The sequence below is a fragment of the Muntiacus reevesi genome, chromosome 1 (assembly GCF_963930625.1).
Source record: "Muntiacus reevesi chromosome 1, mMunRee1.1, whole genome shotgun sequence".
Taxonomy (NCBI): Eukaryota; Metazoa; Chordata; class Mammalia; order Artiodactyla; family Cervidae; genus Muntiacus; species Muntiacus reevesi.
The window spans coordinates 84856617-85000795 of NC_089249.1; the positions used below are offsets into that span (position 1 = coordinate 84856617).

At 38.9% G+C, this 144179-nt stretch overlaps 2 protein-coding genes across 6 annotated transcripts; one reads left to right on the forward strand and one right to left on the reverse strand.

The window, feature by feature from the left end:
* Positions 1 to 5303: 5303 nt before the first annotated feature.
* Positions 5304 to 65226, reverse strand: CHD1L (chromodomain helicase DNA binding protein 1 like). Of its 3 annotated transcripts, none has more exons than XM_065905698.1 (23): positions 65059 to 65226; positions 49839 to 49951; positions 47147 to 47253; positions 46479 to 46593; positions 45871 to 45902; positions 41378 to 41459; positions 38295 to 38457; positions 36844 to 36999; positions 36095 to 36187; positions 33755 to 33851; positions 31815 to 31888; positions 31430 to 31540; positions 28198 to 28312; positions 27425 to 27578; positions 22819 to 22987; positions 18320 to 18468; positions 17435 to 17598; positions 16688 to 16884; positions 15163 to 15261; positions 7631 to 7701; positions 7410 to 7524; positions 6571 to 6679; positions 5304 to 5680 (listed from the first exon to the last, which is right to left on the reverse strand). In XM_065905698.1, exons 1-23 carry the CDS (start codon positions 65189 to 65191, stop codon positions 5602 to 5604), a joined length of 2697 nt encoding a protein of 898 aa, XP_065761770.1. In that variant the 5' UTR covers positions 65192 to 65226; the 3' UTR covers positions 5304 to 5601. The 3 variants fall into 3 exon arrangements, with proteins under 3 accessions (XP_065761770.1, XP_065761786.1, XP_065761777.1); XM_065905714.1 differs by lacking the exon at positions 65059 to 65226 and adding an exon at positions 64715 to 64832; XM_065905705.1 differs by lacking the exon at positions 36844 to 36999.
* Positions 65227 to 93757: 28531 nt separating this feature from the next.
* FMO5 (flavin containing dimethylaniline monoxygenase 5) lies at positions 93758 to 134019 on the forward strand. 3 transcript variants are annotated; one of them, XM_065905731.1, is made up of 9 exons: positions 93758 to 93846; positions 94310 to 94486; positions 108451 to 108639; positions 111153 to 111315; positions 113288 to 113430; positions 116318 to 116517; positions 119679 to 120031; positions 126256 to 126328; positions 129274 to 134019. In XM_065905731.1, the coding sequence occupies exons 2-9, from the start codon at positions 94352 to 94354 to the stop codon at positions 129617 to 129619; spliced, it is 1602 nt and encodes a 533-aa protein (XP_065761803.1). In that variant the 5' UTR covers positions 93758 to 93846; positions 94310 to 94351; the 3' UTR covers positions 129620 to 134019. The 3 variants fall into 3 exon arrangements, with proteins under 3 accessions (XP_065761803.1, XP_065761809.1, XP_065761794.1); XM_065905737.1 differs by having other exon boundaries at positions 93789 to 93846; positions 94314 to 94486; XM_065905722.1 differs by lacking the exon at positions 93758 to 93846 and adding an exon at positions 93857 to 94207.
* Positions 134020 to 144179: the final 10160 nt, after the last annotated feature.

Sequence of the window (144179 nt, forward strand, 5' to 3'; positions counted from 1 at the left end):
ATGGCAGGACATATTTAAAGTGATGAAAGAGAAAAACTGACAACCTAATTTACTGTACCCAGAAAGGATCTCATTCAAATATGAAGGAGAAATCAAAAGCTTTACAGACAAGCAAAAGCTCAGAGAATTCAGCACCACCAAACCAGCTCTTCAACAAATGCTAAAGGATCTTCTCTAGACAGGAAACCCAGGAAAGGTTTATAAACTCAAACCCAAAACAACAAAGTAAATGGCAACGGGATCATACTTATCAATAATTACCTTAAATGTAAATGAGTTGAATGCCCCAACCAAAAGACAAAGACCGGCTAAATGGATACAAAAACAAGACCCCTATGAATGCTGTCTACAAGAGACCCACCTCAAACCTAGGGCCACATACAGACTCAAAGTGAAGGGCTGGAAAAAGATATTTCACGCAAATGGAGACCAAAAGAAAGCAAAAGTAGCAATATTCTTATCAGATAAAATAACTTTGAAGTAAAGGCTGTGAAAAGAGACAAAGAAGGACACTACATAATGATCAAAGGATCAATCCAAGAAGAAGATATAACAATTATAAATATATATGCACCCAACATAGGAGCACCGCAATATGTAACACAAATGCTACAAGTATGAAGGGGAAATTAACAGTAACACAATAATAGTGGGAGACTTTAATACCCCACTCACACCTATGGATAGATCAACTAAACAGAAAATTAGCAGGGAAACACAAACTTTAAATGATACAATGGACCAGTAAGACCTAATTGATATCTATAGGACATTTCACCCCAAAACAATGAATTTCACCCTTTTCTCAAGTGCACACGGAACCTTCTCCAGGACAGATCACATTCTGGGCCATAAATCTAGCCTTGGTAAATTAAAAAAAATTGAAATCATCTCAAGCATTTTTGTGATCACAATGTAGTAAGATTAGATGTCAATTACAGGAAAAAAACTATTAAAAATACAAACATATGGAGGCTAAACAACATACTTCTGAATAACCAACAAATCACAGAAGAAAACAAAAAAAGAAATCAAAATATGCATAGAAACAAATGAAAATGAAAACACAACAATCCAAAACCTATGGGATTCAGTAAAAGTAGTGCTAAGGGGAAGGTTCATAGGAGTACAAGCCTACCTCAAGAAATAAGAGAGAAATCAAATAAATAACCTAACTCTACACCTAAAGCAACTAGAAAAAGAAGAAATTAAGCACCCCAGGGTTAGTAGGAGGAAAGAAATCATAAAAATTAGGGCAGAAATAAATGCAAAAGAAACAAAGGAGACCATAGACAAAATCAACAAAGCTAAAGTTGGTTCTTTGAGAAGATAAATAAAATACACAAACCATTAGCCAGTCATCAAAAAAGGGGGGGATCAAATCAACAAAATCAGAAATGAAAAAGGAGAAATCACAACAGACAACACAGAAATACAAAGGATCATAAGAGACTACTTATCAGCAACTATATGTCAATAAAATGGACAACTTGGAAGAAATGGACAAATTCTTAGAAAAGTATAACTTTCCAAAACTGAACCAGGAAGAAATAGAAAATCTTAACAGACCCAACACAAGCACAGAAATCGAAACTATAATCAGAAATCTTTCAACAAACAAAAGCCTGGGACCAGACGGCTTCACAGCTGAATTCTACCAAAAATTTAGAGAAGAGCTAACATCTATCCTACTCAGACTCTTCCAGAAAATTGCAGAGGAAGGTAAACTTCCAAACTCATTCTATGAGGCCACCATTACCCCAATACCAAAACCTGACAAAGATGCCACAAAAAAAGAAAACTACAGGCCAATATCACTGATGAACATAGATGCAAAAATCCTTAACAAAATTCTAGCAAACAGAATCCAACAACATATTAAAAAAAATCATACATCATGACCAAGTGGGCTTTATCCCAGGGATGCAAGGATTCTTCAATATTCCCAAATCAACCAAGGTGACACACTACATTAACAAATTGAAAGATAAAAACCATATGATTATCTCAATAGATGCAGAGAAAGCCTTTGACAAAATTCAACATCCATTTATGATAAAAACCCTACAGAAAGCAGGCATAGAAGGAATATACCTCAACATAATAAAAGCTATATATGATAAACCCATAGCAAACATTATCCTCAATGGTGAAAAATTGAAAGCATTTCCCCTAAAGTCAGGAAAAAGACAAGGATGCCCACTCTCACCACTACTATTCAACATAGTTTTGGAACTTTTAGCCACAGCAACCAGAGAAGAAAAAGAATCCAGATTGGAAAAGAAGTAAAACTCTGTTCGCACATGACATGATCCTCTAGGTAGAAAACCCTAAAGACTCCACCAGAAAATTACTAGAGCTAATCAATGAATATAGTAAAGTTGCAGGATATAAAATCAACACAGAAATCCCTTGCATTCCTATATACTAACAATGAGAAAACAGAAATTAAAGAAACAATTCCATTCACCATTGCAACAAAAAGAATAAAGTATTTAGGAACAAATCTACCTAAAGAAACAAAAGACCTATATGTAGAAAACTATAAAACACTGGTGAAAGAAATCAAAGAGGACACAAATAGATGGAGAAATATACCATGTTCATGGATCGGAAGAATCAATATAGTGAAAATGAGTATACTACCCAAAGTAATCTATAGATTCAATGCAAACCCTATCAAGCTACAAATGGTATTCTTCAGAGGAGTAGAACAAATTAACAATTTGTATGGAAATACAAAAAAGCTTGAATAGCCAAAGCAACCTTGAGAAAGAAGAATGGAATTGGAGGAATCAATCTGCCTGACTTCAGGCTATACTACAAAGCAAGTCATCAAGACATGGTACTGATGACAAGACAAGGTATGGTACTGGCACAAAAACAGAAACATAGATCAATGGAACAAAATAGGAAGTCCAGAGATAAATCCATGCACCTATGGACACTTTATCTTTGACAAAGGAGGCAAGAATATACAAAGGAGAAAAGACAATCTCTTTTAACAAGTGGTACTGGGAAAACTGGTCAACCACTTGTAAAAGACTGAAACTAGAACACTTTCTAATGCCATACACAAAAATAAACTCAAAATGGATTAAAGATCTAAATGTAAGACCAGAAACTATAAAACTCCTAGAGGAAAACATAGGCAAAACACTCTCTGACATAAATCTCAGCAGGATCCTCTATGACCCACCTCCCATAGTAATGGAAATAAAAGGAAAAATAAACAAATGGGACCTAATTAAGCTTAAAAGCTTTTGCACAATGAAGGAAACTATAAGTAAGGTGAAAAGACTGCCTTCAGAATGGGAGAAAATAATAGCAAATGAAGCAACTGACAAAGAATTAATCTCAAAAATATACAAGCAATTCCTGCAGCTCAATTCCAGAAATACAAATGACCCAATCAAAAAATGGGCCAAAGAACCAAATAGACATTTCTCCAAAGAAGACATACAGATGGCTAACACACACATGAAAAGATGCTCAACATCATTCATTATCAGAGAAATGCAAATCAAAACCACAATGAGGTACCATCTCACGCCAGTCAGAATGGCTGCCATCAAAATGTCTACAAACAATAAATGTTGGAGAGGGTGCGGAGAAAAAGGAACCCTCTTACACTGTTGGTGGCAATGCAAACTAATACAGCCACTATGGAGAATAGTATGAAGATTCCTTAAAAAACTGTAAATAGAACTGCCATACAACTCAGCAATACCACTGCTGGGCATACACACCAAGGAAACCAGAATTGAAAGAGACACGTGTACTCCAATGTTCATCGCAGCACTGTTTACAATAGCCAGGACATGGAAGCAACCTAGATGTCCATCAGCAGACGAATGGATAAGGAAGCTGTGGTACACACACACAATGGAATATTACTCAGCTATTAAAAAGAATGCATCTGAATCAGTTCTAACGAGGTGGATGAAACTGGAGCCTATTATACAGAGCGAAGTAAGTCAGAAAGAAAAACACCAACACAGTACATTAACGTATATATATGAATTTAGAAAGATGGTAACGATGACCCTATATGCGAGACAGCAAAAGAGACATAGATGTAAAGAACAGACTTTTGGACTCTGTGGGAGAAGGTGAGGGTGGGATGCTTTGAGAGAATAGCATTGAAATATGTATATTATCATATGTGAAATATATCGCCAGTCCAGGTTGGATGCATGAGACAGACTGTTCAGGGCTGATGCACTGGGATGACCCTGAGGGATTAGTTGGGGAGGGGGGAGGGAGGGTCATGGCTGATTCCTGTGAATGTATGGCAAAAACCACCACAATACTGTAAAGTAATTAGCCTCCAATTAAAATAAATTAAAAAAGAAAAAAAAGTTAAGGAATCATGAAATTAGTCTTCAACTAAATTGGTCTTCAACACAGATTCTAAACTGTTGACGGGTGAAGAGGCCAGGGAGGAAGTCAAATAGAACAGTACAATCCAGATGCTAACAGCATTGCTTTTCTTAGAAGGTCATGGCCCCAGTTCTGAGATCCCCCACAGGAGGCAAGGTTCCCTGAATCAAGGGCCCAGGCCTGAGGCCCAGGTATTAAGGGCCTCAAAGCAGCAGAAACCAGGTTGGTTGAGGACAGCCAGCCAAGACTGAGACTTCATGTATAAAAATGTGAAAAGTCGCAGCTTCTACAGTGTCTCCTCCTCCGACTCCTTCTCTGGTGGTTCTCAGCCTTCTGCCCTCCCCAGTCTGACATTTGCTGTCAGTTTTGTGCCACTTCCACAATTCCCTTCTTTTTATTTTTTTAAAATTCATCTGTGCCAAGTCTTAGTTGCGGAACATGAGATCTTCCACCTTCGTTGTGGCATATAAACTCTTAGTTGTAGTACATGGGACGTGGTTCTCTGACAGAGATTGAACCCGGGCCCTCTGCATTGGGAGCACAGTGTCTTAGCCAGTGGACCACCAGAGAAGTCCCCACAATGCCCTTATTTCTTGAAGCTGAACTGAATTTAATGGGAGGGGGAAAGCTGATCCTTGGTTTCTCTGAAGCCACATATGTTCCTCTGGATCTGAGTGCTGAACTGTATGAAGAGAAGGCAGGAGGGACTCTGGTTGTCTGGATCAGCAACCTCTCTTCTCAGTCTTTCCCCTAGAGACCTATCTTTCCAAGGCATGAACTGACTAAAGGCATTTCCTTCCCCCAGAACCAACCTGTTCTATTTCCCTTCCTTTCTCCTCAATGCACTTACCTTTCTCACCATAAAGAAATCAGTCTGAGAGGACGAAAACTAGATTGAGGAGAAAACAAGCAAAGACACCTTTAGAGAGAGAAAAGGTATTTATTATTATACAAATAGCTATGCATACTGGGGCACTGGCAAACTGCCAAAGAATTTTCCCAAGTAACTTTTGCATAGCTGTATTACAGGTATTACTCATCAGTAACACATTCAGGAGAACAAAATTAGAATTCAGAAAACAGAGTCTCTCAGAGCCCCACCAGATTCTGATTCCTTGTTGAAATACTCTATCACAGTGGCTTTGAGCAACTAGCTTTTCTTTTCCCCCAGCTTTTTCAGCTGGTTGCTGAAGGCTGGATCTGATGCTGAACTGATTATTAAGATACTAGCTGTCCTGAGGATGAAGATGAGGCCTGTAGATGAAGGACAGCAGCTTTGCTTCTAGGAAAATAGTAGCTGAATAGGGCGGTCAAGGGATATTTTACATCACTTTAAAATCAACTGTACTAAAACTACTAGTTCTTTAGTAATTACTCAAATAATCACTCCAGAGGTGTACTCCTTAATTTCCTTTTACCATATAATAAATCTTTTCAATATTGTTAGCATTTATTACTGTAGAATTATGATGATATACTAAAACTCTTCTGATACTGTCTGAATTGTGCAAATGTATAAAACCTAACTTCTGTGCTAAGTTTTTATAGTGATTTAAATAAACCCCCACCAAGTGAATTAATTTCAGTAATTGTCTAAGTAAAAGGAGGAAGTTTCTGTATAAGTATAGCACGTGGTAAATTCAGCTTCTTATAATAATTCTGGACTCAGTATTGTGGTTCAAACAATGCTAACTTACAGCAAGCAGATCACTGGAAGAAAATACTAGTCTAGCAAAACTAGATTATATGCTCATGGTCAAAATGAATTTCACACTGCTTAAGAATACACTGAATTGGTTCAGAAATAAAACAGGTCACTTGCTTGCTTGCTTATTTTAGTGAACAGAGTGAAGTTCTTAGAACTAGGCCTTGGCCTGTGGACCTGAAGGATCTCCAGAGAAGTGATGTGAAACATTCAACATGAGGGCAAATGGCAATTGTTCAATTAATTCCCCTCTTCATGTATCTTTTAGCTGTTGGTACATAAAAATGCTGGGGTGTGTTTATCTCCTTGGATATAAACATGGTAGAAAATCCTTCTTACTTTTTTCTCATTGAAGTGGGGGCAGAGTGAAAAACATGGCAGAAGAGGACTTGGCCTTGGATTAAAAAATGGCATCAGAAAAATGCAAGACATTTTCCCCTTCTGAGCTGAAAGTGCACACCATTAGGATAATAAAAGGATACATGTAAGTTGGGATGCCTCTTGAGGCCAAGTGTTTCCGAATAAGTCGCTCAGTACCGTACCAGTTAAAACCTTTCGTGGCATGTCCAATGCGTGGAAGATGGACACTTGCTGTTAAAAAAAAAAAACGTTCATGATGTCTTCATTAAATTGAGTAATGTGTATAAGATATACATAGGAGATGATAGTGTATTCTGAGTCACTTTGCTGTTTCCAATGAATAAAATGTATATAATCTTGGTGAGTGACACTCAAAGCATATGATTATATGAGGAGTGATTGTAACATGGGAAAACTAATTCTATAGAACATGAGGACCTACATACAGGCTCTGGTAATAAGTAGGTACAATGGGAATAGAATATGATTGATGATTGAGATGTAATTTAAAAGATTCTTTAACAAGTCAATCAGTTCGACAAACTCTGAGACATGCTGGGTTTGGAAACAAAATTAAACTCAGGTCTTTTGGCAGAGAACTGTCTGCTAATGCAGACTGTGACTCTCCGAGAAGGGACAGGATAAAAAGCGTTTCCCAACAGCGTGTGACCAGTTTACCTCATTTCTGGTCCTCTGCTTCCTCGTCTGTAAAATCATGACACAAATACCCAGAGGATGCAGGTGGTCCAGAGACAGAGGATACAGAAGTGATCAAGAAAGGAAAAGGGCTTTGAGAATACAAGATGACGAAAGTGTTACTTGTGTGGGCTCTCATATTGGGGCTTCCCTTCACCACACATACTGAATGGGATCTTGGCATTTCTCACCTCCCTTTAAAAGTCACATCCTATGCTTGGAAACAGAAATTCATCTATTCCTGAGCACAAATGGAAGGGCTTACCTTTCCTTTTCTTTGCTGCTAAAAATATCTTCTTCAGGGCCTCTTCTAGGGCTGCCATCTTAATGCCAGACAGGACATTGGTGCGATCTCGGTGCTGGGCCACAATCAAGGCCAACTACGAGGAACAATCATTTACTGAGTGGGAGCAGGGGCAGTTTTCAGAGGAGGTGATGGGAGTCAAAGTTTAGCTCCAATAAATTGATGTGGTTTTTTTCACTTACCAAATCTTGCCCTTCGTTTCTTGACTCTTTATCATCAATAGGAAATAAAAGGACACCTCCCAAACTCAAATCTGAGGTAAAACAAGAAGAAGCAACAGAAAGAACATAAAGTTCACTACAGAATGAGACTCCTGAGGAAGGGCTACTCTGAACCGTCCCTATGCTGTGCCTTTTCCAAAGCTACTCAGGTGTATGTAACAGCGGTGCCCTGTCTTGTTCCTGATATTAGAGGAAAAGTTTTCAGCTATGTGGAATATAACGCATGCTGTGGGCTTGTTGTAAATAGCTTTTGGCTCAGTGGTAAAAGAATCGGCCTGCAATGCAGAAGATGCACAGGAGACCGGGGTTTGATCCCTGGGTCAGGAAGATCCCCTAGAGAAGGAAATGGCAACCCACTCCAGTATTCTTGCCTGGAGAATCTCATGGAAGAGGAGCCTGGTGGGCCCCAGGACACAACCTAGCAACTGAACAACGAAACAAAAAACATACTGAGGTATATTCCTTCTGTAACCAATCTGCAGAGGGTATGTCATCACAAATTTGTACTCTGTCAGATGCTGTCTCTACATCTATTGAGAGGATCACTTTTATCTTTCATTCTATTAATGTGATATATAACATTTATTGATTTGTCTATGTTGAACCATCCCTACATCCCAGGGATAATTCCTACTTGGTCATGTGTGTAATCCTTTTAATAAGTTCCTGAATTAGGTCTGCTAATATTTTGTTGAGAATTTTTGCATTGAAGTTATCAAAGATATTGATCTATAGTTTTGTTTTCTTGTAGTGTCATCTGGCTTTGCTACCAGGGTGAAACTGGCCTTGTAGAATGAGTTTGGAAAGGTTCCCTTCTCTTCAATTTTTTGGAAGAGTTTGAGAAGGACTGGCGTTGATTCTTCTTGAAATGTTTGGTAGAATCTGCCAGTGAAGCCATCTGGTCCTGAAATTTCCTGTGTTGGGAGGTTTTTAATTACTGAGTCAATCTCTTTGCTCATCACTGGTCTGTTCAGATTCTCTAGTTCTTACTGGCTCAGTCTTGACAGTTTGCAGATTCTATAAACTTATCCAATTCTTCCAGGTTATCTAGTTTGTTGGTGTATGATCATCCATAGTAGTCTCTTATGATTCTATGTATTCCTATAGGGTCACTTATAATTTCTTTTCTGGTTTTATTTGGGTCTTCTCTTTTTTATTCTCACTAAAGATTTATCAATTTTATCTTTTTGAAAAATTCTTAGTTCTGTTAATCTTTTCTATTGTTTTTTTTCTGTCTCTATTTCATTTATTTCTCCTCTGAACTTGATTTCCTTCCTGCTAACTTTGGGCTTAATTTGTTCCTCTTTTCTAGTTCCTTAAAGGCTAAAGTTAGGGTGATTATTTGTGATCTTTCTAGTTTCTTAATATTTGCATTTATTGCTGTAAGCCTCCCTCTTAGAACTGTTTCTGCAGGGCCCCATAGGTTTTGGGGTGTTGTGTTTCCATATTTTTTTTGAGATATTCTTTGCTTTCCTTTTAGGTTTATTCTTTGACCATTGTTCAGGAGTATACTGTTTAGTTTCCACATCTTACAGATTTTCCAGTTTTCCTCATTTTATTTCTAGTTTCATGCCATTGTGAGCAGAAAAGATTACTTGGTATGATTTCAATTATCTTATTTTGCTAAGACCTGTTTTTTGCCCTATCATATGATCTATTCTTGAAAACGTTCCATGTGCATTTAGAAGAATATATATTCTACTGTTGTTGGATAGAAAGTTCTATAGATGCTTGTTAGGTCCATTTGGTCTACTGTTTGGTTCAAGCCATCATTTCCTTGTTCATTTTCTGTCTGGATGATTTATGTACTGCTGAGAGTGGGGTACTGAAGTCCCCTATTATTACTATATTGTCTACTTCTCCCCTCATATGTATTAATATTTGCTTAATACATTTAGGTGCACCAATGTTGGGTGCACATATATTTACACTTGTTACAACTTCTTGATGAATTGATCCCTTTATCATTATATAGCGACCTTCTTTGTCTCATTACCATTTTTGGCTTCGAGTCTATTTCGTGTAATACAAATATAACTACTTCTGCTTTCTTTTGGTTTCTACTTGCATGGAATATATTTTTCCATCCCTTTGAGATATATAATTGGGTCTTGTTTTTATCCATCTAGACACTCTGTGCCTTTTGACTGATAAATTCGAACAATTTACATTTAAAGTAATTATATGTAAGGACTTACTAATGCCACTGTGTACATTCCAGTTGTTTTGTAATTCCACTGTTTCTTTTTCCCTCTGCTTCTGCCTACCTTTGTAAATAGATTATTTTCTATGGTGGTATGCTCTGGTTCCCTTTTGTTTTTTGTGGATCTGATCTAGGTTTTTACTTTGTGGTTACTATGGGGCTTTACATGAAACATTTTATAGATAGAACAGTGTATTTTAGGAGGACAGCAACTTATAACCAATTGCCTATAAAAGCTCCACCCTTTTACTCCTCCCTTTTATATTATGCATGTCACAATTTACCTCTTAGTATGTTGTGTATTCATTAGCAATTTATAGTAGCTGTAGTTACTTTTACTATTTTCCTTTAAGCTTTATATTATAATTGACTGGTTCACACACCATCTTAACACCAAGTTGGTTTTCTAAATCTTACTGTACATATTTTACCTTTACCAGTGTGTTGTATACTTTGACATGTGCTCATATCACTAATTAGTGCCTTTTCATTTTGACTTGAAGAACTCCTTTCAGCATTTCTTGCAAAGCAAGTCTAGTGGTGGTGAACTCCCTCAGCTTTTGTTTGCTGGGAAAGCCTTTATTTCTCCTTCATAGCTGAAAGATAACTTTGCTGTATAAAGTATTCTTGGTTGGCAATTTTGATCTTTCAACACTTCAAATATGTCATTCTACTCTCAGGACCTCTTTCTGCTAAGAAATCTGCTGATAATCAAATAGGGGTTCCTTTGTACATTACATTCTTTTTTTCCCTAGCTTCCTTTAAGACTTTTTATCAATGAAAGTCTTGGAGAAGGTCTTTTAGCATTGAGATAACAGGGTGACCTATTAGCTTCATGGACATGCATGTTTTGTCTTTCCCTAGGTTGGGAAAGTTCTCAGCTACTATTTCTTAAACTCTTTTCCCCTTCTCCTTCTAGAAGCCTAATTACTCTGATTTGTGTTTTCTTGATTCAGTCTCATAGCTTACACAGGCTTACTTCACTCTCTTTAAATTTGTTATTTTAAAATTCCTATCTCCCACAAGTCACTTATTCTTTCTTCCATATGGTCTCCCCTGCTATACATGCATGCTCAGTCATGTCTGACTCTTTGTGACCTCATGGATGTTCGCCCACCAGGCTCCTCTGTCCATGGGATTTTCTGGGCAAGAATACTAGAATGGATTGTCGTTTCCTACTCCAGAGAATCTTCCCAACCCAGGGATTGAACCCACGTCTCTTGCATCTTCTGCACTGGCAGGTGGATTCTTTAGCACTGCACTACCTGAGAAGCCTACCTTGTTCTCTATTGTATTCTTCATCTCATCCACTGACTTCTTCAGCTCTACAATTTGTTTGGGTTTTTATTTTATTTTTCCTCTGTAAATCTGTCTTTTCAGAATTTTTAAATTTCCATTAATTTATGTATAGCAAAATTAATCAATTTTAAGTGTGCAAGTTTGTCACATACACATAGTCATATAACCACTACCATTCAGTTCAAAATAATTTTTAATTTCTCTTATGACCTTTTTCTTTGACCTGTAGATAATTGAGAAAAGTATTGTTTAATTTTCAAATATTTAGAGATTTTCTAGATATCTATGGTTGAATTCTACTTTAATTTTATTGCTGTTAAAGAACATACTTTGTGATTTCATTCATTTTTAATTTAATGAGAATTTTTTAATGACCCAGAATATGATTCATCTTGCTGAATGTATATATTTGAAAAGAATGGGCATTTTGATCATTTGATGGAGTATTAATAGATAAAGTGAAAGTGAAGTCGCTCAGTTATGTCCGACTCTTTGCGACTCTACGGACTGTAGCCTACCAGGCTCCTCCCATCATGGGATTCTCCTGGCAAGAATACTGGAGTGGGTTGCCATTTTCTTCTCCATGTTTGGGTTTTTAAAATTTCAATCTCTTTGAAAAGAAGTCACTATGTTAACATATTTTATTCTTGAATTTATTGAGTTGCTTTTCTGAGTCTTTTTATAATTCACTGAGTTTCTTCATAACTGCTATTCTGAATTTTTTGTCAGTTAGATCACAATATTCTGTGCCTTTGAGCATGGCTGCTAGAGAACTGTCATTTTCTTTCTGTGATGCCATATTTCCTGATTTCATATTCCTGGTACTTATGCTCTGGTGCTTTTGCATTTGAAGTAGCAGATATCTCCTTAACTCAGTGCTCATTACCTTTAGCAGCAGACAGGGTATTATGTTATATAGTATTGGTATCATCTCAGTTTTTCTTGTATGTTTGTGTTCCACTCTTCTTGCTCTGTCTTGTGGCCAAATTTTTCAGCTTTTGTGTATTCTCTGATTTTTACAATTCACCAGGCTGGCTGGATACCTTTTTTCCCAGAAGGTGGAGCTATAGCTCAAGTCTGTGGTTTTTTCCTTGCTTGCCAACATGACCTGTTTTGAGTAGGATCCTGGTCTACCAGAGTTCACTTTCATGGATACACCAGGGAGCCTGCACAGGGAGCTGACATCAGAACTGAGGGAAGGTGTGGGTTTAACACTTAGCGTGCTGGGATTGCCACACACCTGCAGGGAAATTTTCAGGTACTTGTGCATGAACTTTCTACTGAGCACGTGTCTTTGACATCATTTGAAATTCTTATCTGCCTCTTTCCCAATATCCTTCCTCTGCCCAGGTGGGGAGCTACTACCTTAGTACTCCAGATGCTGGCAGAGAGAAACAGGTTTTTCCAGCTGCGTTCCACCTGGTGATGGTAGCTGCCAGAAAAATCAGCCCTCGCAGTGTTTTCCTTGGCGGGCCAGGGCTGGGGCTGGGAAAATTTCCCTTACCACCTATGCTGCAAGCAAACTCATATTTTTCTCTTTTCTCCAATGATGTGCCAGATCTCCCTTCAGGAAGGATGGACTTCAGCAAGTTCCATGTGTGAGTACCTGTGAGGGCAGCACTCACCTGTTTTTCGCCCTACTGCAGTGAGAGGGGTCTAGGCAGTTTCACAGGCTCTGCTGGTTCTTGCCTGTATGGAGATTTATCTGTGTCTTACCAGTTACAGTGGTGGGTGAGACTCCACTTGGAGTCTTTTAGAAGACCCACCAAGGCACTTTTGTTCAGGTGGGGATGTCTAATCCGTGGGGTGAAAAAGAGGGATTAAAAGCAGGAATGTCTTTTGCTACCATGTCACCCCCTTCACTCCTGAATTTTTATGCTCTTCTACTTCAATTTTTATGCTCTTCTACTCCTCAAACATTGCCTACGAAGTATTCCTGTAGGCACTGGAGAGTGAACGTAAAACCCAGAAGTATCTGGGCTGGGAGGGGGTGGGTCACTATGAACTTAAAATTCCTTTAGAAGAGTCTGATGTTTGTTTTAAATTATTCAAATACTGTATTCTACTATACATATTTGTATTTGTATATTTTCCTATCTCATCCAAATCAAATTCTCTACAGAAATGTGTTAATTCTAGGCCTTGCATATTTCAGTTTGAACCTATTTTCCTCTCAATCCATCCTGCATACCCCAATCTTTTTAAGTCACTCTAAAATACTGGGCTGGCCAAAAAAGTTGTTCAGGTTTTTCCCATATGATGATATAGAAAAACCTGAACAAACTTTTTGGCCAATCCAATATTTGCTCTGCTATGTCATTCTTCTACCCAAATCTCCCATGTCTAGCCATTGGATAACGTCCTGCCTTAGAATGCCATCTCCCTGGACAAGCCATAAATTATGTGCAGTCTTCTATAATGTGGCCCAAACCTCTCTTCTTTAAAACCTAACTTTACTCCTCAGCCTAAACTTTCTACTCCAGTCTGTCTGGCCTGCACACCATTCCCCTAAAATATTCACTGTGCAACTACCTGGGTCATTCAATACCCCATACTGGGAATGGTGGGGTTACAGGAGATACCAAGAAGAATGAGATATGGTTATGGACTCTCCTACACTTTCTCTCCACCTATTTAATCTCAACCCATCCTTCCAGGCCCAAGGTAACTTTCACCACTTCCATCAAGCCCTTCCTGGTAATTCAAACCCACATTTCATCTACCCTGCTATACCCTATTCCAGTCCTCCTTCAGAAAAGAGTGCACACTCCCATCTGTTTCCTTACTGACCACTTACACCTTAACTCTATGCAGCCAGGTTTTACTTTCCACACTTTCTTCAAAATGCTCCAAGGTGATGTGACTGCCTTTGGGGGGAAAATCCAGTGGCCTTTTCCCAGTGCTCATCCTCACTTCAGTGTCTGACACTACAGACCACTTCTTGACACCTCTCCTCCCTTGTACCCCAAAACACTACATTGTCAAGGTTCTCTTATTTTCCTGACAATTCCTTCTTCCCTCTTCTCCTAAATGGAGGTGTGTTCTCTGTTCTGTTCTCTGCCCTCCCATTTCTCCATCCTCTCTCCCTCACGGTTTTAAACAAGGATCCAAATGGAGACTCCTCAGTCTGTATCTCTAGCTCCAACCTCCCCTGAATTCTCTCCTTTTCAAACTGCCCAGTCAGTATCTAGATTGGGTTAATTATAGCAACACATATTAAGCCCTGTAATGCATTTTAGCAGAAAGACCATTCACTCCAAGTCCTTACATCCCTTTCTACGTTAAAGAAGTGAGCAAAAAAACCAATTTTGAAGAAATCTGAAGAGCTCTTCTCTATTGGACAAGACCCTTTAACCTCTCAAGTTCCACAGGAAATAATCACAATAATCATTTTACTCCTCTTGCCACTTTGTGATTTCACACATAAAAAGGAGGTGTTTGGCCCCTTCTCTCTGCCGAGAGAACACCATTCAGCCTTCAAGTTTCCCCAGACAGCTCTGCTTCCGTCTCCAGGGAGTGTTACACCCCAGTCTGTGCTAACTTCATAAAACAACCTCCTTCCTCTCAGCACCCAGCTCCTGTTAGCCCTTCAATGGTATATCTGATTTCTCTCCCACAGGTGTCTGACAGTTCCAGGAGATATTCCCTCAAGAAGAGAGTGTGAACTGGGTAAACAGTGAAATGAACTTCAAGCCAATACTTCAACATGCATGCAGCAATTGACATTTATCAAAATACTTACACGTTCATTATCCTCATTATAGTCCCATGAGGTGGATGGAAAAAGTATTATTTTCAAATTACAAATGAGAAGACAGGTACAGGGAGGGGGAAGGGATTGCCTCAAAGTCATGTATCAACTAGCTTTAACTAATGACAGAATTCAGACTCCAACTAGCTCTTCTGACTCCTCATCTAGTGCTTTTTAACGCACCTAATGTCCTCTCCCTCTTATTCCATCCTTAACCCTTCTCTCTGCATTGCTCCTTACCTTTCATTTTCCCAGCCAACTCATATCTTTTTCTTGGCTCAGCAGATCTTGTTTCCAGAGCTGTGAATAAACCACCTCTGCCCCAGCGACCAGAGTCATCTGATAGGAGAAAGAGAAGATTTTCTTCTATAGAAGGCAAAATCAAGTCCACAATTTAAAAAAAAAAAAAAAAGGTATGCCAAGTATACTTGATTTTTCAAAGGGCAAAAACAACTATCTAACCTCCAAGGATATTACACATTGGACTTGTCAAGTATGCTTAGGTCTTCTGGAGTATACCTGGCCATCATAATAGAAAAGCATCAAAAGAATCAGTGTTCTGAAAGAGCAGAAGCTCTGTAGTCCTTCTGTAATTCCTGGAAGATGACTAAGGAAGGATGTAGAGTAGATGTAAAACCAGAAAGAGTTGAAGCATTGATAATACAACAGTTTACAACAGCTTACAGCTCCCATTTCATAGGTAAGAAAGTGGAAAGGTTAAATGACTTATTCAAGCTGGTACTAACACAGCTGGTTAATACTCTGTATTCAGTCATTCATTCGATCATACTATAAATATTTGTCAGTATTACATGTCAAGAACTGTTTTACGCTCTAGGGTTACACCAGTGGGGGGAGGGGGGAAATCACTGTTCCCATAAAGTTTTATTTTCTAGTTCAGTGAAAGTGTGAAAACAAAAGTGTTAGTCACGTAGTCGTGTCCAACTCTTTGCAGTCTCTTGGACTGTAGCCCATCAGGATCCTCTGTCCATGGAATTCTTCAGGCAAGAATACTAGAATGGGTTGCCATTTCCTATTCCAGGGGATCTTCCTGACCCAGGGATTGAACCCAAGTCTCCTGCATTCCAGGTAGATTCTTTACAGTCTGGGCCACCAGGGAAACCCAGTTCAATGAAACACCACATGATACATTATGTATGTATTTGCTTGTTTCATTGTTTGTTCGTTCAATGAAACAAACAAGCAAATACATACATAATATGGCACTTGGTGATGTGTCATCAAGTAAAATAAGGTAAGAAAGTAAATAGAGAAAAACAGGGGTGAGTACGGGGTGTGGGAAGTCAGGGGAGACCTCTCTCTGAGATGTAGACATCTGAACAAAGCTTGATGTGGCTAAGTGGGGAAAGAGCATTCCCGGAAGAGGAACTTGCCTGGAAAAAAAAAAGTGCAAAGGTCATGAGGGAAGAACATGTTTAGAGTTCTGTTTTTTCTCAAAGGATTCATTTGGCTTATAGATGTAGCCTCTGTGTGCTCTCTTAAAAAAGTTTGTGCAGGGAACAAGGCAGGTATTATCCCATGACACAGATAAGGGAGCTGAGGCCTGGAGAAGTTGGATTCGGCTCTTACCTTTCTTCTTTACCTGGTTGGGCAACACTAGTCTCCTGGTTCTAAAGTTCACACTCTTTTTGACCACACAAGACTGCCCTAAGCCCATTAAGCACCCCTAAGACAGGGTTCTGGCTTGTCTTCCTTCCCCAGTTCTTGGCACCTTAAGGATTGAGGCCCCACCACTCCTACCTACCTACGCAGTGCACAATGACAGCATCCTCCGCCCCAGCCTGGGGGTGGGTGACGTCACCGCTGACATACTTGATGGAGGTTGAGTCTGGGTCCTCATACTCCAGTTGGGCAGAGCTCTCATCTTCCCCGTCCTCTGGTTCGCTCTCCTCAGAAGGCAGGCAGAAAGACTGGTAATTGTTGGACTCCCACCAGGCCATCCTTTGAGAAACCAGAGGGGAGAGGAATTAACTGGGCCTATCACCATTTCCCTCGAAGCACATCCTGGGCTGCGATTCACAAACGGTGAGTACCAAGGGGAGATGCAATTAGAAACTCACCCTTTTCCTTCTGCCTGTTTGTAAATAAACAAGAAGCCTTACTGATTAGCCTAACTGCCTCCTGACTACACTTCAAAAATGAGCAGCCACCAGATGTCACTGTTTTTAAGAACATGTGACTAAAAGGGACTGTTCAAGTAAACTACTCTTGTCAGACAGCTGCAATCAAGTCCTAAAATGTTCTCGCTTCAGCTGAATGCATCTTCTCTGCCTGAGGCACTTGGGACTGTTCTCTTAAGTAGATGGACTGCTAAGGTGAAAGTTTAATCTTTATAAAAGTATTCTATTACCAGTGGGAACTACCAGCATTACAGACACTTCCTGCAGTTTTAAAGTGATGTTTGACAGTGGGCTCACTATGCAGTAATGATCCCTTTACCAACTGTGACCTTCAGTTATATTAATAATACCATCAAATAACACACACGTACTTTTTCTTATGTTCTGCTTCTTCCTTCTTCTTCCTCTTCTCCTCTAACAGTCTCTTTCTCTTGGCCGCTGCTTCTTGTCTTTTCTTCCTTCTGTCTTCCAGTTCTTCTGGGCTCAGAATCCGCTTCCTTTTGGTGGACCCCTCCACAAGGCCTGGGATGGGAACCTGCAGGAAGAACAAGCTCATAACCAGGGAACTGGGGTCTACCTGTTCCTTCATGAGTCTCATTCATCACCTTGATCAATGTGCTCAATATTTCACCATGGGTGGTGGGAAGTGCTGGCAAGATACTTCAGTTTACACATCTGGTAGGCATGGTAACCAGGATACTATGCTCTAAACTCAACCAAAGCACTGGCATGTCAGTATAGCAATATGTCATTTTGATTAATCTCATTAGGAATAAGGTACTTCAGAAAATAACTTGTTTTTTAATTGAAATGCCGACTTAGGTTTAACTAATTTTAATAGAAATATTCCTTAATGTATTTTATCATTCAGTCTTAAACACAATATTCCAACATCATGATCACCTTAACAATAACCAGCATTTAATGTATCCAGACTAACTGCCAAATGCTATGGACATTACAAACATTGTTTATGATTGCCATCCATCCTTAATGACATAGGGTCATGACTGTCAGCAGCAGGGTATGGTATTTTGATGTAAGACAGTGATCCCTTCAAGGGTGGCTTACTATCACCTGCATTAAATGGTAAAATATAACCTCCTTGTTATTATTTTTAGGCCATCTTCTTATACTTTTTTTCCAACAAATAGTTACATTCTTATTTCTTAACAAATCATTCTCAGCATCACTTTCTGTTCATTTTTGTTGAAACTTTGGAAGAATTTATCCTCACATAAATTAACAGTTCTTACACTGCCTTTATTTCGGAGTAACCGGCCCTCTTGACTAGTCTTCTCCAAAAGGGTTTTCTGAAGATTCACCAGTTGCTCAAATGATTCTCTGTCTTCTTTACTAGGCTCCTTAGAATAATCTTTACCTTCAAATAAGTACATGTGGTTTTCTAAAAACATAAAACACAGAGAGATATGTTAGATACTAAAGAAAACTAGATTGATTCTAGCCAAAGCAATAAGGAGGGTAAACAAGAGAATGGTATGTATTCTAAATGGGCCAAGAATAGCTTGTGATGAAGGTACTGGATTCCCATCCCACTAATGCTGACGGATTTGGGATCCACTTGGGGATTTCATATATTTACTTTTTAAAGGAGCAAGCATGGTTAAAGCCCTTTTGGTCCATCTTCAGGTGGTCTGTAAGTCTCAGTTTGATGCCTGCCAAGTCCTGGATCACTCATCACTCATTCATTCCACACTACTCCCCAGCACAAATCTCACTGATATTAAGATCGCCTAACTAAGGGTAACCAACAGCATATTTTTTTTAAATTACAAACAGACTTTTAATAACCACAAAAATAATCCCTTAGATTTACAACTTTCTTTGTAGAACTCATGAAGCATCTTCATGAGCCTCGCCACAGTCTTGGTATGATTAACCAAGAAAAAGAGAAAATTGAGGGCTTCCCTGGGGGCTCCATGGTAAAGAATCCACCTGCCAAAGCAGGAGACACAGCTTTGATCCTTAGTCCAGAATCAGAGAGTAGCCCTCGCTTGCCACAACTGGAGAAAAGCCTGTTCAGCAACAATGACCCAGCACAACCAAAAATAAATAAAATTACAAAAAAACAACCCTGAGGTTCAGAGAGTTAAGCGCCTCCCCAGTTTAAATTGCTAATAAGTGAAGAAGACAGGATTCTCTGAGTCTGCTGTCAATGTGCTCTTTTCGGTATACAACTGTGTCTATAGAAGGATGGAAAGATAACAGGCCAGCAAATAGTAACTACAGTAATAACACGAATGGTGATACTGTGAACTTGAATAGCAGTTTGTGCTATCAGAGCACCTTTACATTTATAATCACATCTGATTTTTGCAACTGTGTAAAAAGGTAAAGTATACACTACTAGCACCACTTTACAGATGAGGACACAAAGGCTCAAAGAGGTTGGGTAATCTGCCAACATCGTGAATCACATGCTAGAAGTCATAACAAGCCAAGCCTAGTAACCAGAGAGAGGTAAGACAACGATTCTAAATTGAAGCATATTTAACAGCACACGTTACCAAAGAATGTATTTTCACAGCATTATAAAATCAGCTATGAATATAAGTATGTTTTTCCCTAGAGAACACAGAAGCAAAACATTTTCATTCTCAAGAGATCAACTGCTTCACACTTGTACCCAAACCCAACCAGCTGTAATTCTAATTGGCATTTACTAATTAAATCAGCAGGGGGCTTTCAATGAACTGCTCTATCAACAAGTAGGAAAAAAAAAGAGCCAAGAAGAGGCAAATACGATTCTCAACTTACAAACGTGCTTTAAAAAAAGACCCTGGCATTCAAGATAAAAGCCATCCTGTTTTTTAACTTTCGTAGGGGATGCTATAGTTATGAGTCTTTCATGCTCATCTCTATTCTTTTAACCATGCTCTGTCTTCACTCTGCAGCCAAGAGAAGGTTGGAGACCACAGGCATGGGCACTCATCTATACCCTGCCAATGGAACCACCTACCGCAGACTAGACCTGTACTCACTGATCAAAGACAAAACTCCAAATTTTAATACAACTGGGAAATCTTTCCTGGCAGCTGGACTGCCTGAAAAAATATATATAATTTTTTTTGGCAGTTGGGCTGACTGAAAAATATAATTATCTTTCTGGAAAACAGTGCAATTTTACTTTGTTCTACTAAATATTAGCAAAATAAGCTGAAATTAATCTAGATGAGTGCAGGCTTCAGTACTTAATGTAATAAAAATGCAACTTAAAAACATACATCTATTTCTCCTCCCACCTAAAACCTACATGGCAGTAAAGGGATTTTTAAAAGATATATAAGATGACAGTGGACAAAAAGCTCAACAACTTTTTAGAAAATTTTAAGTGGCTCAAAGGATAACAGAATTAAAAGAACAGTGGAAGCAAAATACAGGTGCCTGGTCAAGGGATGATTATGAGAACAGAGACCCTTTCAATCCTCCAAAAGCTCAGAACTTCCACAGACAAGGAACCGCAGGGAGGGATAACTGAGAGAAAGTCTGCACACCAAGTAACAGAAGCTAAAAGAAATATTGTACATTAATGCATATATGATTCTAGGAAGCACAGTGGTAAAGAATCTCTCTTCCAAGGCAGGAGACGCAAAAGGCATAGGCTCGATCCCTGGGTCAGGAAGATCCCCTGGAGAAGGAAATGGCAATCCACTCCAGTATTCTTGCCTGGAAATTCCATGGACAGGAGCCTGGCGGGCTATAATCCATGGGGTTGTGACTCAGCACACACAACACATGTATGTGGAATCTAGAAAAAGGCCTAGATAATATGTATTTGCAAAGCAGAAATAGAGACAGAGATGTAGAAAAAAAACATATGGATACCAAGGGGTAAGGGGGTGGTGGTGGGATGGATTGGGATTGACATATATACACCACTACATATAAAATATTTAGATAACTAATGAAAACTGACTGTGTAATACAGGGAACGTATACAGTGACGTAAATGGGAAGGAAATCTTAAAAAGAGGTGATATATGTATACATGTGGCTGATTTGCTTCACCCTACTAACACAACACTGTAAAGCAACTATACTCCAATTAAAAAAAAAAAAAGTAGCAGGAGCACCCTGAACCCCTTCATTCATGTTGTCTCCTCAATCTGAGCAAACAGGCTGCTGCTGCTGCTGCTGCTGCTAAGTCGCTTCAGTCATGTCTGACTCTGTGCGACCCCATAGACGGCAGCCCACCAGGCTCCCCTGTCCCTGGGATTCTCCAGGCAAGAACACTGGAGTGGGTTGCCATTTCCTTCTCCAGTGCATGAAAGTGAAAAGTGGAAGTGAAGTCGCTCAGTTGTGTCTGACTCTTAGCGACCCCATGGAATGCAGCCCACCAGGCTCCTCCGTCCATGGGATTCTCCAGGCAAGAGTACTGGAGTGGGGTGCCATTGCCTTCTCCGAGCAAACAGGTTACTCCAGACCCTATTCATCTCTTCCAGAAAGATATTAAAGGATTCGTCTTTGGAGAAATGGAGCTGCCCAGAGAAAAGACTCCAAATACAGACATCTGGGAGGGCCCCTTCAGCAGGAATGCCAGCTCACCAACCAGTGATGCTGGAATAAGACCCAGAAATCCACATACCTGCTCAGGCCAGACCTGACCATCAGCTCTGCATTTCACCTGCATACATGAACAGATAGCCAGGGCATACCAGATATTTCAGAGAAACTACCAACAAGGACAAGACAAATACACAACACGGGGCGTAAAGGAATACTTTTTTAAAAAGCTGTAATAAAAGTCCTCAGAGAGGATATTCTATTCCTGCAAACAGAACAAGACAATTAAAACAACAAGCAGAGAATAAATGGGATACTAATATTCAAAAATGTAAAAGCTAAACAACGAGAAAAGTTAAAGAGCAGTGTCTTAGAGAATAATGCCAGCTGTCTACATTCTGATCTTCCCAAACATCCTATAAAAACCATAGGGAATAACAAGGACAACAAAGCCACCCTGAACCCACACCTTCTAAGAAGCTAGGAGTCGGAGAGTACTACAAACCTCAATCTGCAGGAAGGTAGAGAAATGAACATCCCAAATGAGCTGAATTCGCTCCCATGTCCACAGTGGAGTCAGGCAGAGACTGCACGGAAAAGAGGCGGCAGGGTTCTAACATCAGACACAGATCAACTTTGTCCCCCATGAGGAGGACACACTCCAAGTGGAAAAATAATGAGGAAAGGTCTGCAACCAGAAAGATCAGAGAAGTAACTGCTAAGGAACTGACAGGAAGAGACTAGAAAGTACTTGAAGCTAGCAATTTGGGAAGGCACTGCTTCTAGAGGTCGTGCCTTGACAGTTTGGTGGCAAAGGGAAAGAATGAAGCAGGTGATGGAAATTCAAGGTCCTATGGAAACGAAAAAGAATCACAAAACGAGAAGTCATGCCAGCCTACTCTCCACTCAAAAAAATGAAGCAGCATCGGGTAAAGAAACTGCCCTTCTCTGCATGAATGGAATAAAGTACTCTCGAATCAAGAAGCTTAGTAATAAGACTAGCAGACCTCTCACCCCATTCCACACTAAATTTGTGTTGCCACTGGTACAGACAAATAAATTCATTACAAAATAACCCTAAGACATCAAGGAACATCCTTACAAAGCTACCACGTGGGAAAAAACATTTCAAATCAGAAATCCAAATACTACAGAAACAGAAATGGGGACCCATCTCCTGCTCTAGCTTGGGGTGGCCAGGCCATTAGCTGTGTTCTCACCCCCCACTTACTTCCTTCCTCTGGCTCTCTGCTTCCTTCTTCTGCTGTAGTAGGCAGGGCATCAGAGACCCAATGGCCATCTTCTGTTTCTCCCAGGATAGACTCCAGGTCTATTTCATCCATGGTGCTCCCCTCTGAGGACAGCAGTTTATCCAAACCAAATTTGAGTATCTCGCTCAACTTGAATGAAGAAAACAAAAAAGTTCAGTTGGCCCTCATGAAAACAAATACTGGGCACCAGTGATTTGCAAAGTGGCTTAGACACCAGGGGTACCCCTGTCCTGACGCTCAGCCTTTCTTCCCTCCCTGTGACAGATGACACCAACAGGGATGTTCTGTAGTTGGCTGATGGATGAGTAGAGAGGTGATAAATGACAGTCAGAGCCTAACTTTGACAATTCTCAATAAACAGAAAATTTGACCCTCCAAGCTTTATTCTGAAGAATAACAGTCACTTCTGGCATTATCTTAGCACTTCTCACAGAGTTTTTCACAGGCATCCTCAGCAGTCACGTGAGATGTCACAGACCCTGTTAGCTACTCTCCCACCCCTCCTACTGCCAAACTTGGAATGAGAAGGCTACACAGAATATTTCTTAAGTGACTTTGCTTTGGCAGTTTTGTTCCTACCACAAGGCTCAGCGGAAACCATCTTCACTAAAGACCAGTGACAACGTGACCACTAGACGGGAGAGCCATTTCTCAATTCCAGCGTTGCTTGTTGGACATGCCTCTGGCATTGCACTACCCTGCTTCTCTTTCCTGCTCTCTAACGAACCCTCAGCCTCTCCCTAGGCTTGTAGGAACCACCTAAAAAAGTTCAGATCATCTTTCCTGGCTGTAGTTTCCTCCTTTCAATTGTGTACTTCCCGAAGTGCTAACTCTGAGGCTCTGAACCAAGCTGCATTCATACTTTGGCTCATTTGCATCTTATCTTTTTGGGTTAGCTATCTCTAACTGGTTTATTTTGTGAATAATTTGGAAATCTTACAATACTCTGCAACAACTGGAAAAAAAATTTAGATAGATAGCTCACTGGAAGTTTAACCTTGATATATACAAAAAAGCGACTGACTGGCCACTGGCTTCCCCGATAGCTCAGTTGGTAAAGAAAAAATAGCGCTAAGTTGTATCCAACTCTTGCCATCCCATGAACTGCACCCTGCCAGGGTCCTCTGTCCATGGGATTCTCCAGGCAAGAATACTGGAGTGGGTTGCCATTTTCTTCTCCAGGGGATCTTCCCGACCCAAAAATTGAACCCAGGTCTCCTGCATTGCTGGCAGATGCTTTACTGACTGAGCTACATGGGAAGTTGGTAAATAATTGGCCTGCAATGCAGGAGAACCTGGTTCGGGAAGATCCCCTGGAGAAGGGATAGGCTACCCACTCCAGTATTCTTGGGCTTCTCTGGTGGCTCGGCTGGTAAAGAATCCGCCTGCAATCTGAGAGACCCTGGTTCAATCCCTGGGTTGGGAAGATCCCCTGGAGAAGGGAAAGGCTACCCACTCCAGTATTCTGGCCTGGAAAATTCCATGGACTGTATAGTCCATGGGGTTGCAAAGAGTCAGACATGACTGAGCAACTTTCACTTCAGCAACTGGCACCAAAGATAGAAGGCACTATTTATGAAAAAGACTGGTCCATACTGGGATACTCCCTTCAGTCTACCTTTCACTTGTGATGTGTCTCAGTTATCAAGGGACCACATGTATTTTTAGAGAAGAAATGTGTGTGCATGCTAAGTCCCTTCAGTCGTGTCTGACCCTTTCATGACGATACTATGGACTGTAGCCCGCCAGGCTCCCCTGTACATGGGATTCTCCAGGCAAGAATACTGGAGTGGGTTGCCATGCCCTCCTCCAGGGGATCTTCCTGACTGGGATCGAACCCACATCTCTTATGTCCCCTGCATTGGCAGGCGGGTTCTTTACCACTAGTACCACCTGGGAAGCCCATGAGAAGAAATATATTACAGTAATTAAAGGCAAGGGCATATGCTTGGAGGTTACAGAGTCCTTGGGTTGCAGTCTTAATGAATGAACATTCTTGGGCAAATTATTTGAAATGGGAATAAGGTGAGTGCCTACCTCATTCTTCTGTTATTCATATCACAGAAACAATTGGAAAGAAGCACTTCATATGATACTTGGCACACAGTGATCATTCAATAAATGTTCACTCCATTTGTCTCTGCCTCTGTTTCTATTATGTTCTTCCTGCAGGATAATGAATCCGCTTCCTTCTTTGAGGATTTCATGATCCAGTACTTCTTAGATTTACTGAAACACAGTCACATCTTTGACTATCGGATTCTTTTTATTAGACAAACCCTGCTTTCTCTGGAGATAAGGGCACTGGGGTGTTATCTTTGCTTCTGGCAACCAGAGATAACTTGCAGAGGCTTGGTAGGTAAGAGAAAAATCAGAAGTAACCTTCTACTAACCATGAGCTGGGAGAGATTCTGATAGAGCCCCTCTCAAACAGTTAGGGGGGGTCTATGTTCCCATTAGGATCTGGCCCATGGCACAGAGACATGTTTACACAATCACATGGACATGCCCAGCAGTCTATGTCACAGGGACACCATCACTGAATCCCCTGGGCCCCTCCCCAATTGGGAGAGTTCAAGCTTCTTACTGACAACTCCCACACACCAAGGCTCAGCCATTCATTCCGCTCACCAGACCAATGAACTTGTCACTCACAGGTTCTACAGAGAACTCATGCTTGGAGAACTGTAAGAGTCTCTGCAGTCTGCCCATACCTTTCTCTCAAGCTGCCATCTTACATTTATAACTGCCTCTTGGAAAATGTGAACACATATACAATCTGCTTTGCCACCAGCATGGACAAGCGTGCACACACACACACAAAAAAGAAAAAAACAGAAAAAGGGAAAAAAACCACACTTTGCACCTTAAGAGAAACAAAAACCAAACAAGTAAACATACAAAACCCAGGGTTACTTTCTAGTTCACGTTCCAAAATAAATGAAACCTTGAGCCTTTTGCATAAGTTACTGACTTCCTAACAAAACCAACGTGAGCCCTGTCTTCTGCAAAGCAGATGTGTAAAGATATACACTGGTCTTTGTGGACATGATAACCAAGTGAGAAAAACCAGACTAACCAAACACTTGGCAACTCCGCTTTTAATAGTAATTTTTCCTTTTAAATACTTGTTGTATTTTCTGTTTGATAAACTAGTCTCTTTAAAGTCTACTCTCTTACAAACTTTTGCAAATGAAATTTTTATCTCTGAGCTTTTCCTCTAACAGTAATTTTTTTTTAATACATTTTTATTGCAAACTCTGTTGACTAAAGCCTAAATTATCTTCCCCTTCCTAAATCTCTACCTAACCTTCTTGCTTCCTAATTTCTATCCTCTTCATTATCCAGGCTGAAGACCTTACAGACATCTTTAAATTTTCCATTCTCCCTAGCTTCCCACCTCTAAGCAGCAGCTCCTGTCATTTCTTCTTCTGTAGTGTAGCTCACACCAGACCCTCCCATTGCTACTGCCTATGTCAGAGGTTTATAACTCACTTCATGCCTGGATCTTTCCAGCATCCTAGAAGTCAGTCTCTCTGCTTCTAGCCCCCTATCCCTGGGTCAAAATGGGAGGACCTGGGCTATATCATAATATGGGTTCTAATTTAAACCCAAGGGCTGCTACAGAATATCTCCAAGTCCTCTTACAGAAGAGTTTTCTCTAATATCTTCCAAGCCTGCATCTGCTTCCTAGCTGGTGTCTCCTCCTTCAAGCAATTAACTCTAGTTCTTTCATCTGTTTTTCCCACGGCATAATTCTGAATTCCTGATCTTGTCTACCCTCCTCTGAGTGTGAAGAAGGTGATGTAAAGCACTGATCAAAGGGTCTGGGGTTAAGATGGAGGTACAAGATAAATGATTAATAATATTATGCTGAGTTGTTTATTTTACCTAATTCTCTTAAGGCCCCCTGATGGAACCTGTGGTATCCTCATTTTCAGAAAGCAAAGATTAAGCTACCTGCTCAAAGCAACACAGCCAGTAAGAGACAAGGCTTGGATCTGAATCCAAGTAAAAGAGATCCAAAGTCCACCCTTATTCTGTATTCTGCTGCCTTTATTTATCATCTTCATTTTCACTCCCACAGCGGCCTGCATGTAGTATAGATATTATCTGCATGCATGCTCAGTCGTGTCTGATTCTGTGACCCCATTGACTACAGCCCGCCAGGCTCCTCTGTCCATGGAATTTCCCAAGCAAGAATCCTGGAGAGGGTTGTCATTTCCTCCTCCAGGGGATCTTCCTATGGCAGGAAAGAATCTGGCCAGGGAACAAATGTGTAGCAGGAGAGAGTGGGTGGTTAATTCATCTACTATCTCATCCATGAAAGCACTGACTAAAACCATGACATCATCTAATATGAAGAACAGGGACTTCCCTGGTGGTCCAGGAGCTAAGACTCCATGTTTCCAATGCAGGGGCCCCGGGTTTGATCCCTGGTCAGGGAACTAGATCCCACACGATGTAACTAAAATTTCCACATGCTGCAAACAAGACCCATAAAGGCCAAATAAATAAATAAGTTAAAAAAAAAATAAAAACAAAGTGAAGAACAGTGTGTCTTACCTGGAGGTCGGCATCCGCAGCAGGTTTCTGGGCTCCCAGAGTGAAATGGCCCCCTTCTATGATTATGTTGGTGAGCTGCAGTTTGGAGGCTGCTTTCCTATAGACAATCTCTTCCACAGTGTCTCGGCCAATCAGCCGAATAACTTTAACAGACCTGTAGAGAAATCACAGAAAACTAATGTGCTAACATAGAAGGGTCTGCAAAGAAGCATGCAAGCATGCCAGGTCAAGACATAAAAAAGGAAACAAACCTAAAATGCCGTGTTCAGAGTACAACTAACGGGGGATTGTTGTACGTGAACCTGAGTTATTTGTTAGAGAGAATCTGGCCTCTAATTCTCACTGAATCTTTACAAAAGAGTCAAGGGAGGGATGACAAGGTGGTCATGTTTGGGGTTCCTTATCTGTGGTAGAGGAAAACCTCTGTTAGATCTAAATCATGACCAGGTCAGAGAGTAAGACTTATCTTTTTATTTTAGGTCCATAAACCCATAACTTTATTTTTAAACTGAATCACACCTTAACTCAGGAAGGATGTCAAGTAATTTCTCAAAGTTCCTCCTAGTCCTTTCACAATTTGACTTTGCTTTTTACCAAAGCAAGTCCCAGCCCAGTACTACTCTGGAGTCAGCAACAGAGATAGGCTAAAACCTACTGGTCTCTCACCCTCCAGTCTAGAACTGTCACCAGCCCACATTCTTCACCTTCCCCCCAAACCCAGAACTACTGAAGAGCCAAGGAAGTGGAACCAGAGCTATGCTTAAATCTCTCACTTGTTCTGGCCAATTCGGTGAGCCCGGGCAGCTGCTTGCAAGTCATTCTGAGGATTGAAATCACTGTCAAAAAAAATAACAGTATCTGCTGCCGTTAAGTTCATGCCAACTCCACCTGAAAATAATACAAAAAAGAATGTTAGCAGCAGTACATGGGCTAAGGACCAGACTATGATGACACAGGCCACGGCATTAAGATTGATAAACTGAAAGCAGCCAAAATGACTGGTTTCATCCTTCAAACTGACACCCGCATCCTCAACGCTAGACAGAGCTTTGTAGTGGTTAAAAGTCCTACCTGGGCCCTTATTGCCTGACTCAGGAAATTTTAACAACTGCAAATAATGGAAATGAGTGGAGCGGGGTAAGGAGCAAAAGCAGGTACTTAAGTTAGCGCCCTGAATCCATTTTAAATCTCTTCTGTTTAAAAATCTTCATTGAACTTCGTTAAGAATAGTCTGTGGAAAAGGACACATGCTCTTTCAGAAACAGTTTTAGATATGAGCAAGGTCTGGCTGTGGGCACCAAGAGAAGACCTCTTAATGTCCACTGCAAGTTACAACCAGGCAGCACGAGCTCTGACACAAGTTAATGAGAAGAGGAGATGTCATGCATTACACCCCCAAGCGGAGCAGGGGGGCTACCTCCCTCTGATTGGAGAAGACTTTAGGAATTCTCTTCTGTTACTTGTCTCCACATTAATTAAGGAGAAGGTAACAAAACCAACCAAAGGGCAAAAACACTCCCTGGGACAACTTCCCAGTCTTTCTTTAGGAAAAGGGCTGTGGAGGCTCCTTGGACTACAGGAATTAACGAGAAGAACTATGAAGGCAAATTACAGCCTTCTCTTTGATTAATGTGGAAACAAGCACAAAATGGACTCCCTCTTGCCAGGGTCATTACAGCTCGTTGCTGAAACAAGCAAGCCTGAAATGGCTTGTTCCTGGAGCCAGAACTAAGGACTAACTTCTGAGATGGGCTACTGCCTCTAAACTGGATCTTCAGTCAGGCAGGAACATTCTAATTAAAGCCTTTATATAAAATTAAAGTCGGAATAAACAGATAATAAAGACTGATTACCGAGAGATGCTAATATGCTGAATAACAATGACAGCTACCCAGGTGCTACGCTTTACTCTCTGCAGGCACCATTCTAAAGTGCTTTACATATATTAACTCCTGTAATCCTGGCAATAATCATGGGTACTCATTTTATAGATGTTGCAATGGAAGCACAGAGAGGTTAAGGGATAATTGGAAGCTGCAGAAAGAGCCAGATTCAGTACCACATGGTCTGGCTTCAGAGCCTATGTTTTTTACTCCATAATACTCCCAGGCACTTATTTTACTGAAGTGTTTTTAATTTTTTTATGAAATTTTTATTTCATAAAAGTTTTCTCCTTCTTCTTGGGTTACTGTTACATTCAGCTGTTCTTCATTAAGGGGTGATATTTTATAAATAAGCTATAGCCAGACTTGTCTGAGACATATTCATGAGCTCTCACTGCCACCTGCTGGCAACATGACTCAATCAGAAATACCTGAAAGTCGGAGAGAAACTTGAATAAATGATAATGATGCAAATCAACAACTAAAATGTGACAGTAAACAGGACAGCTAGTGTTTGGATAAGGCTCAGGACTGCTTTGGCTCCTATGAGATCCCTCTGTTCTGACTAATTCTGAGAACTCCAAAGAGATTAGTTGAAAAGCAGAGATCTTTCTTCCTAATTTCAGATGTTTCAAACAATGCTGCTGAGTATGACGGTGTTGAAATCAGTAAAGCATCAGTTCAGTTCAGTTCAGTCGCTCAGTTGTGTCCGACTCTTTGCAACCCCATGGAGTGCAGCACGCCAGGCCTCCCTGTCCACTGCCAACTCCCGGAGTCTACTCAAATTCATGTCCATTGAGTCAGTGATGGCATCCAACCATCTCATTCTCCATCATCCACTTCTCCTCCTGCCTTCAATCTTTCCCAGGATCAGGGTCTTTTCTAATGAGTCAGTTCTTCACATCAGGTGGCCAAAGTATTGGCGTTTCAGCGTCTAAGCATCAGTCTTTCCAATGAATATTCAGGACTGATTTCCATTAGGATGGACTGGTTGGATCTCCTTCTAAGATCACAGACTGCACCCTCGATCTCAGCCACTTACTCAGCCACTTATTATCAGGTTACCTAATCAGTCTCTCCTAAAACTACCCCAAGACAACTGCAACATGAATACGTGGCTGAGATCGAGGGTGCAGTCTATGATCTTAGAAGCAAGCAGTACCAAATGAATTTCACTGTATCTCTGTAATACAGAGATGAGACATACACAGGTAAAACAATCTCCTTATGGTCAAGGATTATATTCAACACTCCATTTTAATACCCTATAGTACCAGGCACTTAATAAATACTTACTAAATAAGACTGAACTCTCTTCTCATAAATATACTGATCTCTCTTTACAATAGAGGACATACATCATTTTAGAGCTCCTAATTCTATTCCATCAAATTTAGGTCTACCAAAAACAAAGAGAAAAAAAGAAACTTAAGATTCTGTGAATTCAAAATTAATTTAAGGTCTGCTTGTTCCATGACATGAGAATAATTTCATCTCCAAGAGCTGCCACTATTTAAGTAAATGAAAGTATTCCATAAGTGGTATGGAACTACAAATGTCATATAAAATATTTATGACTTAAGTCATATACAGACAATGTTACAATTAATTCTAAAGAGCTGGAAATGTCATTACAATCACACTTTTTAAAAACAGATTTTTTACTAAGTTTTCACAACACTTTCAGAGCTACCTGTCAGAAGGACAACTAGTAGGCAGGTTGCTATCTCATTTCCCAAATTCATGGTTGGGAAGGACAGCTGTCTCTATTGAACATGACTAAAACTAAAATTTCTATACAAAAGTATAGAAATCTTTCAGGATGACCCCAGGTCATTGGTCAAAAGAGATCAGAATTACTTTCCAACAACCCCAGGTTTTAGCCTTACTTCTCTGATGAGATGAAAGCTTAAATCAGTTTGACAGAAACGAGTAACATGCTAGTCTAGTACAGTGATAAACTGATGTAACCTACCTCAATTCCCTCCACCCTTTTTTTTACACTCCTCAGTAAAAACCTCACCTTTCAGTGAATTAAGGAAAAACATTCTAATGATTAGGATTTAAATGTACTGTTTCACCCTTTAATTTGTCTGCTTTCATCAATAGGGATGTGGCCTACCTGCCCTGGTACTCAAGAGAAAAGTAAAGATGGGCTGCTGTCCAAAGTTCTTAATGGCCAAGTGTCTCTCTTCTCCTCTCACAGAACCATCCACACGCTCATAGCTGTAGCCTTCACACAGAGGGAGAAAACAGAGAAATAGAAAGCATTTTCAATTGGTCACTGTGGCGTAAAACACTGTCTGCTCAAAACCAAACACGAATTTTGTCTCTTCTCATATACAGGCATGCCCCTGCTGTAAGCTATCTTCCTTTGATTCTGAATAATATTCTTACACTGTTGTTCTCTGTAACATCCCCACACCCCAGATAATTCTTCACGGGCCCATCTGGACTGTTAAGTCTAAAAGTCTTGAGTAACGTAATGAATGGCCAAGGGATGTCACCTCTATAATCCAGGTAGTCTTGGAGAATATCCAACATCTGGGTCATCTGGGAGAAAAGTAAAACTCGATGGCCTCTGGCAAGAAAAAGAAAAGGAAAAACTGCCAACTCCAGTAGTATATAGGGTGGATTTCCTGCAGGTGAAACTTAGCAAAGAATGCAAGTTTACCAAGAAATGAAGTCCTGAAGTAGAAACATAAGCATCATAAACATTTACAGAGTCTTCTTCAGTAATGTGAAATGTTTTATATAAGGATGTAACTGCATCAGTAGCCGAGTCCTTACAGCACTTCTCACTAGTGCTGGGATATTCCCAGGAGTCTGTCAATGCACCAGAGGGTATAAGAAGCCCTAGATAACCAAGGTGCTTCTTTCCAGGATGGCAATTACTAAATGGAAAGAAACATATAGTTCTAACAGCAAAATAAAAGATATGTGAAGAGAAAAAAGCAAAATTCAAATGTACAAAAAAATGAAACAAAAACTGATGACCCTAAAGAGCTTGTGGCTGGCAATCCATAGCTCTTCTCTACTTTGGGGTGAAAGTCACTATCCTTTCAATTACAGCTCTATTGGTTGAAAATTTTGAGAAGCATCACTTTAGAGAAGCAAGAGGCAGGTGGCATTTCATATCCCATATGATACATGAGAAAACTTACGCAGGGAGAGGAGAGAAGAAAGGAGGTGGCAAAATGGATTAGATCAAGGACAAATTCAAGGGAATTCCCTGGTGGTCCAGTTATTAGGGCTCTGCACTTTTCTCTGTCAAGGGCCAGGTTCAAGCAAAAGCTTCACGGTATGGCCAAAAAAAATTCAAACCTACAGCCCCATGGTTATCAGCTATTAAGTTTTCATCAACAAAGAAGTACTATATGGCACTGTCTAAACAACATTCTAGTAGGAAAACTAATTTAATCTGGGTTTGTGATAGGTGTAGATGAACAATTATGAAAAACTCCTTCAAGACTCTAGCCTCAAATTGGTAGAAAAGGTATTGAACTTAAAATCTAATCCTCATCTAATCCCATTAGATTAGAACCTCATCTAATCCCATTTCTGTCATTTGCTGGCTATAGTGGCCTCAGACAAGCCACTTAGCCTCTCTGGGCCTGTTTCATCACCTGTGAAATGAAAAGGTCAAAGAGAAGCTATTTATGGGTCCTTCTGCAACACTAGGACACTTAGAGGAGATACATCATAGCCTATAAAATACAATCAGGCATGCAGTTGTTTGACTTGCACATTCCTAATGTTGTACACTTTTGCCAAATCTGAGGTTTTAGGTTGGTTCAAGCCTTCCTGGGTCAGTTGTCCCTAAGGGACAACTTAGAAATCCTTGGGAAACTGGGATGCTTTTCTAGACTGCTCTGTCCCTCCGAGGACCAGAGGATCAGATATAGGCCGGACACCAGGCCACTGAACACTTAGCTAAATCTTTACAGGCCCCCAAAGTGGCTTATTCTTCCAAAACCCAACTTGCATCTCAGGGAGAGTCCCTGAGTTCTCCCTGAGTTCAACTCAAGCCCCACAAGTTAACAAGAGTAAATATTTGCTAAGTACTTAATATGTGCCAATTCAAAGCAAGGTACACCAGCAGGCCTTTTAAAAAGAAATGTTTGACGGTATCTTTGTCTCTGTAGAACTAAAGAATACAGCTGGAGTGACATGGTTTATACAGCAATTAACCAGATAGCAGATTATGGCAGTACGTTGCCAAGTGTTGGATTAGGATCCTAAGTGCTGTAGGAATTCAGGAAAGGAAAGGATGATCATAGAGGGGATGACATGGGATGAAGGGTGTACCTGCAGAAAAGGCAGAACCTGAATCAGGGTCTTGGAAAAAGGGAGAACTGGGATTAGTCTCAAGAAATCAGTGAGTTGCTCATTATTCTGGTTTTAACAATCACCAGCTCAGAGTAGAAAATATGAACCTATCACCTACTTGGAATACAGGAATGCCAACAGTTTATCCAGCAGGTGAAGTTTCCCGCTAGCCTCAATCAGGTGGTCTCCAATTTCAAAAGGCTCTGGTTCCACACCTGGAAAAGAAAGGACCCACTCCCAGTAAATGTATTCCCATTGGGGCAGACTCTGAATGGAGAAGCTGACGGCAAGGTTACAGAGAAGCCAAGATCCTTCTGACTGATAATGGGCCAAAGTCTCATATCTCTTTGAGGCATTTCATAATTATTTGTTTATATTATGATATCAGCGCTACCCAACATCAACCACAGAGTCTGGCACATCCAATATGTCTCAGAAATGTTTACCCAAGGAACAAATCTACTCTTTGGGAAACTGAAACACAGGGAGATGCTAAAGACCAGACAGACCCAAAACTGAAACCTTCAGGTTCTCATTCTAGAAAACAAATCAAGACATAGGGTTAGATATAAATTAGTCATTCTCATGCTGAGGATAGCAAAATAACCTGGAAGGCTTCTTTCAAAATCTACATGTTCCCAACAACTCTTCGCATAAAAGAAAAGCTCTGACATGCACCTCATTAAGATTCTGCGACATTTTTAAACAATTCATACACCTTCTTGGCAAGGACTTCCTTAAAATGACTGCAGAAAAGCCTCTGCATTGATCATATCAATACTAGAGCCCTCACAGCATAAAACACCTGGAACTGTCCCACTGGCTACCCATCAGAGTGAATTAAAAAAACAAAAACAAAACCAATTTGAATGAAAATGAAAATACTACATATCATGTGTAGAATGCAGCTAAATTAGTACTTAAAGGGAAATTTACAGACATCCATGAGATGAAATTCCCTCAGCAAAGGAGGCAGAGAAAGAGAAGACATAAGGCAGATGGAAAAGCAAGAGAAAGTATTGTCTCAAAAGCCAAAGGAAAAAGGTGTTTCAAGGAGTGATCAACTGTGCCAAAGGTTTTGAGAGATTAATTTTAAAAAAGTGAACTGATAACCATCAGTTGAGCCACACAGCGACCACTGATGAACTAGCAATGGTGATGACAAAAAAGGTTCACTGAGTGGGTTCAAGACAAAGGGATATCCAATCATAAAAAAATTCAGAGTATGAGACATCCCATAAAACATATAGCCATGATTCTTCCAAACTGTCAATTTAATGAAAAAGTTAAAAAAAAAAAAAAAAACAACTGAGGAGTATTTCTAGATGATAGAAGAATAAAGAGACACGACAAATGTGCTGTAAGATCTCTCACTCGATCTTGAATATGAAAAGAACAAAGATGGACACAGGCAGATTCACAGGAGAGAAGTATTCACATGATTTCCCGTAAGTTTCATGTGACACAGGAAGCTCTCCAAAATAAATGAAGACCCAGAAAAGTGGCAAAATTTAAATGATTTTCTATCATAATGAAATAAAGATTGCCAGGAGAAATATCAACAACCTCAGATATGCAGATGATACCACTCCAGTGGCAGAAAATAAAGATGAACTAAAGAGCCTCTGGATGACGGTGATAAAGGAGAGTGAAAAATCTGGCTTAAAACTCAACATTCAAAAAAATGAAGATCATGGCATCTGGTCCTATCACTCACTTCATGGCAAACAGAAGGGAAAAAAGTGGAAACAGTGACAGATTTCATTTTCTTGGCCTCCAAAATCACTGTGGATGGTGACTGTAGCCACAAAAGTAAAAGACACTTGCTCCTTGGAAGAAAAGCTATGACAAGTCTAGAGAGCGTATTAAAAAGTAGAGACATCACTTTGCTGACAAAGGTCTGTATGGTCAAAGCTATGGTTTTTCTAATAGTCATGTACAGATGTGACAGTCAGACCATAAAGAAAGCTGAGAGCCAAAGAATTGATGCTTTTGAACTGTGGTGTTGGAGAAGACTCTTGAGAGTCCCTTGAACCGCAAAGAGATCAAAACAGTCAATCCTAAAGGAAATCAACCCTGAATATTCATTGGAACGATTGATGCTGAAGCTCCAATACTTTGGTCACCTGATGCAAAGAGATGACTCACTGGGAAAGACCCTGATGGTGGGGAAGATTGAGGGCAGGAGGAGAAGGGGGCAAGAGAGAAGGAGATGGTTGGATGGCATCACTGACTCAATGGACACGAGTTTGAGCAAGCTCCGGGTGTGCACTACAGGGAAATAGGAGAGCTGCAGCCCGTGGGGTCACAAAGAGTCAGATATGACTTAGTGACTGAACGATGAACAATTATACTGAACAAAGAGAAGCAGTTGTGGAAAAGGAACTACAGTATGTGAGGAGGTTGGCCATAAAATGACAACAAAAAGTAATGCTGAGAAAAAAGGGCATTGTCTCACCATCAAACAAATATGGGTGATCCACACACTTCCGAAGCTGGGACAGGACATTCTGAAGTTTAACTTTCTTCGCCATCTCATTTTCAAACGCATCTGAAATTTAAAAAAGAGAGAGAGAGATGGATTACTGAACAAAAACAAAAAACCCTGCAAGTTTCCATACATAACCTTACTCATTTCAATAATGTATCTTTCAAATCTATATTAACCTCCCAAATTTCACTGAAGTGCATTAAGAACAGCACACTGATAAGAAGTTTTCTTAACCATCAGCTTGTTTTAAGACAGAAAAGTAAAAGTGTTAGCTGCTCAGTCGTGTCCAACTCTTTGCGACCCTACTGTAGCCTGCCAAGCTCCTCTGACCATGAAACTCTCTCAGCAAGAATACTGGAGTGGGTTGCCATTCCCTTCTCCAGGGGATCTTCCCAATCCTGGAATCAACCCCGGGTTTCCTGCATTGCAGGTAGATTCTTTATCATCTGAGCTACCAGGGGAAGCCCTTTAAGGAAAACCAGGAGTAGGGGGATGGGGAGGAAGTCTCACAAAGTCAACGAACAACAAAGTCATAGTTACACTTTGACTGGCAAAGATACTCTGCCAGTTTCACTCTAGTTGACCTGACTACTATTCAGAATAAAAAATCCCATCCCGTATTCTTGCTATACAAACTGAGTGTGATTATAAAATATTTCCTTCCATGAAAATCACATCCTGATTAGTTTCTAAATGGACAAGTACCCTCTGATTACCTAGGTCTTTCATCAAAATGGCCTTGTAGTATTTTTTCTGCAGTGCTGACATGCCGTGGTATATCACTACTTCCGTCTTCCTGGGAAGCTCTGTGGCTACCTCAGCCTTTACTCGCCTCAGCAGAAATGGCTGCAAGAGTTTGTATAGCTCACTTGCTGTACAAGGAAAGAAAAAAGCACACACAAGTGGTGTGGGACAAAAGCAAAACCAAGGCAATGAACTATTAGAGAGTATGCCACAGTTTACTTTTGCTTCTCATTTTCATACCAATTCTGCCTTCTAGGCCAGCAAGGTGATTTTTCACAGTATTTCCTCCTTCCTTGGATTCTATTTCAAACTTCTGTTTCTAACAATCTCATTTGCATAGAGCTATTCTTTTTCCAAGATACTTCTGCATTTGATCAGCATAACAGCTCAGAAATGTAGGCAAGTTGGTAACATTGTCCCTATTTGTATAACTAAGTGAAGTTCAGAGAGGTTAAATCCCTTATCCAAAGTCACAGAGCTGGCTGCTAAAGGTGCTAGTACTCACACTACGTTCTTTGACTTCCATACCCTTTTTCCCTCCTGAGCTGTCGGAAACTTTGAAAACTAGCCTAAACTGGAATTACACTGCAAGCAGGATTGCCAAATACAGAAAATAAAAATACAAGTCCCAGTTAAATTTGAATTTGATAAACAAATAATTTTTAAAAGATCAGTATGTCCTGTGTAATATTTGACTTGGAATATTTTATATAGCAACCTTAAACATGGGAACAATCAGAGCAGGTTCCCCAGGTAAAATTCAATCTGTGGTATGGAGATTTCTGCTGTGAGAAGCCTTTACAACTCATCCTCAGCTAGTACATACAGACCCACTAGTTGGCATGTCTATCAATTATTTTGAATAATGATCCTGGGATAGTATCACATAGATAGATAATTTTATGAGGCAGAGGAGCAAAGGTATGAGAGGAAAACTACGAATGACCATTGTACAAACCAGAATGGCTTCCTCCTTTACTCCTACCACCATCCAGCACAGACTTTTGGTTCTTATGCACTGATAAAAAGTGTTAAAAGAAACACCAGTGCTAAGGAACCCTGAATGACAGTTTCAGACTACGGCACACACATATTTCTCTGCCTCAAGAAGTACCATGGGAAGTTATCCAAGTCCTCACAGAAATTACATGTTGGAAAAAAAAAAAAGTCTGCAAACCAGCAGACACTCTTTCTTCTGATAATGACCCAAATAAGCACTATTACAAACAAGAGACTCACGAACAGCAGGCACCAGGAACAATAGGGGAGCTCTGACATCACCTCATCTTTGTGCGGCTCTTTATTTCCCCAGCAGGGGTTCTCTGGTTATGGATTCTCCTTCTTTTCTATCTATAACCCTTAAGCCCTAGGGAAGTTGCTGGGCCCAGACCTCTTGGACATGATTTCTAAGAAGGGAACTTGCCTGACTCAGATTCTTTCTCAATGTCCTGGTAACGCTGAACAAAATCTTCCACCTGCTCCTTGGAAAAGAGATCAGGCTCCACAAAACTGAGGAGTGCGTAGAGCTCCTGGAGGCTGTTCTGGATGGGTGTTCCAGTCAGCAGGAGGCTGAAGACAACTGAGAACTCAGATACAGAAACGAATAAAGTGAAAATCTGTAATACTGAAAAGCAAGACTGAGTGACCCATTACAACCTTTACAGAGAGGAAATGATTCAGTGAAATGAATTCAGGGACATGAAATCAGAAAGCTCAGGTTCTAAATGTACATAGCTGTTTGATGTAGGAAATAATACTTCTTCAGTTTCAATTATAAGAAGGGGATAATAATCCTCTGAAGGAGATACCATTTATAAAGTAAAATCACTTTGTGAATGCTAATGTACTGATGAGTATTCAAAATGGTTACTGTTACGCAACCCACGTGCAAATTCAAGCACACAGTAAATACTCATGCAGTTTGAGAAGCCCAAAACTACAGCAGCAGGACCACCACTACAAGAAAGAAGATATGTTTTTTAAAAACATCCTTTTGTAAAACTTAACACGTGTAGCCAATGCAAGACATCAAGAATTCTGGACATTTTTGGACTATATACTACCCAAAATGGAAAGACACTTGTTAAATTTTGAGCAGAGGAATAAGAACACCATGAATAACAGACTAATGAAGTAAAAGGTTAGGAAAAACAGTAACAACATTTGTTAGGTCAAGCAAAGGACAATCTCTTAGCTAACTTAACAAGACCTTATACCATTTGAGTTAAACAATACAGCACAAAGAGAAAGCTATATCCTGTGTGTGTATATATATTAAACATGGAAATACATTATGTGTGTATATATATATATTAAACATGGAAATACATTATGTGTGTATATATGCACATATATATGCATATATATACTGAATTCTGATATTTAATATATTTTTATTTTTTTAACAATGTTGGAGAAGGAAATGGCAACCCATTCCAGTATTCTTGCCTGGAGAACCTCATGGACAGAGGAGCCTAGAGGGCAACAGTCCACAGGGTCGCAAAGAGTCAGACACGACTGAAACAACTTAGCATGCACACATATATATATTTAGGTTTGGGTGTACACATGCGCTGCAAAGAATGTGGCAGCATATATACCAAATACTAATATACACAGTGGAATAGGATTATTGGCGGCTTTTACTTTTCCTCTTGTGTTTCTATACTTTGATTTGGGAGGGGGTCATAAGAAGATATCAAAGATGATACAATCAATGAAAAACTGTTTTCAAAATCTTTTGGGGGAGCACTTTCACTTGGTTTGTTTCTTTTTAAATTGTCTAATCAATGCCCACCCACTCATGCCTCTTGTAGTGCAACATAGTCACAATATTTCAAGTATGGAAAATGGTTAACAATGAATGTGTCCAATAACTAAATCACATTTTTACAATATGTTCAAAGAACTAAAGTAGCCAAAAAATATGAAGTCAACAAGGATAACCAAGGTTGTCAATCACTAAAATGAAATTACACTATCACATGGATTAACATTTTAATTCAAAGCAGTGTTCATTTCAGTATCAAAGCTTATAACTGGGAAAAAAGAAGCCTAAAGACAATCTCTGCTTGTATAGAAAACTTTGGAAACTTATTAAATATTCTTCTACATAATTTTTCATGGCAGCCTTACTCTGTAAATATACTGTATGGGTATACCACAAATTGTAGAGTATAATCGATTCCTATGTTGACGTTTAGGTTTCTTCCAAATTTTACAAACAAGCTGAAAACAGTATTTGGAAGAAGAGAAAATAAAAGGCAGTACCCTTCTGCCCACCTCTCAGCCCAATCAATAAATGTGTTTTTTTTCCTGACCAACTAGCTGTCTGCAGTTCAAACCTCACCTAAAAAGGAATACTCAGATAACACAGAACAACCTCCTCTGAGCCTGTTTCCTTACAAATAAGAAGAAAAGGCTCTGGAGCCAGCAACAGACTTTAGCTTCCCCACTCCAAACACAGGCTTCCTTTACTACATCTGCTTCTCTTCCCCACTATAAATCAATAAACCGGCATAGCAGTTGATGAAGTCCTATCTTACAGTCTCTTGGGCGCCGGGTATGACAACCTCTTGGGAAAGAGACAGTGTTAGAGAGTCCTTAAAAAGAAGGCAAAGGCCACCACAGAGCAGGGGGGGCCCTACTAGGGGACAGCAACCTTTGAGATCGGGGTAATAATAATAATAGTGGCCATATCTGCACTTAAACACTAAAAACCGTAACTTTTAACCAGTAAATAGAGAATCCAAATCTAAGGCTTTCCTCCAAATGACATCTAAATTCATTAATTGATCTATTATAGGAAAGGGACCAAAAGTCAATGACGATCCCAGAAATTTGCACACGAGGTTGCAGGGATGAACAAGCCTTTACTAGGTTAACAACAAGCAGGGCACATCATACTCATAAACTGTTCCACTGGCTCCTCAGAAAAGAGGACAAATCTAAGGCTACGATGACATTTCTCATCTGCTTTGCCAGAATGATTCCAGGAAGTAAATGGAGTAAGATCAAAGGTTTCATACTCAAAAAAGTATGACAAAGACAGGTGAGACTGAAGGAATATTCAATGGCATGAAATTAGTCTCTTCATGACTCTGAATTGTCAAATTTTTTAAACGGGTAAATGGGGGAGTGGTACAATAAATATGTCAGATATGTTTGTTATTGCAGACAGAAAAACTACAGTAAGATTATTTTTAAAGAAACTGAAGCTCAAAAAGACGGTTGAAACATTTCCAAAAATACAACGTATTATCCTGGGGTAGAGTCCTATTCATTTGACAACCAGATTTTTAATAAACATTATCTCCTATGTAAAAGACAAGAGAAATTAGGCCATGTTAAGTATTACTTCTGTCACCATAAAATGTTCATTGAACCCTGCAGAAATCTCACTGAAAAAAATGTGCCAAGTTAATTGGCTCTATATGGGACCAAACTAATATTAACATTTTTTTAAAACGGAGTGATATACAACCTAAAAGTATCCGATGAGTTTACCTCTGAAAGAGTCTTATGCAGCAAGGAGCTTTGGTTTTTCAACCTGTGAGCTTCATCCACAACAAGAACACTCCAAGGGAAGCTGTGAGGGAAAAATCCATGTTTTCAGTTTTGTGTAACTCAATCACATATCTCACACCCAAAAGTCTTACTACAAAACTAAGACTCTTTCTGGGAAGACTAATATCAAGCCCATTCTGTTAGAAACACACCCAAATTGCCTTCTCCAAGAGCCGACCAAGCACATCAGGCAGTATCTGGATAACGTAGTAAAATTAAGGGAATTTATTTTTTGAGATGGGAAAGTTCTATGCATTGAAGGTAGAAAAGGCGGCACTGGAGACAGAAAGCAAAAGGAAACACTAATGACCACTTACTATGTGCCACTTTAACATACCTAAAGCTTGGGGCTTTAGGTATGTTATTTAACCCCCCAAAATAAAATGAGTAGACATTACTGTGCCCTTTTTACTAACATGGGTACTAAAGCTCAGAAAGGCAGATGACTCGGTCAAGGTCATAAAGTTAGTATGAGGCAGGACTAAGATACAGACCCAGAAGAAAAGTCAAGACACAATGATGTCACAGTAGCTAAAAAAACCCAGTGTGATTTTAACATGGGGACATGGTAGACTTCCCAGGTGGTACAATGGAAAAGAATCTGCCTGCCAATGCAGGGAACACAGGTTCAGTCCCTGGTCTGGGAAGATCCCACGTGCTGCAGAACAACTAAGCTCCCGCACCACAATTACTAAGCCCACACTCTCGTGAGTCACAGTCTCTGAAGTCCACGTGCCCAGAGCCTGCGCCCTGCGACAGGAGAAGCCACGGCAACGAGAAGCCTGTGCCTCGCAATGAAGAGCAGCTCCTGCTCGCCGCTTCTAGAGAAAGCCATCAAGCAGCAAGGAATACCCAGTGCCACCAATAAACAAATAAATTATTAAAAAATGGGGACGTGGTGAACAGATCAAATGTTACAACAGGAAGATACATCACTGGCTCTGTTAATGGAAGTCACTGGTGGCTATGCCATAATAGTTATGACCACAAATTCCCAAGAAGATATCCTCTGTATACACTCCTGTGAAGCTGTTTTGCCCACAAAAAAATTTAAAATGTGTATGTATTAATATGTTCAAAGCTGCATTATTTAAAACAGCAAAAACCTGAAAATAATAATAGGTCCAATAATGGGTGATGAAACATAGCATTTAAAATGATAAATATGATTATGTTATAATTTAAAAGGCCTATATAACTAAAAAGATATAAATATTATATATATTTATATATTATATATAATAAAAGCCATGCAAAAGATAATAAAGTAGAAGTTATAAGGCTCTTATCGCATTTGTAAATATTCTCTAATCCCATTACATTATTCTTATACTTAAAAAACTAAATGTAGGGGACTTCCCTAGTGGTTCAGCGGTTAAGAATCCACCTTCCAATGCAGGGGATGCAGGTTTAATCCCTGGGTGGGGAACTAAGATCCCACCTGCTGCAGGACAACTAAGTCCATGGTCCACAACTACCGAGCCTGTGCACCTCAACTAGAGACCCCAAGGGCCGCAAACTACAGAGCTTACACACTCTGAAGCCTGTGAGCCACACCTAGAGAGAAGCCTGAGCACCACAACAAAATGCCCATGCACCAGCACACCACAATGAAAGATCCAGCAAGCTGCAACCAAGACCCTGACACAGCCAAAAATACATATATACTCACAAATTAAAAACAACTAAATGTACATGCAAGTAAAGCAGAACACTGGAAAGATATGGAAATTAAAATCCCTCAAATATTAGAGGAAGATCTTGAGCAGAGGTTGGCCTTAAAAGAGGAGGAAGCCTTCTTCCTCTGAGGCCACAGAGAAAATCCAAAAAATGGGTACAGAAACAGACACCTAGGCCCATTCACCTACTGAGTGGTGCAGATAGAGGGAAGAACTGGGTCCAAGAGAGGGTGCAGGAATCAGGATCATTCCTGCCGGGTAGCAGGAGTTGCACTGAAGAATCATTAGGAGTAAGAGTCCAGCTGATCTTGGACACTGGTCATGGCATGACAAGTGTGTGAGCCCTTTTCAAGGGGCTATAGGAAAGCGCCTGGCTCCTGTTTAAATTGCCATTCAACATAGATTAGGTATTAATCTATTAAGATCATTACAGTATTATTATGGCATTAAGAGCTATATATTCAGATTTTTTTTTTTTAATTTCTAGTCTTTTATTTTGCCACACAGTGTGGCATGTGGGATCTTAGTTCCCCAACCAGGGATCAAACCCATGCTCCTGCAATGGAGGCATCAGTTGTTCTTAACCACTGGACCACCAAGGAAGTCTCAATATTCAGGTTTTTACATACAGAAGCAACCAATAAAAAGTGTTTAATGAATCAGACTATAAGGAGGTGGATTTGGGCTCAGTGACAGAAGGTCGTCAAATTACTCTCTAAAGGACACGCCAAGGGATGCTCCCTGGAGGAAGAGGCAGAGGGAATTCCAGGACTGAATGGAAAGTGGGAAAAGTAATTTCTAATCCTCTTGATCCAAAGATTTTGTAAGTTTATTGTCAAAAAATTTTCCTAGTTTTCATATTGTTACATGTACAGTCTCAACCCTCCCTAATAAGCCTCTTTAGGGCTGAGACTGCATTACACTTTCAGGCTGTTCTCAGTATGCAGTACAGTAAAACAGAGTATAACCTTGCCAAAAACATCAAAAGAACACAACTGTGTTCTTAGGGGTCATACTGAGTAAACATTATAAATGTCCCTTTACTACTTAGTTTCTTAAATTCACTTGGAATGGTTTTAAGATAATGATCTAATATAGAAAAATTATATTTCTACTGAAAATGTGAAACTCCAGTGCACCTAGATACTTTGTAAAGTTCTCTTTAAAAAAATCTCTACAACAAAGTGGGTTTGGATGTCTGCTTTGCCATTTACTAGCAACGTGCCCTGGGATGGGTCACACCTAATCTCTTACCATTCTCATCTATAAAATGGATGACGATACCTACTTACTAGGGTTTTCATGCAGATTCAATAGGATAATTTATGGAAAGTACCCAATATCATCTATGTCCTAATCTTCTTGCCTTTTGAGACTTTCCATATATTGCCTAATATTATGGAAGTCTGTACACTTCTTATTAACTCTACTGGAGTTTATGTTCTCTTGGGGATCACCACATGGTTTACTTTCCTGGTATTGGTGGTAACTCCCAGAACAATGTCTTTCCAGAGGAGAGATCTTTAATACATATTAAGTTGGCTATTGACAATAAAAAAGAAGTGAGAGGGAAAGCACATCCTTTTCTTAAGAAAAGTAAAGTAATACGCTTACTTAAATGAAACATGAATGAAAGAAAACACTACGTGGAAGTCAGGAAATCTATGACTGAGTCTTTAGTGTTTCAAAATAAGATGAAAATAAAGATCCAACTCAGAAGAGCCTGGGTATGAAATAACATTTATAATATTGATAAAGCACTCTGTAAAGGTTCTGAATATTAAAGAAACAAATCCCACCTAACCATAAGTACACATGCTATGAGAATGAAACCGTCAATGTATCTTCTTATTCACCCAAAACTGAGCTCTTGTTTAATTTATAAGGTAACTGTTGGCTTAACCACACACTACAACACAGCCTCCCTACCATTGTAAGTACCAGGTAGTATCAGGAGTTACACCTAAGTTTCCTGTACTTTATGAGCTGATTTGAGACCTGTAAGCCAATAACTGGAAAGAAATTTACTTAAAAATTCCTTTCTAAAAAGCTAATTTTAGGGCTTCCCTGGTGGCTCAGTGGTAAAGAATCCACCTGCCAATGAAGGAGACACAGGTTTGATCCCTTGCCAGGAAGGTCCCAGATGCTGCAGAGCAACTAAGCCTGTGCACCACAGCTCTTAAGCCTGGGCCCCGCAACAAGAGGGGCCGCCACAGTGAGAAGTCTGTGCACCACAACCAGAGAGCACCTTCTACTTGTTGCAACTGGAGAAAAGAAAAAGCCTGTGCAGCAACGAAGACGTAGCACAGGCAAAGTAAATCAATAAAATTATTTAAAAAATAAAAACTTTATAGTTTTGATGGTTATTTTAGGATATTTCCAGAACAAAGCTCAAATAATTCCCCTCCTATGTTGTAGTAGAATTTCCAGGCAGCAGTCCTGACAGGCATCTATACAAGTTGTGATGCAAAGAATCTGGTGTCTACTAACCGCCCACCACATACAGCTTATCTCGCTTAATCCTCACAGCAGCTGTCCTCATTTTACAGATAAAGAAGCTGAGGTTCACAGAGGTTAAGTTAGGGAATCTACGCATACACAGCTAAGGAGCAGGGGCTTGGACTGTAAGACTCTTGACATACCACACACCTGGTAAGACTCACGGATAACAAACCAGGGGAAAAAATGTGAAGGGAAGACATAACTCGAATGACACATTCAGGACAAATTCAGGAAGTAGTGCAGCATACTCACGACTTTAGAAAAGATGCATCTTTCAAGCAAATCTGAAAAATTAAGGAAGACACATTGTAAAGGCTGATATTGATATACTTCTGACATTAATAAGCTAGTCTTTTATTAACTTCTAAACTATCGGATTTAGCGGTCTCATTCACCGACTATGTAAGAGTTCCGAGCATAACCTCTAGGTGGCAGCATCTTACAGACAAAGGGAGGCATGAACGCGTGGAAGGTCTTGCCTACAGGAGTCTGGACATTCTTAGCTTGAAGAATGAGAACAGAGACGGGAACTAAGTATCTTCATCTTCCTTTCCCATCCTCTAGTAACAGATGATGCCTCAGCCCATCCTACCTTTTTCTACTCATCGGCCAAGAGACAGCTCAAGTGCTGCCTCTCTGGGAAGCCCTCCCCCTTGATCCACCAAGAAAGAGGGAGAGATATCGAACTAACAGTTTTTCACTCCTTTTGCTCACAGGACCTCTGTGAGAATCAGATGAAAGCAGACTTTCCTCCTAGAATAACATTAGCCCTCAAAAAAACTAAATATAATCCCAGAGGGTTCTACAACTTCTAAAGTCCCAGGTTAAGAATTCTGGCTGTAGAAAAACAAACAAGATACCTCATAGGTAGTTAGCAACACATGAAAACATGACTCCTGCTTCAGGTCTTGCTGTAGGCAGGCTCTCTTGTCCTTGTCACCGGCATATACTACACAGGATAGACCTGGAGCAAGTCTGAATCCAACAAAAGAGGTAGATGAACACACAGAGCCATGGACAAGGGGTGCATGCCTGAAAATGACATTTCATGGAAGGATTGCAGATGTACAGACCCCAGGATGCTCTGCAGCCAGAACAAGTCCTGAGACCCTGAAACCTCAACTAGAGTAATGGGTAAACCTAAGGGTGACTAAGGCCCCATGTGAAGAGGGAGAAGGGTCAGATGAACATCTGAAAGGACCTTGTATTAATTCTTAGAAGAAAAAATATTTTTCCACATTCATTACTTCCTATGAAAAGTCACTGTATCACTATGAAAAGGATGGTTTCTCCTTCAGTTCAGCAAAATTTACTAAAAATGAGTACTGACCTTCAAACGGCCAAAAGGCAACAAAAACATCCATTGGACCCTCCCTCATCTGATCCTCATTCTCTATCTACACTGCCTCAGGTCAGAGTTTTCTGGAAAAAATAAACTCATTGCTTAGGACAATATGTTGTTTTATCATATTTCACATAGTACCCAGAAAAAAAAGTTAAAAAAATTTCAACTACATCTACTCTGTACCTCTCCATCTCTTCTTTCCAGTTGCTCAAAACAGACAAGGGACAAAGAATCAGAAATGGTCCTTCATCATTTAATCTTCCCACCAAATAAATGAAGAGTGCAATAGTCTGGAACACATAAAAAGAAGGCAGTTTTGATCACCTTTCTGCATGAGAAATAATTATAAAGTTCCCACAGTCTTGCAGAGACAATTATAATTGCATCAAAAAGAATAAAGTACAAACACAATCTATTAAACAAGACTGGCTTTACAAACAAATAATGTACAATCTTCCACACTTTAGGAGAGTCATCCATTCCTAGAGTGAAATCAGGTAAGCCTTGATACAACTGCCGAAGACATTTATGGTACTCAATTACGTCAACAGTCAACAAGCAATAGTGCTCAAAACTTATGCAACTGAACCTTTCATACAAAGGAAAGCATCAGGAACAGACAACAGAAATCAATGAAAACAATGCAAATGAGGCACAAAGTTAGGGATGCTCTAAAAACACATGCTAAGAAGAATCAAGATATGACGGTGAAGACGACCAACCACACGCTGGTCTCTTCTGTTGGCCAGGTCGCCTAAAGGAGGATGTTTTCCCTCCTTCCTAACTTCCCCCCACATGGATTTATGCTAAGCTGCATTGGTCTATCCAACTCAGCAACCCCATGGACTGTAGTCTGCCAGGCTCCTCTGTCCGTGGGATTCTCCTGGCAAGAATACTGGAGTGAGTTTCTGTGCCCTCCTCCAGGGGATCTTCCCAACCCAGGGATCGAACCCACATCTCTTTATGTCTACCTGCACTGGTAGAGAGGTTCTTTACCACTAGCATGAGGAGGGCATGGCAACCCACTCCAGTATTCTTGCATGGAGAATTCCATGGACAGAGGAGGCCTGGTGGGCTACAGTCCATGGGCTCGCAAAGAGTCGACCACAACTGAGTGACTAAGCATCGCATTACCACTAGCACTACCTGGGAAGCCCGTGCACTAATGGAGTACCCTCTATCCACCAGGCTCTACTCTGAACTCTGGTGTAGAACAGTTAACAAAAAAAAAAGCACTCCTAGCTCTCCTGGGGCACACATTTCAGTGAGGAAAACAAACAATAAATAATGCCTCACAAACTCAGGTCAGGGTCTAAATTTGAAAATCTCTGTAAAGCCTAATAGCCTATTTTAAGACACGGCTGTACACATTTTTGACTAGAGAAGTTTCTTTAAAAGCTTGCCATGACAAATGGATACTGCACAGGAGACTACGTGGAGGGCTCTGTACCTGAATATAAGAGTCCATTGGCCTGCCTCCCAGAAACACTGGGATACTTATCTTTGTTCCATAGCTCTCAGTTCAGGAATATACTAGAACCAGGATTACTGCCAGAGACATCTGAGGGTGATAAATAGCTACCTTGGGGAACCATGCTCAGAGGTCATACTGTATCCTGAATAACCCCAAGATTGATGAGATACATCTAGATTAAGGCATTGCCAACATGGTCAGGGGCTTCCTTGATAGCTCAGTTGGTAAAGAATCCACCTGCAATGCAGGAGACCCTGGTTTGATTCCTGGGTCAGAAAGATCTGCTGGAGAAGAGATAGGCCACCCACTCCAGTATTCTTGGGCTTCCCTTGTGGCTCAGCCAGAAAAGAATCCACCTGTAATGCAGGAAACCTGGGTTTGATCCCTGGGTTGAGAAGATCCCCTGGAGAAGGGAAAGGCTACCCACTCCAGTATTCTGGCCTGGAGAATTCCATGGACTGTATAGTTCATGGGGTTGCAAAGAGTTGGACACGACTAAGCAACATTCACTTTCACTTTCAACATGGTCAGGCTAGACTCTGAGCAGAATTGCTCCAGCTTGATGTTTACTATGTGACGTCAGACTTAAGGGGGGAGGTTAGTCCTTCTAAAAGGACTAATGGGAACTTCACTCACTCTGTGGGTTCAATGATGAAACCTTTGGAATCAAGAAACTTATGCTTCCATGGTTTCTGCTCAATTGCCTCTGCTGTATACTCTGACTGCACTGACTTTCTTTGGTACACTACAGAGGAATAAGCCTTGTGTGATGAACCCAAGGGGTATCTGTGTCTGAACTTTCCATCAATCCAAGACTACCACTGACCTCTGTCAACATGAGCTGTACTGGTGATTATCCTGCTGGCAGGATCAATCTCAAGACAAAACCTGGTAATCCATGCCCAAGGAAGTCACATCTGATTCTACCCAAGGAGGTAGATCTGACTCCTAACACTGGAAGGCCAGGTCATTTTAGAAAACAGAGTACCTCCTCTGTAATTCTCTAGCATGGTGGAGAAATGGGGAGTAGCCCCACCATCCACTGAGGGAGACTGATATTAAAGTGATCCAGTTAACTAGTCAAGTATTACTAAAGAGGGAAGAAACAATTTGATCCCTGGGACAGGCATATTTGCTTTATATAGAAAATCCTGCCCATTAATTGTAATTCTATATGTCAAGGGTTAGATTAAAACAAAGGTAGTGACAGTTCAAAACTACCCCCATAATGAGAAAAGCCAAATCCAAGGTCATGATCTCATAACAAAGGCTCAGGTATAAAAATACTTGTATATCTCCTAGTATAAAAATACATACCAATAGTTGACAGCTAAAAACAGGAATGAGCTGTAAGGAGGTATTTTAGCAGACGTAAAGAGTACTCGCTCCACACTAACATACCTGGCAGGTCTTACCCAAGCCCATCTCATCCCCCAGGATGCAGCCATTCTGACAGTGGAAGCACTGGGCTAGCCAGTTGACTCCCTGCAGCTGATAAGGGCGTAGATGTATCCCTAGAAATTAAAAAAAAAAGAAACAAAAAACAGCAAGTCAGAAGAGCAGACATTTCAGCATACACACAAACTATGTTCAAGACCTTCAACCAAAGAACACAACCTAATTGCCCATACCCCAAGCTTTACTGGCCATATCTTTTGCTGAGAAGTTACAAATATGCAGATACTTGCTGACTTCCAAACTATTTTTGAATGAACTTTGCCACCACTATAGTCAAAGCCCTAAGGCCTGTCAGTGTTACAGATGAGAAAATCAACCTGGGATCTGGCCTCCAGACTGCCTGAGTCTCATGCCAGTGTCCATTCTAGGGAATGCGGTTTTACTGATGCAGCGTAATAGCAAACAACAACACACGGGTGATACATGTGTCAGGTTGCTTAACTGCAACCACTTAAACCTGCCACCAGATGCTAAAGGAAGAAAAAAAAAAAAAAATCAAGACAGGCAGGACTAGATTAAATCAAGTTTGAATCAAGAAGCAGTGCTCTTAAGAATGGAAACAGTGTTGCACAGGAGGTGTTTACCAATGTACAAGGACAGCAGAAAATAGATGTCTGAAATCCATAGAGCTCCTGCTGCCTCTCTTTATCTGGGGTGGGGGTGAGGGGAAATCCAGTTTCAGAGACTAGCCATATCTTCTGAAGGGGGGGAACCCCAAACATACTTTAGAGAAAAACTATTAACAAAAGTAAAAACTCTGGTTTGAACTCATCACCTTTAAAAAGAAACTGGGCAACATACAACTATAAAACATTTAAAAGATTAACAAGTTATTTTTTATATAGATATATAATTATAATTTTTATCTAAAGATATTTACTTTACATATGTAATTTTTATTTAGAAAATAATAATAGATTTAAAAAAAAAAACCCTCCATAAAAATAAAAGGCAGACCTTCCTGGTGGTCCAGTGGTTAAGCATACACCTGCCAATACCAGGGACATGGGTTCAATCTCTGGTCTGAGTAGATTCCACACGGTGCAGAGCAACTAAACTCCTGTGCCACAGCTACTGAGCCTGCACTCCAGGGAGCACTGGTGCTGCCAACTACTGAAGCCCACACAGCCCAGAGCCTGAGCTCTGCACAAGAGAAGTCACTGCACTAAGAGGCGCACACCACGAGACAGTGCACTGCAACCAGAGAAAATCTGCACGCGGCAACGATGACCCAGCGCGAACAAAAATAAAAAATTTTTTTAAAAGGCAAATGACAAATGAAAAAAAGACACGGATGGCAAGTAAGGCAGATAAAGGAGTACTATTTTTGATATTATGCACTTACTAAATACCAGAGAGAGTAGTAAACAATGTACATTAATTTACCCAATTTAAAGCTAGTAACAATCCCATGCTGGGTATCATCCCCATACTGTATGTGGGAAAATCCAGAAAATTTAAAGAAGATTAAAATATGAACCTTGGAGACTTCTGCTTTTGGGAAGATAGAGATGTTCTTTTCACCATTCCTCTTGATAATACAACTAAAAATTCTGAATATTACAAAGAAAATGAACATAACAAGATGACTCTGAAAAGGTGGGGCCAAAGAAGGCAGACTGGTTAGTAATCTTGGGAGCCACCAAACAACAGTTATGAGTTCCCTGGGTTTCTTTTTGCCTCATATAGCCCAGACTTAGAGGTGAAGAAACTGACCACCCAGAAATGCCAATGTACACAGCCAAGAAAAGTATAACAAAAGCCTGTTTCCATAACCAAAGGAAAAAGACAGCCTAGAGAGACAGAACTTTTAAACTTTTGGACAATAACCACTCTAGTTAAGCCAAACACTTAAGGGAAAAATCTGTGGCCCTACCCACATCAGCAAAGGCCAAATGGGAGCCTCCACCCTCAAGAGATTCAATGAAGTTCCCATCACCCCTTGCAGGAAGGTACCAGAGACAGCTAAGCAGGCAGTCAGGATCTTCATCCCATTCACCAATAATGAAGCCGTCCCACTTCACTTTTCCCTCCCCTGCAGCGTCAGGGAGCCCACATAGGGAGCCTGAACTTACACGCCTACTAGATCATATGAGCCACCTCCCCAACGGGCCCTACAAACAGCATTAAAGGAGGCCTAGTGGAGACTCAGGATTTTTATCACTGCCTAGGTTAATGGGAGCACCCCAGCACAGTGTCCATGGGGACCAGATTAGGAGCCAGTACTTTCATTCTCACCCGGAAGTGAGGAGAAATCCCCTCCCTATCCCCAGGTATTAAGAAAAGTTCAATATTCTTTTTTTTTTTTTTTTAATGTATCAGTTCAGTTCAGTCGCTGGACTATTTTCTAGTTTTTTAAATTGTTTTTAAATTTATTTTTGGAAATCAAGATGTAAAATAAAACATAAATCTCTGTTCAGATGAAAAAAAAAAAAAAGATAAGCTCAGGGGGCAGTCTTATTTCTATTTCCACCTGGTAGCAACAAGGCAACAACCACCTTCCCCTGCTAGAGCAGCATAGACAACTCAACAAAAGGTTTAAATGAGACCTTGAGTCTCAATACATAAAGTAAGAACTTCCCTGGTGGTCCAGGGGATAAGACTTCACGCTCCCAATGCAGGGAGCCCAGGTTCAATCTCTGATGAGGAAACTAAGCAAGATTCCACATACTGAAACTTAATCTCCACACTGCAACTAGGGAAACCCATGTGCCACAATGAAGACCCTGTGCAGCTAAAATAAATTTTTTTTAAAAAAGGATTAAAAAAAAAAAGTCCAGTTTTAATAAACATTGATTATACCAAGAACCAGGAAGATTTCAAATTGAATGAAAAAAGACAATCCATAGATGCCAACATCTAGATGATACAGGTGTTACATTTATTTTAAACCAGCAATGACAAAAGTGCCTCAACAAGCAACTATGAACATACTTATTAAAATAATTGAAAAAAAAAGTAGAAAGCATCAGTAAAGAAATAGAAAGTACAAAGAAAGATAATATACTAACAAATACAATAACCAAAGCAAAAAACTCAGAAGATGGACTTAGTAGCAGAATAGAATAGAGAAAAGAATCAGTGACCTGGAAGGCAGAACCACAGAAGTTACTCAATCTGAACCGAGAGAAAACATACTGAAAACAGAGCTTCAAGGAACTGCAAGTCTCTAACAAAAGATCTGCATTCATCCATTGGCATCCCAGAAAGAGCTGAGAGACAGGACAGGGTTAAAAAAGTAAGAATGGCTGAAAAATTTCCACAGTTTGGCAAAAGATCTACAGTTTCAAAAAGCTGAATGAACTTCAAATAGAATAAAAAAAAAACCCAAAGAAATATATACCAAAACACATCATAATTAGGTTTCTGAAAATTTAAAAAGAAAGTATCTTAAAAGCAGTTAGATGAAAATGACATAAATTACCAGAAGGAAAAAATCAGGAGGCCAACTGTCAGCTTTCTGCACATTCAAAAAAAAAAAAGAAAAATGCAATCCAAACACACCTTTATTTGCTTATTTAAGCCAGTAATTAAGAACCTGGAATAAAAATTAGACTCTCAAAAGCACAGTTAAAAATATGGATTTATTTCAAAAATAAGTTTCTTGTTTTTTTTTTTTAGAATGGTGAAAGTAAGCTATAAAAAAGCTAAAGGAGTAATAAAGAACTGTATTAGGACAGTATGAGGGGAAATAAGAAAAATAAGAGGGGAAGAAAAAAATCTTATTTTTGAAATAAATTCCATATTTTTACAGTGTGCTTTTGAGAGTCTAATTTTTATTCCAGGTTCTTAATTTTTGCTTTTCTACCTTTTGCTATTAATTTTGTATCTTTAAGAGCCTAATTTTTAGTACCCATTTTCACTTAGGGGTTTGGTTATTGGCTTGACCGCTCTTCCCTTTTGACTCCTTTTTTCTCCTCCTGGTCACCTCTCTCCTTCCTCCCTATTCTCTTCTCTGTATAAACTCTGTGACTCCCTTTGGGGTTCCTGGCTGTGGAGAGTTGTTTCATCATTAACCTACGGGGTTTGTCTTTTGTGCTGTGTGGATGGAGAAGTCCTGATGCAACTGTAAGATGTCAGGACTGAAACCCAGAGGCAGGAGGCTCAACTCCAGAACTTCTGACCGTCATAAAACTCCTGACAACAGAAAACATTAATACATAAGAGTCCACCCAAAACCCTCCATACCTACACTGAGTCTAAGCTCCACCCAAGAGCCAGCAAGCTCCAGGGCAAGACATCCCAAGCTAATCCTCCAGCAAAACAGAACACAATCTGTAACATTAACAGCCAGGCTCCCCAGAGCCACAGCAAATCCACAGATACCCCAAAACTCTCTACTGGACACCGCACTGCCCTCCAGAGAGATGAGATCCAGCTCCATCGACCAGAACACACACACAAGTTCACCCAATCAGGAAATCTTCACAAGCCACTGGTCCAACCCTACCCACAGGGAGCAGACTCCACAACTAAGAGGAGCTACAACCCTCCAGGCAGAAGAAAGGAGACCCCAAACATAGCAAAGAAAATGAAAAGCCAGAGAAATACCCAGCAGGTGAAGGAACATGTAAAAACCCACCAAACCAAACCAAAGAGAAGATAGAGTCTATCTGAAAAAAAATTCAGAATAATGACCGTAAAGATGACCCAAAATCTTGAAAACACAATGGAGACACAGACAAGCACACTAGACACGTGGATTGAGAAGATGGAAGAAATGTTTAGCAAGGATCTAGGAGAAATAAGGAGCAGTCAATCAGTGACGAGCAATGCAATAACTGAGATGAAAAACACTCTGGAGGGAACCAACAGTAGAGTACCTGAGGCAGAGGGAAGGGTAAGTGAGCTGGAGGACAGAATGGAGGAGATAAATGAAGCAGAGTGGAAAAAAAGAAAAAAGAATAGGAAGAAATGAGGATAGTCACAGAGACCTCTGGGACAATGTTAAGCACCCCAACATTTGAATCCTAAGCACCCCAGGAGAAGAAGATAAAAGGAAAGGCCATGAGAAAATATTTGAGGAAGTAATAGTTGAAAACTTCCCTAAAATGGGGATGGAAATAGCCACTGAAGTCCAAGAAGCCCAGAGAATCCCATACAGTACAAACCCAAGGAGAACATGCCAAGACACATATTAATCAAACTAACAAAATTAAATACAATGAAAAAATATTAAAAGCAGCAAGGGAAAAGCAGCAAACGACATGCAAGGAGACTCCCATAAGGATAACAGTCAATCTTTCAACAAAAACTCGGCAGGCCACAAGGGAATGGCAGGATATACTTAAAGTGATAAAAGGGAAAAACATACAACCAGGATTACTCTACCCAGCAAGGATCTCAATCAGATTTAAAGGAGAAATCAAAAGCTTTCAGACAGAAAAAGAAGAAGAACAACAACAAAAAACCCAAAGTTAGCAGAAGGAAATAAATCATAAAACTCAAAATAGAAATAATGAAAAGGAAATGAAGGAGACCAAAGCAAAGATCAATAAAAAAGCTGGTTCTTTGAGAAGATAAACAAAATACACAAACTGTTAACCAGACTTGTCAAGAAAAAGACTCAAATCAATGAAATTAGAAATGAAAGTGGAGAAATTAAGACAGACAACACAGAAATACAAAAGATCATAAGAGACTACTATCAGTAACTATATGCCAATAAAATGGACAACTTGGAAGAAATGGACAAATTCTTAGAAAAGTGTAACCTTCCAAAACTGAACCAGGAAGGAATGGAAAATGTGAACAGACCAATCACAAGCATGAAAATCGAAACTATAATAAAAAAATCTTCCAACAAACAAAAGCCCAGGACCAGATGGCTTCACAGCTGAATTCTACCAAAAATTTAGAGAAGAGCTAACACCTATTCTACTCAAACTCTTCCAGAAAATTGCAGAGGAAGGAAAACTCCCAAACTCATTCTATGAGGCCACCATCACCCTGATACCAAAACCAGACAAAGGTGCCACAAAAAAAGAAAACTACAGGCCAATATCACTGATGAACATAAAAGCAAAAATCCTAAAAAAAATTCTAGCAAACAGAATCCAACAACATATTAAAAAGATCATATAGCATGATCAAGTGGGCTTTATTCCAGTGCAAGGATTCTTCAATATTTGCAAATTAATCAATGTGATACACCATCTTAACAAATTTAAAGATAAAAACCATATGCTTATATCAGTAAATGCAGACAAAGTCTTTGACAAAATTCAACACCCATTTATGATAAAAATTCTCCAGAAAGTAAGCATGGAAGGAAAATACCTCAACATAATAAAAGCCAGATATGATAAACACACAGCAAACATTATCCTCAATGGCAAAAACACTGAAAGCATTTCCTCTAAAAGCAGGAACAAGACAAAGGTGCCCACTCTCACTACTACTATTCAACACAGTTTTGGAAGTCCTAGCCACAGCTATCAGAGAAGGAAAATAAAAGGAATACATATTGGAAAAGAATTGACTCTCACTGCAGATGACATGATCCTCTACATAGAAAACCCTAAAGATGCCACTGAAAAATTACTAAAACTAATCAATGAATATAGTAAAGTCACAGGATATAAAGTTAATACACAGAAATCCCTTGCATTCCTATACTCTAACATTGAAAAATCATAAAGAGAAATTAAGAAAACAATCCCACTCACCATTGTACTGAAATGAATAAAATACTTAAGAATAAATTTACCTAAAGAGACAAAAGACTCATATACAGAAAACTAAAACAGTGATGAAAGAAATCAAAGATGATACAGAGAAATATACCATGTTTTGCATTAGAAAAATCAACAAAATGAAAATGAATATACTACTCAAAGTAATCTACAGATTCAATGCAATCCCTATCAAAACTACCAATGGTATTTTTCACAGAACTGGAACAAATAACTTCACAATTTGTATGAAAACACAAAAGACCCTGAACAGACAAAGCAATCTTGAGAAAGAATGGAGCTGGAGGAATCAAACTTCCCGACTTAAGACTATACAACAAAGCTACAGCTATCAAAACAGTATGGTACTAGCACAAAGACAGAAAATAGATCAATGGAACAAACTAGAAAGTCCAGAGCTAAATCCACTTGCCTATGAAGAGCTTACCTTTGACAAAGAAGGCACAAATACATAATGGAGAAAAGATAGCCTCTTCAACAAATAGTCCTGGGAAAACTGGACAACTATATGTAAAAGAATGAAACTAGAACACTTTTTAACACTATACACAAAAATAAAATGCAAAATGGATTAAAGACCTAAATGCAAGACCAGAAACTATAAAACTCTTCAAGGAAAACACAGGCAGAACACTCTCCATCATAAATCACAGCAAGATCCGCTATGATCCACCTCCCAGAGTAATGGAAATAAAAACAAAAATAAACAAATGGGACCTAATTAAACTTAAAAGTTTTTGCACAATGAAGGAAACTATAAGCAAGGTGTAAAGACAGCCCTCAGAATGGGAGAAAATAATAGCAAACTAAACAAGTGACAATCTCCAAAATATACAAGCAGCTCATGCAGCTCAATACCTGAAAAATGAACAACCCAGTCAAAAGGTGGACAAAAGACCTAAACAGACATTTTTCCAAAGAAGTCACATAGATGGCTAATAAACATGAAAAGATGTTTAACATCACTCATTATTAGAGAAATGAAAATCAAAACCACAGTGAGGTATTGTCTCAAGCTGGTCAGAATGGCCATCATCAAAAAGTCTACAAACAATAAACGCTGGAGAGGGTGTGATGAAAAGGGAACCCTCTTACACTGTTGGTGGGAATGAAAACTAGTATAGCCACTACACAGAAGAGTGTGGAGATTCCTTAAAAAACTCGGAATAAAACAGCCATATGACCCAGCAATCCCACTGCTGGGCGTATACCCTGAGGAAATCAGAATTGAAAGAGACACATGTACCCCAATGTTCATCGCAGCACTATTTACAATAGCTAGGACATGGAAGCAATCTAGGTACCTATTGGCAGATGAATGGATGAGAAAGTTGTGGTACACATATACAATGGAATATTACTCAGCTATAAAAAGAATGCATTTGAGTCAGTTCTAATGAGATGGATGAACCTAGAGCCTATTATAGAGTGAAATAAGCCAGAAAGAGAAAGACAAATACTGTATACTAATACATACATATATATATATATATATATATATATATATATATATATATATAAAATTTAGAAAGATGGTACTGACGATCCTACATACAGGGCAGCAAAGAAGACACAGACATAAAGAACAGACTTTTGGACTCAGTGGGAAAAGGAGAGTGAAGGATGATTTGAGAGAATGGCACTTAAATGTATAGATTACCATATGTAAAAGAGATGACCAGTGCGAATCTGATGCATGAAGCAGGGCACCCAAAGCCAGTGCTCTGGAACAGCCTCAAGGGGTGGAGTGGGTACGGGGGTGGGAGGGGGTTCAGGACTGGGGGGACATGTGTGTAATGTACCTATGGCCAACTCACGTTGATGTATGGCAGACACCATCACAATATTGTAATTATCTTCCAATTAAAATAAATAAAAATGAAATTAAAAAAATACACTTCAGTTCAGTTCAGTCTCTCAGTCGTGTCCAACTCTTTGCGACCCCATGAATCGCAGCACACCAGGCCTCCCTGTGCATCACCAACTCCTGGAGTTTACTCAAACTCATGTCCATCGAGTTGGTGATGCCATCCAGCCATCTCATCCTCTTTCGTCCCCTTCTCCTCCTGCCCCTAATCCCTCCCAGCATCAGGGTCTTTTCCAATGAGTCAACTCTTTGCATGAGGTGGCCAAAGTATTGGAGTTTCAGCTTCAGCATCAGTCCTTCCAATGAACACCCAGAAATGATCTCCTTTAGGATGGACCGATGGATCTCCTTGCAGTCCAAGGGACGCTCAAGAGTCTTCTCCAACACCACAGTTCAAAAGCATCAATTTTTCGGCACTCAGTTTCTTCACAGTCCAACTCTCACATCCATACATGACCACTGGAAAAACCATAGCCTTGTCTAGACAGACCTTTGTTGGCAAAGTAATGTCTCTGTTTTTTAATATGCTGTCTAGGTTGGTCATAACTTTCCTTCCAAGGAGTAAGAGTCTTTTAATTTCATGGCTGCAATCACCATCTGCAGTGATTTTGGAGCCCCCCAAAAATAGAATCAATAGCAGGACAACTAAGACAGGAGAATGAATAAGTGAGCTAAAAGGTAGAATAGTGGAAATAACTGCAAAGGAGCAGAATAAAGAAAAAGAATAGAAAGAAATGAGGAGAGTCTCAGAGACATTAAACTCACCAACGTTCAAATGACAGCGATTCCAGAAGAAATAAGAGAAAGAGAAATGGTCTGAGAAAATATTTGAAGAGATTGTAGCCAAAAAATCCCCTAACATGGGAAAAGAAATAGCCACCCAAGTTCAAGAAGCACATACAGGATAAACCCAAGGAGAAACATGGCAAGACATATATTAGTCAAACAAACAAATACTAAATTCAAAGAAAAAATACTAATGCAAGGGAAATGCAAAAAAATAACATACAAGGGAATCTCCACAAAGTTACCAGTTGATTTTTCAGAGGAAATTTGGCAGGCCAGAAGAGACTGGCAGGATATATTTAAAACAATGAAAGGGAAAAACCTACTTTACTCTACCTAGCAAGGATCTCATTCAGATTCAAAGGAGAAATTTTTACAGACAAGCAAAAGCTAACAGAATTCAGCACTACTAAATCAGCTTTACAGCAAATGCTAAAGGAACTTCTCTAGGCAGGAAACACAAGAAAACAAAAAGACCTACAAAAACACACCCAGAATAACAAAGAAAATGGTAATAGGAACATGTATATTGATAATTACCTTAAATGTAAATGGATTAAATGCTCCAACCAAAAGAAACAGACTGGCTGAATGGATACAAAAACAAGACCTGAATGTATGGCTCATCCAAGGTGGCTCAGATGGTAAAGAATCTGCCTGCAATGCTGGAGACCTGGGTTCGATCCCTGGGTTGGGAAGATCCCCTGGAGAAGGAAATGGCAACCCATTCCAGTATTCTTGCCTGAAGAATTCCATGGACAGAGGAGCCTGGCAGGCTGCAGTCCACGTGATCACAAAAAGTTGGACATGACTGATCAACTCAGCACACAGCACACTAGAGACTTACTTCAGACCTAAAAACACATACAGGTTGAAAGTGAGGGGATGGAAAAAGACATGCCATGCAAATGGAAATAGAAAAAAAAGGTGGAATAGCAATACTTATATCAGATAAAATAGACTTAAAAATAAAGACTTACAAGAGTCAAGGAAGGTCACTACATAATGATCAAGGGATAAATCCAAGAAGATATAAAACATAAATATTTATGCACCTCAATACATAATGAAAATGCTAACAGCCATAAAAAGGAAAACTGACAGGAACACAATAATAGTGGGGGATTTTAACACCCAACTTACACAAATGGAAACATCACCTAGACAGAAAATAAGGAAACACAGCTTTAAATGCCAATATAGACCAGGCAGGTTTAATTGCTATTTACAGGACATTCTACCCAGAAGCAGCATATTACACTTTCTTCTCAAGTGCACATGGAACATTCTCCAGGATAGATAACATCATGGGTCATAAATTAAGCCTCAGTAAATTTTTAAAAACTGAGATCATATCAAGTATCTTTTCAGACCACAACATTGAGACCAGAAGTCAATAACGGGGGTGGGGGGTGGGGTGGGGGGTGGGGGGGGGTGGGGGGGGATGTTAAAAAAAAAAAAACAAACAAACACAAACACAAGGAGGCTAAACAATATGATACAAAATAACCAAGACATCACTGAAGAAATCAAAGAGCAAATTTAAAAATACATAGAAACAAATGAAAATAGAATGACCCAAAATCTAAGTATGAAGCAAAAGAAGTTCTAAGAAGGAAATTTATAGCAATTCAATCCTACCTCAAGAAACAAGAAAAAACTCAAACAACCTAACCTTATACCTAAAGCAATCATAAAAAATCAGAGCAGACATAAATGAAATACTGAGTTGGCCAAAGAATTCCTTTGAGTCTGTCCATAAGATGTTATGGGAAAACTTGAATTAACTTTTTGGCCAACCCAGTAGAAATAAAACAACAGCAAAAATCAATGAAACTACAGCTGGCTATTGATAAACCTTTAGCCAGATTCATCAAGAAAATAAGGGACAAGATTCATCAATAAAATTAGAAATGAAAATGGAGAAATTACAACTGACACCACAGAAATACCAAGGATCAAAAGAGACTACTTAAAGCAACTATTTGCCAATAAAATGGACAACATGGAAGAAATCGACAAATTCTTAGAAAGGTACCATCTTCCAAGACTGAACCAAGACTAAACCAATAGAAGATATAAACAGACCAATCACCAGTAATGAAATTGAAACTATAATTAAAAATCTTCCAACAAACAAAAGTCCAGGACCAGAATGGCTTCACAGGCAAATTCTAACAAACATTTAGAGACGAGCTAACACTCATCCTTCTCAAACTCTTCCAAAAAATTGCAGAGGAAGGAACACTTCCAAGCTCAATTTACAAGGCCACCATCACCCTAATACCAAACCAGACAGAGATATCACAAAAAACAAACTTACAGGCCATATCACTGATGAACACAGACACAAAAATCCTCAACAAAATACGAACAAACAAAATACAACAACATATTAAAAGGATCATACATCATGATCAAGTGGGCTTTATCCCAGGGATGCAGGGATTCTTCAACAAATGAAAATCAACATGATATAACATGTTAACAAATTAAAGAATAAAAACCATATGGTCACCTCAATAGATGCAGAAAAAGCTTTTGACAAAATTCAGCACCTATTTATGATAAGAATCCTCCAGCAAATAGGCATAGAGAGAATCTACCTCAACATAATAAAGGTCATATGTGAAAAACCCATCGCAAACATCATTCTCAATGGTGAAAAACTAAAAGCATTTCCTCTAAGATCAGGAATAAGACAAGGATATCCACTCCAACCACTATTATTCAACATAGTTTTGGAAGTCCTAGCCATTGCAATCTGACAAGAAAAAGAAATAAAAGGAATCCAAACTGGAGACGAAGAAGCAAAAGTGTCACTGTCCACAGATGACATGAAACTATACACAGAAAATCATAAAGATGCCAGCAGAAAACCACTAGAGCCTTATCAATGAATCTGGTAAAGCTGCAGTATACAAAATTAATGCACAGAAATTTCTGTTACTTCTACACACTAACAACAAAAGATAGGAAAGAGAAAAAAAAAATCCCATTTACCACTGCAACAAAAGAAAGAAAATATCTAGGAATAAACTGACCTAAGGAGGTAAAAGACCTGTACTCAGAAAACTATTATGAAACTGATAATAGAAATTGAAGATGACACAAACAGGTGAAAGATATATCATGTTCTTAGAAGAATCAATACTACCCAAAACAACCTACAGATTCAATGCAATCCCTATCAAATTACCAATGGCATTTTCCATAGAATTAAAAGAAAAAATGTTTACAGTTTGTACGGAAACACGAAAGACCCCCACATAGCCAAAGCAATCTTGAGAAAACAAAATGGAGCTGGAGGCATCAGATTTCTGGCTTCAGACTATACTACAAAGCAAAAGTAATCAAGACAGTATGGTACTGACATAAGAACAGAAATATAGATCAATGCAACAGGATAGAAAGCCCAAAAATAAACCCACATTCCTAAGGTCACCTAATCTATGACAAAGGAAGCATGTAAGTACAATGGAGAAAAGACAGTCTCTTCAATAAGTAATGCTGGGAAACTGTACAGCTACATGTAAAAGAATGAATTAGAACACTCCCTAACACCATACACAAAAATAAACTTAAAATGGATTAAAGACCAAATACTATAAAACTTTTAGAGGAAAACATAGGAAGAACACTCTGACATAAATCACGGCAAGATCTTTTTTGACCTACCTTCTACAGTAATGAAAATAAGAACAAAAACAAACAAACGGGACCTAGTTAAACTTAAAAGCTTTTGTACAGCAAAGAAAACCATAAATGAGATGAAACAACAACCCTCAAAATGAAAGAAAATATTTGCAAACGAAATAAATGACAAGACATTAATCTCCAAAATAAAAATAAAAAATGAAAAAATCAGCCTGTACCTACTAAATGTGCAACCCACACCAGTGTTCTTGCCTGGAGAATCCCATAGACAGAGGAGCCTGGCGGGCTACAATCCATAGAGTCGCAAAGAGTTGGATATGACTGAAGCGACTTAGAACACATGTACACACTAAATATATTGAAGACTAAATGACAATAAGGAAAAACTTTATGGTTTCAGAAAAATGAAACCCCAGTTTTGCACTTTTCCCTCAGTCCTGGCCCCATCCTAGAAAAGAAAGAGAAAAAGAAACTGGATATACAAACATATGCATGCATGCAAAGGCCAAGGACTGGCAGGAAACATAATAGTATGTCAAAGAATTATGTATATTACTGTTTTTCTTTATGCATAGAATATTACCCTAAATGTTTTACAGAAAATATGTACTACTTCTGTTAAAAAAGGAAAAAATCAGAAGGAAAAAAAAAGAATTTTTAAAAATACAAAAATTAAAAATAAAAAAATAAAAATTCAGTAGGCATTTTTAACCAACTCACAAAGAATAGTTTCTCAGAACATTAATTTATTCAAATAGAAATAGGAATTTCAAGTTACAATATTAAATGGCTATTCCTCTGAGTATACTTATTTTCTACTTTTTCCTTTCTCCACACTACGCACTTATCCATGCCCACCACCAAACTTACGTATTTGTCTATTTAACTCTTCATTCACTCACTCTAATTCATCCAGGCAAACCTGCTATCTCGTACCTATCTTCTCAACTTTACTATAACAGCACTGGTCCATGTGTATATTTCTCCAGGTGTATTATCAACAGTCCAGTATCAATACGCGCATTTGATCTAGCCTTCTCTAAAACATCGTATCATACCCAAAAACACATACAAAGAAATAGACAGACACACAATCACGTATAAACTTTGGCTTTATAAACTGATAAACTTTACACTGAACACATAAGCATCAGACTATAAATTCACATTTAAGATGGATAAACACTTCTTATGAGCTTCCCGGGTGGCTCAGTAGTAAAGTAACCGGCTGCCAAAGCAGGAGACGCAAGAGATATGGGTTCGATATCTGGGTTGGGAAGGTCCCCTAGAGAAAATGGCAACCCACTCCAGTATTCTTGCCTGGGAAGTCCCAAGAACAGAGGAGCCTGGCGGGCTACAGTCCAGGGGGTCTCAAAAGAATAAGGTACGACTTAGCGACTAAACAACAGCAAAGGACAACTCTCCATCCTGAGGGCTCCATCCAGAAACGCGCTCCGCCTCCCTGCCTGAAGACCTCAAGCGGATGCAAGCTTTGCGCTTCTAAGATTCTAGGGAAGGGCTAGTACAAATAAAATAGTTACACGCAGAAAAGCGCTGATGAACTTTGCCTAGCTGCATATTTCAAGTTATAACGTTGGAGGAGAATTAACCAGTGGAGAACTATCAAAGAACTATGCGAACCGGGTAAACGAAGAAGAGAACTGAAGCTCGGAGACGAGTTCTGAACGTTTTGCAGAAGCAACCAATTAAACGCCCCAAGCTAGGCCTCCAAACCCACCGGAACACAAACTTGAAACCCAAACCCCTGGGGCGCCAGGACGGTCTCCTCCTCTTGAGAGAGAGGAACGTCTTACCTTTGGGACAGGGGCCTCAGTAAGTTCCCCGTCCCCAGGGCCGGCGCGCCGGGTAGCGGGAGCCGCGGGCTTCCGCTCTGGGAATCCCATTTCTTCCGCGTCCGCCGGCCGCGCGCGCTGCGCAGGCGGGGCAATGGCCACCCGGCACCAGGCGGGGTTCCTCTCCGCCCAGCCTCGCCGCAAGGGCGGGAAGGGAAGGCTCTGCTGTCCGTAGGTTTGAAACCAACGGGAAGGTCCACCCGCGGCGCCGCCGGACCGTTCCTGGCACCGGATACAGGGGCCCGGGCGAGCAAAGTCCCAACGAGTCGGCCGGCGTGGGCCGAAGTTCGCCTGAAGCCACTGACCTGTGAGGCCCCACTGCCGCAAGTCCTGCTCCTGCACCCGGGCCCGCGGCGCCTCGGCTCGGCTCTCGCTCTGAAGAGCCAGAAGAAAGCCGGGCATGTCTCCCTTTGGGGTCGCGGCGCCCGCACGCTCCATTCAGCCGGGCGAAGCGCCGCCCCGCGTCGCCGCCCCGCCCCTCGAGCTTCCTTCCCGACTCTCTCGCCCGAACCCCCGGACGCCGCCACCGCCAGAGGGCGCGCCTGCTCTGAGTTCCGGGTGCCGAGGGTGCTCGAAGGTCCCCTACCTCGCTGTTGAATGCTTGCAGTCGGGTGTACTTGGGGCCGCTCACGCTTGTGCCTCTGGCTGAGCTTTCGTCCGTTCTAGGCGACTGATCACCTGAAACGCTCGTCATTCACTTGTTAATTAACATTGAATGTGCTCTGCTGGACTCTGGGGTTTTGGCTCTTCTCCCCAGCGATTTTCGGCAATATTGTAAAGTTCAGTTTACAGTATTAATAAATTGGTTTGGGCCCTGAAATCCGTACTTACTCCCTGTAGTCTGTGGGCCAGAACCTCTGAGTGGTAGTAAGTTTATGAAGAATGTCATGGCCACAATGGATTTCTCAAGTGAATTGCTGCTGCTGCTAAGTCACTTCAGTCGTGTCCGACTCTGTGCGACCCCATAGACAGCAGCCCACCAGGCTCCCCCGTCTCTGGGATTCTCCAGGCAAGAACACTGGAGTGGGTTGCCATTTCCTTCTCCAATGCATGAAAGTGAAAAGTGAAAGTGAAGTCACTCAGTCGTGTCTGACTCTTAGCGACCCCATGGACTGCAGCCCACCAGGCTCCTCCGTCCATGGGATTTTCCAGGCAAGAGTACTGGAGTGGGGTGCCATTGCCTTCTCCTCTCAAGTGAATTACAGGAGCAAACTGGAGCTATGTGTTAGATTGAGAGTCACCATGACTCAGCTTTGATTGAATCAAATCAGCTTTGATTGAATTTAAGGTGTAATAATTTATAATTAGTAGTGTACAAACAAGTTGCTGCATTTATTGATGCAGTTACAGTTACTCCCCTAAGGGCTTTCTGTGATTTTCTCATGACCCACCCAATAATCCTATGAATAGGTACCATAATTATCCCTACATGACAGCTGAGGAAACTGACTTGGAATGGTAATTTGACAAAGCTGAGCAGGACCCATAGGAGAAGGCAATGGCAACCCACTCCAGTGTTCTTGCCTGGAGAATCCCAGGGATGGGGGAGCCTTGGTGGGCTGCCGTCTATGGGGTCACACAGAGTCAGACATGACTGAAGCGACTTAGCAGCAGCAGCAGAGCAGAACCCCCCGTATACTATTCTCCGGGTAATATAAAAGTACTAAATTCCCGTTTAGGTTAATCTTGGCGCTTCCACCTTCAGTAAACACAGATTAAAGTTGCACTCCCCACATCTTCACCCCCTTTAAATAAAGGGTGAAAATTGCTACAAAAGACATGCCTTCTAGTTGATTTATTCATAAAAATACTCAAAGCATTGCAAAGCTAATGTTGAGTCTTGAGTCATTCTGTCTCAAAGATGTCTGATTGAACGTCTTTGTGCCAAGAACTCTTTTGGCTCTGGAGACAGAGGCCACTAAATTTCATCTATAGAACATTTAAGTAAATTATATTGTTTATATTTTAAATTAGGGTTATGTTTTAAAAGGAGGAGATAAGTGATAAGCAAATAAAATCAGGTAGTGATAAATGTTAAGTTGAAAGAGAAACAGAGTTGAAGGAGTCTTTGGGCCTAGAAAAGAAAACAAGGGTCTCAAAGGCCCTTGCTGAATCATCTAACTTCGGAGAAAACAAAACCGAACTTTAAGTCCCACCCTGATGCTCCGGGCCTGTTGCATCTACCTGGGACTTATCATCCCCTGCCCAGAAACCTCCCACCTCCTACATCTGCCTGGGACTTATCACCCCCTGCCCAAAATCTCCCACCCCCTGTTCAATTACAAATGTCATCTCAACCAAAGATTACTGACTAACATTTCCCTTATCGCTTCCACAAACTTCCCTTTAAATATGAAGCCTCCCTGATCCCTCTCATGCTCAGCCTGGTCCTTAGGCTGACTGTCACCCCTCCTTGCCTGAATAAAGGTATCCTACCTCTGTTGAGATCATCTCTCCTTTTCTGCCTAGGCCTGAACTATACCTAACAAGAGCCACCTGATGGGTCTACATTGATTTCCTAATTGGGTATTTTCTCAAAACCTTAACATAGACTTGTATCCTCCAGCTTCCCTGGAGGATACTTCTGTCCTATGTGGTTACTTCTGAGTGGTTTTTGCATCCTGGTCTCTGTTTGACTTATTTTTTCCCCTCTAGGTTCTGTGGATAGACTTATCCACTAAAGCTGCAGTAACAACCACCTGCAGGTCAAACAAAAGGGTGTTTGTTATTTTTAACTTAAAGTACATTCATTTTCTTATAATACCAGAGATAGGATACTAGCTATAAGCTAAGTGTTCTATTGGTATATTGAGTCTGGCATCTAAAATACAGCTAGGTAACTGTATAAAGGTAGCTGCGAGACTCTAAGTCATCTAGTGAGATGACACCTATTAAGTTCTACTCTGAATGCTGTATGAAAAGTCTATAGAAGAGGGCAGTGTGGCTGCAGAGAGACTAGTTAGGAAACTATTGCAGGAGTCTGGGCAAGAGATGATAGTTTTTGGGTCAGAGTGGTGATGCCAGTGGAATAATAAGGAGTGGTGACATCCTAGATATGTTGAAAAGGTAGAGGCTATAAAATATGTTGAGTATCTGAGAGAAGAAGAGGAATAAAGGATGATTTCAGGGATTTGGTCAAAGAAAATGATAGAATGGATTTTCCATTTATGGAGGAGAGAAGACTGATAATGAGATATGAGGAACATGAATTCATTTTTGGACATAGTAGCATGAAATGGTTATTAGATAGTCAGGTGTAGGTTTGGACTAGATAATCAGATTAGTCTGGAATTCAAGGGAGAGATTGGAACTGAATATATAATATAAATATGGAAGTCCTCATTTTAGGATAGACCTTATGCCTTGAAACTAGATAAGTCTCCCTAAGAGACGACTGAAGCTGTAAAAGAGACTAAGCCTTGGACAACTAATATTTAGAAGTCAAAAGATGAGGCAGAACCAGCAGAAAAGAGTAAGAAGAACAGTCTGTGACATAGTATAGGAACTAAGAATGTGGTGTCCCTGAGCCAAATGAAGAGGAGTTTCAAGAAGTAAGTGATTGCGTCAAATGCAGCTAAAAGCTGGAGTAAAGATAGGAGAGAGAAATAAGCATTGGACTGGGAGATATAGTGGACATTGATGACCTTGAGAAGAATGATTTCTGTACATTGAAGTGGACTTTTAAAAAGGAAATAGGAGAAAAAGTGGAGACAAAATGTCTCACGCCTCTTAGGTTTGTTTTGCTTCAGTGGTTCTTTTTTTTTTTTTTTTTATTAGTTGGAGGCCAATTACTTCACAATATTTCAGTGGGTTTTGTCATACATCGACAAAACATTGATTTGTCAATTGATTCATACATTGAATCAGCCATAGAGTTACACCTAATCCCCATCCCGATCCACCCTCCCACCTCCCTCTCCACCCGACTCCTCTGGGTCCTCCCAGTGCACCAGGCCCGAGCACTTGTCTCATGCATCTCAACTGGGCTAGTGATCTGTTTCACCATAGATAATATACATGCTGTTCTTTTGAAACATCCCACCCTCACCTTCTCCCACAGAGTTCAAAAGTTCAGTGGTTCTTTTAAAGAATTCAAGATGTAGTCCACAAGTTGGTAGCTAACACCAATTTGTCAGGTACTTCGCCTAGTACAAATCAAGCATCAAAGTTAAAGGAAAGACGTGAATTTGTAATAGCACTTAGTAAATGAATCTCACCAGTCCTGGGAGAAGCACCTTCATCTGGCTCTCAGCAGCTGGTCAGTGCGCCAGAGTCCCAGTGGGAGCACCATCCACTACATACATCCATGTGTGGAGGGGGCCTTGCCATGAGTATGGGGTCTGCGATTTTATTCCTTACAATGTTATTTGTTCTCAAAGGAGTTCAAAGAGTTTGTGCTTGAGGATAGTGGAAAATAATCTGGTCCCCGCCTTTGATTAGCCAGATCAAAGAAGGAAAACAGTATTCTCCAAATCCTTACTGTTTCTGATCTTTATCTACTTGACACCTTTCCCCCTTTCTTGGCAGATATTTTCATGATGTTCTCATTCTTTATTGTGTTTAAGTACATAGTTGTTTAAGTATAAGTAATGTTTAAGTACATAGTTGTTTAAGTATAAGTAATGTTTAAGTATATAAGTTGTTTGGGTGCAAGCAATGAACACAATACATCAGGTCACCATCTGGTGAATGCTTCATCAAAATGGTGACCGAATAGTGCAGTAACATTAAGTTATTAACCATAGCATTACACTCTTCCAAAGAGTTTTGCTGTAAAGGGGAACAGAAAACAGGGAGCAATAACTGAAAGAGGACATTGTACAGGAGGCAGGGATCAAGACCATCCCCAAGAAAAAGAAATGCAAAAAGGCAAAATGGTTGTCTGAGGAGGCCTTACAAATAGCTGGGTAAAGAAGAGAAGCAAAAGGCAAAGGAGAAAAGGAAAGATATACCCAACTGAATGCAGATTCTCAAGGATAGCAAAGAGAGATAAGAAAGCCTTCCTAAGTGAACAATGCAAAGAAATAGAGGAAAACAATAGAATGGGAAAGACTAGAGATCTCTTCAAGAAAACCAGAGATGCCAAGGGAACACTTTGTGCAAAGATGGGCACAACAAAGCACAGAAACGGTATGGACCTAATACAAGCAGAAGATGTTAAGAGGTGGCAAGAATACACAGAAGAACTGTACAAAAAATATCTTAATGACCCAATAACCACGATGGTGTGATCACTCACCAAGAGCCAGACATCCTGGATTCGGAAGTCAAGTGGGCCTTAGGAGGCATCACTATGAACAAAACTAGTGGAGGTGATGTAATTCCAGCTGAGCTATTTCAAATCCTTAAAGATCATGCTGTGAAAGTGCTGCACTCAATATGCCAGCAAACTTGGAAAACTCAGTAATGGCCACAGGACTGGAAAAGTTCCGTTTTCATTCCAATCCCAAACAAGGTCAATGCCAAAGAATGTTCACACTATGACAAAACTGCACTCATTTCACATGCTAGCAAGATAATGTTCAAAATCCTTCAAGTTATGCTTCAGCGGTATATGAACTGAGAAATTCCAGATGTACAAGCTACATTTAGAAGAGGGAGAAGAACCAGAGATCAAATTACCAACATCCTTTGGATCATAGAAAAAGTAAGAGAATTCCAGGAAAACATCTACTTCTGCTTCATTGACTATGTTAAAGCCTTTGATCATGTGGAACACAAGAAACAATGGAAAATTCTTCAAGAGATGGGAATACCGGAACACCTGACCTGCCTCCTGAGAAACCAGTATGTAGGTCAAGAAGCAACAGTTAGAACTGGACATGGAACAAAGGACAGTTCAAAATTGGGAAAGGAGTATGCCAAGTTGCTTATTGTCACACTGCTTATTTAACTTTTATGCAGAGTACATCATGTGAACTGCTGGACTGGATGAAGCTCAAGCTGGAATTGAGATTGCTGGGAGAAATGTCAATAACCTCAGATATGCAGATAATACCACCTTTATGGCAGAAGGCAAAGAGGAAATAAAGAGCTTCTTGATGAAGGTGAGATGGAGCGTGAAAAAGCTGGCTTAAAACTCAACCATTCAAAAAACTAAACTCATGGCATCTTAGTTTTCTTGGGCTCCAAAATCACTGCAGATGGTGACTGCAGCCATGAAATTGAAAAATGCTTGCTCCTTGGAAGAAAAGGTATGACAAACCTAGACAGCATATTAAAAAGCAGAGACATTACTTTTCCAACAAAGATCCCTATAGTCAAACCTATGATTTTTCCAGTAGTCATGTACAGATGTATGAGTTGGACTGTAAAGATGGCTGAGGGCTGAAGAATTGATGCTTTTGAACTGTGGTCTTGGAGAAGACTCTGGAGAGTTCCTTGGACTTCAAGGAGATCAAACTAGTCGATCCTAAACCAAATCAAATCTGAATATTCATTGGAATGACTTATGCTGAAGCTGAAGCTCCGATACTTTGGCCCCCTGATGGGAAGAGCCAACTCACTGGAAACGACCGTGATGCTGGGAAAGACTGATGGCAGGAAAAGGGGACGAGAGGACCAGATGGTTGGATGGCATCATTGACTCAATGGACGTGAGTTTGAGCAAACTCTGGGAAATAGTGAAGGACAGGGAATACTGGCATGCTGCAGTCCATGGGGTCGCAAAGAGTTGGACATGACTGAGCAACTGAACAACGACGACAGCAAAGGCAGAAAATGTACCTGCACTTAGAGAGCTTAGATTCTGTGATGGAGACATACAAAATGGGGGCTGCAAATGAGTTATCAGGTAGTATTAGTGCTAATAAGATGGTTAAGAAAACAGGTAATGAAATCAAGAGCAGGGCTGAGGAGCAGCTCTGTATAGGAAGGGTTGAAGAACATGTCACCAACAAGATGACATTTGGGCTAAGATCTGAATGATGAGAAGCCAGCTCTGTGAAGTCAGGAAGGGCCATGTTCAAGGCAGAGAGACCACAAAGGCTAAGACATTGAGGTGGGGTTAGCAAGGGAGTAAAAGATTTTTTTAATTGGTGAGGGTACACTTGAGAGGACTGTCATTGACTGGATAGAGGACAGAGGGAAAGAGAAACACTGAGACTGACTCCCAGGCCTTTCTGTCTCAGGCAACTGGATGGATGTCAGTGCCACCCCCAAGGCAGACAATAGATGAGATAGAAGTTAGTTTGAGGAAGAGAAGATAATGATATCACTTTTGGATATGTTAAAAATTCAACTGTACCTAGAAGAGTGTCTAGCACAAAAGAAGTATTGTTGAATGTTAAAAGCCAGGACCTAGGATTGCTATCCCCTGGAAAAGAGCATGGCAACCCACTCAAGTGTGCATGCCTGGAGAATCCCTGGCATGAGCCTGCTGGGCTACAGTCCATGGGATTGCTACACCTTTGAGGTATACAGAGGATCTTTCACAACGGGCAAACTAAAGCTCACGGAGTTTGGGCAACTTGTGCAATGTTTCCCAGTGAGTCAGTGTTGACTTTCAGAATAAAGTGTAATCCCAGTTTCTGTTTCATCCGAGTTACGTAAGTTCAGGTTCTGTAAACATGGTGTTCTTATTAATGCTTTGTTTGTTCGTTTAAACCATGGAGGCACAACCTCTGGTAACAGCAAACCAATAAAGATTAATGATATTCAAACTATGCCAGTGATGGATTTTGGCCTATGCCAACCCTACTAAAACATGTTTGATCAAATACAGGTTGTGAAAAAGTTGTGTCTGCTGTCTGATATGTCCCTGCTCTGTTGGATCACAGTAGTACACCAGCTGGCAGCATCTAATGAGTCAGATATGGAGCTTGAGTGAAAGTTGTGATCCTGGGTGAATATCTGGATAGATTTCTTCCTGAGCACATGGGCTTAGACCTTTGGGTCCAGGTTAGGATTAGGTCAGTGAGTAATTAAGAAATAAATAAAAATCACTGCACTAGGATGAAAGAAACTGGGTTTCCTTTCTCCCTTGAAAGGAAATACCGTATTTTGCTTTTCAATGTAATTATACAACTTTGGGATCAAACGTGTGTGTGTTAGTGGCTCAGTCATGTCCATCTCTTTGCAATTCCGCAGACTGTGCCCACCAAGCTCCTCTGTCCATGGGATTCTCCAGGCAAGAATCCTGGAATGCGTTGCCAATTCCTTCTCCAGGGGATCTTCCCAACCCAGGGATTGAACCCAGGTCTCCTGCATTGTAGGCAGATTCTTTACCATCTGAGCTTTACCATCATATAACACATAGTAAACAAAAAAACCCAGAATATGTCTCAGCCATTAAAAAGAATGAAGTAATGTTATTTGCAGCAACACGGATGGACGTAGAGAGTGTCATACTCAGTGAGGTAAGTCAGACGGAGAAGGAGAAACATCCTATGACATCCCTGTTATGTGGAATCTAAAAAGAAATGATAACAATGAACTTACAAAACAGAAAGAGACTCAGAGACTTACAGAATGAACTTAAGGTTGCTGGGAGGAGGATGGGAGGAAGGGACAGTTAGAGAGTTTGTGATGGACATGTATACACTGCTATATTTAAAATGGATAACCAATAAGGACCTACTGTATAGCACACAGAACCCTGCTCACTGTTCTGTGGCAGCCTGGATGGGAGGGGAATTGGGGGGAGAATGGATATGTGTATAAGTATGAGTCCCTTCCCTGTCCACCCAAAACTATCACAACATTGTTAATTGGCTATACCCCAATGCAAAATTAAAAGTTAGAAAAGTAAATAAATAAAATTTAAAAAATAAAATCCAGAATTCCAGGGGGAGAAATAAATTAAAAACACTTCACATTTTAGCAAATCAACAAAGTGAGTCTTCTATACAAGACTCTTGCCCAGTCCACTTCAGAAAATTGTTGGTAGCCTTTACCATCAAGGGTAAGGTCATAATAACACTGAAATATTATTAAGGAAATCTTTGAGAACAAAATACAAAGGTTGTGAACTTGAGCCATGCACTAAAATCTGCCCACAGATCTCTTGTTGAGAGGACTGTGTTTATTTTCCTTTTTAGTTATTTATAAATGTCCTTTGACTATCATGCCTTGCCATCAAATTAGTCACATGTGATTTCACTCTTCCTGTTCTTCACCCAGCAGTACAACGTTTATGCATAGCTAATCCCCCAAGTCTTTCAAGTGTTCCAACCCTGGAATTTAACTTTTGTGACATTTCCACAGAAGGATCAAGAAATCTCAATAATAAAATCATGATGTCGAATGCTTCTCATGACTCAGCCTACGTTGAGTAACTTTAGACAAGGTGGACTTGGTACCTGAAGCTATAGTCCTAAGAACCACCTTCTGCTGTGGTTGACAAGAACCCAGAGCCATCTCATGCCCTCACCCCACAATGCTGGGTCTTAGGTTTGAAAATAAGCACACCTGTTGGACACATATCTGTATTCTGAGACACTGTTGTAACCTTGATGCAAGGGAGTTCTCCCACTCCTCAAAACTGCATGTGAACTCTTAGTTATGACAGCTGAAATCTAGCTCCCCAACCAGGGATCAAACTGGGCCGCCTGTATTGGGAATGCAGAGTCTTAGCCACTGGGCCACCAGGAAGTTCCTGAATTCCTTATTTAGTATTATTTATATACTGAAGTTTTGAATTTGCACATGTAAGACTTACTTTACTATTCTTAGATTTTTGTGTCTTATTTATGAATACCTTTCTTTTCTCCCAGGTTATACAAATATTTTCCTATATTTTCTCCTATTTTTCTCTAGCTTTGTGTTCTATGTCTATCTCTGGAATTTGATACAGTGCAAAATCAGGACCTAACTTTTTCCCCAAATAGATAATACACATTATTTATTGATAATTTATTTTTTCTTACAATGATTAGATATAGCATTTTTATTGAAACTAAATTCCTTTTTATGCATGAGGCTATCTTTTAATACAACTAATACAACACTGCTTCAATCACTATAATGTTAGTTTGCTTTTAAATATTTCTTTTCAGTTTTTGTCTTTCTCTTAATGCTTTCAAATATTTTCTTTTCCAGTATTCAATATAAATTTGAGAATCAACTCATCAAGGTCCATGAAAAATTCCACTGAAATTTTGACTGCGTTGTCTTGACATTACCAATTAATGCTGACAGACAAACAATAATTTTTACAATACTAAGACTCCCTATCTGGGAACAAGTCATATTGAAGTCATATTTTATGTCTTTTAGTCAGGTTTACTGTTTACTTCACATAGATCTTGCATATTACTTTTTGGTTTATTCTTAGGAGAGGTTTAGTTTTTCTTGCTAGTGTTAATGGAATCTTTTATTCTCTTACTTTTCCTAATTGATGCATAGGAAAAATACCAATTTGTATATGTTGATCTTATATTTTGCCCCTTTATTGAACTCTTCTTAGAACAAATTGTTATTCAGTTGGTTCTTCTAGATTTTTTAAATTACCACTTATGTCCATCAACAGATGAATGGATAAAGAAGCTGTACTGTGGTACAAATCTACAATGGAATATTTACTCAGCCATAAAAAGAACACATTTGAGTCAGTCCTAATGAGGTGGATGAATCTAGAGCCTGTTATACAGAGTGAAGTAAGCCAGAAAGAGGAAAACAAGTATCATATATTAATGCATATATAAGGAACCTAGGAGATGGTACTGATGAACCTATTTGCAGGGCAGGACAGAGGAGCCGGGTAGGCTACAGTCCATTGGATCGCAAAGAGTCGCACATGACTCAGCAACTTCACTTCTTGAATGGAGACACAGATGTGGGGAACAGACCTGTGGACACGTTAGAGGAAGAAGAAGTTGGGGCAAATTGAGAGGAGCATGGAAACATATACACCGCCATGTGTAAAACAGATAGCCAGTGGGAATTTGCAGTATGACCCAGGGAACTCAAACTAGGGCTCTGTGACGACCTAGAGGGTGGGATGGGGTGGGAGGTGTGACGGAGGTTTGAGAGACAGGGGACATTGGTATACCTAAGGCTGATTCATATTGATGTATGGCAAAAACCAACACAATATTGAAAAGCAATTATCCTTCAATTAAAAATGAATTTTTAAAAATTCCACTTATAAAAATATTGTGGCATGTTAGTGTGACCTTTAGTATATGGTTTAAAAGGTAAAATAAGTTTGCTTTCAGAGTGAGAATACGTCAGCTATGACTAACAGAACTATAGATAATGAATAAAAGATATGGACGCATGTGGGCCATAATATATGGATAAATAGCAACTATCATATTTTATTGCACTACCACCCATTAAACTGTAGGTTATGTAGACTTTCAGTTTGACCCAAGATGAGTCCAACTTCTAGTATATTTCAACTGATTTATCTATTAATTGTTTTAAATTTTGCATGTAGCAAATTCACTCTTTTTGTTTCTATGTTTGTATATGTTTATCTTATATTTTGCCCCTTTATTGAACTCGTTTTAGTACAAATAGTCATTCAGTTGGTTCTTCTAGATTTTTAAAATTACCACTTACGTCCACCAACAGATGAATGGATAAAGATTTTTGTTTCGTTTATTGTTTTTTGAGTATTAATAATACATAGATTCTTATAACTACCACCACCACAAGCAGGATAAAGAACGATTCTAACACTCCTTAATCCATTTCTTAACCCAACCCTAATCCCTAGAAACTATTGATCTGTTTGTCATTACTATACTTTTATCTTTTCCAAAATATCATATAAATGGAAATATACATTAAGTAACTTTTTGAGACCGACTTCTTTCACTTAGCATAATGCATTTCAGATTTATCCTTGGTGTTTGTGTATTAATAGCTAATTTCTTTTTACTGATGAGTAGCACTCCATTGTATGACAGTTCCACAGTTTATCTTTTTGTCTGTTGATGGACATTTTGAGTTGTCTTCAGTTTTTGGTAGTTATGAATAGTGCTGCTATGAACCTGTGTACAAGTTTTTGTGTGGATAGGTGTTTTCATATCTCTAGAATAAATACTTACTAATAGAAGTAGGATTTCTGGGTAACATCGCAGGTATTTGTTTAATTTTTTAGAAACTATCAACCTATTTTCCAGAATCATTATTCTATTTTGCATTCTCACAAGCTAGGTAGGAGAGTTGTTATAGATCCTTACCAGCACTGGGTATTGTCGTTTTTTTAAAAATTTAACCATTATAATAGGTGTGCAAGAGTTTCCCATTTGGTTTCAATTTTCATTTATGTAATGACTAATGGGTTCATCATGTGCTTTTTGCCATCCATGTATCTCCTCTGGTGAAAGTGGATGAGTTAAAGTCACTCAGTCGTGTCCGACTCTTTGCGACCCCACGGGCTATACAGTCTATGGAATTCTCTGGGCCGGAATACTGGAGTGGGTAGCCTTTCCCTTTTGTAGGGGATTTTCCCAACCCAGGATTGAACCCAGGTCTCCTGCATTCCGGGCAGATTCTTTACCAGCTGAGCCACAGGGAAGCCCAAGAATACTGGAGTGGGTTGCCTATCCCTTCTCCAGCGGATCTTCCCGACCCAAGAATCGAAACAGAGTCTCCTGCATTGCAGGCAGATTCTTTACCAACTGAGCTATCAGGAAAGCCCTCTGGTGAAGTGTCTATTCAAATCTTTTGCCCTCTTTTTTTTTATTGTATTTTTTTCAAGTTTTAAGAGTTGTTTATATATTCCATGTAAAAGTTCTTTGTCAAGTGGATGATCAGTAAATTTTCTCCCAGTCCATGGCTTTTCATTCTCTTAATGTCTTTTGAGGAGAAAAAGTTTTAACAAAGTCTAATTTATCAATTTGTTCTTCTATGGATCATGCTTTTGGTTTTGTATCCAAGAAATGTTTGCCCTATCCAAGGTCATGAAGATTTTCTTTGATATTTTCTTCTAAGAGTTTTATATCTTACACCTTGTCTACTATCCATTTTGAATTCATTTTCTATATAACTTATGAGACATAGGTCAAGGTTTACTTTTTTTTTTTTTTTGCATATGGATGCCTCATTTTTCCAGGATCATTTGTGTGAAAGACTGTCTTTTCTCCATTGAATTGCCCCTGTACCTTCACTAAAAATTAATAAACTGAATTTACAAAGGTTGTTGCCCTAAAGGTCCAGGAGTGAGCAATGAGAATGAAAACAACACGAAATCTGGTGCAATGGGTCGGAGGACCTGCAGCCTCTATTGGACTGAGGTGCAGAGTCCACTGTGAGTCCAGCTTTTATTCCTAATTGCAGACTACAAAACTTTCCTTGATCTATCTTTCCCAAGACACTACATTGACATAGTCCAGATCTCCTTGTTTTTATCGCAGGCTGTTTCCTTCTGGGATAGTCTCAGGAACAATCAGCAAGTGCGTAGGCAGTGTTCATACCTAATGCCAACTAGGTGTTCCAAGCTCCATGCTTTCATGATCCCTGTCATACTCCCTTCTGGGTCTGGCCTTGGGGTCTATAACAAGGCTGTTATTCTAAGAAAAACATGAAAAATAATCATCAATACAGTTTCTTGATATATGCTGTTTTTCCAGGTGTTATTTCTATGAAATTTCTCAAGGCTGTGAAAGTATATTATTAGAAATTCCCACTACAAAATGTCAAATTCTGGAATCTATTCTGCTCCACTGATCTATGTGTCTATCCTCTTACCAATACCACTGTCTTCTCTATTTAGATTCATGATATATCTTAATGTGAGTCTTCCAAGTCTGTTCTTGCTTTTCAAAATTGTTTTGACTACTTTAGTTTCTTCACATTTCCATATGAACTTTAGAATTATCTTTTGTAAAGATTTGCAAAAAATCTGCTGGGATTTTAATTGGGATTGCATTAAATCATTATATCAACTTAGGGAGAATTGACATCTTAACTATACTGAATGTTTCAATCATTGAAAATGGTATGCCTCAATGTCTCACCATTCATTAAGTTCTTCTGATTTATTTCATCAATGTTTTTTGATTTTCAAAATAAAGATCCTGTATATCCTATTATAATTATAACTGTTTCATTTATGAAGAGCTATTAGTGCTGTTTTTGACTTTGGGATTCCAATCATTTATAAACAAAAAATCAACTTGCATTTCTATATATTTATATGTTGACCTTTTTAATACTGTGACCTTGCTAATCACTTGTAAGTTCTAGTAGCTTTTTGTGTAGATTCCTTGGAATCTTCTACATGGACAAATGTATTCTCTGCAAGTAGGGACATTTCCTCCTTCCAGTTTAAATATCTCTCATTTCTTTTTCTTATTTTGTTACACCATCTAGGATTTCTAATACATTTATGTCTATAAATTGGAATCAATATTTTGTAGAATATGAAATAAGAATCAAGTTTTGTGGGTATTTTCCACACAGCACCATTTATTGATAGCTACTTTTCCAATTGCTTTGCAGTGATAACTTCATCATAAATCAAACGTCTTTATGTGCATGAACCAGTTTCTGGATTCTCTATGGTGTCCTATTCAACTATTTGACTATTTTTATACCAACACAACATAACTGTAGCTTAGTACAACATGTCTTCTTTTTAAACAGAACTAATGAAAAAAAAATTTAAGATTCCATTTTTTCAGACTTTGCTTTTTTAGAGCAGCTTTAGCTTCATAGCTAAATTGATAAGAGGTATAGAGATTTCCCTTATACTCCCAGCTCCCACATAAGCATAGCCTACTTCATCATCAACATCCTCAGAGTGGTACATTTGCTACAATCAAAGAATCTACATTGACACATCATTATCACCCAAAGTCCATAGTTTACATTAGGGCTCACTCTTGGTGTTGTATATTCTATAGGTTTGAAGAACTATATGATGACATGGATACACCATTATAGTATCACACAGAATATTTTCACTGCCTTAAATCTCTGTGCTTCACCCATTCATCCCTCTTTCCCTCAAACCCCTGACAACCACAGGTCATTTAAGTATCTTTATAGTTTTGCATTTCCCAGAATGTTATATAGTCAGAATCATATAGTATGTAGCTTTTTTAGTCAGGGTTCTCCATAGAAACAGAACTACTAGTATGTATGTAATGTACATATATAGGTATGTATGTGTGCACATATATGTGTATACATATAGAGAGAGAGAAAGAGAGAGTAAGAGACTTATAACGAGGGATTGGTTCACTGGCTATAGAAATTGAGAAATCCCAAAGTCTGCCATATGCAAGTTGGAGCATAGAAAAGCCAGTGGTGTAGTTCCAAATTTGAAAGCCTGAGAACCAGGGAAGCCCCAGTGATTTAAGTCATAGTGCAGTCCAAGAGCCAAAGAACAAGAAGCACCTGTGTGTGAGGGCAAGAAAAGATGGATATTCCAGCTCAAGGAGAGAGCAAATTTGCCCTTCCTTCACCTTTTTGTTTTATTCAGGACCTCAGTGAATTGGATAATGCCCACCCACATGGGTAAGGGGTGATCTTCTTTACTCAGTCTGCCAATTCAAATGCTAATCCCATCTAGAAACACCCTCACAGACACACTCAGAAATAATGTTTTACCAGCTATCTGGGTATACCTTATTTAACCCAGTCAAGTTGACACATAAAGTTAACCATCACAGTAATCTTTTTCATTTTAGTTTCACTTAGTAAGATGCATTTCAGTTTCCTCCATGTCTTTTTTATGGCTTGGTAGTTAATTTCCTCTTAACATTAAATAATATTCTGATGTCCAGATGCGCTACAATTTATCCATTTGCCTACTGAAAAACATTCAAGTTGCTTCCAAGTTTCAGCAACTATAAATAAAGCTGCTATAAACACTTGTATCTACAAAAGACTCCAAATAGCCAAAATAACCTTGAGGAAAAAGAACAAAGCTGGAGGAATTACATTTCCTGATTTCAAACTATATTAAAAAAGCTACAGCAATCAAAACACAATGGTAGTGGCATAAAAACAGACACATAGACCAATGGAAGAGCATAGACAGCTCAGAAATAAACTCACATATACACAGTTAACTAATCTTTGACATGGGTGCCCAGAACATAAAATGGGAAATGGATACTCTCTTCAGTAAATGGTGCTGGGAAAGCTAGATATCCACATTGCAAAAGAATGAAATTGGACTCCTCTCTTATATCACTCACAAAACTAACATGAAATGAATTCAAGACTGAAATGTAAGATCTGAAATCATAAAACTCTTAGAAAAAAATATAGGGAAAATCTCCTTGATATTGGTCTTGGCAATGATTTTTTAGATAATCCAAAAGTGCAAGCAACAAAAGTAAAAATAAGCAACTGGGATTACATCAAACCAAAAAGCTGTTCAGCAAAGAAATAACCAAGAAATGAGAAGACAAGCGACAGAATGTGTGAAATATTTGCAAACCATGTGTTTGATAAGGGGTTGATATCTAAAATATATAAGAAACTGATGCAACTCAATAGCAAGGAAACAAACAATCTGATTTTAAAAATAGTCAAAGAACCTGAGTAGACATTTTTCCAAAGAAAATATACAAATGGTCAACAGATACATAAAAAGGTGCTCATTACCAGAAACTGTCAGGGAAATGCAAATCGAAACCATAATGAGATATCACCTCATACCTGTTATAATGGCTATCATAAAAAGAAATATATGCAAGAAATAACAAATGTTTGCAAGGTTGTGGAAAAAGGGAATTCTTGTACATTGTTGGTGGGAATGTAAATTTATACTGCTATTATGGAAAACAGTATGGAAGCTCCTCAAGAAATTAAAAATAGAACTATGATAAGATCCAGAAATTCTACTTTTGCATATGTATCCAAAGGAAGTAAAATCAGTATCTAGAAGAGACATGCATGCTCATATTCATTATAGCATTATTCACCATAGGCCAGGTATGAAAACAACCTAAGTGCTAACATACTAATGGAGAAACTATGTTATATACACATAACAACAGAGTGTTATTTAACCATAAAAAGGGAATCCTGTCATTTGTGACAACACAGATGAACCAAGAAGGCATTATACTAGGTGAAATACACCAGAAGGGAAAGATAAATATTGTATGCTATCACATACAGTGTGATATGGAATTATTATATGTGGAATCTTAAAAAAAAGTTGAGCTCATACATATAGAATAGAATGGTGGTTACCAGGGGTTAGAACATAGAGGAAATGAGAAGATGTTGGTCAAAGGGTATAAACGTTCAGTTATAAGATGAATACGTTTTGAGGATCTAACATACAGCATGGTGTGTGTGTGTATATATATATATATGTATATATAAATATGTAATCATTAATAATTCTGTTTTGGATACTTGAAATTTGCTAAGGAAGTAACTGTAAAGCATTCTTCACCACACACACACAAAGTAACTATGTTAGGTGATGGAGGTGTGAATCAACTTGATTGTGGTAATCATCTCAACAATGTATAAATACAGCAAATCATCATGGTATACCCTTTAAATATGTATAATTTTGGATTTGTCAATTATACCTCAATTGCTTGGTGACTCAGACGATAAAGAACCCACCTGCAATGCAGGAGACCTGGGTACAATTCCTGGGTGGGGAAGATCTCATGGAGGAGGGCAGGGCAACCCACTCCAGTAGTCTTGCCTGGAGAATCCCCAGGGACAGAGGAGCCTGGTGGGCTACAGTCCACTGGGTGGCAAAGAGTCCAACATGACTGTGCAACTAAGTACACACACACACCTCAATTAGGCTGAGGGCGCAGCATGGAAATCTGAGTGCAAGTTTACGTATGGATGAAAATTTTCACCTCCTTCAAGTAAATGGTGAGACTCATAATTGCCAGACACATGGTAAGAATATGCATAGTTTGTAGGAACCCTGCAGTGTGGCTGTACCATATTACATTCCTATCAGCCATGAAAGAGTATCTGTAGCACTGCAGCCTTGCCAGCATTTGATGTCATCAATGTTCTTGGGTTTTGGCCATCCTCATAGATGTGTAGTATTACCTTAACGTGATTTCAATTTGCATTTGCCTGATGACATATGATGTGTAACATCTTTTCATATACTTATGTGACATCTGAGTTCGATCCCTGGGTCAGGAAGATCCCCTGGAGAAGGAAATGGCAACTCACTTCAATATTCTTGCCTGGGAAATCCCATGAACAGAGGAGACTTGTGGGCTACAGTCCTTGGGTTGCAAAGAGTTGGACACGACTGAGCAACTGAGCACTCAACTCACACCATAACTTCTTTGGTGAGCCTTGCTCTTTTTGAGGTGCCTAGGCTAAGTTTTTGTTTGTTTGTTTGTTTTTTCTTTTAGTACAGAAATTAACTTGTGTTTTATTGTTATTGATTTTTCATCCAGCTTTATTGAGATAAAACTGACACACAGCACTGTATAAGTTTAAGGTGTACAGCATAACGATTTGACTTACAGGTCATGACTATCACAGTTAAAATCAGCCACACACCCAAACACTTCCACACGTTGAGATTCTGATTGGAACTGCTTTCAATCTGAAGACTGAATTGCAGTGACCTGACATCCTTCCAATATTGACTCATAACATGGTTTCTCACGCCACTAATTTAGGTCTCTGTAATTTCTTCCAATATTTTTTCCACTTTCTGCATAGAGGATTTGTATGTCTTTTGTTAGGTTTATTCCCAGGAATTTGGTATTTTCATATGGTATAAATGGTAACATTTCAAATTTTTCACTTCATACTCTTTTGAAAAGACTATTTGCTGCATAAAACAATACTTTCAATATATTATGGGGTTCATAACAGGTTGACATAACATATATGACATTGATGACACAATATTCAGGAGAGATAAATAAAATTATAATTATACTATTGTAAGGCTTTACTACACTGACAAATGATTTAGTACTATTTCAAGATAGAAAGAAAGAAAGGATGCATGTTGTAATCATTAGAGTAACTACTAAGTATATATTGTATGTAAAAGACAATAAAAGAGGGAAAATGGAGAACTAAAACATACTTTACTAACCTGAAAGCAAGCTGAAAAGGAGAAACAACAACAACAAAAGTAACAGATGGAAAAAAATTAAAATGCAAATATGGTATACTTTAAGCCAACCATATCAGTAATCACAAAGTTAAATAGACTAATTGCTTTTTAGGATGTCCCAAATGGCTCAGTGGTAAAAGAATCTGCCTGCCAGTACAGGAGAAACAGCTTTCATCCCTGGGTCAGGGAGATTCCCTGGAGAAGGAAATGTCAACCCACTCCAGTATTCTTATTTTTTTTTTCCATTTATTTTTATTAGTTGGAGGCTAATTACTTTACAATATTGTAGTGGTTTTTGTCATACATTGACATGAATCAGCCATGGATTTACATGTGTTCCCCATCCTGATCCCCCCCCCACCTCCCTCTCCATCCCATCCCTCTGGGTCTTCCTAGTGCACCAGCCATGAGCACTTGTCTCATGCATCCAGCCTGGGCTGATGATGTGTTTCACCCTAGATAATATACATGTTTCGATGCTGACCTCTCAAAACATCCCACCCTCACCTTCTACCACAGAGTCCAAAAGTCTGTTCTGTACATCTGTGTCTCTTTTTCTGTTTTGCATATAGGGTTATCGTTATCATCTTTCTAAATTCCATATATATGTGTTAGTATACTGTATCGGTCTTTATCTTTCTGGCTTACTTCACTCTGTATAATGGGCTCCAGTTTCATCCATCTCATTAGAACTGATTCATTCTTGCCTAGGAAATCCTATGGACAGAGAAGCCTTGCGGAATACAGTCCATGGGGTCACAAAAGAAGCAGACGTGACTTAGTGACTAAACAACAATAATAGCTCTTTAAAAGAAAAAGATCGTCAGACTATTTTTTTAAAAGACCCCAAAATATCCTGAGTATGAGAGACTTTAAATATAATTGATTTAAATATAAATAATTGGAAATAAAACACAGGAAAAGATACTCTGTGAAAACAGTAACCACGTGAAAACTAATGCAGTTATATTATTAATGGTCAAATAAGATGTTAAGGAAGAAGTAACAGAGGGAAAAAAAGAAATTCATAATAATTAGAAGATAAATTCCACAGAAGAAATACATAATCCTAAATGTGTATGCACATAATAATATAACTTCAAAATTTATTAAGCAAACAATTGACAGAATTGTATGGGAAAGACAAACCTAGAATTAGAATTGGAGATCTTAAAATACCTCCCCTATAATCAACAGGGTAAACAGACAAAATATTAGTAAGGATAAAGAACATTTGAGTAACAATACCAAGCAACTTAACTGATACTTGTAGGAAACTACACTCAACAGCTGTAGATTGCACCATCTTTCCAAGTGCATATGGAACAATGAACAAAATATATCATATACTGAGCCATAAAACTAGTAGTCAATTTCAAAGCATTAGAATCACATGAAATGTGTTCTTTAACCACAGAAAAGTTAAAATGGAAATCAACAACAATAAGATATCTGTTACCAAACCAAAATTTGGGTTCACTTGCCTACACACAGGAAAGCCAATCTACTGACACCAGGTTGTGATGAAGCAAAGAGCAGCATGTATTGTAAGGTGCCATATAAGGAACGCTGGAGGAGGAAATGGCAACCCAGTTCAGGATTCTTGCCTGGAGAATCCCCATGGACAGAGGAGCCTGGGGGGCTACAGTTCATAGGGTCGCACAGAGTCGGACAAGACTGAAGAGACTTAGCACACACACAAGGGGAAATAAGATCCCACCTGTCTTGGGGCAAGGAAGCCAGTGACTGCAACTACTGAGTCATGTGACCCAGCATGCACTCTGTGGCCCAAGCGCCAAAACTAGAGAAGCTCTTGTGCCGCAGTGAAGACCCAGCATGGCCAAACTAAAAAAGAAAGAAATAAAGAAAATAGATGGGAAAAAATTCCAAATGAAATACTAACAAATCAAATACAGTGTTAGGTAAGAATGATACATATCATGGTTTTGTGAGTTTATTCTAGAAAGACATAACTGGCTTAACACTTAAAGAAATCATTCAATATAATTTTAACAATGTGATCATCTTAAAAGATACAGAAAAGGACTTTCCTGGTGGTCCAGTGGTTAAGAATCTGCTTGCCAATGAAGGGGACATGAGTTTGACTCCTGGTCCAGAAAGATTTCATATGCTGCAGAGCAACTAAATCCATGTGCCATAACCACGTTGCTCACATGCCACAACTTTTGAAGCCCCTGCACCCAGGAGCCTGTGCTCTGCAACAAGAGAAGCCACCAGAATGAGAAGCCCATGTACCACAATTAGAGTAGCCCCTGCTCGATGAAACTAGAGAAAGCCCACACAGCAATGAAGATCCAGTGCAGCCAAAATAAAAATAAATTAACTAGCTAAAATTTAACAACAACCAAAAAAGATACAGAAAAAACATTTTATAAAATGTAACACCCATTCATAATAAAAACTATTAGCTGACTAAGAATAGAAGGAAATTTTCTCAATTTGATAAAGTTATTTACCTAAAACATACAAATAACATCACAATGGTGAAATAGTGAATGTTTCCCTCTAACAAGACAAGATTATCTATTATCACCACTTCTATTCAACACTGTATTGGAGTTCCTGTCAGTGTAATAAGGAGAGAAAAAAATTTAGTTGCAAAGGAAATAGTAAAACTGTACTCATAAATGACATGATCGCGTACATAGAATATCCAAGGAACATACAAACTACTAGAATAAGTGAATTTAGCAAGGCCATGTGATATAAAGTCAATATACAAATATCAATAGTATTTCTTCATACTTGTAACAAACTACTGAAATATGAAAATGTAAAAATAATACCATTTACAATTGTATATGAGGTCCATCCCTGGTCAGGAAAGGAACCTGGTCAGTTCCATTCCTGCCCACATGTTGCAGAGCAACTAAGCCCATGTACCACCACTGCTGAGCCTGGGCATCACAACTACTGAAGCCTGCATGTCCTAGAGTGTGCTCCACAACAAGAGAAGCCACTGCTGTGAGAAGCCTGTGCACCACAACTAGAGAGTAACCTCTACTCGTGAATACAAGAGAAAGTCCACATGCAGAAATGAAGACTCAGCACAGCCAAAAATAAACAATTAATTGTTTTAAAAAAGAAAGTGAAAAGTTAAGTCACAGACTGGAAAAAAATATTTGAAATACATATATCTGCAAATGATTTGTAACCAGATTTCACAAAGAATTCTTACAACTCAGTTCTAAAACCACTGAACTTTTAAAAAATGGGCAAAAGGTTTTCACAAACACTTTGCATATATAAAGATCTATAAATGGCCAAGAAATTAAGTGGAAAGAGCTTCAATATCATCAGTCATCAGGGAAATTCCAATTAAAAACACCATGAGATAATACCACATGCCCACAAGTATGGCTAACAGTACCAAGTGTTCAGAGGCTATGGAGCTACTATATGGACTATTCCATATACTATATATATATAGTATATATTCCATATATACTATATGGAATAGTCCATACTACTTTGGAATTTTTATACATTGCTAGTGAGTGTATAAATGGCACAACCTCTTTTGAAAGCTTTTTGGCATTGTCAGCTTAAGTTAAACATTATACCTACCTATGACCTAAATCAAATGACTATACAGTGGAAGTGAGAAATAGATTTAAGGGACTAGATCTGATAGACAGAGTGCCTGATGAACTATGGACGGAGGTTCATGCCATTGTATAGGAGACAGGGATCAAGACCATCCCCATGGAAAAGAAATGCAAAAAGGCAAAATGGTTGTCTGAGGAGGCTTTACAAATAGCTGTGAAAAGAATAGAAGCAAAAAGCAAAGGAGAAAAGGAAAGATATTCCCATTTGAATGCAGAATTCCAAAGAATAGCCAGGAGAGATAAGGAAGTCATCCTCAGCAATCAAAGCGAAGAAATAGAGGAAGACAATAGAATGGGAAAGACTAGAGATCTCTTAAAGAAAATTAGAGATACCAAGGGAACATTTCATGCAAAGATGGGTTCGATAAAGGACAGAAATGGTATGGACCTAACAGAACCAGAAGATATTAAGAAGAGGTGGCAAGAATAGACAGAAGAACTGTACAAAAAGGATCTTCACAACCCAGATAATCACGATGGTGTGATCGCTCACCTAGAGCCAGACATCCTGGAATGTGAAGTTAAGTGGGCCTTAGAAAGCATCACTACAAACAAAGCTAGTGGAGGTGATGGAATTCCAGCTGAGCTATTTCAAATCCTAAAAGATGATGCTGTGAAAGTGCTGCACTCAATATGCCAGCAAATTTGGAAAACTCAGCAGTGGCCACAGGACTGGAAAAGGCCAGTTTTCACTCCAACCCCAAAGAAAGGCAATCCCAAAGAATGCTCAAATTACCGCACAATTGCACTCCTCTCACACGCTAGTAAAGTAATGCTCAAAATTCTCCAAGCCAGGCTTCAGCAATACGTGAACCGAGAACTTCTAGATATTCAAGCTGGTTTCAGAAAAGGCAGAGGAACCAGAGATCAAATTGCCAACATCCACTGGATGATTGAAAAAGCAAGAGAGTTCCAGAAAAACATCCAGTTTATATTGACTATACCAAAGTCTTTGACTGTGTAGATCACAATAAACTGTGGAAAATTCTGAAAGAGATAGGCATACCAGACCACCTGACCTGCCTCTTAAGAAACCTATATTCAGATCAGGAAGCAACAGTTAGAAATGGACATGAACAATAGACTGGTTCCAAATAGGAAAAGGAGTACGTCAAGGCTGTATATTGTCACCCTGCTTATTTAAATTATATGCAGAGTACATCATGAGAAACACTGGACTGGAAGAAGCACAAGCTGGAATCAAGATTGCCGGGGGAAATATCAATAACCTCAGATATGCAGATGACATCACTCTTATGGCAGAGAGTGAGGAGGAACTAAAAAGTCTCTTGATGAAAGTGAAAGAGGAGAGTGAAAAAGTTGGCTTCAAACTCAACATTCAGAAAACTAAGATCATGGTATCTGGTCCCATCACTTCATGGGGAAATAGATAGGGAAACAATGGAAGCAGTGACAGACTTTACTTTTGGGGGCTCCAAAATCACTGCAGATGGTGATTGCAGCCATGAAATTAAAAGACGCTTACTCCTTGGAAGGAAAGTTATGACCAACCTAGACAGCGTATTAAAAAGCAGAGACATTACTTTGCCAACAAAGGTCTATCTAGTCAAGGCTATGGTTTTTCCAGTGGTCATGTATGGATGTGAGAGTTAGACTGTGAAAAAAGCTGAGCACTGAAGAATTGATGCTTTTGAACTGTGGTATTGGAGAAGACTCTTGAGAGTCCCTTGGACTGCAAGGATATCCAACCAATCCATCCTAAAGGAGATCAGTCCTGGGTGTTCTTTGGAAGGACTTATGCTGAAGCTGAAACTCCAATACTTTGGCCACCTCATGTGAAGAGTTGACTCATTGGAAAAGACCCTGATGCTGGGAGGTATTGGGGGCAGGAGGAGAAGGGGACGACAGAGGATGAGATGGCTGGATGGCGTCACCGACTCAATGGACATGAGTTTGAGTAAACTCTGGGAGTTGGTGATGGACAAGGAGTCCTGGCGTGCTGAGGTTCATGGGGTCGCAAAGAGTCAGACACGACTGAGCGACTGAACTGATGACTCAGCAATTCCACTTGAACACACAAGAAAACTGAGACCAGGAATCCAAATAAAAAGACTTGTTCAAGAATAAAACACCTTCTTCATTACACCAAAAAGTGGAAATAATCCAAATACTCATCAGTAAGAGAATGGATAAAACTTAAAAACACTACATTGTGTAATGATTCCAAGAATAGAAAGTATGTACTGTACAATTTATATGATCTTCAAGAACAAATTAAAGTATCAGGTGTTCTCCAGACTTATTGTGGTGATCATTTCACTGTTTCACCATATACAAATATATTCTGATGTATAAATTCTGAACACCAGAAACTAAATATATGTCAATTATACCTCAGTAATAAAAAAATAAACAAAAATGAAAGGAATCTACAGTGATAAAAGAAAACAATGCCTGCTTCTGGATGTGGGTATTGGCCAGGAAAATGCACAAGAAAACTCTGCATGACTCCTCTGCTCCACATCCATCATTATGGTCAGTCTACCTCTGAACCATTCCTAGAATCATCTGCTTCTCATGATCTGCACTGTCCCTACCATAGACCACATCTCAACAGTCTCTGATGTGCAGGTCAGCAGGACCCTGTGTCTGAGGAATGAATGGAAAGACAAGAGCCCCAGAGACTCATCTGATATGACTGCTATTCTTCTCTATGTGATTGAGCCATCACCACAAAATTTCCATTCCCCACTGATCCAGAATTTTAACTGATTTTCTTTTGTGCCTCAGTTGGTTTTCACAACATTTCCAGTGCCTTAACCATGGAAAAAGATACTGTTTCTAAGGGGAAATGTATTCTGATTTTCAACAAATTTATTAAAATTGCTTAACTTTTCAGAACCCAGCCATTTCTTTTTTTTTTTCCATTTATTTTTATTAGTTGGAGGCTAATTACTTTACAATATTGTGGTTGTGTTTGTTGAATCAGCCATGAATTTACATGTGTTCCCAATCGTTGGAGACTTTCCATCTGCTTTTTTTTTAAATGGTATTTTTAAGTATCTTTAAATCTTTTTGATTGGTTTATATTCTGTGTGTCCAATCATCTTTGAAAATCATGAAGGGAAGGGTCTTCCATTGCTTGTTTTTGTGCACAAGAGCATGGCATGCAGCACTGGATGCATAGGAAGCACACCTGAAACAGAGAACCCCAGCATGTCCTCTGCCTGCCTTTCATCTGTAGAAAAACTTTAGTCAAAGTTGAGCCTATATATGTGCTGTGCTTAGTCACTTGGTCGTGTTGGACTCTTTGCAACCCGATGGACTGTAGCCTGCCAGACTCCTCTGCCCATGAGGATGCTCCAAGCAAGAATACTGGAGTGATTTGCCATGACCTCCTCCAGGAGATCTTCCCAACCCAGGGATCGAACCGGGGTCTCCTGCATTGCAGGCAGATTCTTTACCAGCCGAGCCACCAGGGAAACCTGAGTTTGTATATACTCACTTGCAAATTTGCAGTTAGCCTAAATAGAGAGAAAATTTGAGTTAAGGTTTAAAACATTTCAGAAGAATTAAAAAATGACATCCATGCCAAGTTTGAAAGTAATTAATTACAAGACAGTGAAAGTAGTAGAGCATTAAAATAAAATTACATTTTAAAGTACTAACTTTTAAAGGTAATTCTTGTATTATTCTGAAATGGTAAAACTGATTCAGTAGGGAAAGGCTACTATTCAGTTTATAAACATATTCATCAGTTTTCCTATCACTAGGTATCTCTAGTGAATTCAAAATTATCCAATTTATAAATAATTTAATTTTAGGTTATACTTCCAGTATATAAAATGGTTGCATTAAAACACTTTTTAGAATTTTATGTTTAAAAGTACCTATTGTAAGTTCACATTTATAACTGAAAACTTTTATGAAAGATATTAGTCTTTAAAAAGCTACAGGTCCAAAAAATATTGATGCTAAGATTAATTAGAGTTGTAAAAAGTTGTAAAAGCAGTTGTAAAAAGCAAAATTGAAAATTCAATAGCACAAACAATATAGCAATTTTTTATTTCTTATATAACTGACCAAGATTAATAGATCAGATTAGGAGATCCAGTCTTTTAGAGTCCCAATCTGGTGGTGGACCTACTTCAATACACAGTTTCCAAAGGTCTCTCTAGTTATCAATATTCTAGGCCACAGGTAAGAAAATAGATCAGAAGTCCAGGGCAAGCCAGGGCAAACTACTGCCTTTTAAAATAGGTTGGGCAGAACTTATCTAATCACCTCTTTTTACATTCCTAAGTGAGGACTTAGTCAAACTTAGACAAGTAGCTGCAAGGGAAATTGGGAAATACAGTTGCTATTTGGGCAGCCCCATTCCACTTACAGTCCTATAATGTTGTAATACGAGGAAAACAGATTTCAATGAAGAATTAGCAGTCTGACACCCCTCTAGTCACTAAAATTCTGTGTTCTTCCTTCTCTTCTGCTCATCCCCACCCCAAGGGAGACAACTCCAAATTCCATCCAGGTGCCAAATCCATCTCAAACTCAGGAATCTCTGGGTAATGTAATCACCTCCCTCAGACATGGATTGGTTTCTTGTAGTTGAGCACCTCATTAACGCAAAGGAAGTCACTTGCTTCTCCAATACCCAATAAATGATGGTCTAGTAGAAGAGACAGGATGATTGTATGAGAACTTCTTGTTCTTTAGTATCCAGTGGCCCTTCTACCACCATAAATCTTGGGCAGTGATAAGATGAGAGGTTACTATTTTGAAATCTCAAGGAAGATTCATTTAGGTAACTGAAAAAAGAAAAGACCCTGCTTTATCTTTCTAGGAGAAAGTAGCATTAGACAGAAGAAAAGATATTTGGTGACAAAAGGCATTCTATTTTGTGGTATTTGATGGTGAGGACACTAGTTAAATAAGAGATTTCTGAAGCAAAGCAAGAAAAGAATCCAGAGCAATAGTAAATAGTGGCATTTTTAGAAAAATGAGAAATTTTTGATGAACTCATTTTAATGTCACTCTTGAGAGATAAATGATATTTTGATAAATAAGAACCATTTCATAAAAGACAGAACCACATTAAAAAAAAACCACTTTTTAAAATTACTGAGAATTTAAACTCTGTCCTTAAGCTTCTTTCCTTTTATTCTCCCATTAAGCTACGTTGATGTCATGTGTTCCCCACTGTGCATGTATGTGTCTGTGTTTTCATATAATTCAGACCATATTGTGAGCAGAAGATTTCCTGATGGAGCCAAATGATTTTTCAAACCAAAGATCTATTTTTAAACATATTTTAAAGTAGTTGAAATAAGATAAGTTATGACCATCTAAAAGCAGTTCAATGAAAGTGTAAACTGTAAAGGCAGGATTTAGGCAAAGAAAAGAGAGATGAGAAATGGAAGAAAGACTTGTGACTAAATTAGATGTAAAAAATATCCTCATAAAGGAGAATTATATATGGTGATTGACACCCAGGCCCAAAGCCAGACTGCCAGTGTACCTCTCTGCATTTTCACTTGCAAAACACACACATTACGAAATTGCTCAGAAGATATTTTAAAGAAAAATTCTATCAGTAGCATAGAACCATTCTGAAGTGAAATGAAAGTTGCTCAGTTGTGTCAGACTTTTGACAACTCAGTGGACTGTAGCCTGCCAAATCTCCTCTGCCCAAGAAATTCTCCAGGCAAGAGTACTGGAATGGGTTGCCATTTCCTTCTCCAGGGGATCTTCCCAACCCAGGGATTGAAGCCAGGTCTCCTGCATTGCAGGCAGATTCTTTAGCTGCTGAGCCACCAGGGAAGCCCAAACAGCAGAGGGGGCATCCCTGAGTGGGTGTGAAGAATTGATGCTTTTGAACTGTGGTGTTGGAGAAGAGTCTTGAGAGTCCCTTGGACTGCAAGGAGATCAAACCAGTTAGCTCTAAAGGAAATCGACCCTGATTATTAATTTGGAAGAACTGATGCTGAAGCTCCAATACTTTGGCCACCTGATGCAAAGAGCCGACTCATCAGAAAAGACCCTGATGCTGGGAAAGATTGAAGGAAAGAGGAGAAGGAGACGACAGAGGGTGAGATGGTTGGATGGCATCGCCGACTCAATGGACATGAGTTTGAGCAAGCTCTGGTAAATAGTGAAAGACAGGGAAACCTGGGGTGCTGCAGTCCATGGGGTAGCAAAGAGGAAGACACGACTGAGTGACTGAATAACAAGCATAGAACCAAAAATCCAGTTTTGGGGGTTGAGGCCGAAAGTGGACAAGGAGGCCCCGAAGTGGTTTATCAGATCTCCCGAAAGACAGATGTTCTCCACTTAAGCTTTTGGAGCAAGACTTGGTTGGTGGTGTTGACTGTTTCCCTTCACCAGTAGGGGTTTGTCACTTTAAGACAAACACCAGGAAGTTAAAAGTGAATGGGAGAAGCGAACGACGGAAATTCCGGCTGCTCGGATCTCCCCATGGGAGTATTTGAGAGTTCGAGCAACTGCAGCTGAAAAACGGAGAGGTTGTAGAGTTAATCCTTTTTGCTTAAAGCAGGTTGACCCACTTTTTATTCCCTCAACTGGGGTAAAGGGTGCGGCTGAGTGGGCGGGGTGTCGGCTGAGAGGTGTGGAGCCGAACAGCCCCTCCCCATTGGTTATTGCTGATGTTGGTAGTTTGTTGCTTTATATATCTTTGAAAAGAGCCAAAATTGCAGTGTGCTCCAGATCGCAGCGGTAGGATCTGCTGGTGTTGAGGCAAAGCCATTGATTTCGAGTAGCACAGCCGACCTCTCAGCTCTGGGTCTTGTAGCCACAGGGCTCTCCCATCCAAGGTGTAGTAATTCCCTGTGGCTAGGAGGACACCGGTATCTGGCTTCCTCGAAGGTATCTGCTGTTTCAGCCTTTATTTATTGATGCCACGGCCAGGTCTTACCGAAAGATGTTAACTGATATGTGTTTTCTACCTTTTGTCATCCTTTCTTTCAGACAGGTTACACTAACGCAGCCCCGTGAAGATCTCTGGAGACCATGGCCAAGAAAAGAGTTGCTGTGATTGGGGCAGGTGTGAGTGGGCTCACCTCTATCAAGTGCTGCCTGGAAGAAGGCTTGGAGCCCCTCTGCTTTGAAAGGTCTCATGACATCGGAGGGCTGTGGCGGTTCCAGGTAATCCTCCTGGTTCCTTAATACTTGGAACTCTGGCTGTAACTAGGTGCAAAAGATATTTTATCTTGTGTCAGGAAATATGATGGGCTTCATAGTGATTCAGCCTGCTAGACTTCAGCCTGCTGATCCCTTCTCAGCAACCATCACCTCAGGTTCCATGCAGATTCCTCTTTCCTGAGGCTGGAAGCAAAAATGGGACAGAAGTATCACTTTTTTTTTTTTTTCCGCTTTACTGATGACTATGAAAATGGCACAGAGATCATTTTCATTTACAGATCTTCCTTGATTGACAATGAAATTACATCTTGATAAGCCCATCATAAATTGAAAATATCCTAAGCTTAAAATACATTTAATACACCTAACTTGGTAAAGAACCTGCCTGCTATGCAGAAGACTGACTACAATGCAAGAGCCCACCTGCAGTGCAGGAGAGGCAGGTTTGATTCTTGGGTTAGGAAGATCCCCTGGAGAAGGAAATGGCAATCCACTCCAGTACTCTTGCCTGGGAAATCCTATGGACAGAGGATACTGGTGGGCTACAATCCATGGGGTTGCAAGAGTTGGACACAACTAAGTGACTAAACCACCCCCTAACAACATAGCTACACCTAGCCTACCTTAAATGTGCTCAAAACACTCACATTAGACTACACAGGCAAAATCATCTCATACAGAGCCTATTTTATAATAAAGTGTTGAATATTTTATAATTTATTGAATACTATACTGAACATGAAAACCAGAATGGTTGTAAACCGATCAGTTGTTTACCCTCCTGATCTGTGACTGGGTGGAAGCTGCCACTGCCCAGAAGCATCAGAGTATGGTACGAAATATTGCTAACCCAGGAAAAGATTAAAATTCAAAATTTGAAATATGCTATCTATTAATGAATATTGCTTTTAAACTATTGTAAAGTTAAAAAAATCACAAGTTGAATCATGGTAAGTAAGCTGGAGAGTGTCTGTAATAAGTTTTGCTGCTATCTGGAAGAGGGCAACAATCTCAGTGGTTCCAGGGTGTAACAAAATGACAATATGTGAAGTGGCTAGAAAATTTAGAATGGTTACTCTTGGTCTGCATTAATCAGTAAGTGATCTAGAATATAGTTTATAGCTCCTTCCAGGAATTTCTCTTCTAATCTTATTGTTTTTGTTTGTTTGTTTGTTTCTTCCTTTCTTTTAAAAATTCTAGTAACTTTAAACAATTCTCTAATAATTCCAGTCCCTGAATAGGATATAAAATCTGGCCTAAAAGCATCAAAAAATTCTTTGAGCTTTTTCTTTGCTTGAGAAATCAAATCAGTAGTCCTATCTTCAGAGGAGGGCAGCAGGCACATGCAACTAGGTTTTCTTGTCCTTGCACAGATAAAGTTGTTGCTTTAATTTGCACACCCAGCCCTGCAACTAACATATTAAAGTAACATCTAACTTAATGATAGTTAAGCTTATTATTTGTCAAAGCATATTAACCTCCTTAACTGCCTCCAAAGCAACATCCACTGGGTTTGCTTTTAAACTCACTTTTTAAAGCCAGTGAATGGTATTAAGGTGTCCAGATTTGTTTCATATTTCGTAAAGACAAACATAGTGTTTGTTAGCTACTTCAAAGTGGTTTCACAGCATTCCTGCTGTTGTGTGTCTTGCCTCTGTCTTGGCAACTAACTGACAATAGTTCTTATTCAGATCTAGGGTGAACACCCCTTAGCACACCACCCCTGCCTTGGTCATAGTCAGTCTTGCACGTGGACTAAGAAGGCTGTTAATTAATATTTTGTAATCAATAGAAAATTTTACTTTAGAAACCCAGCCATAACATAGTGTAGAGTTTAAGGGCATAGTCTGGGTTCAAATCCTATGTCTACACCAACTAGCATTACTGTGACTTTGGGGAAAATCATTAAATCTCTCTGTACCTCTATGTTATCATCTTTAAGAAGGAGATACCCACTTCACAGAGTTATTGTGGAGGTTAAGTGAATAATTATGTCATCACTAATAACAGTGGCACAGTAAGTGCTACACATCTGTTGTTATTCAGTAGGCCAAATGTGGGGCCCACATATTTGGCATCTGGTAAGCGTCCTGGGCAGGTTTGGCAACTACTGATTAGGTAAGAAATCAGTTAAAAGTTCACCATCCTACCGATTATCAGGTTTCTAGCATTTATCACCAAAGTGGCTTAAACTTCTTCTCTGTTAAAAACTCAACTTGCAGTTTGTTCTGATGATACTCTTGGCAAAATTTCAACACCTTATGAACTGCTTACTTGAAAATAAATAAGCTATATTTCATCGTAATGCTCTGACGTCTGTTAAGACAGACTACATCTGTGTCTATTATATGTAACATATATTTTTTACATCTATTATACACACACACATACACACCACTCTAATTCTAGAGCCAAAGGCCATGCCTGGCATGTATTAGGCACCAAACATATTTGCATTTTATAAATGAATCCTTGAGAAGGAAAATTTCTTGGGTGGCTGCTTAGACTGTTTGTGGAAATAGACCTTCATTCTCACATATTCCAGTTACACAGTTGTGAAACCTGAGGTATTTGTTAGCATTTGTTAATTGGAAATTAAGCCTGTTTGACTTGTTGATGCTGGTGTCCTCAAACATTTCCTTTGAGATCTGCTTTTCTTTCACCTCCTTGCTTGTTATTTGGAGCCTTCTCCCCCAACCTACCCCTCTCACATTTTTGTAATTTCATTGGGGGTTTCATTTATATAAGATCATCCCAAGCATATTGGAATCCCACTGTTGCTATAAGGTGTCCAGTAAGTCACTGGGGACTCAGGGCTTCCATTTTCTTTCTTGTAATAGGTCTCAGGGATTCAGGATACATGCCTTTCTTCTTGACCTCTTCATTAATGTTAGATCAGACTGAGGGTGAAACATAGGTAGTGATGTGAGACACATGGCTTTAAAGTTCATTACTACAGTATTACTTTATAAACAAAGTGGTTTAAAATGATAAATCGCTTGGGAAATGTTGAGGTTTTAATAAATATGCAATGCTATAGAATAATTTTTTATTTTAGTTAAATTTAAAAAATCTCAATGCATACCAACTGAAGCAATGCAGCAGCAGTAGCAGCGGTGCTTCTCAAACTTGAAAATTAAAATGAATCACTGGACATTTTGCTAAAATGTACATTCTGATTCATTAATCTGGGGATGGTGCCAAGATGCTATATTTCAAATAAGCCCCCAAGTGATGTTGTTCCTGCTGATAATTACATTTTGAGTAATAAAGTTCTAAAGTGTATATGTTATACAAAGATACCATATTGATACAATATAATATAAAGTAAGGAATGTTTAATACATTTTGATTTAAATATAAAATTAAGTAATGACCACTGTTAGATGGATAGGTCTTTTAAATTCTTAAATATATCACCCTCCAAAAAAGACAACTGAATGGATACAAAAATACTTAGAAGGTTAACTATAGAGCTGCTGCTACTGCTGCTGCTAAGTCGCTTCAGTCGTGTCCGACTCTGTGCGACCCCATAGACGACAGCCCACCAGGCTCCCCCGTCCCTGGGATTCTCCAGGCAAGAACACTGGAGTGGGTTGCCATTACCTTCTCCAATGCGTGAAAGTGAAAAGTGAAAGTGAAGTCACTCAGTTGTGTCGACTCTCAGCAACCCCATGGACTGCAGCCTACCAGGCTCCTCTGTCCATGGGATTTTCCAGGCAAGAATACTGGAGTGGGGTGCCATTGCCTTCAAATTCAACATAGTACTAAAGTCCTAATGGACCAATTCAGCAAGAAAAGAAAAATCAAATCAGAAAGAAGTATCTCCGTTTGCAGGTGACATGATCCTATATATAGAAAATCCTAAAGAATTCACAAAAAAATCCCAGAAATATTAAACAAATTCAGTGAAGTTTCAGGATACAAAATTGATACATAAAAATCAGTTGAACATATCCCAACAATGAACTATCTGAAAAAAATTTTTTAAAGCAATCCCATTTGTCATTTCAAACCTATAAGATAGTTAGGAGGTGAAAGATCTGTACACTGAAAACTATAAAATATTGATGAAAGAAACTGAAAAAGACATATAACTGAAAAAATATGCTATGTCCATGGATCAGAAAAATTAATATTGTTGTTAAAATGGCCATACTACTCAAAGTCATCTATAGATTCATTGCAGGTGGATATCAATTCTTTACCAGCTGAGCCACAGGGGAAGCCCCTCAGATTCATTGCAATCCCTATCAAATTCCAAAACATTTTTCATAAAAATAGAAAAAAATCCAAAATTTATATTGAACCACAGAAGACTTCAAATAGGTAAATCAATCCTACCAGCCCCCCCCCCCAAAAAAAAAATGGAAGCATCACACTTGCTAATTTCAAACTATATTATGAAGCTACAGTAATTAAAACAGTGGTACTGGCATAAAAATAGACACCCATACCAATGGAACAGAATTCAGGGCCAGAAATAAACCCATGAATATACAGCCAACTAGTATTTCATAAAAGACCCAAGAATACCCAACGGGGAAAAGACAGTCCCTTCAATAAATGACACTAGCAAAAGTGCATGCCCACACATACACAAAGATGAAATTGGACCCCTACCATACACCACTCACCAAAGCTAAGTCAAAATAGACTAAAGACTTAAATGTAAGACCTGAAGACACAAAAATTCTAGAAGAAAACAGTGGTAATAAGTCCATTGACATTGGTGTTGGCAATTTATTTTGAATATGATACCAAAAACACAAGTAACAAAAGAAAAAAATAAAAAAGCAGGATTACATCAAACTGAAGATTTTGTACAGCCAAAAAAAAAGAAAAACTCAACAACATGAAAAGGCAACCTTAAAAAAAAAAGAAAAGGCAACCTGTAGAATGGGAGAAAAATATTTGCAAAATACATATCTGATAAGGGGTTTACATCCAAAATAAGGAGCTTATAAAACTCAAGATCAGATAAACAACCAATCAGGAAAGGGGAACTTAATAGACATTTTCCAAAGAAGACATACAGACGGCTTAAAAAAAAAAAAAAAGATCCATTTAAAAAAACGGGCAGAAGGCTTGAGTAGACATTTTTCCAAAGAAGATATAAAAATGGCTAATAGGAAAATGAAATAGTGCCCAATAACATTAATCCTCAGGGAAATGCAAATCAAAACCACCATCAAAATTTTAAAATGAAATATCACTTATTAGCATGGTTATAGAGTAGGGCACTAAAGAGTTGAGTGAAAGGTCAATAGGATGGATGGGGCTTGCTGACAGTGGTGCTCACTGAAGAATGATCTGACTAAGCCGTGTCTTGGGGAACCCTCAAAGAATCTACCTGTAAGTCTTTCCTTCTTGGACTTCTTACATTCACTAGAAAAAGTTCTTTCCATCTCTTGCTCTGACAATATATGTCTGATTACCTACATCCTGTGGGCTGACAGAGAAGATTGGAAGTCTCAATATTCAACATGCAAAAGTTTCGTTTATTATCCCTGATTTCAACAGAGTCCCCACCTGTCTTCTGCCTTTTACTGTTCTGTGGTGTTCTGTCCTGGTGCCTTTATTTTGCCCTTTACAGAAAATCTGCCTTTAGACTGCTGCCATGTAAGACAGGCACTGTAACCCAGCTATATGGTGAGAAGTACAGGCTCTTGGAAACCAACTGCTTAAACAGATTTTTAATTCAGTTCTCTTGTTTTTAACCCCATTTTAACTCCCATTTCCAGAGGTACCCAGTGTTTCCAACTCTGAGTAGTATGAATTCCTGGTATATAAATCAGTTTTCTCAGTTTTCCCCTCTGCCAACTTATAATTGCATTTCCTCAGGTCTACTAAGTTAGTTTGCACTCATGCATCTGCTTTTTATCTTTCAAATTTTGTAACTTATCTCCCATTTTCTTTGTCTTTTAAGTTTATTTTTTTAAGCCCTTTAGTTTCCTTTTAGAGGGGCTTTGGGAAGGACATGAGTTGTCAGTGTATGTTTAATCTGTCAGGTCTAACCAGAAGTCCTTTCAATTTTTTTATACTACATTTCAATAATGAATAGAAAAATTACAAAGCAAGAAATTAAATTTAGACTGCAGCTATCTCTTTCCAAATCTAGCTTTCTATAAGCTCCTTCTTTCTGAGTATGACCACTGGTTATTTTATTTTAATGAAACCAATAAACTCATATGACAAATATTTTACCGTGATTTAAAATGGATAGATGTTCTAGCATAATTTTTGAATGTGACTAAATAATCTGCTAAATTATAATACATCCAGCTAAAATATTCTTTTATGATTGAATCAAATGAATTTTTTCAGCCTATAATAAATGCTCTTTATTTTCTGTGGAATATACATTTTATCTGCCACTGCCTATATTTCAGATTATCTAGGACACCTGAATTTAAATTCATTAATAGGTTTTTCTAGTTATAAACACATTATGTTCTTGATAACAAAACACTTTACATCAGATGCCTACATAAGAAAACCTAGATAATTCACATATGATTTTAATTCGGAATATAAAATTTTTCTCAACAGTTTTTATCAGTTATTACTAACTGATAATGTGTGGCTGTTAACTTTGGCTACACACTGAACAATCACCTGGGAACTTTAATAAACTTTAACAAATACTGCTATCAGCCCATCTAGATTCTGGCTTTAACTGGCCTGGAGTACCAATAAAACTCTCCACTAGTTATTTCTAATGCACAACCAACATGGAAACCTTTGGCCTTCAGCCTTTACCCCTGCTTTCCCATGTGATAAATGAGGATGACATTGCATCTTTAAAACAAAATCAATAAGAGTTTATTGAATAAACATTTCTGGACCTCAGACTATATTAGATGGCATGGTGAAATAGAGTTATATAACCAGCCCTCGGGTATTTTGCAATTTAGCTAAGAATGTGTGGAGAAAGGACTTCTGAGGTGGATGGGATAAACTCTGGTGCCCTGAGCTTTCTAGGGCCAGCACAAGACCTCTTATCAGTAGATCTCAACCTTATCTACATGTTAGACAAGAAGTAATTAAAACAGGGTCTCTGGGAGAAGGGACCAGGCATTAGTATTTGAGAGTTCCCCATGTGATCCCTGTGTGAAGACAACATTGAGAACAGTCCTAAGACAGCTGGGGTCCCATAGGATACAGAGAGTGTCAAAGGAACAGAAGGTCCACACTGTTCTCATTCCTCCTACTGAAGGCGAGTCCTTTTTCTCTGTTCTTCTGCCCTTACTATTGCCTCCGATCCCTTCAGTTTAAGTTACACTCCCCTATGTCCCCATTCTCTTTTTTCACATGAATTTCCTATTCAATGCAAGTCATGTGCTTTGGCAGGAAATATGATCAAGGTATGTCTGTATTGGGGAAGATTATTCACTGATGGTAGAAAATACTAAAATGCAGGAGTAGAAGCTCCTTTTTCTACTCACTGACCTGATACTGCTCTGCCCTCACATATAAAGTAGTGAGCTGACAGTAATAAGCACTACCAAGGATCCAGTCGGGTGTTTAGAAGGGCTTGAAGGTTTTTGTGGACATACAATATTTCATTGTCTTAATTATTTAAAAATTAATAGAAATATATGATTATTGTCACATATAAGGGGTAAGATCTGTGATTCATTTAGCTCAGTGACCCCCAACATACCTGCTGTGGAAAGCATCGGTCCACTCCTTCTACTTGGAAACTTCGAACCTTTGGAAAACAAGGACAGACGTGTATTTTTTACCATTAAGATAGTGGGGTTTTTTGTTTTGTTTTGTTTTGTTTTGTTTTGGCAGTGCTGGGTCTTGGTTGCAGCATTCAGGATCTTTAGTTGCAGCATGAGAGCTATTAGATGTGGCATGTGGGATCTAGTTTCCTAACCAGGGATCGAACCCGTGCCCTCTACTTTGGTACAGTGTGGCGTTTTAGCCACTGGACCACCAGGGGAGTCCCTAATATAGTGTTTTTATTACTTTAGAAATATCTGCTGAATGAATGAAGTCAAATTTAATAGTTAGGAATATTTCTACCCCTGCCCTCACAAACACCTTGTTTTCAAAAGGACCTAACCACTAGTTAATTTTTTTAATGTGCTATTACAAACAATATGTTTAAATAAACTTTAATTTTAGAACTGCGTTAGGTTTACAGGATTATTGGGAAAATAGTACAGAGTTTCCATATACCTCATGTCCAGATATTATTAACATCTTACATTAGTGTGATAACATTTGTCATAATTAGTGAACCAATACTGATACATTATTATTAACTGAAGTCCATGCTTTATTCAGATTTATTTGGGCTTATTTTTCCTAATGACCTTTCTCTGTTCCAGCTGTCGTGTCTCCTTAGGCTCCTCATGGCTGTATCAGTTTCTTAGCCTTTCCTTGTTTTTGATAACCTTGACAGTTTTGAGAATCACTGGTTAGATATTTTATAGAAAATCCCTCAGTTGGGATTTGTCTGATGTTTTCGTCATGGTTAGACTGGGGTTATGAATTTTGGGGAGGAAGACCTTAGAGGTAGAGTGCCATTCTCATCACATCGTATGAATGTTACACTCTATCACACTTATCACACTGATTGATGTTAACCTTGACGACCTGCCTTGAAATGGTGTTTATCAGTGTTTGTCACTGTGAAGTTTCTCTTTTTTCCTCCTGCGTCATACTGTACTCATTGGAAGAAAGGCACTACGCACAGTCCACACCTAAGAGCAAAGTTGGCTATTCTAGGCTTTTTGTCTTTCCACATAAAATTTAGAATCAGTTTGTCAACATCTACAAAATAGCTAGCTGGGATATTGACTGGGACTGCATTGAATGTATAGATCAAGTTGGGAAAACTGACATCTTAACAATATTGAGTCTTCCAATCTATGAGTATAGAATATGTTTTCATTTATTTATATCTTTGATTTTCTTCTTCTGTGTTTTATATTACCTGGATATAAGTCTCATACATATTTTGTTAGATTTTTACCTAAGCATTTAATTTGGGGAGTCTTATTATAAATGGTATGGTATTTAATTTCAAAGTCCAATTTTTCATTTCTGGTATATAGAAAGCAGTTAGCTTTTGTATATTACCACTGTAGCCTGCAGCCCTGCTATAATTGCTTATTAGTTCCAGGAATTTAAAAAAATTCTTTAGAATTTTCTACATAGATAGTCATATCATCTGCAAATAAAAATCACTTTACTTATTCCTTCCCAATATGTGTACCTTTATTTCCATTTCTTACCTTATTACATTAGTTAGGACTTCTAATACAGTGTTTAATAGAAGTGTTAAGAGAGGCTGTCCTTGCCTTGTTCTCAATTTTATGGGTAAATTTTTCATTTTCTCACTATTAAGTATAATGTTGTTGTGTTAGTCACTCAGTCGTGTCCAACTCTTTGCGACCCCATGGACGGTAGCCCACCAGGCTCCTCAGTTCATGGGATTCTCCAAGCAAGAATAGTGGAGTGGGTTGCCATTCCCTTCTTCAAAGTATAATGTTATCTGTAAGTATTTTGTAGATGTTCTTTATCAGATTGAAGGTGTTTCCCCCTATTCCTAGTTTGCTGAAGGTTTTTATCATGAATGTGTGGTATAAATATTTCTACAAAAATAAAAGAAAAATCCTACCTCCTTAATAAATCAATTTGTTTTTCCTACCTTCAAGTTTTATTGATTTATAATAAATAAAATATACTCATATAACAGGGAAGAGATTATATGTTGTATAATTATGTAAACATGGGTAGATGCAGGCAGACAGTTTCCCCAGGCATACTAATATTATATTTGGTGATTACAATGTGAATTTAATTTTGTCTATTACTTTTTCCACTTAAAGTTATAGCATAGGCTATTTTAAGTATTCCTTTACAGATTTCAAAATCGCATTTTTAAGTGTCTCCAAATTCAATCTCTATAATTCATTCATTAATTCATTTCAAATCATTTATTAAGCATCCACTATATATCAGGTTGGGAAGATATACACTTCCTGGAGTAGGAAATGGCAACCGACTTCAGTATTCTGGAAAATTCCATTGTCAGAGGAGCCTGGCAGGCTACAGTCCATGGGGTTGCAAAGAATCAGACACAACTGAGCGTGCACGCATGGGCACACACACACACACACACATCAGAAATACAAAAAATAAGACACAAACTCTACTTTTGGGTACCTCACAGTCGTAATAACAAATGTAGACTACTGTATATTCTAAGTTGCCTTGATGGCAATACGAGCAGAGAGTTTTGGCAGCTTGGAGGTTGAATGGGGGCATTTAACTCAGTGGAGAAGAAATACTTCTCTAAAGAAGTGACATTTGATGGGACTCTTGAATGACTGATAAGAATTTTCCAAATGGAGAAGCAGTAGTATTACAAAATTTTAAAGCTGTAAAAGAGTCTAGAATGCTTCAAAAACAATTTAATGACCCAGAAGCTTGAAGTTAATTGAGGAGAACAATAAATGAAGATAATAAGGTAGATTAGGATTGTACAACATGCTGAGTTTTAGAATAAGAAATCTGGTTTCCCACATGGAATCAGTAGAAGCCAGTAAGCAGTGGGCTGACAGGATCTACTTTGAATTTAGCAGGATACTTAAGAAGTGGTGTGGAAGATAAATTCTACATCATACTAAGATCATAATTTATTAAACCATTTGCCTATTGAGGGAGGGGCCATTTTAAGTGATTTCTAATTAATAACTATTTTAGATAATATAAATATCTTCATTTGATTTTATATCATTTTACAACATTTTTATAAGATAAAAATATCTTATTCAACACTTTTTGAAATGAATTTGATGTATTTTGTTAGTTTGTTATGCATTATGTGAAATTTACTTCTTTTTTCTATATGTACCTTTCTCAGTGTAATTCAGCATACATCTATTAAATATCTACTAAGTGCTATTTATAGTTTTATAAGTGTGGGAAAGATCATAAATATAAGTCAAGGGGTTTACAATTGAATTGGGGAGATAAAGAATATATAAACTCTAAGACATTATGGAGGTCTCTGAATCCTAAGCTGAAAAACATAAACTAAAAATAGAACATGGAGCAGCATCCAAAAGTTTTATTAGAGAAGAGATACAACCATACCCTAGAAGGAACACTTTGGTTGAAATTTGTAGGATAGGTTAGAAGAGACTTGAAAAGAGACTTGTGAAAACATTATTAGCAGCCAAGAAGAATGAGATCCTGAACTATGGGGCAAAGAAATGGGAGTGATCAATTCAGGATTCTGAAATTCAAAAATTCTTTTCTAAAAACCAGAGGAAAATCATCTCTAATGGGGGCAAAGCCAATGAACACTCTCCTTTATGGCCATTTAATGCTCGGTAATACCCAACATCCAAATATCTTTTTGTTTATGGAAAAAAGGGAAGACTGTCTCTGCCCTTTGTTATTTAGTCTCTAAGTCATGTGAACTCCTTTGCAACCCCTTGAAATATGGCCTGGCAAGCTCCTCTGTCTGTATGATTTCCCAGGCAAGAATGCTGGGAAGATTGCCATTTCCTTCTCCAGGGGATCTTCCAACCCAGGATTTGAACCTGTGTTTTCTGCATTGGCAGGCAGATTCTTACTACTGGGCCACCTGCAAAGCCCAAAAAGGGAAAAGGGGGTCCAAATTGGTTAAGGTAACTGTTCATGATGAAAACAATTTAAAAAAAAGTTGAAAAGTCATCATTTGTGATGTTTCAGTGAAGGCTAATATAGATACTGTGCTATTTTATGTGATCAGTACAACACTCCTGTGTGTGTGTGCTAAGTCACTTCAGTCATGTTCAACCCTTTGCAACCCTATGGACTGTAGCCCACCATGCTTCTCTGTCCATGGGACTATTCAGCAAGAATACAGGTGTGGATTGCCATGCCCTCCTCCAGGGCATCTTCCCAACCCAGGGGTTGAACCTGTGTCTCTTGCATCTCCTGCATCAGCAGGCAGATTCTTTACCACTGAGCTACCTGGGAAACACTTGAGGATTTTGCTAAAAAGGCAGGTTTCAATTCAGTAGGTCGGGGTGGGGCCTGAGATTCGGCATTTCTAACAGTCTCCCAAGAGATACCTCTGCCTGCTAGTTCACAGATCATACTTCAGGTGGCAAGGATCTAGAGTAGCGATTCTCAAATGCAGTGTATTTTGTTGGGCATTAAATGGTTTTAAGACCAATGTCAGTGTGTGTGGGTGTGTATGTGCATGGGTGGGGGGTGGTCCCCAGATACCAACAAACAATGTTCAGATATTAGCAAGATGTCCAAGAATTAAACTCAATTCTATTTACCCAGAGATAGTTTCAGATTCCACAAATTGAGAGGTCAGTCCTACAAGACTGCCCCCTCAGTCCTACTGCAGACACCAAGTCATAAACTCGGGTTATTACCAGTGCTTCTGACCAACTGGCTATAGTTTGGAGATTCCAGTGACGCCCCCCCACCTTGGACTTTGGACTTCAGATGCCAGTTGTTACCAGGTTGTTACCTAAACTTCTGACCAACTGGCTATAAATCAGAAATTCCCATGACCCTTTCCTTGGGTTTGCTTAATTTGCTAGAACAGCTCACAGAACACAGAAAACCCATTTGTTTCCTCACTGGATTACCAGTTTTTTATAAAAGTATGTAGCTTGGGAACAGCCAAAGGGAGAGATGCACAGGGCAAGGACACTGAGCTTCCATGCCCTCTCTAGGCATGCTGCTCTCCTGATCTTTTCAGGTTCACCAACCTGGAAGCTCCCTAAATCCTACTCTTTTGGGTTTCTGTGGAGGCTTCATGACATAGGAATGATTGATGAAATCACTGGGCATTGGCTACTGACTGATTCAACTTCCAGTCCCTCTCCCCTCCCCAGAAGTCAGAAGGGGGCAACTGAAAGTTACAACCCTGTAATCACGGTTTGCTCCATTGGTAACCAGGCCCACCATTAGCTGCTTTCTAAGAGTCACCATACTAACACAACAAAAGACTTTAATCACTCTCAACACTTGGGAAATTACAAGAGTTCTGGGAACTCTGAGCTAGGAACTGTGTAGAAAGACCAAATATATATGAGAAGTATGTTTGGACCATCTAGATGACCAAATAAATATTTCTTATAAATCACAATATCACATTTAATTTATTTCATTTTTATATTATAAATAATACTATCAACATACATTAACATGAATTTTTGTCTACAATACTGAATCTTTCTTTAAATGGCTAAGAGTCAAGGGTTTTCATATTCTTGCCACATTACTCTCCAGAAAACATTTTACTGAGATTTCGTTTTTGCTAACACTGAGTTAGTCTTTTAAATTAGTGAAAATAAGGTAATACAGGAACACATAGTGACAGAATTACAAACTAGTACAGTGTTTCCTGGAGAACAGTGTTGCAAGTACATGAAAAACCTTGAAACTAGTACTCAGATGGGCAGTTCTCACTTGGAGTCTCTTGTCATTTTAATCAGGTGACAACTAAGACTGGACACATACTATGACCTCTTTGTTCCCATGTTTAGAACATCAGCTGGGATAACTAGGACTTCTGGGGGCTGGCTGCACATCTCTTTATCATAAACATGCTCTTCATGTGGCTAGCTCGGGCTTCCTCACAGGATGATGGTCTCAGGGTAGCTGGACTTGTTACACAGCTGCTGACTTCTACTAGAGGAAGCTTTCTAAGAAACCCAGGTGGAAGCGGCAAGACTACTTACCCACTTAGTCTTGGAATCCATTCAGTATCATTCCAACTGCATGCTGTTGGTCAAAAGCAAGTCATAAAGAGAACTCAGATTCAAGGGGAAGAGACAGCATGAAGGTACAAATCCTGGGAGATATAAAGGGCTATGTGTGTATAATTTTTTTTAATTGATGTTTCAGATAACTTTTCAAATGTTAATTGGCTGTTTATAAACCATGACCTTAATTCTCAAGCTGCTATGAATGCTTTTTATTTACTACAGGAAAAACCTGAAGAAGGAAGGGCAAGTATTTATAAGTCAGTGATCATCAACACTTCGAAGGAGATGATGTGCTTCAGTGACTATCCCATCCCAGATCACTATCCTAACTTCATGCACAACTCCCAGGTCCTGGAGTATTTCAGGATGTATGCCAAAGAATTTGGCCTTCTAAAGTACATTCAATTTAAGGTAGGGAATTTTGTGGGTATCTCTGTGATTGAAGTTGTTTGCAAAGTAAATGAATAATGTGTTCATTTGGCAGTACTTATGTGCAGCTTTGTTTGATGTGCTCATGTATTTATCCAATAGACTCCACACTGTGTCTTCTCTCTGACTGAAAAATATTTGTGGGAAAGTCCCTCTTCTATGTATTTCGGCTACATATCCAGGAACAACCTTCATTTCATTGCCATCATTCTGTATCATTTGATTACAATAAACAAATGAGAACTGACAGGTATGGGCACTTTGAAAGCTTCTGGTGCCACAATTTGTTCCACAATGTGCTACTTAGCCTTTTATGCTTTCTGAAGGGCTTTCCAGTGCATTTTTTATGTGATCACGACAACCCCATGAATTAGTTATTGAACAGTTATGAGAAAGCAAATAAGTTAACTCTGGTGTAGAAGAAAGAACACTGAATTAGGAAAAAAAATCTTAAGTTCTAGTCTTTGTTCTGCTGCTAATCTACTTGTGACTTCAGGCAAGTAAGTTCCTCAACTTTGATATGTCTTAGTTTTATTTGTAAAACAAGATGATTGTAGTATATCACCTCCTTGGTTCCTTCCTACTGTAAAATCTTCCATGATATATCATTTTAATCCATGACCATAAAAGAACCAGTATTTCTGACAGCTGGCAAAAAGCCCAAATCTTCTACTTTCTGATCATTCTACTAAATCATGCCTTTTTCTATTTAACAACAAAATTAAAAATGGCAATATCCAGTGACAACTTCCAAAGTGAGTCATTTACAGCCTAGTGGTGTTTCTCTTCACTTGTTAAAAACACTTAGGTCTGTTACCACATTAGGCAGTGAAGAAACAAATACCAAAAACCAAACAAACAAACAAACAAAAAAAAACCAACAAAAGAAAAGACAGTGATTTAACAGTCTAGTTAAAGAGACAGAAAAGTGAAAATTTCATTGGAAGCATAATTAATAAAAATACAGAATTACAGGGTGATAAGTGCTCTGAGATACATTGCAGCTCAGAGGTGGGACACTTAACCCATCAGAGCTTGAATTATCTGGTACCAAGAATGTTTCCTTAGAGGAGGTAACACCAAACTAAATGTTGAAGGGTGAGTATCTCCAAATGAAGAAAGCATAAAAGGATGATCCAGGCAGAAGCACCAGCCTGTGTAAAAGTAAGAACACAATAGAAAGGAACTATAAATAATATGGGATCACTTGGGTATATAAGAGTGGTATCTCTATTAGTCCATCAAGACATTATGGTCATCCTAGAAGCACATAAGACATACTCTTAATGTTTCCTTAGACTAGGTAGAGTAACCTGCATTTGTTTTTAAAGCGAAAAATTGTACCACTGATTATCCCATCTTTCTTTCTAGTTACTTGTAAAATGGGCATTTATGGGAGTCAAAGAAGTTCATTTACACAAAACATGAGCCACTGAGATGTTTTTCTACTCTATTAGGACAGGGAGCCTTATTAGCTCAGCCACATGTTTAAGATTAGACAGTGAGATCAGAACTTGAGATAAGAAGGCATCAGAAGATCTCAGGATGTCTGGGAGTACTGGGAGGAATAGGCATTTAGTGCATCGAGTGTCTTAGAAACACAAGAGAAGCCCAAATTTTATTCAAGTATCATATTGCCTTAGGGTATGGTCCAAGAAGGGCTTCCCAGGTGGCACAGTGGTGAAGAATCTACCTGCCAATGTAGGAGACACAGCAGACTTTGATCCCTGTGTCAAGAATATCCCCTGGAGGTGGAAATGGCAACCCACTCCAGTATTCTTGCCTGGAAAATCCCATGGACAGAGGAGCCTTGTGGGCTACAGTCCAGGAGGTCACAAAGAGTCAGACATGATTGAGTGACTGAGCATACACACACGCATGGCCTAATAAAACTAGTAATTTGCACTTTTCTAGGAGAGGACAGTGCAACATTAATTTCCCAACTCGTTTGAATTAGGTTGCCTCATGAAAGTTTTCTCACTCTGACCAAGGTAGCGGTGGTTGTGATGGTTTAGTGGCTAAGTTGTGTCCTACTCTTATGACCCCACGGACTGTAGCCCGCCAGGCTCCTCTGTCCATGGGATTTTCCCAGGAAAGAATACTGGAGTTGGTTGCCATTTCCTTCCCCGGGGGATTCTTTCCGACCCAGGGATTGAACCCTGGTCTCCTGCATTGCAGGCAGAATCTTTACCAATTGAGGCATGGCCCAAGAAAAGTAGTCATTTGTACTCTTCTAGAAGGAGAGGACAGTGCAACAGTAGTCTGCCAACTCTGTTTTATTTAGCTTGCCTCGTGAAAGTTTTCTCACTCTGACCGTAGGCCCCCCCCAAAAAAGTTCTTATTTGTAGAGTATGAAAATCAAATATCCCTGCCTTAGCCCTCTTATGTGGTATCTGCCCTATGTGTAACCCCCTGCAAAGACAGACCTGTCAGGGAAGATGACCACTGCATAGGCTGTGGCTTCAGTCCCCTGTGACGACCCCTTTTCTTCTTAGACCACTGTGTGCAGTGTAAAGAAGCAGCCTGATTTCCCCACTTCAGGCCAGTGGGAGGTGGTCACGGAATCTGAAGGGAAAAAGGAGACGCATGTCTTCGACGCAGTTATGGTTTGCACTGGCCATCACACCAATGCTCACTTACCCTTGGAAAGCTTCCCTGGTAAGTAGCCTACTAAGTAGGAAGACCCTTGAACCGTGCCTGTGACCTGGTCCCTAAAGAATGGTCAGTGATTCCTACCTTGGGATGAAATAAGGCTTATCCTAATTCTGCATATTCTCCTGAAAAATGTTGCGGTAACTTGTATTAATAATATTTGGGAGGTAGAGGTAACAGTAACATGGGGGACTAGAGGAAAATTAGAAGGCTTTATATTTAGCTTCACAATGATTATAGTTTTTCTAAGGATAAAGAGAGTTGATCTGCATTAGATTGAATGAGGGCTTTTAAAAAAATTTTATTGGTGTATAGTTGATTTAAATATTGTGTTTTGAAAAATTTCTGCTGTATAGCAAAGTGAATCATATATCCACTCTTTTTTAGATTCTTTTGCCACACAGGTCATTACAGAGTATGGAAAAGAGTTCCCTGTGCTATACAGTAGGTCCTTATTATTGCTGTTTAGTTGTCAAGTTGTGTCAGACTCTTTTGTGACCCCATAGACTGTAGCCCACCAGGATCTTTTATCCATGGGATTTCTCAGGCAAGAATACTGAAGTCAGTTGCCATTTCCTCCTCCAAGGCATCTTCTCAACCAAGGAATTGAACCCGTGTTTCCTGCACTGGCAGGTGAATTCTTTACCACTGAGCCACCAGAGGCCCCTTATTAGTTATCTATTTTATATACAGTAGTGTGTATATGCCAATCCCTGTGTCCCAGTTTATCCCTCCCCCACTTTTCCTCACTGGTAACCGTAAGTTTGTTTTCTATAACTCTTTCTGTTTTATAAATAAGTTCATCTGTGCAATTTTTTTAGACTCCACATATAAGAGATACCATATGATATTTGTCTTTCTCTGACTTACTTCACTCAGTTTGACAACCTTTAGGGGCATCCATGTTGCTGCAAATGATTATTTCATTCTTTTTCATGGCTGAGTAATATTTCATTGTATAAATGTACCACATCTCTTTATCCTGAATGAAGACTTTTTTTTTTTAAGCAATGGAGGAAACAAACAGAAATATTGAGTTTATAAGCAAGAAAATAAAGCTTAAAGAAAGGGTTAAATTACAGTCTTTGGCCTGGATTTTCATTTTGAGGGCAAAAAAATACTATGTATGTGCTCAGTTGCTCAGTTTTCAACTCTTTGTGTTACCACTGGAGTGGGTTGCCATTTCCTCCTCCAGAGGATCTTCCCAACCTAGGGATTGAACCCAGGTCTTCCTGCATTGCACATGGATTCTATGTATACTCTAGAGTATATAAAAACATATATACTACAACGAAATGGAAGTAGGTATTTACAGAAGACGAAGAGAGGGTGGGGTGGGCAAAATAGGCAAAGGGGATTAAGAAATACAAGCTACTAATTATGAAATAAGTCACAAGGAATATAATATACAGCACAAAGAATGTAGTCAAAATACTATAATATTGTTAGAGAAAGAAATGGCAACCCACTCCAGTGTTGTTGCCCAGAGAATCCCATGGACAGAGGAGCCTGGTAGGCTGCAGTCCGGAGGGTCACAAGGAGTCTGACACAACTGAGCATCTAAGCCACTATAATATTGTAACAAGTTTGAATGTTGCATAATCTATAAAATATCAAGTTACTGTGTTGTACATCTGGAACTGATATAAGTCAACTACAAAAAAAAGAAGAAAATGAAAAGACAAAAGAGAATGGAGGTTTTCTGAAGTAGTTTGGATTTGTGAGTCCACAAGTCCAAAATACAAACAGATCCTGAGTTAAGCAGACTACTTACGATAAGGAAATCACAAGGTTTGATTCTGGGGCTATGGGAAAAGAAACATGCAAAAATATTCAAAAAGGTGATAGTGCACTTGAATAAAAGGAGAACACATGGAGAATATATGCATAAACTGTACACACTGCAAAAAAAATTGAATGATTTAACAAGTAAATCAGATAAACCATTACCCAGTAATTATTTTTCCTTCTCTTGTAGGAATTGAGAAGTTCAAAGGACAATACTTCCATAGTCGAGATTATAAGGATCCAGAGAGTTTCACTGGAAAGAGAGTCATTGTAATTGGCATTGGGAATTCTGGAGGGGACCTGGCAGTGGAAATTAGCCACAGGGCCAAACAGGTTTGAATTAGTAAAATTATTTACTTTGCTTCACCAAGGAAGCTGCAGGTGAACCCAACAGAGTATATATACCTGCACACAGCCCATCTGTGTCAATGGCAAATGTAGGGATTGGTTTTGTTGCCTCAATTGGCAACATCATGATTGATGATGTGACTGAGCCAGGTTACAAGTTAAGATTTCCATCATTCATCTAGCCTCACTCTAAGGAATTCAGTTATGACCAAGGACTGTGCCCATAATCTCACTCAGCTGTCTCTTTGGAGTGTGCCTCTGACTTTGAATAAGACCAAATAATTGCTGGGAGAGCTTGTTGGAATGCAGCATTCACAGTGTGGACCACCTGTTGGCCAGCATAAGTGCTAAGCTCTTATTTTAAAGTAAAGTGTACTGGGTCATTGAAAACTTTTCACTCATAGGCTGGTAGGGGAATTTCCCCCTTCGCTCTTCTTCACTGCCCAAATGAAAAAAAAAAAAAAAAAAAAAGCCAGTCTAATCCTCTAAAGACAACATGGACATCAGTATGAAAAGCATTCATATGATAGCACATGCAAGCAGCTGTCCCCAGCTTCTGTGTACAATTAGTTAACATAGAATAACATCCACTGTAAAGCCATTTCTATGTCCTTGAGGGTTTTCTTTTTTTTTTTTTTTTTTGTATCATAGATTTTGAACTGGGAAGAAAATATCTTCATTATAAATTCCTAGAAAAACACATCATTGTCTTTATGGAATCATAAAGATTCATGTCTATGGAATCATAACTTTTTTGGCATAGTTATATGCCTGGTTGTTCTTCAGTAACTTTAATTAAACATACATTTTAAATTATTTTTATTTATTTATTTAAAAAAGATAAGCTTTTTTTGTTTTTTTTTAATTAAAAATTTTTTTCTTTTTTTTTAAAATGTATTTGTTTATTTATTTTACTTTACAATATTGTATTGGTTTTGCCATACATTGACTTGAATCCTCCATGGGTGTGCATGTGTTCAATAGAAGTTTAATGCCACAACTTTGTTAAATGACCTTTACCCAGAAACTCCATTCAATAACACTTCTCAAGTTTATCCCCATCTATCACCACAAAATTGATTTTATATGTTACTCCATGAATTAATTCAATAGTCATTTATTAGGAAACAGGTATATAAGTAATAAAGGGGAAAAATATATGTGGGTGTTGTGATAAAAGAATGTTCAAAGTATGTGGAAGGGACCCAAGGCATGAGCTTTCTTTAATACCATTGGCTTGTTAAATTGTTGGCTATAGAGAAGCTTGGCCTTACAAGCACTGAGGAACCATAAATTGCCAAAGAACAAGGGAGCTAGAGTGGATGGAGGTAAGATGGTTATGTTTCTGATAAAGGTTTGTGATATATGTATTACTGTCACTATTTTATACATAGAGAACCTTTTACTATTTTTTAAATGAAGGATAATTGCTTTATAATGTATTGGTTGAGAACTTTTTAACTGAAGCTCTGAGCATGTACGTTACCCACAGACTGCACACAAAATCACTTGATTCTTAAGACCATGCATGTTTGTTCAACTGTGACACATAAACGTGCTTAATTGTGATCGTGCTTAAGGTCACCATCGGTGAGAATACACGTATGAAGTATATGATCATCCCTCTGTAGACAGGTAACCTTTTAACAGGAGGACTTAAACAAAAGACCATAAAACAAGGACTTACCTGGCAGTACAGTGGTTAAGACTCCACTGCAGAGGGTACGGGTTCAATCCCTGGTTGGGGAACTAAGATCCCACTTGCTGCATGGCATGGAAAAAAAAAAAAAAACAAGAAAAGCCCCAAAACAATGTACTTAAATAGCTTACAACCCTGGGAACTCTCTCTAGAGAGTGTTATAGACAAAGTGAGGCTTTTGCCAAGTAGCTGAATCCCAAACTTTTATTAGCTCTGAATGTGGACTTGAGCCAGTAGATGACACAGAAAGAGTGACCAGCTCCCCTGTTGTTCTGCTTGCAGTTTTCAGTTTTTCCCTTAAATAACTGAAACATTTCTTAAGCACAAGCTTTCGCATAGGTAAGACTTAGGTTAGAAATTCAGCTCTACCACTTAGTAGCTATATGAGTTCAGGCAAATTATTCACCTTCTCCATGTTTCTCATCCATCAAATGGACATAACGCTACCTACCTCAAGAGGTATTTATTTATTGATCAAATAAAAATACAGATAAAGAACCTAGTACAGTGACTAATGGGTTATAATTCTCAATAAATGGATGTGGTGATGATGATATGCTGGGAGCTAAAATATGTATCTGCTATACCTTCCACCTTGGAGAAAATACATTCGGAAAGACAAAAATCAGAATATACAATGTTAAATATCAGTATAATTGATGTTTTTTGTAATAAAGCAAACAACGTCAAAGGCCAAGAAAAGATTGAAGGTTTTAGATTAAATGACGTCCACTTGCTGTCAGCTTTACTGTTCCCTGATTTTAAATGAGTTGGACAGGTGATAAGTGCTAGGGAAGTTCAGAAAATGGAGAGAAAATTATTAGTCAGAATGATCAGTGGTATCTTATGGAGGAGGGAGACTTGATTCTGGATCTTAAAAAGGAATAAGCTTTGGAGAAGTTAGGGAATAGGGGGCCTTTCAGGGAGGCATAATGACATTAAACAGAAACGCAGTGGTAGTTTACAGCAAGATATATTCTTGTTCAGTGAATATACCAATTTAATTGTAAGCTTAGTGTTTGAGAAGAAAATGGCAGGAAATTTAAATAAATAAAAAGATAGGCAGGGAATAAAAAGCTAGATTAATGAGTTTGAACTTCATCTTGAAAAAAATGGGCTCCCATTTCTTCAGAGAATGGCAAAAGCAAATATTATTTTTTCCTCATCCCTCAGGTTTTCCTCAGCACCAGAAGAGGGGCTTGGATCCTCAATCGTGTAGGGGACTATGGATATCCTTTTGATATAGTTCTCCTATCTCGATTTAATTTTTTGCTGAAGAAGATTTTTGGTAAATCAGCAGCAAATAGATATTTGGAAAAAAAGATTAACCAAAGGTTTAATCATGAAATATTTGGCCTGCAGCCTAAACACAGGTATGTTCCAAGGCTTGGAGTTGGCAGTGGTGGCCAAAGCAAAGTATAAGGGCTGTGCCCACAGGCTAACAGTAGAGCTTACTCTACCTGTACATGAAGTAGATGCTCAGAGTCAGAAATCAGATTTCTACCTTGCCCCCACAGAAGTCCAAGATCCACTGGTCTGTAATTTTCTGTCTAGAATTCTCCTTGGCATTAACCATTTTATCATTCTCCAAGGTACAAGTTCTTTTTACATGGTGCCCAACAGCAACAATAAAATGGTAGTAGAGGGCAGGCAGTTCATCTTTCATTCATCCATCAAACAACTGAGCATCTGAGCCAAGCATTAAACTGGCTTGAGAATACTGAGACTCAAGACCTAATAGTAATACTAACATCTTACCTTTTTGAAGACTTAATATACGACAAACACGGTGCTAAATGTGTTACATGCATGATCTCATTTAGTCCTCACAGTAGCCCTATAGGTTGGTACTATTTTGATCTCCATTTTGCAAATATAAAAATTGACACAGAGAAACTAACTTGCCCAAGATCACATAAGTAATAAATGAGAAATGGCTAGTTCTTTAAATACTCTAACAAGAAGACAGGTGGTAGAATATGATATGATAAGAGAAATGCATGGAGATTGTGAACGACAGAAGTGTTCACACAGAAGTGGACTGTGATAGCATTTCCAGAGGGTGATTTTAAATGCTTTTTACTCCCTCCAACTTTTAATTTCTTTAATGTTTAGATTTACTTGCTGTAAAATAGTAAGTATAATGAACACCCATATATCCTTCATTTAGACTGACCTATTATTAACAGTTCACTATATTTCCTTTCTCTCTCTTTCTGGAGGTATACAGATCCATACATATATAGTATCTATATATACAAGCATGCATTCATACATTTTTTTACCTGAACTATCTGAGAGTAACTACTTGTAGTCAATAAGGCACTTTACCCTACATTCTTTAGCATATATTCCTAAGAAAAAGGGCATTCTTTTACATAAACATAATATGTTATGTTTAGCAAACTGAACATTGATAAAGTACCATTAGCTATTGCATGAATATATTGCATATTCAAATTTCCCAAATTGTTTCAATAATATTTGTAGTCTTTTGTTTTTTGGCCACACTGCATGGCTTAAACTGCAGAGTCCTAACCACTGGTCCACCAGGGAATTCTTTGTAGCTTTTTTATTTTTAAAATCTAGGATTCTGTCAGGTATTACACCATTGCATTCAGCTGTCATATCTCTTTAATCTCTCTTAATCTGAAATAATTCTCTTTTTTTAACATGGATTTTTTTTTTTTTTTTTTTTTTTTAAGAATTGAAGCCATTTGTTTTGCAGGAACTCTCTAAAGTTGGACTTTCATAGTTGTTCTTCCTCTATTATATTTAGATTAAATGGTTCTGGTGCAAATACTCATAGGTTATGTTGTGCCTTCTTGGTGGATCACATCAGGAACCAAACGACCACAGGTTATTGCATATTAATGATGTTAAATTTGATCACATGGATTTGGTAGTAGCTACCAGGTTTCTCTTCTGTAAAGATATTTTTTTTCTTTGAAATTAATCAGTGGGATGATACTTGGAGAGTGTGTTTCCCAACAAACTTTCAGCCATTTATTTGACCCAATTATGGAAACTGTAGCATCCAAAACTTTGGGAATCACAAAAATAAACTGAGTCTTTATGAAATAACAGAGGAGATAGTCAAACAAATAGGGTAAGGAAGTAGCATTCTAATTATAAATACAAGGTCTTAGAATAGCGAAAAATACATTATCCTGTAAGACCTGCACATAGTTTGGTTAGGGTTAGTTTGGTTAGGCTAGACTATTAGGCAGAGATAGAAGAGTGCCTGGGTACATCTCCAGGTTTGCTGGAGATAAATAATATAAAAAGTTTAGAATGAAGACAGTCCAGAGCCATCATCGAAAGGTTTTAAGTAAGTGAGTGACATAATAATAAATAAATTTTTGAACAATCACTCCAAAAATAATGTAGAACACAGATTGAAGGGGGATGGAGCAGGAGACCCTGAAGACAACTATAACAGTCCGGGTGAAACAGAGAATGAGTAAAACTATTCTGAAGATGTTTAAAGGAGAAAGGGTGGCCTTGGTGACCAGACTTAAGACTCACAGTTCTGTGATTTAGGCAACAGTGTGGAATTGTGGTATTGTTAGTGAAAAGGAGTAAGTTTGGAGAGAAAGATGAAATGTTGAGGTTAGAATGAGAACAGAACCACAAACCTAAAGGTTTGAGTCAAAGAATTACTAAATGCAGCAAGCCAGTAATACTGTTTAAACAGATCAGTTCCTGAGAAGAGGCCAGCTCTGTCTGAACATGACAGGCTGAGGATTCTCAGAGCCTGTTAACACAGTATCCAAGGATTCAGACTGTTTTTAGAAAGGTCCAAATTCTGCAAACCTGTCTTATTTTTTTGTCACCTTATCCTATGATATTTCTGGGAAACACTACTTACCATAGCCAGAGGATCTCAAGGGAGTTCATAAAAAACCATATTGATATAAATCCTAAAGTCCTAGGCTGCAGGACCTTAGGCAAGTCATTTAACTTCTTTAGTCCTCAGTTTCCTCATCTATAAAACCTGGATAGTGGTAACTGGCCTGCCTCCTTCATTAGGTTTACATTCATGTATGTAAAATCAATTTATAACTGTAAATTACTATACACTGTAGTTCATTATACAGTTTGGAAAATGATGGTTCAAGTCTACCTTCTGGTTCTTTGAAACTAAAATAAGACTCAATAGGATGCTGATAAGACAGTTCTGCAGACTTTCTGACATATGGATAGAAACCACTAGACTGTGGCCTTATATCACCAAGAGCATTATTATTCCTTGAGAAACCATACATGTACTTTTCAAATAAGACCATTATTCCCTTACTTCTCCAATATCTTCCCTTTCAATGCCTCCCACAGTCCAACATCTACTCTGAGATCATCCTTATCTTTATCAAGCTGGTATATATTAGACCCTTCCCAAATTGCATGAATAAAGGGAAACTATTGGCGTATTGATTAACCACCTCAATCAAAGCAGAATTTTATTTACACGGTAATGATTTCTCTCTCTCTCTCATGATCTCTCTCGTTTCTCCTTCTTTATCATCATTCACAGAGTTTTCAGTCAGCATCCAACAGTAAATGATGACCTGCCAAACCGTATAGTTTCTGGCTTTGTGAAGGTGAAAACAAATGTGAAGGAATTCACAGAGACAGCAGCCATATTTGAGGACGGCTCCAGGGAGGATGACATTGACGCTGTTATCTTTGCTACAGGCTATAGCTTTGTATTTCCTTTTCTTGAAGATTCTGTCAAAGTAGTCAAAAACAAGGTATCCCTGTATAAAAGGGTCTTCCCTCCTAACCTTGAAAAGCCAACTCTTGCAATCATAGGCTTGATCCAGCCCTTCGGTGCCATTATGCCCATTTCAGAGCTCCAAGGACGCTGGGCCACTCAAGTATTTAAAGGTAAGTGACCATGTAAGATGATTACCTAATTACTTAGCAGTATATTTAATTATGTTTATGTTCTTGCTTGTAAATAGTCAGATAGTATGTATGATTATAACAGTGCCTGGCACAAAGTTAGTGCTCAAAAATTAATTTTTGAGGGAATATAAAGTACTAATTTATAACCATGGACCTATAGCAAAATCTCCTGGGAAAATTTCCCAAAATAGGCATGTTTTGCTGGTGGTATTTAGTTGATAAGTCTGAGATGGAGCTGATATAAAATCATTGAGAAAATGTTCCCCAGGTGATTACAATGTGCACTCCAGGTTAAAATCCACTCTTCTAGATTTTAGAAAACTGATACATATTTGTGAAGCAATGTTCTTTTATTATAGTTAGAGAAAGTCAAATATAGAAGTGTGTGACTTGATTTCAGCAAAAAATTAAGACCAGGTAAAGACTAGTCCAGAATATAGAAGATTCAGCCAATCAAATTCTCAATTTTCCCCCTTTATCATCCCTTTTTCAGAAAGTTTTGGCTATGAGACCATGAGAAAAACTTTGGGGTTTGGGATAGTAGGTTCAGTATGAATTAGCAGAATAATGTGGCTTCTAATTATACCTGTGACTTAATTATACCTGACATCATTAAAAAGCTATAATACCCTGGAATTTACAACATTCTTCTCTAAACTGGTCAGACCACACCTAAAGATATTTTAAAAGTGAAACTGGAGTACATTAAAAGGAGAGAGATAAGAATGGTTAAGGGATTTGAAAATGTGCCATTTGAAGTACTGAAAAGGAGCTGACATATAGAATCAGGGATCAGATCTGATAGACAGAGTACCTGAAGAACTATGGATGAAGGTTCATAACATTGTATAGGAAGCAGTGATCAAAACCATCCCTAAGAAAAAGAAATGCAAAAAGGTAAAATGGTTGTCTCAGGAAGCCCTAAAAAGAGCTGAGAAAAGAAGAGAAGTGAAAGGCAAAGGAGAAAAGGAAAGATATACCCATCTGTATGCAGAGTTCCAAAGAATAGCAAGGAGAGATAAGAAAGCCATCCTAAGTGAACAATGCAAAGAGATAGAGGAAAATAATAGAGTGGGAAAAACTAGAGATCTCTTCAAGAAGATTAGAGATACCAAAGGCACATTTCATGCAAAGATGGGCATAATAAAGGACAGAAACGTTATGGACCTAACAGAAGCAGAAGATATTAAGAAGAGGTGGCAAGAATACACAGAAAAACTATACAAAAAAGATCTTAATGACCTAGACAACCATGATGGTGTGATCACTCACCTAAAACCAGACATCCTGGGGTGTTAAGTCAAGTGGGGCTTAGGAAGCATCACTACAAACAAGGGTAGTAGAGGTGATGGAATTCCAGCTGAGCTATTTCAAATCCTAAAAGATGATGCTTGAAAGTGCTGCGCACTCAATATGCCAGCAAATTTGGAAAACTCAGCAGTGGCCACAGGACTGGAAAAGTTCAGTTTTCATTCCAATTCCAAAGAAGAGCAATGCCAAAGATTGTTCAAACTACCACAAAATTGCACTCATTTCACATGCTAGCAAGGTAATGCTCAAAATCCTTCAAGCTAGGCTTTAACTGTGTGTGAACCAAGAAATTCCAGATATACAAGCTAGAGTTTAAAAAGGCAGAGAAACCAGAGATCAAATTGCTAACATCTGTCGGATCACAGAAAGAGCAAGAGAATTCCAGAAAAACATATACTTCTGCTTTATTGACTATGCAAAAGCCTTTGACTGTGTGAAAAGTGAACGTTTCTTAGTCATGTCTGACTCTTTGCGACCCTATGGAATTCTCCAGGCCAGAATACTGGAGTGGGTAGCCTTTTCCTTCTCCAGGGGATCTTCCTAACCCAGGGATTGAAGCAAGTTTTCCTGCATTGCAGGCAGATTCTTTACCAGCTGAGCCACCAGGGAAGCCCCTTTGACTGTGTGGATCACAACAAACTGTGGAAAATTCTTAAAGAGATGGGAATACCAGACCATCTTACCTGCCTCCTGAGAAATCTGTAGGCAGGGCTAAGAAGCAACTGTGAGAACCAGACATGGAACAACAGACTGGTTCCAAATTGGGAAAGGAGTATATCAAGGCTGTATATTGTTATCCTGCTTATTTAACTTATATGCAGAGTACATCATGCAAAATGCCAGGCTGGATGAAGCACAAGCTGGAATCAAGATTGCCGGGAGAAATATCAATAACCTCAGATATGCAGATGACACTGCCCCAATGGCAGAGAGTGAAGAGAAACTAAGAAGCCTCTTGATGAAAGTGAAAGAGGAGAGTGAGAAAGTTGGCTTAAAACTCAACGTTCAAAAAACTAAGATCATGGCATCCAGTCCCTTCCCTTCATGGCAAATAGATGGGGAAACAATGGAAACAGTGACAAACTTTATTTTCTTGGGCTCCAAAATCACTGCAGATGGTGATTGCAGTCATGAAATTAAAAGACGCTTGCTCTTTGGAAGAAAAGGTATGACAAACCTAGACAGCATATTAAAAAGCAGAGACGTTACTTTGCTGACAAAGGTCCATCTAGTCAAAGCTATTGTTTTTCCAGTAGTCATGTATGGCTGTGAGAGACCATAAAGAAGGCTGAGTGCTGAAGACTTGTTGCTTTTTAACTGTGGTGTTGGAGAAAACTCTTGAGAGTCTTTTGGACTGCAAGGAGATCCAACCAGTCCATCCTAAGGGAAATCAGTCCTGAATATTCGTTGGAAGGACTGATGCTGAAGCTGAAGTTCCAATACTTTGGCCACCTGATGTGAAGAAGTGACTCACTGGAAAATGGCCTGATGTTGGGAAAGATTGAAGACAGGAGGAGAAGGGGATAACAGAGGATGAGGTGGTTGGATGGCATCACTGACTCAATGGACATGAGTCTGACTAAGCTTCGGGAGTTGGTGATGGACAGGGGAGCCTGGCATGCTGCAATTCATTGGGTCACAAAGATCGGACACGACTGAGTGACTAAACTGAACTGTTTCAGAGTTCTTATAAAAATTACAGCTTCTTCCCTGGTGAAGACCTCATGGTAGTAGAGAAAAAGAAACAATGATGATAGATGGGAGTGAAAACTAGTACAGCCACTATGGAGAACAGTGTAGAGATTCCTTAAAAAACTGGAAATAGAACTGCCATATGACCTAGCAATCCCACTGCTGGGCATACACACTGAAGAAACCAGAATTGAAAGACACACACGTACCCCAGTGTTCATTGCAGCACTGTTTACAATAGCCAGGACATGGAAGCAACCTAGATGTCCATTGGTAGAAGAATGGATAAGGAAGTTGTGGTACATATACACAGTCAAATGTTACTCAGCTATTAAAAAGAACACATTTGAGTCAGTTCTGATGAGGTGGATGAAACTGGAGCTTATTATACAGAGTGAAGTAAGCCAGAAAGAGAAACACCAATATAGTATATTATCGCATATATATGGAATTTAGAAAGACAGTAAAGATGACCCTATATGCAAGACAGTAAATGAGACATAGATGTAAAGAACAGGCTTTTGGACTATGTGGGAGAAGGAAAGGGTGGGACGATATGAGAGAAGAGCATTGAAAATGTATATTACCATATGTAAAATAGATGACCAGTGCAAGTTTGATGCATGAAGCAGGGCACTCAAAGCTGGTGGCCTGGGACAAACCAGAGGGATGGGGTGGGAGGGAGGTGGGAGCAGGGTTCAGGATGGTGGGACACATGTACACCCATGGCTGATTCATGACAATGTATGGCAAAAACCACCACAATATTGTGAAGTAATTAGCCTCTAATTAAAATAAATAAATTTTTAAAAAAGATTAGCAAAAAAAAAAAAGCTTTTCCAGATTTCCCCAAAGTTCTTTAATTTTTCTTCTTTTTCTTTTAATTTTTTGGCCACACCATGGGGCACATAGGATCATAGTTCCCCAACCAGGGATCAAACCCATGCCCCCTGTATTGGAAGCATGGAGTCCTAACCACGGGGACTCCCAGGGACTCCCAGAGTTCTTTCATTTCTTAATTCTTTAATTCTATCCAGTAGATTTGTATTCCTTGAGTACTGGACCAGCAATCCAATGCAAGTAACCCATTAAGCTGCCTAATTCCAGTCATATTAAGTGGGTCTTTTAAGTGGGTCAATTAAGTAAGAGGAAAAAGTTGCATTAAAATAGGCCACAGCACCTTAGTATACTTTGAACAAACAACTGGGACTCTTCCAGAATAAGTGTACTATTGAGAGGATTAGGGAAAAAGCATTTGGAAGATTCTGCATTATGGCTGTGGGATTAAGGAATTTTAGGGGAATAGTATAAAAAGCCCAGTTATCTATGCTAGCAGAGTTTAGTGCTAATTCCTCCAGCTTTCAGCACTGGAAGAAAGAATCATCAGAGAATCCCTATAAATTTATCAAACTTCCAAAAGGAACCCTGAGTTTTTTCTAATACTCATACCCCTACACTCTACCTACCAAATTCTTGCCTTTCTCATCTCTGAATTATACCCTCACTGTGCTGATTTTATGCTTTTAGAATTAGTTAGTTTCACACATGCCCAGCTCAGCCTGTCTTCTTGCCTGACATGTTCTTTCCTAACAAGTCCCATTTCCTTTCTTCCTTTGTTCTCTAGAATTACTATTCTCTTGTTAAGGAAATATTGCACCCTTTTCTGGAACACTGAGTCTGCTTGCTTGCCTTGACCAAAATCTAGTTTTCTTTTATCTTTGTCTCTTTTGTAACCTCTCAAGAGACCTTACAAGGATTGCACTTTCATTTAGTAACTTTCTTCCTTTGCAAACCAAGTGAAACAATTCTCTGAATCACAAAGAGGCATTATGTCATAGCATGGCATTCAAATTCCTTCACAAGTTACTTCACATGCTGGTTTTTCAGGCCCCTCTTTCACTACTTTTACCATATATCCTATCATCTTCTAGATCTTCTAGCTGACTTAACCCACTAAGAGCAAAATGCCTTGGGTCCTCCTTGCAGGGCACAAGGCTTCTCTAGTTGTGGTGCGAGGGCTTAGCTGCTCTGCTGCATGTGGGTTCTGAGTTCCCTAACCAGGGATTGAACCCACATCCCCTGCATTGGCAGACAGGTTCTGAACCACTAGACCACCAGGGAAGTCCCCTGAAAGTTCTTTAAATAAAAGAATCAAGTTTATTTGTCTTTGTCTTCCAAGACTAGACCAATGCCTAGCACATGGGAGGCAGCTAATAAATCTCTATTCAATGAATGCAAGTTCAGCTTTGGTGGTTTTCTGAACTCTACAGTTGTTCAGTCCCTAAGTCGTGTCTGACTCTTTGCAACCCCATGGACTGTAGCACACTGGGCTTCACTTTAGAGCTGGGTTTAGAGTTGGATACAACCAAGGGAGGAAGTGAACAGGCTTTTTCTACACAAATAAGGAGTAAAAGGGAAGCCAAAAAAAAGACAGAAAACAGCAGAAGCAAAGGCATAAGGTCTGAGTACCTTTACAGTAGGCTCAAATTTTCTATATGGCATAGTACCTATAAGTTCTGGGCATAAAGCTAATCATTGAAATTGAGAGTTTCCATGTTAGTGCTTTCTTACCTTTGTCTAGCCATGTCCTTGGTGTTGGTGTTAAATTCCTGCTATTGGAACTCTGTGCATTGGTGCATAAATTTATTTGTTAAGACTGGGTATTATGAGTTGCCTTTGACCTTACCCCTCACTCTCACCAAATAAAAAAGTTTATAAGGTAAGGTTTATTTCCCAAGGGATTTAAGGCATAAAACAGATTGACACTTTATTTTTACTTCCTTCTCTCTGTGGTATAAAGCCCCTTTGTGATTGAGCACAAGTACAGATGTGTTTCCCATCATCCTCCCACCCTTTTACTTTGAATCTAATTTTTCATATACTTTTTTATCATTTTCTCATGTCCATATCTCATTTCCCATTTGAAAGACTATTTTAGGGAGGAGGCAGATATTGGTTGGAAAGCAGATTAGGAGAAATTTCTTCCAAAGACAAAGTGGGAAAGAGTAAGCTACCAAAGTTAATATTATTATATTCTGGTGGTGGAAGGGTAAGGTGATCAACTGAATGTGTAACTTCCTTGGTATAGAAAACTAGCCTGTATTCCCTCGAATTCTCCAGAGCATGTTAATTGTTAATAGGATTATTATTCATACTGAGGTAATTTTACACTTAAATTTTTTATTTTTTTTTCTCTTTAGGGTTAAAGACATTGCCCCCACAAGGTGAAATGATGACAGAAATAGCTAAGTTTCAAGAGGCTATGGCAAAACAGTAAGAATTTTCCCAATTTTCCCCACTCAATTCTTAATAAGGGCAATGTTGTACTATATTTATTTTCCTTGTGTTCATTTAAGGATTTAGATATTTTGAAGGAAAGGAAATAATAGTCTGTCACAACAGAATAGAGAAATACCACCAAATGATTTGAGTATGGATGGGAAAGGAGAGAAGAGCTTAAGAAAATCCTATGTGTAGGGCCTAAAAGAAAAGCCAAGTAGTAAAAAGCACATGGAGAGAAAACCAGGTATGTTATTTTGGCAAGAATTACTTGAAGGGCTGTTAGAGCTGCCAGAGAAAGAAGGGGCAGCGATGAATTAATGAGGGGTAGATATGGTCAAATTACAAATCTGTAGGTAGACTTGCAGATCTGCAGAGGTCATTTGCTGGCTGGCCTGTGACAGCATACTCAGGCCACAGTCGCTCTTGGTATGAACAGTCTATATGATCTGGGAAGGTGATGCTCAGTGCTTATTTAGCAATCTGAGTTTCAGAACTTAAACTTATTCACTGGGTGATTTTTATTTGAACAAAGTTGATGTTGATCAAGTCCTAAAAGTCAGAGGCACAATCACCCCATGCCCAAAGACATGGTTTTCTTCAGTTATGTGATTATAGCAGTGTAACTCTCCCTTCTGGGAGGAAGAGAAAGTTTTTATTTAACCTTGATACCCTTTCTAGGTACCCTCCTGTTTTCCTCCTTCCTTTCACTGCCAAACTTCAGCAATACAAACATTCTGTATTACATGCTTTCAATTGGCACCCTTTGCTCCTTCCATTGTAACTTCCATCCTTATTCCTGCAATTGCTCTCTTAAGAGTTATCTATGAACAACTTAATTTTTCTTTCACTACTGTTTGGTGCTTTTTAACACCTCTTCCTTCTTGGAGTGCTTTCTTTCCCTGGCACTATTTATTATTTTCATTATTAGTTATATTTATTATTGGGCTTCCTAGGTGGCTCAGATGGTGAATAATCTGCCTGCAGTACAGGAGACTTGAGTTCCATCCCTGGGTTGGAAAGACCCCCTGGAGAAGGGAATAGCTACCCACTCCAGTATTTTTGCCTGGAGAATTCCATGGACAGACGAGCCTGGTGGGCCACAGTCCATGGGGTCACAATATTATATTACTTAAATATTTTATTATATTTATTATTTAGTATGTATTCATTATCAATTATATTTACATCAGGTATTATATTTATTATATTATTTAAATATATTTATTATTACCCCATCTCAATTTTCCTCCTTCCTTCCTTTGACTTACCTTCCAACTGTGAGCAGTGCCTAAGGATAATATTTAACCTTTATTGAGAGTCAACTTTGTGCAAATACTAAGTGTTTTACATGTATGAGTTTATTTAATTCTTGAAACAATCCTACAAAGCAGGTACTAGTGTATCTCTGTGACATCTCCCTGAATACTACAGTTGTTGACCCACTACATGCCTGTAAACCCATGAGCTAACACAACACCCATAAGGGAAAACTCTCACATTCTTTCCTGTCTTACCTTCTTCTATTCTAAACTTTAGTCCCATTTCATAAATTCCTTTGCCTGTCTATCAGTTCCTCAGGAATTCTATCTTACCAGTTCTATTTCAAATTTATTTTCTATCATTTTTCCTGCCCTGTTTTTTATAGTTTCTTTTGGCATTTCTATTTTTATTAAAAAAAATTTTTTTGGCTGTACAGCATGTGGGATCTTAGTTCCCTGACCAGGGATTGAACCCATACCCTCCTTTTCTCTCCCCCGCTCCCCCTGCATTGGAAGTGCAGAGTTTTAACCACTGGGCTGCCAGGGAAGTTCCTTTTCCTATCCTTTTTGGATTTCTAGTAAGCCCATCTAATCACAGTTAACCTGACTTGAATTTTCTCTTATTTTTTTTTCTGCCCCACTGTTCTTTCTTTTTTTATAGAAAGTAAAAAGAGAAAGTAATCAGTTAGCTCTTAAATCCCACTGGCTTCCCAGATGGCACTAGTGGTAAAGAACCCACCTGCCAATGCAGGAGATGTAAGAGATGTGGGTTCAATACCTGGGTTGAGAAGATCCCCTGGTGGAGGGCATGGCAACCCACTCCAGTATTCTTGCCTGGAGAACACCATGGACAGAGGAGCCTGGTGGGCTACAGTCCATAGTGTCGCAAAGAGTCGGACACGACTGAAGTGACTTAGCATGTACTTTTCACATAGGTATTGTACTGTTACCACATTTTCTCTCCCAAAAGCCCATTTTGCTCTTCAAATCTGTACTTGGTATAATCATTCCATCTGGTTCCATTTGGAGGAAACTTGTAGGATAAGTCATCCTCCCCCTCCTTTCAGGATTCCAAATTAATGTTGGTCCTGGGAAGTCCTGCCCTTTGGACTCTACCATCACCTCGCTCATAAAATAAGTGAGGATCCCAAACTTGAGAATTTTTGTGGTGGGTTCTTTCTGACAACATCAGAGTCCTCTGTATCTCGATCTGCTATGTTTGCTTCCATATATCCACCCTTATTTTCTACAACATGCTTCCTCTACTGTAGGTAGTGCCCACGAATATTCTGTGCTCACATTCTATTCTCATTCTTGCTTTCTTCCTTCACTGTGCCATTCCCTTGACTTGTAATACTCTCCTCTTTGTTCTTACTTTTTCTATTTCTTCCATATCCTTCAAGAACTTATCATAGCTCAGTTTCAACTACCTTCCTCTACATTTCTATTTATCAGCCTAAAACCACATGATTTAACAAAGTCTTAAATTCTTCTCTGTTTCATGTGTACCTATCTACTCCAATAGATTATAAGGTCCTTAAGGATAGAGACAGGGTCTTAGCTTTCTTCTCTGTTTTCTACAGTTCCTATCCCAATATTGAGCCAATAGCAGATACTCCGAAAGCACTGATTCATTGAGTTGTTAATAGGCCATGGTTTCTGTCTTCTCTGCTTCAGGTTTGTGGAAAGCCAACGCCATACCATTCAGGTAGACTATATAAGTACCATGGATGAGCTTGCTGATCTGGTGGGCGTCAAGCCCAATCTGCTGTCCCTGGCCTTCACTGACCCCAAACTGGCATTCCAGTTATTTTGGGGACCCTGTACTCCAATCCAGTATCGTCTACAGGGTCCTGGAAAGTGGGATAGAGCTCGAAAAGTGATCCTCACCACAGAAGATCGTATCAGGAAGCCACTAATGACAAGAACAGTTGAAACCGATAATTCCAAGACTTCGACAATAACAATGGCCAAGTTTATGTTGGCTGTTGTTTTCTTTGCTGTGGTTATAACCTATCTGTAGTTGTTCCATTGTCATGGTTCCAGTTTTCTTTGAAAGCTGAATCTGCAGATGCCTTTGGAGCCTGACAAGACTGAACAATGTTCATTGTCCAAAAAGAGATATTTTATATTGTCCAGATATCTACTTTTCTTTCTCTTTCCAAAGCATTCATTCTTTTTCCTCTTTTCCCTACAGTGAAATCTCAGCATTTCATTTGTATTGATTTATTTCCCTTACTCTTATGACTCATTACATTTTCCTTCCAGTAATTCCTGGACCATGAGCTTAGATACTCTTTTAGTCATCTTTGTTTCTCCTTAGCAGAATTCCTGGCATGTGGCAGGCGCTTAATAAATGTGTGCCGTCATTTATCAAATATTGTGGTGGGGAACATAAGCCAATATCTACATAAGAAATGGATGACTCCATGTAACTGTGCTTCTGACAGTATTTGGTTTTCTACTAGAAGTGGAATCTTTTGTTGTTTTTAATATATAACTAAATGCATTTTTCCTGAGAGATAAGAGGAAAAAAAATTGTCTTATAACTGTTGTACACACCTAAGATAAGATATATAGATACTTAAATATTTTATTTCACTATCTATTCACTAGTATATCTGATAGCTGATCATTTTTCTTCTTTTCCCCTAAGCAACACATCTCTATTTTCTCAATGAGAACTACCTTCAACTATCTAGGCTCATGGATCGTTCTAACAATCTAGCAGCTGCCAACAGGCTCAACCTGACTGGAAAAACTGGATTTTAAATTAGTAGTCCAGTCCTTTTTGATCTCTCAGTTCTCATATTAGGATACAAGACTTTATCTTAGGAACTGTGATAAGTAGCCATCAACTGCTATAGTATGACCTACAAATGTGACTGGATTTCCCCCCCTCCCCCAACTCCTACTTTCTCCCCTCCATACCCTCCCACACACAGAAAGTCAAGGTAATTCAAAGAGGTCAGTTATATAATAAATTAAAATTGATGATAACTAAATATAGGGGGTATTCTACTTTTAACAGTTATGTCAGAAATTACAAGTTATGAAAAACAAAGCAAATGAAATGAAAATCAGGGACTCCAGTTTATGTCCAAGAGCTGCTGTTGAGTCTGTTTTCTCATCCATAGAAGTGTTGCTCTTTCTTGTGCCTCAGAGAAGTTAACTCAATGTTAACTGTTGGGCAAACTGAATTTCATGAAGAAAGGTACTGGATGTACCCATCAAGTGTGTGTTCATAAAGACGCTGTTGTGTAATACATTTTGGGATTGCTGTCTATGACTTAACAAAAGAATAAGTCTGAACAGCTGAAGAAACATTAGAAATCATCTGCTTTCCCAATATAAATAAGAGAACCAGAAATGTGAGAACTACAACTTCTTCTTAATCATAAAACTATTAATATTTGTACAATTCCCTGCTATTTTGCCTGTGGAAAAACTTCTTGAGAATGAGAAGGTCTTTTGCCTTCCATAATTCTTGTGATACTTGGGATTTATCTTCTATTAAAATGGACCTAGTATTTTTTTTTTAATTGGAGTAGTTGCTTTATAATGTTTTGTTAGTTTCTACTGTACAGCAAAGTGAATCAGCTATATGTATACATATATCCCCTCTGTTTTTGGATTTTCTTCCCCATTTAGGTTACCACAGAACACTGAATAGAGTTCCTTTTGCTCTACAGTAAATTCTCTAAAATGGACCTAGCATTTTCTAATTTGCAGACTATTCTAGTGCAAGAGTAAAAGAAAAGCCACTTCTTTTTCATTTCCTTCTTTTAACATATACATTTTCCTCTTTTAGCGTGTAAGTTTGTTGAATTAATAGTCCTTTGGCAACATAATTCCTAGTTATCAGTAATAAATAGTACACTTTCCTCTTTAAATAAAAAGCATGTAATTCTAAGTTCATTGACTCTCTCACTTTATGTATGATATGAAAGTTTACCCAAAAAAAAAGCCCATCATCGTAAACCAAGCTAAAAGGCAGATATGAATAGGAAAGTGAACTCAAAACAAACTCAAGATACAAAGCCCTAGTTACTGATTTTGTTGTCGTTGTTGTTTAGTTGCTAAGTCATGTCTGACTCTTTTGACCCTATGGACTGTAACCCACCAGGCTTCTCTGTCCATGGGATTTCCCAGGCAAGAATACTGAAGTGGGTTGCCATTTCCTTCTCCAGGGGATCTTCCCAACCAGGGATCAAATCCAGATCTCCAGTGTCTCCTGGATTGCAGATGAATTCTTTATTGCTGAGTCATCTGGGAAGCCCCAGTTACTGATTAATATTTATCAATTTACCACATCTTTCTTTTGTAATTATATTAAAAAGTAATATCATTTTCCTAATTATATTATACAAAAAAGAGAGAGAGAGAGAGAGAGAGAGAGAGAGAAAGCTTTCTTGTAGTACCAGAAAGTAAGGAAGCGCTCAAAAAGCAAACTGGTGGGAGTATGTCATAGGGACACAGGAACCAACTGAAAATGGTCCCAGTGGCCAAAGCTGAATAACAGTATAAATAATCTAGTGATCTCAAGTGGCCTAGGCCTGCAGCAGCTTGAAGTGAGGTTTTGGTTCCCAGCCAGAGACTGAGGCTGGATCATGATAGTGAAAGCACCAAATCCTAGCCACTAGGCCAGTCGTCAGTGACAAGGCCCTGACTCTTCAGCTTTGCAGAAAAGAATTCCCACAAAGAAAGAAAGTAGTGAAACCAGTAAAGTATTTATTAGGAAGAAAAAGGGTACCATATGTGTGGATAGAGACATAGACTGAGAGAGACAGTCCCTGAGTTGTGCCTTCGTGGCAATTTGAATTATCTTTATGGGTCATTTCTTCCAGTTTCTTTTGGCCAATCATTTTGATTTGCCTGGTTCGGTGTTCATATTTGTTATATCTCAGGATTCTCCCGTGTGTGCCAAGATGGAGTCTATGGAAAAGACCTATGGGTTGAGCATCCCTTAGCACTCTCCTTCAAGGAGACTTTCTGTGAATGTGTGGTCAGGAGGTCTCCTGACTTCAAGAATAAGAAATACATGGCCTGGGCAGGGCTCAACCTCCTCCCTTAATTGTCCCGATATTCTTGTCTTGGAGTTTCAGTTCACAGGGAATAAATCTCCAATCACTTTACTGGGTGGGGCGGGGGCATGGTAATCTACCTCCTGCCTCACTAGTACTGGATTATAATATAAAGTGTTAAAAATGCCCATGAGCCCATACTGATATAAATAAGTGATTGAGTAATAAATAGGGCAGAACAGACAAAACTCCCATAGGAAGAATTTTGAACATTTACATAACTACAGTACCCTCAAGGAGTTGAAGCATAATTTCCCACTCCTTAAGTATAGGCTGCAGAGAGTGACTTCCTTCCAAAGAGAACAGTATGAAAAGCGGGGGGAATAACTTTGCAGTGGAGAAATCCAACAAACACTACCTCAACTGGGTGATCAAGATTAACATCAACAGTGAGGTCATGTTGACAGTATGTGCTCTTGATATGATGTGATGAGAAAGGTACTTAGCATCTATGGTCTTCCCCCCCTAAAACCATAACCCAGTCTACCTGTGAGAAAAACATCAGACAAACCCAAGTTCAAGAATATCTTACAAAATACCTGACCATCTCAAAACTGTCAAGCTCATCAAAGAAAAAGGAAGGTCTGAAACTGTTGTAGTATAAAGGAGCCTAAGGAGACCTGATATCTAAATGCAAAGTATCTTGGATGGGTCTTGGAAAATAAAAAGGACAACAAGTAAAAACTGAAGAAGTGTTAATAAACTATGGATTTTGGTTAATAACAGTGTACTGATTGGTTTATTGGTTGTGACAAATGTACCACAATAATGTAAAATGTTAACAATAAAATAAATTGGATGTGGGATATACAGGGGCCCTATACTATCTTCCGAAGTTTTTCTTAAAACTATTCTAAAAATTTTAAATTATTAAAGAAAAAAGAAACATATTCCTTTGGTTCAGGAATTGACCCAGAGCCATAATCTAGTGGAGTTTTCTCAGAGAAGAAGTTATATTGGACAGTACCATTCATTTAAATTACTATCTTTTCCCCTGATTAGTCTACAAATAAAGCTGTTTTAATAAAGCACACTATAACTTACTATAGCAATTTTTTTTCCTTTGTTGAATAAGTATAGGCTACAGTTGTAGAGAGGAGAAAATGGTAATGTAAGGTCAAAAGACATATTTTCTTAAAATATTTAGTTAATTTCTTGCTTGTAGCTAGGTATATTAAGCCAATCGTCTCCACTAGCAAATTGTATGATATATTAATGACAAGTACATTCATGAATGAGATAATTTTACTCAATATTGGATCTCTGAATTGTTAATTTTATCAATAGTAATATAAAATAAACTATATAAACATCCTCCAGACTGCCTATTGGAATTTACCAAAGTGCTATGTTTTTACCATGCTTCTATATACGTTCTCATGCTATTCCCTCCCCCTGTTACATGTTCCAGCCTATTTTATATTTCACCTTCAAGATTCATTTTATCTGTTATCTCTTCCAGAAATCTCCTCTTGATTTCCAGGATCAAACAGGGGACTTATCTTTATGCCTGCACCACACTTGGTATATTGCTCAATTATACATGATGAATATCACAGTCGCACTACATAACATCAATTGTTTCTCTCATCTAGTTCTTCTTTGAACTAGTAAATTCCTTTGAGGAAGATACTTTATAATTAATTTGTATGTTCCTAGTACCCAATATAGTGTCTGAAACATAGTAAGACCTCAGTAAATTAGTGATTGGTTAATTAAATATATTCAACATGGGAGATAACAGTATGAATGAGTTTTTTAAAAAGTAAATAAAATAGTGAATAATACTTTACTATTTTATTAAAAAGTGATCAGGAGATTGAGGGATTCTTAACACTTTGAAATGTTTGTGGGCCAAGCACGTTCTTCCAGAAAATATTCTTGGATAAATCTTTGATCTGAGTCAGTATGTCATCTCTAATATTCTCTTTGGTTTGAAACACAAGTGATATGTCCTATCTATAACTTATTTCCTCGATCAAACACAGGATTTAAAAAGTCAGCCTCAGCACAGGAAAGAAGATGGGGACATGTCTTCCTTGATCCTCCTTGCTGTTCTGGTCCTCACTGTTGGGGTCCTTTAATGGACCGGAACCTGGTGGTAAAGAGTCGACGATAAGAAAGTAAAAGAGAGAAAGAGAGAGAGAGAGACAAAAAAAGACTCAGGGACCTAAGCGCTGATGGAGCCAAGGTGCTTTAATGATTTTTTCTATGAGTATATATAGTATAGGCTGTGGTACAAGAAACTTGTTTCGGGAATGACAGAGATCAGAAAACCAAACGTACAGGGACCATTACCAAGGGAACAAGGGGTAATGTTAGTCACAAGGTCAGGAGACAATCCATATCTCAAGAGAGGGGAATGAGACAAAGCAGTTTTGTCCTAATGTTTACTAAAGGAGACCCAAGCCTGCCTCACACAATGACCTCAGTCCCTGGGAGGAACGTGCTGTTCCGCTTGAAGAGGGACAAAGGACTCATGAGAGACGGGACATAGGAATCCTCCCGTCAAACATTCCCTGACACCTCACTACTGTTTCTTCATGTCTTGTCACGTTCCCTAGCTTCTTTAAAGTACCCACTGTCTCTTCTATTTGGAGTTAGAGACCTCCTGTTTACTCTTCATTCAGTGAAGATTTGAGCACCAAGCTTTCCACCTTTCTCTATACATATTACTCCTGTAGTTGATTTTTTCAGCACTTTTTTTAACCTCAGTTTTTTATTGATATATAACTGACATGCATTACTTTAGTTTCAAATATACAATGTCAAGTGTATACAAATATACAAAGTTTCAAGTACAATATAATGATTTATGCATATATTATTAAGTGATCACCACAGTAAGTATAGTTAAGATCTATCACTACAAATAGTTAATAAAGTTTTTTTCTTGTGATGAGAACTTTAAAGATCTACTCGGTTAGCAACTTTCAAACGTACAACAGAATATTGTTAATTATAGTCACCATGGTGTACAATATATCCCCAGGACTTATTTTATAACTGGAAGTATTTACCTTTAGGGGCTTCCCTGATGGCTCAGGAGGTAAAGAATCCACCATGTGTCCCATGCCTGGAGAATCCCCATGGACAGAGGAGCCTGGCGGGCTATACAGTCCACGAGGTTGCAAAGAGTCAGACATGACTGAGCTACTAAGCATTGCACACTTCTTTAGACCTCCTTCACCCATTTTGCCCATGTCCTGCCTCTGCCAATCACCAGTCTTCTCTGTGCACCTGTGATTTAAGTGTTTTATTTCTAGATTTCACATATAACTGAGATCATATGCTATTTCTCTCTTTGTCTTACTTACTTCACTTAGCATAATGCCTTCAAGGTCCATCCATGTTGTCGCAGAGGCAGGATTTCCTTTATTTTTATTGCTAAATAATATATGATTGTGTATATATACCACATATTCTTTATTTCTCCACGAATGAACAGTTTGGTTGTTTTCATGTTTGGCCTATTGTAAATAATGCTGCTATGAACATGGATGTGTAACCTTATTCTGTAGTTGATTTCCACAATTATGTAAGTAACACTTTTACCCACCCAATGTATTAGTTAGGATTAGTAACAGTAACCCAAAGTGGGTTAAACAAGGTTAAAGTTTATTTCCCTCTCATATTAAAAAGTCTGGAGGAAGACAGTCCTGAAATGGTAGGGCAGCTCCACAGCATCTCTTTCTGCTCCACTATCAGCATATGGCTTCTGTCTTATGGTCCAAGATGGCTGCTGGAGCTCCAGCCATTATAAGGACATTCTACACAAAAGGAAAGAAAAATATAGTTTCCTTTCTCTTAAGGCAACTTCCTGGGAGAACACTGCCTTCCACAGAACATTGCCACTTGGATCTCATTGGGAGTATTCAGTCACATATATCTAGCTACCAGAAAGGCTACGAAATGTATCCTTATATAGAGAGGCAATGTGCCCAGGTAAAAATCAAGGCACTGATATTAAGGAGGATGGGAGAATGAGTATAAGTATTGAGGTAGACCTTTACCTCCTGGCCTCTCAGTTCAATGACCTTCTCACCCCAATGATCCTATAATCTACCTATGTCATTATCATCAAAACCTTGATTTCAAGCATCTTACTCTCCAAAAACATCTCTTATCTTTCCAATACACTTACTCCATTACTCTTAACTCCAACAGTTTTTTGACTCCCCTGTGTGCCCTCCATCAACCTCCTCTTTTTTTGGGGGGTGGGGCATTGTGCTGGGTCTTTGTTGCTTTGTGTGGATTTTTTTGTCTCTAGTTGTTTCAGGGCAGGGGGTGGGCTACTCTTGGTTGCAGTGCGCAAGCCTCTCACTGCAATGGCTTCTTTTGTTGCAGAGCACGGGCTCTAGGCACGCAGGCTTCAGCAGGTGTGGCACATGGGCTCAGCTGCTCTGCGGCATGTGGGATATTCCCATACCTGGGGCTGAACCCACGTCCCCTGCATTAGCAGGCAGATTCTTAACTACTGGACCACCAGGGAAGCTTCATCAACCTGCTCTATCTTCACTTCTTAACCCACCTGGTCTAAAACCCATGGTCCAACATTATATCCACACCCTACCTTGCACTCTGGATTCCATTGCCCTTTCCCCCACACTTGCTTGGGTATTACCTTTGTTATGTGTCTTCACTAAAACACTCAAATAGGGCGAGAGAAAAATACCACCTGACATCTTAAATTCATGACTACTAAACCTTGCTTCTTTTTTCTCTAAGACAGAAGCAGTCAGAAGATTTTCACATCTTTCCACTCAGAGCCTGAGGTTTGTAATGAGGGCTAGTTACATAGGCACCCTCTGCCTAGCATATATCAAAATTCCAAGGTCCCCAAAGGAAAGCAGGTGTTCAATATAAAACACATGGTTAGACTTCACTGGTTAAGAATCCACTTGATAATGAAGGGGACATAGGTTCAATTCCTGGTCTGGGAAGATTCCACATGCCACGGGGCAACTAAACCCAAGCACCACGACTACTGAGCCTGCACTCAGGAGCCCAAGCTCTGCAACAAGAGAAGACACCATAATGAGAAGCCCATGCCCTGCAACTTGAGAGGAGTCCCCGCCCACCACAACTAAAGAAAGCCTGCACATAGCAGTGAAGACCCAGCACAGTCAAAAATAAGAATAAATAAATATAAGATAATAGATTCCATAATTTACAGGAAACGGATAAATTCCTTTACAAGAATAATTAAAAAAAAAAAAACAAACCCACATGATTATACAGTTTAGTCTCAGGGAGCTACTCTTACCAGGGTGGTAAGAACCCTCCCAAAATCCAAATTCTCAGACACCAGACATGGTTAAGGATGTCACCTGGCCTTCCTGAGGATAAACAGTCTCAGGCCTGGAGTCCTGCCCTCCTTGAGAGGGCAATACATATATAAGTTATTTGGAATTTTTCTGTACAGAAGATTTGTTCCCCATATTCTGGTTGGTTTTAATTCTTTATTTTGGGGGATATGGGAAGCAGTATTATGGTTACAGGAGTCAGCTAACCCTTTCCTGCACATTGCCTTTTATGAGGAGTCTCCAATACTGGTCTCCAGACTCTTGTCTGGCCCAGTGTTTCCCAAAATTTGGCTCTTGAGCCAGAAACATCAGCATCATCTGGGATGTGACAGAAATTCTCAAACCCCACTCCAGACTTACTGAATCAGGAATTTTAGTAAGTCCTCCTGATGCATGGCAAAGTTTAAGAGTTACTGATTTAGCCAAATAGTGAGGAAGACCTGTACCTGCTCTTTCTGTCAGGCTTCAAACTGATCCTGAGGTCTCCACTATCTGCCAGAACCAATAGATGAAAGTGGGTTAGGATGAGAGTGGTGTGGAGTCAGGGTATATGCAAACTAGCATCTTCCCTTCCCTGTGGATTTTAAATAAACTTATTTTAAAGCTCTCTTCAGATCATTCTTTTTCTCGATTTCCTTGCAGGCAAATTCTCTCATTTGAAGAGTCTTCTTATGAAACATCATGGTACTAGATGTCTGTGTTTTACTATTTGGATTGCTTTAGTAATTTTTTATGGTTTTTTTTTTTTTTTTGAGGGGAGGGGGCCGATTTCATTCTTTCATAAAAGTTGAAAAACTAAAACAAAGATTTCTTACATAACTTTTGCCCAAATTCCCTAAAGGCAAGATTTTACATACCAACAAAGGAACAAGGAAATTAACATTCATAAAAAAATTGTTAACTAAACCACTTATTCAACTGTCATCACTTTTCCCACCAATTTCCCCTTTTAGTTCCAGGATCCTATATTACATTTAGTAGCTATGTATCCTTAATCTCCTCTAATCTCTGTCAATTCTTCAATGTTTTGTTGTCTTTCAGGACCTTGACAATTTGAAAGACCTAAGTTCCATACTTTATTTCTGATTTATTTACTTTATACCTAATGTTGTTTTTCTATCGCAGGATCCCGCCGAGAATATCACATGCCCTTTATTATTAGGCTGCTTTAGACTGTGACAGTCTCTTACACTTTCCTTGTTTTTGATGATCTTGACAGTTTTGAGGAGTACTAGTTAAGTACTTTGTATCCCTTAATTTGTGATTGTCTGATATTTTCCCCTCGTGATGAGGCTAGGGTTTTGCATTGTCAGGAGAAAAACTACATAGCTGAAGTGCTATTCTCATCACATCATACCAAGGGTACTATTAATCATTTACCACTAATGATGTTAACCTGTTGAGCTTGTGTTTGTTAAGTTTCTCCACTGTAAAGTTATTTTTTTTTCCAAATTGTCTTCTTTGGAAGGAAGTTACTATGCTCTGCCCATACTTAAGGGTTAAAGAGTTATGATCTATCTCCTTGAGGGCACAGTATCTACATAAATTTTTTAGAATTCTTCTGTTTGGGAAGAATCCTCCCCCATGTATTTGTTTATTCAATTATTTATATCAGTATGGATTCATGGATATTTATTTCATAACATGGGTTATAATCCAATACTACATTATTTATTCCATTGCTCAAATTATTCCAGCTTTAGCCACTTGGAGCTGTTGCACTGGTGCCTCTGACATACCCTCATTAGTTTTTTTAAAAGCACTTCTTTACTTTCTGGCACTACAAGATGCTCCAAACTCATCTTGTACATTCCCTGTCCCAGTTTTAGGAACAGTCATTTCTCTCAGGAGTCCTGGTTACTCTAACTAGAGAATGGTATTAGAAATCAAAAACTTGGTGCTAAGTGTGCTCATTGCTACTGGGGTGTCATTGCTTCCAGGCCCTTCAGAGGACAGAGCTTGGAAATATGTGTATTCTAACTCATGAATACACAATTATTTCTATACTTATCCATCTATTTCTAAGCTAAACATGACTTCATACTAATGAGAGAGTTAAAGCTTATGCAGATTGATAGGGAGTCCAAGGCCCCTTGAGGAGCAGGCAAGCATTCTTTCAGATATTCTTTTGCCTTAGTCACATAGGACTTGTTTCCCTTAAGCCCTATATAAATATTACAATGATATATCTTACTCATGTGAATGCTTTTCTGAGGCTCTGAGTTAATGACTGTAATTATAACAATATATCTTAACTGGGATTTTGTTCTTTCTCAAGACTGGCACTACTGAAGCCCAGAGACATGTTGCCTGGAACCTGTTCCTCCTGGCTAGCCTTTTCCTGATGTTGTCTCAAGACGTATGTTGTGGGAGAAGGGTCCAGTAAAACTTTTACAACCTTGAAGTATTCTTTTTATCTATTCTCAGCAGCCAACTGAAAAGTATATAATGCTCAGCTCATACTAGCAAAGTGGGTACTCTTCTACCCCACTTCCAGTTCCTTATGCTGGAAGCTTTCCCTATCCTTTCACTTTAACAAAATCTCTGCTGCACAAAGTTCTGAGTGACTAGGACTGCGTCTTTGGTCCTAGAGTGAAATCTTCTCCTTCAGAGGCCATGAACCCGACACCAACCACCATAAGTGAAAGTGAAGTCACTCAGTTGTGTCCGACTCTTTGCGACTCCATGGACTGTAGCCTACTAGGCTCCTCCGTCCGTGGAATTTTCCAGGCAAGAATACTGGAGTGGGTTGCCATTTCCCTCTCCAACCACCATAAGCTATCACTAATGTCTTCACCTCTAATCTGGGATTTAGTGATCCCATGCCTAATCCTCTTACTTTATATAGGAGAAAATTTACAACTAGAAAGATAAAGATACTTCCCCTAGTCAAACAACTTACAGTTAGCAGTCTACTTGCATCAAATCAAGTTACTTGGTGATGCTGTGTATATGCCAGGTGCTAAATCAATGAATTTTAGTTAAGATGTTAATTAAGATACTAATTCTTCCAATAATATAAGTCTATAATTTTGGAGGACATTTTCAGTGAACATTTAAGTCATATGTGTCATTATAGACTTTTATGGGTCTATAAGTATCATATTAGGAATCATATCTATTTGGGGTCATAGTGGTTTCTATGGAGATTTCAAGATTGTGAGCAAGTCCAGAGCAAGGGCCTTTAGCTAAGACCAGCAAGTACTAGGCCCCTTATAAAGATTTGTTAAAATTAACAGACTATACGTATCATTTCAGGAAATAACTGGCCAAGTATTTAACCTGAACCTCTTTTATACAATGATCATCTAGATGTTCTACCTACCCTTACAAGTGGTTTCAAGGATCACATGACACAATTCATATGGAAATCCTTTGAAGCCTGAAAAAATTATGATAATATATGGGGAAAATTCTGGATCCTTGAATTTTGTCCTTCTTCTTTCTGGTAGACAGAATATATAAACTTCACTACTACTTCTCAGCCTGTATAAAATTATTACAAATAAAATAAAAAAGGAATGAATTCCATGGTGGTCCAGTGGTTAGACTCAGTGCTCTCACTGCCATGGGCCTGGGTTCAGTCTCTGGTTGGGGAACTAAGATCCGACAAACTGTGCAGTGTGGCCAAAATAAATAAAATAAAAATAAGAAGCCACAAAGGCTCAATAGCCAAAGAAATCTTGAGAAAGAGGAACAAAACTGGAGGTATTACACTTTCTGATTTTAAATACTAATAGTCAAAACGGTATGGCACTGGCATAAAACAGAAGACACATAGACTAAAGGAAGAGAATAGATAGCCCAGAAATAAACACATATATATACAGTCAACAAATCTTTGACAAAGGCACCAAGAATGCAAAATGGGGAGAGTCTCTTTAGTAAGAGATTGGGAAAATTGAATATCCATGAGCAAAAGAATGAAATGGAACACCTATCTTATCTATCTGAAGATGGTGTCAGATCTCACAGGTTAAGGGCTCGGTCCTACAAGACTGTCCTACCCCCACTATAAAAACATGCACTTTAGACACCAACCACAAGTCCAGCTTGTCATCTGAGCTTCTGAGAGATGGGCTATAGATCAGTTTCCCAGACCTCCTCAGGTTTTGTTGATTTGCTAGAGTACCTCACAGAATTCTGAAAACCCATTTACTATCTAGATTATTGGTTTATTATAAAAGTATATTACTCAGGAACCAGAAGGAAGAGATGCATAAGGCAAGGTATAGTCAAAGGTCTCAGTTTCCAGGCCCTCTCTAAGTAAGCCACTCTCTGTGAATCTCCATGTATTCACCAATCTGGAAGCTCTCCAAATCCCTGTCCTTTTGGGGTTTTTATGAAAGCCTCAGTACATAATCATGACTGACTAAATCATTGGCCACTGGCCACTGTTTCCCGTAGATCAGGGGTATGGGACTGAAAATTCAACCCTCTAAATAGTGTTTGGTTTTCTTGGCAACCAGCCCCATCCTTAGGTTCAGTCCAAAAGTCATTTCATTAACCTAACAAGAGACACCTTTAATGTTCTCATCATTTAGAAAATGCCAAGGATTTTGAGAGCTCTGTGCCAGAAATAGAGACAAAGACCAAATACATGTTTCCTATTATAAATCATGATGTCACAGACCTGAGTAGGCATTTCTCCAAAGAAAGTATACAAAAGGCCAACAGATACATGAAAAGGCACTCAGCATATCCTTGCCTCCTTTGTCAAAGATAAGGTGTCCATAGGTTCGTGGATTTATCTCTGGGCTTTCTATTCTGTTCCATTGATCTATATTTCTGTCTTTGTGCCAGTACCATTCTGTCTTGATGACTGTGGCTTTGTAATAGAGTCTGAAGTCAGGCAGGTTGATTCCTCCAGTTCCACTCTTCTTTCTCAAGATTACTTTGGCTATTCGAGGTTTTTTTGTATTTCCATACAAATTGTGAAATTACTTGTTCTAGTTCTGTGAAAAATACCGTTGGTAGCTTGATAGGGATTGCACTGAATCTATAGATTGGTTTGGGTAGAATAGCCATTTTGACAATATTGATTCTTCCAATCCATGAACACGGTATGTTTCTCCATCTGTTTGGGTCCTCTTTGATTTCTTTCATCAGTGTTTTATAGTTTTCTATGTATAGGTCTTTCGTTTCTTTAGGTAGATATACTCCTAAGTATTTTATTTTTGTTGTTGTTGCAATGGTGAATGGTATTGTTTGCTTAATTTCTCTTTCTGTTTTCTAATTGTTAGCTTATAGGAATGCAAGGGATTTCTGTGTGTTAATTTTATATCCTGCAACTTTACTATATTCATTGATTAGCTCTAGTAATTTTCTGGAGGAGTCGTTAGGGTTTTCTATGTAGAGGATCATGTCATCTGCAAACAGCGAGAGTTTCATTTCTTCTTTTCCTATCTGGATTCCTTTTACTTCTTTTTCTGCTCTGATTGCTGTGGCCAAAACTTAAGAATATACAATGGAAAAAAGAAAACCTCTTTAACTAGTGGTGCTGGGAAAACTGGTCAACCACTTGTAAAAGAATGAAACTAGAACACTTTCTAACACCATACACAAAAATAAACTCAAAATGGATTAAAGATCTAAATGTAAGACCAGAAACTATAAAACTCCTAGAGGAGAACATAGGCAAAACACTCTCCGACATAAATCACAGCAAGATCTTCTATGACCCACCTCCCAGAATATTGGAAATAAAAGCAAAAATAAACAAATGGGACCTAATGAAAATTAAAAGCTTCTGCACAACAAAGGAAACTATAAGTAAGGTGAAAAGACAGCCCTCAGATTGGGAGAAAATAATACCAAATGAGGAAACAGACAAAGGATTAATCTCAAAAATATACAAGCAACTCCTGAAGCTCAATTCCAGAAAAATAAATGACCCAATCAAAAAATGGGCCAAAGAACTAAACAGACATTTCTCCAAAGAAGACATACAGATGGCTAACAAACACATGAAAAGATGCTCAACATCATTCATTATCAGAGAAATGCAAATCAAAACCACAATGAGGTACCATTACACGCCAGTCAGGATGGCTGCTATCCAAAAGTCTACAAGCAATAAATGCTGGAGAGGGTGTGGAGAAAAAGGAACCCTCTTACACTGTTGGTGGGAATGCAAACTAGTACAGCCACTATGGAAAACAGTGTGGAGATTTCTTAAAAAACTGGAAATAGA

What these genes read in the sequence shown, in the direction of transcription:
- CHD1L (XM_065905698.1), bottom strand. Translation starts at nt 65,191, where the DNA reads ATGGAGCGTGCGGGCGCCGCGACCCCAAAGGGAGACATGCCCGGCTTT. An exon ending in CAGAGAGCCAGAGGAAGGAA is followed by an intron (nt 18,469 to 22,818) that starts GTAAGTGGGGGG and finishes TTATGTTTTTAG; the next exon opens with AAAACCACATGTACTTATTT. An exon ending in TGTCATTGTGCACTGCGTAG is followed by an intron (nt 15,262 to 16,687) that starts GTAGGTAGGAGT and finishes TTCTCCTATCAG; the next exon opens with ATGACTCTGGTCGCTGGGGC.
- FMO5 (XM_065905731.1), top strand. Translation starts at nt 94,352, where the DNA reads ATGGCCAAGAAAAGAGTTGCTGTGATTGGGGCAGGTGTGAGTGGGCTC. An exon ending in TAAAGTACATTCAATTTAAG is followed by an intron (nt 108,640 to 111,152) that starts GTAGGGAATTTT and finishes TTTTCTTCTTAG; the next exon opens with ACCACTGTGTGCAGTGTAAA. An exon ending in ACCCTTGGAAAGCTTCCCTG is followed by an intron (nt 111,316 to 113,287) that starts GTAAGTAGCCTA and finishes CTTCTCTTGTAG; the next exon opens with GAATTGAGAAGTTCAAAGGA.